General features: G+C 39.5%; 7 protein-coding genes across 10 annotated transcripts in view; 5 read left to right on the top strand and 2 right to left on the bottom strand.

The window, feature by feature from the left end:
- LOC121876021 (carbonic anhydrase-related protein 10-like) overlaps window positions 1–6,858 on the bottom strand; it is a 158,596-nt gene extending 151,738 nt beyond the window's left edge. For all 3 annotated transcript variants that reach the window (XM_042380869.1, XM_042380868.1, XM_042380870.1), the window contains exon 1: window positions 6,623–6,858. The gene's annotated coding sequence lies outside the window, so the exon portion shown is untranslated. The remainder of the gene's footprint in view (window positions 1–6,622) is intronic.
- A 47,623-nt stretch (window positions 6,859–54,481) lies between these two features.
- Window positions 54,482–58,748, top strand: LOC121876023. Its single transcript, XM_042380875.1, has 6 exons — window positions 54,482–54,580; window positions 54,897–54,951; window positions 56,103–56,191; window positions 56,633–56,834; window positions 57,332–58,235; window positions 58,611–58,748. Exons 1-5 carry the CDS (start codon window positions 54,512–54,514, stop codon window positions 57,478–57,480), a joined length of 564 nt encoding a protein of 187 aa, XP_042236809.1. The 5' UTR covers window positions 54,482–54,511; the 3' UTR covers window positions 57,481–58,235; window positions 58,611–58,748.
- Window positions 58,738–63,785, top strand: LOC121876024 (dynein axonemal intermediate chain 4-like). The gene is made up of 7 exons (XM_042380876.1): window positions 58,738–58,748; window positions 59,319–59,496; window positions 59,959–60,058; window positions 60,396–60,619; window positions 60,879–61,070; window positions 61,700–61,879; window positions 62,584–63,785. The coding sequence occupies exons 1-7, from the start codon at window positions 58,738–58,740 to the stop codon at window positions 62,746–62,748; spliced, it is 1,050 nt and encodes a 349-aa protein (XP_042236810.1). The 3' UTR covers window positions 62,749–63,785.
- A 13,979-nt stretch (window positions 63,786–77,764) lies between these two features.
- Window positions 77,765–79,380, top strand: LOC121876016. The gene is made up of 5 exons (XM_042380863.1): window positions 77,765–77,898; window positions 78,581–78,682; window positions 78,892–78,955; window positions 79,211–79,305; window positions 79,372–79,380. The coding sequence occupies exons 1-5, from the start codon at window positions 77,767–77,769 to the stop codon at window positions 79,378–79,380; spliced, it is 402 nt and encodes a 133-aa protein (XP_042236797.1). The 5' UTR covers window positions 77,765–77,766.
- Window positions 79,381–79,414: 34 nt separating this feature from the next.
- On the top strand, window positions 79,415–86,901 carry LOC121876015 (dynein axonemal intermediate chain 4-like). Its single transcript, XM_042380862.1, has 10 exons — window positions 79,415–79,556; window positions 79,791–79,906; window positions 80,192–80,292; window positions 81,531–81,668; window positions 82,838–82,982; window positions 83,098–83,206; window positions 83,344–83,567; window positions 83,688–83,876; window positions 84,291–84,464; window positions 85,020–86,901. Exons 1-10 carry the CDS (start codon window positions 79,448–79,450, stop codon window positions 85,155–85,157), a joined length of 1,443 nt encoding a protein of 480 aa, XP_042236796.1. The 5' UTR covers window positions 79,415–79,447; the 3' UTR covers window positions 85,158–86,901.
- A 2,640-nt stretch (window positions 86,902–89,541) lies between these two features.
- Window positions 89,542–141,645, top strand: LOC121876018 (putative oxidoreductase GLYR1 homolog). The gene is made up of 12 exons (XM_042380866.1): window positions 89,542–89,608; window positions 89,716–89,752; window positions 90,972–91,051; window positions 91,713–91,845; window positions 92,740–92,820; window positions 96,224–96,406; window positions 98,482–98,655; window positions 124,633–124,743; window positions 126,619–126,720; window positions 130,169–130,331; window positions 133,557–133,736; window positions 137,329–141,645. Exons 1-12 carry the CDS (start codon window positions 89,574–89,576, stop codon window positions 137,526–137,528), a joined length of 1,479 nt encoding a protein of 492 aa, XP_042236800.1. The 5' UTR covers window positions 89,542–89,573; the 3' UTR covers window positions 137,529–141,645.
- On the bottom strand, window positions 108,535–121,160 carry LOC121876017 (leucine-rich repeat neuronal protein 1-like). Of its 2 annotated transcripts, none has more exons than XM_042380864.1 (5): window positions 120,954–121,160; window positions 111,227–113,028; window positions 110,802–110,934; window positions 110,529–110,669; window positions 108,535–110,242 (listed from the first exon to the last, which is right to left on the bottom strand). In XM_042380864.1, exons 2-5 carry the CDS (start codon window positions 113,014–113,016, stop codon window positions 109,253–109,255), a joined length of 3,054 nt encoding a protein of 1,017 aa, XP_042236798.1. In that variant the 5' UTR covers window positions 113,017–113,028; window positions 120,954–121,160; the 3' UTR covers window positions 108,535–109,252. The 2 variants fall into 2 exon arrangements, with proteins under 2 accessions (XP_042236798.1, XP_042236799.1); XM_042380865.1 differs by lacking the exon at window positions 120,954–121,160 and adding an exon at window positions 113,464–113,654.
- Window positions 141,646–144,179: the final 2,534 nt, after the last annotated feature.

Raw genomic sequence — 144,179 nt, 5'->3', positions numbered from 1 at the left:
CGTACGACTTGTTCCTTGTTCAGTACCTGGCTCTCGAGGGTTCCATCTCTAAGTTACCAAAATGTTCCATATTTGTTCATTGTACATTTTGCTTCTCACCTCATCCTCAAATCCACACTGTTTGTTGTCCTTTGTTAATCATCTTCAACTCCTTCTCTTCCTTCTCTTCTAATATATTATTTCATCCATGCATCGTTCGTTACATTACAATCAGTTTCATCCTTACTAACTCAACTTCCCCGCAACTAATCTTTCCCTCTTCATCATAAAGTTCTGAGTAAAAATATAAAAAGATAAGAAAAAAAAAAAGTGAACATCCAAACAGTTTTCCCAACCCCGTAGAGACAAAAAAAAATATTGAAAACCGACCAGGCAAAGAGTCCCCATGATGGCACCATTACGAGAGAAATATGGGAGGAATATTCTCTCATTTACCTTCACTTCTGTATTGATGGCACATACTTGTGGGCGACACTCTCCCTGCCTGCCTGCCCGCCCACCATTTAGCTGCCGCCATACACTCTTTCATTAATTGTCATGTTTTTCTTGCTCTCTACCTCACGCTTCCCCTTCCACTTAATTTGTTTTATTCTTCGTGTAACAATAACAGCTTGGGGGGGAAGACTGGCTCTGTCACCTCGATATTGGGATCATTTATAATCGTGTGTAATAGTGTAATGTTCTTGTGTGTAATTGTGATAACACTGTAACAACGTGTGTGTGTGTTGCCTCACCTGCTTGGCCACAACTACCTGTCGTAACTGTAGTGTTGTGGAAGTGTTGAATCAGCCATGAATAATTGTGTGTACGTGGTAAACACACACTTACTCATACACGTACTACACACACACACGTACGCACACGCACACACACACACACACTACTCAAACCATACATAACCTTGTTGACGACACAGTATTTCTCCGTTAAGTAATGAAGACAGTAAGATCCTTCACTGGAGTACATGTGACCCCCCACCGGCCTCACACCATCAGCCTAACTCTGTGCTCCTCACTCATGGAGATCCCTTTAAGTTATGTCCGAACTGTATGTCGAGTGAGAGAGGATTACTCGGCCGCCCGCTTGAGGATGGTCTAAGTACCCCAGGTTGTAACGCCACTATCACAGGTGGTTAACACAGTTGCAGGAGTTTGTATCAACAGTTTGGCGGGGAGGACACAGCCATCTATCCATCTCCTGCAAGAAACTTTCCCCCTTATTCTAACACTAATCCGACAGCCTAAACCCGAAGGCCGCCATCGGGACCAGCTGATGAATAGATCCCGAAGCTCAAAATGTTATGCTTCCAACTTGCTCTGGGAGAGATTTACTAGGAGAAAAAAACACGAACCAATTACGCCCAAATACGACCCAAAATGGCCACTGACTAACTCCGTCAATATGTTTGGTATGTCATTTTTTCCTGAAATTACCACCATAACTCATCTCTGGATCCAGCTGCAATAAAGGATCGCATTTTTATCTCATAACACAAGTTGACGCTCTCTGTTTTATTCAATTTGGGTCCAGGTACTACAGGAGGTAAACAGGTGAAAGGAATGTTCGATTAACCTGTTCTGAGATTCTGAATCACATTACTCATGAAGGAGCCAGCCGAGTTGAACAATAAGATGGCGCCCACTACTGCTCACACACACACACACACACACACACACATACACACACATACCGAGACACGGGGTACCAGTAATGCAGCTCCAATACTCAGCAGAATAATATATATCAACACAACGTACATAGATAAAATATTGACGACCAAAATCTTAATAATCCATTGAACCAAAAATCTTTACCTGGAATATGAAAACATTATTGAATGAGACGATAAATTATAAAAGAAATTTATGTTTAATGGAACAAACAAAGTAGGAAAAAATGTTATAATGTTATGTGGTATTTAAAAAGACAACCTTAGACCTCTAGTGAATGTTGACCCCGAGTGGAGATATTTTTGCTGACTCACTCTTATCTATACGTGATGATATGTTAAGCCTCACTCAATAAGGCTTAACTGTGCAAGAAAATAGTAAATACAGTTATCAGATCATGATGTTCCTTTACAGTAATATGAGAGAGACAGACACAAGCGAGTATTAATTATTATCATACGTAGTTTTTCGTAATTATTGGTTGTTGAGAGAGTCTTCTACACAGTTTTATATCGAGTGTAATAATAATATACTTTTGGAAACACCTATAATTTTCTGTCAGGTGCTAAAATATCAAAATTATATACCATTATGTACTAGCCACTCAGAGGAATATAATTTGTCTCGTTAATAAAAATCATGAGGGGTTTTTTTTCACAAAGTTTCTATGATCAATTGCTTATCATATGCTAGAGGTAGAAAGGTAAATCACCATACTATTAAACTATATAACATAATCTGAAACTTCACCTTTACCAAAATTTAAAACAGGTAAGTTAAATGAAGTAATTAAACACCATTGAATTCATTTTTTTTCCGTATAATCATAAGTGTTGGCAACTATACTATATTATGTCAGGTATATTCTCTGGCTATTGTCGTGTTACCTATCATTACGTCACGTCATCTTAGGCGTATATACTTAACGTTAAAAACCATATTTTTTTTTTTTTATTACGTTATATTAAAGTTATGATATATTACCTGATTCTAATATAGATTCACAATGTCTTAATATGATACAATAGAATTTCAACCTTTAATATATATATATGTTAATCCAGGTAATTATCTCATCCATAAACTGTATCTAACCTAAAGTGACCCAGGGACGTGTTATAAACGTGATGTGTTTATAATGTAGGGTATAAGAACGTGAACTGTCCCCCTCTCACCATCCCAGGAGCTTGTGTTTGTTATCTTTGCCTGTACATTAATTTATCGCCTGGTGAAAATGAACAGAATAATTTGTTCACTTGTTATTCCTACATAGAAAAAAAATAACCTTACTTCCAATTTGAACATAGAGTATTATTCCTCCAACTTGTCGACGAATATATTTTATACACAACTCTCCCTACAGATCTGGTATACATATCTTAAACAGATATACTGCTGTCTGATGTAGATATGCAATATATATTATCTCTCTCTCTCTCTCTCTCTCTCTCTCTCTCTCTCTCTCTCAACTCATTCCATTATTCATATGAACCATTTACCATTTTGCCTTAATTTCAGTGTCCCTTAAATCGTTCTTATATGCCCAGGCTTATGATGTCTCTTAGGAGGGAATAGTTAAGTTATTCATCTGCTTCACTGATGAGTCTTCGTGTTGGCTATGGTTTACAAAGGCTGACACTCCTTATATTACAGTTCATAAGGGGGGGGGGTGTGGTGTGGTGTCTGGCAGAGGTGGCGATCTAACTTACCCCAACCTAACATAGACTTAAGCCCAGCCCAACCCAGCCCCAGCCCAACCCAGCCCACCCAACCCAGCCCAGCCCAGCAACCCCCCACCCAGCCCAACCCAACCCAGCCCCACCCCAACCCAACCCAACCCAGCCCAGCCCAGCCCCAACCCAACCCAACCCAACCTGACCCAGCCCAGCCCAACCCAACCCAAACCAGCAACCCAGCCCAACCCAACCCAACCCAACCCAAGAAATATTACTGCAACTAGACAAAACTCTCACAGGAATCTTCACTATCTGCAAGTCGTCGTCGTTCAGTGAAAATTATATCCCTCCCGGACACAACACCAAGGCAATCAATGTATATTCTCCCCCCTGTCTCTGGGCTAAACTACCAATGAATTCTAAGTTGATACGTGTTCTAAATAAAAAGATCTATTGACTTGGTGTTTGTTAAGGAGGGTCTGGTAATGTAAACAGGAAAGACGTGTGGTGTGTTTGTGTGTTTGTTTGTTTTGTGTTTTCAGTGTAAACAATACGATAGATGAGACATAAAACAGATGTTGTATCATAATTATTGAACATGTAGTAAGTGACACAAGAAGACACTGGTTATATGACACTGAAATACCGGTTATATGACACTGAAACACTGGTTATATGACATAGAAATACCGGTTATATGACACTGAAACACTGGTTATGACACAGAAACACCGGTTATATCATATTAATCCACCGTTATATAATTTTAATCCCTGTTATGTTATATCAAAAAGCGGTCATATAAATATTGTAATGGTTTATGAAAGAGATAAATGCACACAAAATACATAATTGAAACAGTGATACGAAATGAAGTGAAACAGGTGATATGAAATGAAGTGAAAGAGGCAATATAAAATGACACGAGATATACAAAATGAAACGTGTTGTAGTGTGATATAAAATTAAAAAAAGAAAATAACAAGAAACTGGTCATATATCAACTGAAACATACGGTATATGACGATATATGGTAAATGAAACTAAACCAAGTGAACTGAAACGCTAAGATACGCCAGGGAATCGAGGCAAATAAAATAATGTGAAATGAAACAGAAGAATGCAAATTGAAACAGGAATACGTATAATGAAACAGGAGTAGGTAAAAGTGGAACAGGAGTACGTATAATGAAACAGGAGTAGGTAAAAGTGGAACAGGAGTACGTATAATGAAACAGGAGTAGGTAAAAGTGGAACAGGAGTACGTATAATGAAACAGGAGTACGTATAATGAAACAGGAGTACGTACAATGAGACAGGAGTACGTATAAGGAAACAGGAGTACGTACAATGAAACAGGAGTACGTAAAAGTGGAACAGGAGTACGTATAATGAAACAGTAGTACGTACAATGAAACAGGAGTACGTAAAAGTGGAACAGGAGTACGTACAATGAAACAGGAGTACGTACAATGAAACAGGAGTACGTACAATGAAACAGGAGTACGTATAATGAAACAGGAGTACGTATAATGACACAATAATACCTAAAAACGAAACAGAAATACCTAAAAAAAGAAAAGAAACACAGATACACAATATGAAACAGCGTCTATGAACTGAAACTGAAGTAAATTGAAACGATCGAGTGAGATTACATACCATATCCCCATACGCACATAAACCACACTAACGCTTGTACGGATATTCGTTACCGTGATGTATGTAAAAAAAAAAGACAAGTGTAATACCGATACAGTTTACGGACTTTTACACGAAACACAATAAATATCCGGACAACGTAAACCTATAACAGAACTACCCTGACTGTCGCGCCAGATCACCAATTAGCGTGGAGGGTTGTTTAGAGGGATGGGAGTGAGTGGAGTGGGGGTTGAATTAAATGGATGGAGTAAGTATATAAGGAGTAATCAGTCAACACTCCCCGTCTTTCTATCATCATATTTCACGTTCCTGGTAACATAAAATAAATTATTATAAATTGGTTCTTGAGGAATGAAAAATTTATAGGTGCGAGGCGGCCACGAGCGGGAATAGTTAATTTAAATTGAAATCTGGAGAGTTTAAGTTTCAGCCGTGACCGATTAGAGAGTGAGGTAGAAAAAATCGGGTTACTTGTACACTAGAGACCCTCAGTGTTGGGTCATATTTCATCTATGTTATTTTAGGGTTATGTTTATTTCTATAATGACAGGCTAATGCGGGATAATCTGCCATTAAGCCGTAAACCCTAAATGACTTTTTTTTTTACCACAATAGGATAATGTGTGTGGTTATTGCTGTAAATTACTGGAAATCGATTGATATAAAACAGGATTGGATTTGTTTTTAAGACGTCGTTTGGTCTGCTATCATAATTAATCATACTTGAATTAGGTTAGTTTAGGTTAGGTTAGGTTAGGTTATATAGTTATACTGTAATTATCCACATGCTCCTCCCTGCATACACACCTCTGTGTATTTCTGAAAAAAATATAAGTTATGTGAATTATTGCTAATTCACAATAATCCCATACAGTGAGTGTGTGTGTGTGTGTAAAGCTAAATATGGATAATCACCGACTAAGCTTTAAAAAGCAGCCAACGTTTTTGCCAGAGAGAGATCATCTTTTGTTTTTATTGTTTTAAGTTAATGAAAATTAATTCGTATATGATTAAATTTTTTGTTTTTCATTTAAGGCGTCGTTTACCATCACACCACAGCCAAATGATATATACTGTAAAGTAGTTAGGTTAGGTTAGGTTTGTATGATGTTATTTATTTATACAGTATACAGTATGTATTTTGATAATCTACATGTTCGTTTATAGGGCCCCAGTGAAAAGTTTCCAAAGAGAAATACTAGAAGCTATCGCTATCAAGTGTGTGTGTGTGTGTGTGTGTGTGTGTGTGTGTGTGTGTGTGTTTACTGATTCAGATACACGGTAATACATGACACAGGTAAATGTAACTTACGTTAATTTGTGACAAGAGGCAGATGGTGACCCAGATAACAAAACAGTCACCTGTAACATGACGTAGCCTATGTAACAGTTAACAAATACAAACGATAACACAGGTATTTTGTACAACATAAACAACTAGAGTATCACATGGCCACAGTACAGGTGACCTAGTAACACACAGAGGGTGAAGGTAGCTGAACTAGTGTGGCGATACAAACATAAACATAACTTTCCCCTACACTCATCGATCAATATTAACTATAAAAAAATAAATAATTAGACCATTTAATCAAACATATATGTATATACCTTAGTACTAATGACCTTCCCTCAAGTTGACGCAGAATTAAGAGTTTTCTGATCAAACTTTTCACTTTCAAACAGTACAGAGAGGCGACCAGAGCTCTCCACTCATCACTCTCAAAAGGTCCAATATTTCTAACGTCAATGGCAATTAAGTGGAGAGTTTATAGCATCTCTCCCTGAGCAGTTTATTTATACTGAGCGACCTCACGCACTGGCTGACGACGACACACCTCACACACCCTCACCCCGCGCCCGCCCGGAGCTGACTGAACCACCCTGCTGTTACCCCGCCCACACCACCGCGCCACCTGTCACCCATACCACAGGGGTATTATTTAAGTTCACTTGACCAATCAGAGGAAGGTGATCATCCTGTGTACATTGCTGCTCACACACACACACACACACACACACACACATCACTATTGACAGTAACACTCAAGTAACACACAGACACGCACACAAAACACTAACAGCAGCAGAACATTGCACACAACACAGGAAACAATAAAAATAAGATTATCTGATTTGCATGTAAATCGAATTGTGTAAAGCCTTACTGCTGGGAGACACACTATACTTCCTTGTGATTAATGTCTTACTCTGTGTTAGGTTAGGTTAAGTTAGGTTAGGTTAGGTTAGGTTAGGTTAGGTTAGGTTAGGTTAGGTTAGGTTAGGTTTGTAAATAGTTTAAATAAAGACACTATAAGAATGAAATAAAACAACGAAATTATACAAAAATAGAAAAGACTTGATAAAACTTTAAATATTTGGAGAATGTGAAGAAAAAACATTATGTGTGTAAGACGAATAATGCAAAAAAAAATATTGAATAAAATATGACTGAATTAATAATTTACTTCATTCGCAATTGTCTAACCTCGAACCTTTGTCATTTGTTCAGGAATACGAAATATTCTAAATTTACTTTTAAATATTTATAAGAAATTGCACAAGAAATATCCTGGTACACTTGTGTTTTATCTTAGTTTAGAATAAAATAAATTGGAGGTTAAAAGTATATATAATGAGATTCGGGTCCAATTTAAACAGAGGAACGAATTGAGGGAAGGCCAGACTGGAGGCCGGAAAAATAAGACTTAACCCGCCAGGTGGAACCAAGACGAGCCTGTGTGTGTGTGTGTGTATGTGTGTGTGTGTGTGTGTGTGTGTGTGTGTGTATGTGTGTGTGTGTGTGTGTGTGTGTGTGTGTGTGTGTGGGTGTGTGTGTGTGTGTGTGTGTGTGTGGTGTGTGTGTGTGGTGTGTGTGTGTGTGTGTGTGTGTGTGTGTGGTGTGTGTGTGTGTGTGGGGGTGTGTGTGCGTGTGTGGGGGGTACAGGATAGAACATAAGACTCAAGGCAGACAAACAGAAGACTCGCTGGTAAACCTAACCTAACCTGACCTGACCTGACCTAACCTGACCTGACCTAACCTAACCACATACCTGACCAGAACCGCGTCAGATAAACCTAAAACAAATGTAAGGAGAAACAAAGAAACAAACAAACATCAACACCAGTGATCGCCGCCCCTTGATAATAGACTTGCCCGGTTGTCCACATCAACCATTCAGACCCAAGTTCTACCCAGAGTACAAACTAGGGAAGGAGCCGAGTACAAACACCACCAAACAGTTCACTAGAGTTCGCCCTGGAGGAAATGGACTCTGAGCTGCAGGAGAGACCTAACCTAACCTAACCTAACCTGACCTAACCAAGAGCTTATAATAACTTACCTGTACAGAAGATTAAACACCAAGTTCAAATGTATAAAAATATGATACAGATCTGTGAGTAAAATCTCAAAATTCTGACTCAGTGTAACAACTCTGCTGTGTTTAGGAACTCTGTAAAAGTGATGATCGACAATGAAGAGCAGAGAGAAGAATTGTGATCTAGTAGAGACAGGAATTTCTATATAGCAAAACTTCTCGATTATAATGTTCCAAATATTAGACGAAGGATTTTTATTATTTTTTTATATTTTATTTTATTTTATTTTTTTAGACGAAGTACTCCCCCAGTCACTCCTGGGTTACTGTCCTTCACAAATGACCAGTGTCGCTCACCCCTAAATTGGTCGACCGTCAGTGACCTCTCTGATCCCCGCCACGTTGCCCCTACTGTGGTGATCTGCACAATAGCAACAATTACAGACAGTAGGCAACATCCTTTCTTCCTCACACAGCAATATTCTGCAACAATAATTTTTCCTTCGGTTTCCCCTACAGACTACAACCTTCACGTCTTCAAAATCTCACATCAACTGTCTTCTCTTCTATTCTTCCTCTTCTCTTATATTATTCCATCTCCCGTCTTTCATCTTTACTGTCAGGGGCCAACACGTCCTGGCTCTGAGAATCCCCTTCCCCTACAGGCTGACTTGATGGAGCTGGACATACGAACACTCACTACATCTGCCCATCATCCCATACCAAAGTAATCACCACAATAAACACCATCTGAGTAACACCACACACTATCAAGGTGACCAAAATCATTACTGAAATAACTACCAGATGCCAATTATTTGTGTAACGCGAGTACACTCTCAGATGGCCTTACGAGTACTGTTGTGGCACATCTTGACTACAGCTGTGGTACCAGTAGCTTGGGATGTGATGTTGGGCACTCCGTCTCGTCAGCTCGGTGCAGAAAAGGTCACCAGAACAATCAGTAATAATAACTTAACCTGAAAATATCCAGTATTGAACGTAACGTAACATAACATAACCGAACCTAACCTAAGTAAAGATATATTCAAAATACAGTATACGTATAGAAGTATTCATTCCTTTTTGCTAATAAATCACACAAGAAACTGTTACTCGAGATTATATTAACAAACCACAATGGGTGATGCCTTATCCCATCATCTTTAAACTACCATTAACTTTAAAAAAAATAAATCCTCTCAGAAGTTGTTGGCCTCGCTCTTACTGGCTGGACAAAACTCACACACCACAAGGAAATGACTACACTGTACAGGAGAGTTAGTCATGTTACTCGCGAGTTTACATAAATTACTCACTGAATAAGAGGAATATTAACATCACACCAGACGCCCAAAACTTTATCCATTACTAATGTATTTAATAAACTTTATCACATGATTCTGAATATAACCCGACTTTAAAATTTGACCATGACGTAACCTTGTTTATTGACGTGATCTATTATAACAGGTGGTTGGGTCGCCCGCACCAATAACACTTACTGTTTTGTTTATGAATATCTCTCGATATTTGTTTGTTTTTTAAAGTCCTGTAAATACGAGTAAACATGCATCTCATTAACTGTAAATCGCTTTTGTAATATACCAAAACCGGATGATGTTATAAGATACCGGACTCCTCTAGATAAAAGCCGATTAATAGAAAAAAGTCTTTTGTTGTTGCAGAACCAAATCTCTCTCTTGATTCTGGAGGCAAAAATACCACTTCGGACATTGTATGCTGTAGGTAAGTGAGAGTAGGTGTAGAGGACGGTCGAGTGAGAGGGAGAGAGGGAGAGATAATGAGAGGGAAGACAGTAGGCGTGTGTGAGAGGGGGGAAAACCGTGAAGGAATGACTAACGTATTTGACTGGGTATTATTATTATTATTATTATTATTATTATTATTATTATTATTATTATTATTATTATTATTAACTTCCTGCCGACAGAAAAAAAAATAATTGCGTCGCTGGATACCCAGTCATGTCGGTATCTTGGGGAATGAGGCAGCAGATGGCCTTGCCAAGACTAGCTGCAACAAGGCCACACCTGACTACGTTGTTCCTTGAACACTTTTACAGATTAGGACCCAAATTCGCCGCAAACAGAGAGAAGCTCGGGAAGCAGCCATCCCCCTGGACTCCCCGCCCACCTGGTACGATGTCCTCCGTAAACTTCCTGACCTCTCGTACGTCTACGGGAAAGGGTCGCGGAAAGGGGACGTGATTGCTGCCCGTATCATCATTGGGTATGACTTTGCTTGGGAGATTGGTATCCCCGCATCCCCTGAGCAACGCTCTTGTGCATTATGCAGAAGACCCGACAGCCGCACCCTTATCCACTACCTCCTAAGATGTCCCCACACACAACGCTTCCGTGACGCCTGCTGGACCACCACTCCACGACCCCCTGACGGAGACACGATGATCCTCCCCACACTGGCCAGATATTTTGTAAATAATATTGATTATGTGTTAAAGGAATATCCTTCCTTCCTTAGGCTTTAGTAAGCCCCTTTATAATATTTATACTGTGTATACTTGTCACACTTGCCAGATGCTTCTGGTGTCATTGTACAGGGGTACCTAGTGACAGCACTAGGATCCCGCTTCCTCTATCAAGGAATAAACAATTGAAATTGAATTGAATTGCATCGCGGTGAATTAACAGAGTAGCTAGGAATGAAAGAACCGCTGATTCCTAACGAGCGGTCTGGCAGTACCTGGTAAGTCCACCCTCCTGCGTCACGTCTGGGGGGGCCTTATGTAAGTTCGTCTCTTGATTATTATTTTGAATGGGTTTTGAAGCTATGAGTGTCATGGCGCTGCAACAGAGTTTATCGAATAATATCCAATAGTAAATTAAAGAGAAGCAGCAGATATATTAAGTTCGGTTCGGTTAGGTTAGGTTTAGTGTACCGGACGATGACGAGTACATGTTAGTATTAGTGACTGGCTCTCTGGCTCCCAACATTGTCGTACTCATCAGCAGAAAAACAAAGAAACAAACGAACAAGTAATTATTTCCAAGCAATTAACCAGAGTGATGATGCTCTTTTGTTTTGTTTAATTGTTTATGTCCAGCGTATGATCTAATCTAATCAACACATCAGCTTACAGACAGACAGAGCCAACCAGCCGTCACTAGTTAAATGGCAGTACAATAATATTTTTAATCAACACACCACAGATTTTTTTTTTTACTCCAATTAAATATAAAAACAGATTTTATTTTGATTTTAAGTAATAACAGATTTTTTTTTATCATCATTCTCCCTTGTTTACTGACACGATTTACCATCTAGTGTGTTCTAACCTTTTATTCCTGATGTCTTTGTTCTCTCTTGACGCTTCCTCTCTTCTTCCCAGTTGTCTGTCTCTTGTACGAACGTGTAAACTCACATATATCGTTGGCATCTAATCACTTTTACTATATACAAAGTTACACGATACCAGATTCCGATAGACAAAAAAGCGTTCGGTTAGACAAAAGCCTATTATACCGTAGTACCTCACACACACACACACACTGGTTTATTCTTCTGGGTACAAAAATTAGATTGTGTAGAGAATGGTGATGGAGGAATTTCAAGAGGGATGTTGGCTGTGTGTGAGAGAGAGAGGGATGATGGTGGAGTGTGGGAGGCGTAGGGGTGATGGTGGAGTGTGGGAGGTGAAGGGGTGATGGTGGAGTGGGAGGCGTAGGATGATGGTGGAGGGGATTGTTTTGTATGATGGGGGAAGGGGGAGGAACTACTGTCACCCACTACCTCCTCCATTTTCACGTCAAAATCTGTGGGTGAGGCCAGAATGTCACCTAATATTCCAACAGCACATGGAGAAGCGCTAAGTCCAGGCTGTGTCGCCTCACCATCATCATCACTGACCTACACAGCAGCCTTGAGGTCACACCATCATACCACCAGACCGTAACATTGAACCAGTACAGTTAAAACTCGTACTTCTTCATCTAATAATGAATCCCATTTACTGTGTATGACTGACGTGGTTTAACAGTAATAATGAAACAACTACCTTAAATGGGCCTGAAAGCGTAGACAAATTATAAGCTTTTTCCTCTTTAAATAGAAAGTTCCTGGAGGTGTTGTATTTACATTTCAGAAAAACTCTCCTTCAATGACGTGGGTTGTAATATGAGCCAAAAACTACCCATCGCGTCTAATGTGTGTAGCAAGCACAGACCCGTTGTATAACATAAGTGGACTAACATTTTCAAGGAACAAGTAACAAAGGTAAATGCTATCTGTAAATATTCAACTATTATTGGAGGACTGACTAGAAGTGATGGAGTATTAACAAGAAAATCATATTATAGACGACCCAAGATTTACACGTCAACACCCACAATGAAATACATCCAAATATCAAACAAACTCAGGCATCAAGTAGTTCTCACTGTGAAAGACTTCTTCAATAACTAGACAAATCAGTCAGCTGGGAAGATACTGTGGGCTTACGTCATACAGTTCACCCAAACAAGACAACACCTTATTATTGTTTACACGGTGGTATTACTATATTAACCGATCCTCAAGACACTGAAAACAAATTTAATGAATTTTTGTTTTAAATACTGAGTCAGTCTGTTACTCCAAAACATTCTCCCGAGGTACACACGCCTGCAAATTTTTATTCACACAAACTGCCTTCACTATCCTCCACACCCAGTAGCTGCCTTTACTATCCTCCCCGCCCAGTAGCTGCCTTCACTATCCTCCCCGCCCAGTAGCTGCCTTCACTATCCTCCACACCCAGCAGCTGCCTTCACTATCTTCCCCGCCCAGCAGTTGCCCTCACTATCCTCCCCGCCCAGTAGCTGCCTTCATTATCCTCCCGGCCCAGTAGCTGCCTTCACTATCCTCCACACCCAGCAGTTGCCCTCACTATCCTCCCTTCCATGAGAACAAAATATTTTACCTGCTTGCAAATGCTGATGGAAACAAGACCATTGGCTTAGATAGGTTCTGTGGTTTTACTTCAACTTTCACCACCTGTGTCTAGCTGAGAGAAGAGTTAACCCTGCCTGGGGCTGGACGGGGTCTTAATAAACAGTGTGTTATGTATTGTGTCTATTTAGTACAAGTATAACAACTGTGCTTCTCGAGCCAGAGAAGTTAGCGGAATTCCTATTAAATAGTGTCATGTAGGCAGCTGTATAGAGTCCAGAAGAAACGTAAAGAACAAGTGTGTTGTGATTCGTGCCAGAACACATTTTGATCGAATTAAAAATTGATGATTCGGCTATAATTTTTCTTTTGTGGAATTTCAATCAAAAACTAAAAGTGTCTTAATTACTGGACAATTTTCATTCACGTTTTACACAAGCTTGAATTACTTCAGTAGTTGATGAACCTCAAACAGAATTTTTTATCAGATTAATATTGGCAATTTGGCGACTATTTTTCTGTCACAGAATTTCCATAAACAGATTTCCATAAACAGCAGTGCAATATTTCACTTGTTACATTGTTGGGAGGGAGGGAGGGGACTATGGAGTGGAGCTGGGGACGGAGGAGGGAAGGGGATCATGAGAGAAGGGAAGGAAGAAGGGAGAAATAGAGGTAGGGAGGAACGGATGGAATGGGATCACGGAGGAAGGTGGGAAGTGGTCCAGGGAGGGAAGGGAAGGGAGGACGAAGGAATTGAGGGGAGGATGGGGGAAGGAGGGAGGGAGTAAGTTAAGAGAGAAAGGGAGAGAAGTAGGGACAGACGGATGGACGGACGGAGTAGGAAGGAAGGAAGGAGGGGTGAGGGGAGGGAAGGACTGATGGACTGAGGAGAGGGAAGGAGGGAGGGAGGGAGGGAGGGAGCCAGCGAGTAGTGCAACATAGTGAGGTTTCAACTTTAGGCAGACACAGTGAGTAGTTTCCATATGCAGAACACTTAAACGTGTGACCCAGAATACCTCCACAACAATACTGACTCAATACTGAAGGATGTGTAGCTGAAGGTGGAAGGACTCATAGATCCTGAGCCGTAAATAACACCAGAGAAGGTTACGTTAATGTTCAATATCCTAGAGGCTTGATTTCCCTGCTACTGATTGAAGGATTATGAGAAATAACTCCCAGTCAAGGTTCACAGGAGGGAGGGAACTTGACAGCCTAATCAACCAGCAGTCTGACCCCACCCTCTTCCCATCTACACCCGCTATAGTACACACACACAAGCGAGCGCGCTCCACCCCTCTACACACACACACACACACACACACACACGCTCCACCTCTCTCTCTACACACACACACACACACGCTCCACCTCTCTACACACACACACACACACGCTCCACCTCTCTACACACCATCAACAAACACGCCCCTCACTATCTCCCCCACACAGCCTCTCATCCTAACATCTCCCGCATCATCATCCTCCTCCCCACCTACCTCCCACTACTCTCCCCGACCTGCCCCCCACCCTTCCATCAGGTGTCACCGGAGCATCATAATCACATTCCCGTCTTCTCCCTGTCAGAAAAGTTAGATAATTTAGTATCACGTTTCCGATATTTTCGAGATAAAAAAAAATCGTGTTATGGGCCATAGTTTACATACATACATACATACATACATACATACATACATACATACATACATACATACATACATACATACATACATACATACATACATACATACATACATACATACATACAACCATACATACATACAACCATACAACCATACAACTATATATATATATATATATATATATATATATATATATATATATATATATATATATATATATATATATATATATATATATATATATATATATATATATATATATATATATATATAACTCTTAATATCTCAAAAACTTTTATGTATTCACGTCTTGACAGGAACAAACTAAGGTAAATTAAGAATCAGAATCGTTAAGGTAAAGTAAGTCTCTAAGTCAAAAGTTACACCGTTCAGGAATTTGTAAAAAGAAATCTGAAGAGCAGAAAAGGTTAGAGCAGCAGCAGCAGCAGTGTGTGTGTGTGTGTGCCGACCTCCCTGCCACTCTTGTCGATTCTTGTTAAACTGTGTGTGTTTTTTCCTCCAAATCTGACACTGAACCACCAGCCATTGCGAGCTTTCTGGCACAAGTTCTGCCCTGGGTAGGGAAAAAGAGTTGTTGATCTCTTATTTATCCACTGTTCACTCCGACATATTCTCGTGTTTGTTATACTGCCCAGCCAGCCACCCAGCCATCAGTCTCCCGCCCAGCCAGCCACCCAGCCATCAGTCTCCCGCCCAGCCGCCAGCCATCAGCCTTCCGCCCAGCAGCCACCCATCAGCCTTCTACCCAGCAGCCACCCCTTCCTCCTGCAGCCGAGGTCGATGCTTCAGAGGGTGTTATCTCACCTCCCAGCTCGGTCCTCCCTCACAGACTCACAAGTGATCGAACCTTTGCTTTACGGTTTGGACATGACGCCATCCACAATGTGTTCACAAGTGTTCACATCATCATCATTCCATAACTCACTCAACTTCTCCAAACTGTACAACACTCTGACAACTTCCACACGCTGTCTCCTTCCTTTTTAGTGGTGAAGATCAACCCATAGCAAAGGTTTAGTTGAACTTCACCAAATTGCTTTCAAAGATACACTAGTACATGACGATATTTGAGGACTTACAGTGATCTACATGACATAAAAATTTACAAATTAATCGACTGTTGTCAAAAGGAAAAAAAAACGATTATTTGGAAGACGTGTAAGACCTTCTCAACCTCAGTCTTACTCATGAACAACCTGAAATCTCTCCTTGACTGTTAAGAACCGTGTGGAAGGAGAGCCAGCGCGGTCAGTAATACACTTTCCTTACTGTGGGTGAACTGGGGTTGCCTGTGATCGAACCAGCAACCCTTGGGACAGAAGATGAACTCTGTATCCAACCCGCAGCCTTAAACAAATTGGACAAATAGAAAAAGGATTTAGGAACACCAATAAAGCAACACGTGTATCCTTATTAACCAGGACTGATGCATTGTTTGTCCACGTAAGGGAGCACAGCTTAAAATGACTGAATAAAGTAAACATGAACGCCGTATAGAGTAGTGTGAGCATCAACACCAGCCTCCATTAGTTAGATCCTCTCATCATCAACACTATTAGGTACTGTAAAAGGTAGAATAATTATGACCTACTTTGTCGACCTTTTACCTTACCTGAGATTACTTTACCTGCCCGTGTCAGGTCCTCAGAGGTCCTACTACCTGTTACAGTACATCATAAGTGTGTGTGTGTGTGTGTGTGTGTGTATAAAACAAAGCTTTCAGTGGTAATAGTAAAGTTTTCATTGTTCTTGCTGCCAAAGTAAGACACACAAACCTGCTTTGTCTTACAAAGGTTTAATATGTGGAATTTTTCACTGATAAAACCTTTTAGAGTAAAGGTTAATTAATGTTAGTCGGTGGTGACCTCTGGTGATGACCCCACACCCTGGCGTGGATGTGTTAGTGTAAGGATACTCTACCTTATATCATTATTTATTTCAGTGTTTGTCGATAGATTTGTCTTTTCTTCCCACAATAAATATTAAAGGTAGTAGACGAGTGTAAGAGGTGTTTGACCTCGTTTATGAGAAGTTCACACACCTCCCTCCTCCTCGCCTCTATGCTAATTAGGTTAAATAATGACCTGTTACACAAGCGAACTTTTACACGGCTAATATTTACCATCTTATTATTTCAGAGAACATCTAAATACTTATATCGCTAGTCCGTTAAAGGGGATGCTGGGGATGGTTCAATTGATTCCTTGTTTAAGTAATTTGGTAGTTAGTGTCAGGTGTTATGGGGACAGTTGTAGGTTTACTTCAAAAGAGTAAATCCTGAGCTACACAAGAGCTAAACTGTTTATTCTTTACCTGGTTAAATATTACGTGTTTACAGTATATAAGGTATGCAGCATTTACTTACTCGTACAGGCATACAAAAATACGCACACACGCACACACACACACACACACACACACACACATCCACAAAGACAGTCACACACAGGGTATATACTGTCTCGTTTACGCTTGGATATTACGCAGTTCATGCATTTCCCGCGCAACTTTTTCCCCCTTGTCATCACCATGGCAACCAATGTAAACAACATGGCCGTCCCTCGTCACGCCAGCCTTCACACTGGTGCTATAACCTGGCCGTCCGTGACCCCCCTCTCGTGTGAATCAACAAGTTTTTACAACCTTCACACTCAATGTTTTTTACCTTGTGATCAATGACACGATAATGTGAATCTACAAGGAACTGAAAACGATACTACGATACCAAAACTTCTCCGGGTTGTAGGTAAGTAGACGTAGATGTTTTTGTGTTGGTGGCGTTCAGTGACACAAACGAAATCAGATACGAGAGGAAGGTGAATCTGGAGACATGCAAAGGTTAATGCAACAGTTCCTTCACTTGTTTGTCCCCTCCCATGTGACACACCCAATGTTTACATCCTGGTGTTGGGGTGAGGGGACTGAAGGTCACAGAGTCTCAAAGGTGCAGGAAGTTATTATCTTGTGATCACTTTATGGTTGTTATAGTACTTACTGAGAACGTTTCTGTAGTTAATATGATTTATCTAACATATTCTTAAGGTAATTTTGTTCTTCCCTCCATTTCACACCTTGACTCCTCTCGTATTTAATCGAAAAACAAAACAAAACAAAAAATAAAGAAGAGAGAGAAAGCAAACTCGTAATGTTTCAATTTAATTTAGCCGAGATCACGGAGGAAACTTTTCTAATCACCTGGTCACCTCCAGACACAAGTTAACAGACACCAGAGAATTTATTGTTCGTTATAGTGACCTGATAAATTTTAGGAGTAGAGAAAGTGATATTGCAATACACCTTTACGTAACAATGTACAGGTAATATAAACTGTGTTATTATCTCTCTCTCTTCAACAATGGGCAGTTTTGAAACACTACCAGAATGACACACACACACTATAATGGTTGCCCCTCGTGTAACGAAGATGGCCTGCCCTAGGACCACCTAGGCGTGAGTTTGTTTAAGGTGTAGAAGCTGTCGCCAACACAACAACCACACCATGAGTTAACGAGTTGCATGACCCAGTGTCAAGGAATAGTCCGAGAAGACCGGACAACTCGCCAACTGCACTGGCTAACCATTACCCCGGAACACGATCCGAAATCGATTAACATCCAGGTTCCCAATTACTGCTAGGTAGACAGAGGCAAATGGCGTGAACTAACTTGCCCATAGTTTTACCCTGCCCGGGGAGCGAACCCGGGTTCACTCGTTTGCGAGGCGAGCATGCTGACCATTACACTACAGGTCGCCACACACACACACACACACACACACACACACACACACACACACAAAATCAACTTAAATCAAAGGATAAAAAAAAAATAATCAACGTATGAAGACAAGAAGATGACTCGTTTAAAACTTTCACGACTTGATATTTAAACCATGAAACATTTTGGGAAATAATATGAGGGGTAGTAAATACCTGGCGCTCAGAGGGGCAAAAAAGTTATCAGTGATTGTAAAGCAAGAAGGGTGCAGGTGAGTAATGTGGGAGAGGGGAGGGGTGAGGCGGTGCTTATAGTGGTGTTGGTGGTGCTAGTGGCTCGCTCATACTGGTCCTCAGGATGGTAGTGGTGGTGGCTACTGGTCCCGAGGGTGATAGTGGTGCTGCTAGTTGTGATAATTGTTACATAATTGTTACAAAATGCACCAACCACTGTACTAGGTATTAATGCAAGCGACCGTACAGGAGGGAAATAAGTTCATATTCTCAAAGGTGTACAATGACAATAGGGTATTATTTTATAGTGAAGAATAATACAAAATTCAGCAAACTCACGATGACTTACAAAATCTTTCATTTATTCATCATTAAGACGGACTAATTAAGATGACAAGAGAACATAATGAACATGAAAATTCATTCACTTACACCGCGGCAGAATATTCTTGGCGAGGCTTTAATATTCATACAGCAGTTAATATTTTAAAGATAACTTAAAAAAAAGTTTGGAGCGTGGACGTTGCTCTAATGAAGGAAGTAGTATTTCGGCCTCTCTCTCTGAAGTTACATTAGTGGTATATCTCTTTACTTGAAATAGAAAAATACTTATTTATTTAATGATTTACAGATTATTAAAAAAAAAAAAACACCAAGACTAGAAAAGTAAACATCAATGCCAATTAATGTTTCCAGTTAAGTTGTTAATTATGTCATTGACTTTTCTCGTTGTCAAGTTGATGGTAAGACACATTAGGTCCACAACCAATAGCCTCCACTGAGTGATGGTCGCGTGGCAGTGAGTGACGGTAAATTCAGTGTACGTAAATCAGACTATTGGAGGCATATTTCCCCGTCTTAGAGTGAAGGTGGTGACGAGTGTTGTTAAGGAGGAGTCATTTGTCTGTTGACTTTATTTTGATATATAAGTCAATGTTTATCATGGGTATATTTCTCCTTATTAATAAACAAACTTAGAGTAGCATAACTGTCTGATTCATGATGATGTTGTGACTGGAGAACGATTTAATGTTATCTCTGACTTAAACACAGTAGTCAATTTCCTTATGTAACAGTACTCTAGTTTGATGGCTTGTGATCAACTATATCAAAGTCTTTTCGGGGATCTGGTAATACTGTGGATTCTGGTTATCAAAGGAGCGTAAAATATCGTTTTTTAAAGAGAGAGAGAGAGAGAGTTAAGGCCGTCCCTCTCAAATAACCTTTCAGATAAGATAAAATAAAGATCATTTTAGTCCACTCTGTGCCTGAGTCTCTTACCTCAAGCAGGAGAACTGATGATAAATTATGAAGAGGCTTTTGTCACCAGCCTTAAATACGGGTTGAACTTTGGTAATAATTAATCTACAGTATATGAAAAAAATACCGCCAATGAAGGAGGGATTATTTTTAGGTTAGGTTAGGTTAGGAACTACAAGACCTTTCTCACACGGTGTACCAAGGACCTACAAGACCTTCCTCCCACGGTGTACCAAGGACCTACAAGACCTTCCTCCCACGGTGTACCAAGGACCTACAAGACCTTCCTCACACGGTGTACCAAGGACCTACAAGACCCTCCCCTCACGGTGTATCAAGGACCTACAAGACCTTCCTCCCACGGTGTACCAAGGACCTACAAGACCTTCCTCGCCATGGTGTATCAAGGACCTACAAGACCTTCCTCACACGGTGTACTAAGGACCCATAAGACCTTTCCTCACACGGTGTACCAAGGACCTGCTAAGACCTTCCTCCCACGGTGTATCAAGGACCTACAAGACCTTCCTCCCACGGTGTACCAAGGACCCAAGACCTTCCTCCCACGGTGTACCAAGGACCCATACACCTTCTCACACGGTGTGTGTACCAAGGACCTACAAGACCTTCCTCCCCACGGTGTACCAAGGACCTACAAGACCTTCCTCCCACGGTGTACCAAGGACCTATAAGGCCCTCCCCTCACGGTGTACCAAGGACCCATAAGACCTTCCTCACACGGTATACCAAGGACCTACAAGACTTCCCTCACGGTGGTGTACCAAGGACCCATAAGCATCTCCCCACGGTGTACCAAGGACCTACAAGACCTTCCTCACACGGTGTACCAAGGACCTACAAGACCCTCCCCTCACGGTGTATCAAGGACCTACAAGACCTTCCTCCCACGGTGTACCAAGGACCTACAAGACCTTCCTCACACGGTGTACCAAGGACCTACAAGACCCTCCCCTCACGGTGTATCAAGGACCTACAAGACCTTCCTCCCACGGTGTACCAAGGACCTACAAGACCCTCCCCTCACGGTGCACCAAGGACCTACAAGACCTTCCTCCCACGGTGTACCAAGGACCTACAAGACCCTCCCCTCACGGTGCACCACAGGAGCTGGGGTCTTGGTCTCTCATAGGATCAGCTGGAGTAAATTAGGTTTGTTGTTCTCTATTTACTCAGGATCCAATTACTCGGCGGGAGAGCAGTAGAGGCCTCTCAGGAGTAGAAAAGTCGTGTGTAAATTGGCAGCGTTCAGAGTAGAGGTGTAGGGTGGTGTACACAGCTGAATGGGGTGTACATAGTGTAGGGTGGTGTACACAGCTTAATGGGGTGTACATAGTGTAGGGTGGTGTACACAGCTTAATGGGGTGTACATAGTGTAGGGTGGTGTACACAGCTTTATGGGGTGTACATAGTGTAGGGTGGTGTACACAGCTTAATGGGGTGTATATAATGTAGGGTAGTGTACATAGTTTACAGTGTAGGTGAAAGTGTAGGAGGTGTACTAAATTGAGTGTATATGGTGTAGGCTGAAGGTGTAGACTGGTGTACATAGCTCAGTTGAGTGTACATGGTGTAGGCTGAAGGTGTAGACGGTGTACATAAATTTAGGAGTATGTACACAGGTTAGTGGTATGTACATAATGTAGGCTGGAGGTGTAGGACAGTGTACCTAACGGCAACCGAAGGTGTAAGACGGTGTACATAGTTTAGCGAAGTGTACACGGTGGAAGGAACCCTTTGAGGAGCTAAAGGTCTCGTAGATGCTTTGATGTGTACCAGAGTGTGTAGAGTGAGAGATGAGGAGGGAACGGTGATGTAGAGGGTGTAGGGGTGAGGCAAAGGTGTTGTAGGGGTGACGTAAGGGTTTTTGGGGGTGTAGGGGTGGCGAAGGCGTGTTGTAGAAGGGGTGAGGTTAAAGGCGTTGTAAAGGGTGTTGTAGGGATGAGGTGAATGGATGTTGTAGAAGTTGTAGGTATGTTATAGAGGTGATTTAAGAGTCACCACCACCATTCTTCATACCAGGTCGTTAAACACTACATGTAGGAAGAACTATAAAAGCCCATTGGCGAGGATTTAGTTCTGGTCGAGTAAACTTTTCGTAATGGAACTTGATGATGACGTGTTTATGAGTATTAACCCTCAACCCCATCCCCCCACCAAAAGGAAAACAGCTTAAGTTTTTTCATCTGAATCTGAGTCTAAAATGTTTACCAAAAAATAAAAGTTGAATTGCCCCGTAATTAAAGGAAAACATTAAAATCACATCAAAATATTCGAGAAGCAAATCATTTAGTGGTAAAAAATGGGGGTTGTTTGGGGAGAGGGAGGGGAAGGAAGGGTGGGGGAAAGCGAGGGAAGAAGGAGGGAGGGTGAAGTGGGAGGGAGGAAGTGGGAGAGGGAGGGGGGGAAATCTAAAAGGTCATTCAAACACCTAATGTCCACAACTTCTACCTGTACACCCTAGATCCCTCATCGTGGCAGTGAGGACAAACGGACCACCTGTATTACAGTTAAGAGGAAAAATACAAAATTCTTTATAAAATTTGGGGGAAAAAATCAGGAAAAACAAATTTGGTTTTAGATTTATCGTCATTAACAAGTTTATTTGGTGTAGAAGTAAAGAAAAATATGATAATGAAGATAAACTGAACAAAAGAAGAAAGAGAAGATAGAGAAAGATTGAGATATATTGCAGTAATTTATGTGTGTGTGTGTGTGTGTGTGTGTGTGTGTGTGTGTGTGTGTGTGTGTGGACAGATAACTCACACAAACAATGCTCTGGTCACACCCTTGAGGCATTATGACACAGGTTCTAAGTCAACACCAAATGGACGGAGCATAATGAAGACATAATTATAACACAATGGTCTATAATAAAAGCGAAGTTAACATTACACGGAGGAGTTTAAACCTGTCACACATTTTAAGAGCGGCGGTACTGATGTTATGGAAAAGAAAAACAAAAATATGTCAAATAAAACCAAAACAACAAAATTATCTAATCGGGTGAACTTAAAGTGAAGTCTCCTACCCTAAAATTATTATCTCACTTCTGCTATAGGAATTACAACAGTACTTCTGGCTGGTCTATTAAGTACAGCACCTCCTTACTGTCTTGTCATAAATACGTATCTTTACAGAGTGGTATATATATTGTCCTGTTGGCTCCCCGAGGAATATATCCAGATACACTATACCCGTACAGAGTGTTCCCTAATGGGGTATAATGGCTATGGGAGAATCCAATACCAACCACACCTCATGAGATTCACCCTCAGTTATGCAACAGGCGACACCTCCCACGCTCCCTCTCTCTCTCACACCCTCACTCTCTCTCCCCTTCCTCCCTGTCCTCCCTCACCCTCTCTCACCCTCTCCGCTCCAATCCCTCACCGCCCCCACACATAGCCCATACCCTCACTATAGCCGGCTCTGTAGTCCTATAATACCAGCAAGGGATATTCTTGGTGTGTCGAGGGTGAAATATTATGATAAATGTGTGACGGCTAAGGAACTGAACACCACTGAAAACGGGATTTATAGTTACATCACCTACCTACGACTCCCCTTCCCCCACCCTTCCCTTTACCCCCTGCCACTAATTCAACACAAGACAAGACCTTCATAGTCCCGTGTATAACCTATTAAACTTTCTTCACTCGATTTCCATGGTTTTTATTGTTCTTAAACTCTGTGAGATAATCGGTATCATGGTAAGGAACATCTGAAGTTTTTCGCTTCTCTTTAGTTTCCTGCACCTGATGATAAAACATCCGAACGCTATCTACAGTGGTTAGGTTAGGTTAGGTTAGGTTAGGATATTCAAGTGGTCTCAAAAAGTCCAGCCGCTCTATTTATATTATTAATGACCCGCTCTTATACAATACTTCACTTGGACGTGAGATATTGTCCTTTTAATTTCTCCTGAGGACTAAAACTCACAACCTATTCTAACCTAACCTAACCCAACCCAACCCAACCCAACCCAACCCAACCCAACCCAGCCTAACCTAACCCAACCCAACTTAATCTAACCCAACCCAGCCTAACCTAACCCAACCAAACCCAACCCAGCCTAACCTAACCTAACCTAACCTAACCTAACCTAACCTAACCCAACCTAACCTAACCTAACCTAACCCAACCTAACCCAACCCAACCTAACCTAACCTAACCCAACCTATATCCCTCAAACACCTACTTAATGTTACAAGTCATGGATGTTAGTGTAGTTCCCTTAAATAGACAATAATATAACAGATAGAAGCGATACAATGATACATAGAAGAAGACGAAGACAAGATCTGCTATATATTATAATGATTGATATGAGATAGTGAGCGCGGCGTTTCCTTCCTCCCTTCCTTCCTCCCTCCCTTCCTTCCTCCCTCCCTTCCTTCCTTCCTCCCTTCCTTCCTTCAAACCCTTCAATATGAAAATCATTTACCGACGACGTTTCTCCAGCCACACCACAGGGGAGGGAACGAACATGTTGACACAGCCCTGAGCTAACACCGTGGCCGTGCTGGGAGAAGACAGACAGCCAGTATGGTCCTTATGAGAGAGAACGATAGCGAGGCACCGTGTTGAGCGAGGGTTCAATCATGTCACTCTGGGGTAATATTATGGTAGATGGGAATGATGTTAGGGTGAAGGAAAGCAATGTTTTCATGGTTAGGTTAGGTTAGGTTAGGTTAGGTTAGGTTAGAGGTAAGGTAAAAAAGAATAAATACTATTGATACTAAAACGAGTATTAAGATGTGGTCGGTATCAGAGCAGAGCCTGGCACCGCTAGTTAGCTATGCATGGTCGGCTGCCACGGGTGATTTGCTGGGTGACCTTCAACCTCTGTATCGCCTAAAGTGTCAGCCGAGGGTGGGTGTGTCAGCTTGGGGAGAAAGCTTCAGCCCAAGGTGTCAGATGAGGAGGATATGTTAGCTCTAGGGCAAGGGCTGGTGTCAGCAGTAGTAGGAGTAGTAAAAGTATTGTAGTAGTAGCAAGGTTAGGAGCGAGTCAGTCATTATAACTAAGTAGGTATCTCAAGATCACTCTGTCTCATTAAAACCCAAGTTACTGTCTGTCTGTATATCTATGTATCTCAGACATGAAATATGCCTCACTCAGCTCTCGGCCAAACAGAAGCGAGAGCAGCAGGGAGTTGCTTCAGTATACAAGCTACAGCCTCCTAGCTACCTACCAGACCTGACACGTTTGTTGATCTCCGTTATGAAGTGGATTAACCCCCCGTTCTATTTGCAACAGTTTCTCTACTAATTACAGTTTTTTTTCTTCCATGTAATTTTTTTGGTATTTTATTTCAGGTTTTTATTTCATGAGTGGTGTTTGAGTTGAAGCAGCCGACCTCAACATTCACAAGCGTATGCAACATTTCCTCCTCCCTCACCTCACCCAGCCCTTCAGTCTCGCGTGACTTGGTAGTGTGGTAGTGAGTGGTCTTTAACCCCCAATAAATCAGTCGAAAATATTAAATAAAATCAAAATCAACAAGAACTATCTGTGAGCGGGTTATGTTCAAAGGACCAATGTTCAAGGAAGTTTACTTAGAGAGTTTAGTGGTGATAATATTACTCAGGTCACAACAAAAGTGGTGGTACAGTTCCCTTCACTGGTGCGTTTACAGTGGCTCGTCATATAAACATTCCATAAATCACTAACTTTGAGATATTAGTTTTAATATTGTTTTAATTTAATTCCATAGTATGTTTACTATTGCGAGTTCCCTTCTGTCAAATGTAAACAAACACAGGGCTGCCACACTGCACAAAACCTGACGAGCCCCTGTAAATGCACTAGTGAAGGGGACTGTAATACATCCTTTACAATTCCAAAATAAGAGGAGCCTTTCAATGAGGTATAAAATAATTTCTACTCCAAGTATAAATCTCTCCAACTTATCATCGAATATTTACTGATAAAAACATTACTTGCATAGATATAATTACTAAAAACCAGCTTACAAATTTCTTATCAATATATTGTTCATGAAAATAGTATTGTTCAGGAAGTGTCGTGTTGGTGCTCACGTGATCTCTGGTATTACCGTCTGCATAATGAAGGACTTGAGTAATTCCTTCTAATTAATTCATGAATCCGGTTTCACATCAAGTAAGATTTCTTGTAGGAACGTCAACACTATAATTAATTTTTGATTTATCACCTGTGCTGTGACCTTAAGGCGTACCTACGAGAACTGATCTTTTGTTGTTCATATTAAATAACTTTCATCGTCTAAATTAAACCTAAATTCTTGTATATTCATAATGACCGACTTACCTCTGCTGTGGGTGATTAGTGAGTGTATTGGTGTCAGGTGTTGTAGGGATAATTAGGTCATTACGAGGAACTTTAATACATTTTTGGTTTTTTCGAATATTTGAACTTGTGTTTATAAATGATGAATGATGTAATATAAACTATGAAAGGCTAGTATCATTTCTGAACTATCTTTAAAACCTAACCTAACCTAAAAACCTAACTTAACCAAAGTACCCAACTTAACCTAACCTCACCTAAAAACCTAACTGAACCTACCCTAAAGTTTAATCATTCCTTCATAGAGAAAGACAATTTAGATAAAGTCAGTATACCAGATATACATCAATTCCCATATAGTTATAACATTAATAATAAAACATTCAACATTGTTCATAAGTCCACTATGTCTGACCATTATCCCTAACACACATAAGACTCACATATTGAGGGAAAAGGTAACAAGACTATTGGAAAAGTATGTAACGTTTTAAAATTGACGAATAAATATTCATGTATGACGTTTTCATTGTACCTTATTGATGAAACACTAAATTGTTTGTGTATATATATTGTTAAAGGTGAGGGGGAGAGGAGACCCCGTAAAAATGTAAATATTTGAACATTAAAATAAAGATTTTGGTGATAATTCCGGAAAAAATTACTTAGTGTACGATTTAAATATCACATTAAGCTTAAACTGAAAAAGAAAGGAGACAGTTTAAAACATACAATCCTCGTACTAGTTGTTACAGGTCAAATTCATCACATTTCTTGGGTGTTAAATGTCTCCTTAAAACTACTAAACAAACTATAAATAAATTAAATTAAAAAATTAAATAAAAATTAGATAAAATTCTACACTGATAAATTAAAAAAAAAATAACGTTGATTTAATAATACATAACATTTTGTATTAAAGTTGAGGATTTATATCGGGTAACTATTTTGTTCAAGCTTCGACTCGTATAATATATATACTGTATATATACTGTTGCTTGAAGGCAGATGCGTCAACAGTTCCGTGTTATCTTAGTGAAGGCGACAAGTTGGTGGCCGGGTGGGCTCGTCTTGCTAACTTTCCTCAAAACTTTACTCTTATGCGCCAGATTCTAAACAAGAATTTCCTTATAACATACCAAGTTTTAGACACAAATTATACTCATATATTTGTTTGTATTTAATGTGGTGCTGATATATCTTAGTCCATAGTTTGTTTACTCTCTGTGAGTCTCAACCTGTGTGTTGTAAAGTGTATTTACACTACTCAGTGGTCGTCCCACTCTTCCCTCGCTATAAAACAATTGCCAATATTTGCTCTCAAAGCCGAGATAATAGTAATTTGGCTTTTCTATATGCGAGATTTTCAGTCTCTTTGTGTATCTGTGTGTGGAACTAAATATCCCCAATACCGCTTCAAGAAAGTTAATTTCATTGGTACTGAATCAGATATCAAAGTAAGTTCTTTCTGTTTAATATGCTGGGGGTCGGGCCCTCGGCTAGGAAGTCAGGCAAAGTAAGGTAAGTTTCTTTGGTTAGGCGAATTAGGTCAGGTTTCTTTCGGTACTGTGCGTTATCTATCATTTTTATTACTATCATCCAAAGAACATTTGTGGTAAAATTAACGAAATCGAACAACTTGTGGTGTTAGCCGCTGCCCCACCTTTACCGAATTATATAATAAATACTCGGGGAAGGGTAACAAGAAACGTTTATTTCAGTATATAGTTTACCTTGAGCTAAAGATTTGGTTTTCAATGATTCCCGCACACGTCATCGTCCATCGAGGAGGCGAATATGGAAAATATTTGTTTACATATTCAGTAAAAACATGGCGTAAATGTTGTGAGTAGGATTACTATTTTAGTTCATATTTTCATTCCAACTGAACACAATTACTGTAGACCTTCTAATTTTGACGTCCAATTCTAACTCCGTAAATTATTCCTGAATGTCTCTCAGCAGAAATTTGGTGTGTCATTATTTCGTTTCACGATGCACAAATATTTTAATTACATGATTTGTCCTTACACTATTCTTATGAAAAACTGCTTTAGCATTTATGAATTAATTTCTATTACTATATCACGAAATTGTGTTCCACCTCGACAAAATAAACGCGAAAATAGAGCGCGTCTGACAGAGTAGTTGCCAGATACCATGAAAGTTTCTGGAGATCGTGACATTAATTCATTTGGGGCGACTGTACTGTACTGTACGTATAATAATTAAATTTACCTTAAATCCTGGTGCTGATTTGGTCATCCACACTACAAGTAAGTTGTCCATGTCACAAATAACTCTTGGTCGCTCCTTCGTCACAGTAGATTTAAAGGTCACCGAGCCCTTTAGTGGGCCCTTTAAACGAGCAATATCCTGTGTTACTTTAATCTTCTCCTCTAAATCTATTACTCTACGTTTACAAGCAGCTCCTCCATTCTTACCATCACGTAGGCGATTTCCAGTCATTTTGCAACACAAATTAAAGTTGATTAGCGATTTAACAAGGTGAAGGTGACTGACACTGAGTTCAAAATGGCGCCTTACTGAACGCTATGCCCAGCCGCCTTACACCCATCCTGCAGGTGTCCTCCGCACAACGCCGCACTACTTAACGGCCGGAACGATGGATACTCCTTCACAATCTGAAAATGGACTTAGGGGAGAGTTATCATTATTATAACACTGAAATCCTTCTGTATTAGAAAATAAAGCACAGAAAACAAGAGCACTGTATATTGCAATGACATACAGTCGAAATATACAGGCCACATACATACATACATACATACTCAATCCTTAATTAATAGAGCGCAAGTTTGAGGCGCCCAGTGGTCAAGGTGTGTGTTGTCTACCTGTTCATGCAGCAGGACACAGGGAGGAGAAACGCCGTCTGTATCACCTGTTGATTTGGTCTCGATTATTGAATTCTACGGAAAGTACTTTATACTTCCCTCAACTACTAGTACTGTCGTTAAGCTACTACTACTGTCAGCCAGTCGTCATCCCTACCACCCAGCCCTCATCCTTGCCACCCAGCCCTCACCCTACCACCCACCACCTCACCCTCGTAGTAAATGAATTAATGACCATTTTAACAACATAGCGAGTGGCGGTGTAAGAGAACTGACACCTCAAACTACTGAACCGAACTAGCCAAGAGACCTGTGTAATGGAGGCAGGCAGCCCCCTCTCTGGTGATTACCTCTCGGGGCTTTAGAGAGGGAACGGGGCACACTTATACAGGTATACTTCATCCTCGAGATACCTGTATACTCACCTGTATGCTCACTCACTCACTCAGTACAGTGTTAGAGTCAGTCAGCCAGTCAGTCAGTCAGTCAGTCAGTTATAGAGTTAGAGCCAGTGAATGATATTAATGTTTAAAAGAAAATGATTTTAATACGTCCTTAATTAAACGAATATGATAAACACAAACTCATTAAAACAAGATATGGCGACACCTGTACCTTCCCAACACACCTGGAGACACGATGACTTAAGAGGCTTTAGCGAGACCAGGGATATGGCCCACTAACTCTCCTTATTCCTCCCTCACTAATCCTCCTCCTCTTCGTCTTCTTCTTCTTCTTCTTCTCCTTCCTCCTTAACTAATAGTCCCCTTACTACTCCTCCTCCTCCTCCTACGTCTTCTCCTCCTCCTCCTCCGTCTCCTCCTCCCCCTCTTCTTCTCCCTCACTACTAGACCCTTCCTCTCGGCCTTTTCCTCCTCATATCTAACATCTCCTCTCTTCCTTCTCCCCACCACCACCCGGCTCCCTCTTCTCTCCCCTTCACCCACCCTACTCCACTTATCCTCCCCTCTCTCTCTCTCTTTCTCCCCTACCACTACCACCACCACCACCTAGCGCCCATTTCTCTCCCCCATCCTCTCCTTCTCCTACTCTCCTCCTTCCTCCCCTCTCCCCACCTTCTCCCCCACCAGGACAATAACTCTCCCTCATTCGTACTCTCCCTCAGCCTATTTCACTCCCCCAGCAGCCTTGAGATAAATCCCCCCAGGCATTTATCAGGAGCGGTAAAGCTTGAAGACAGATGACCGCCGAGTCGTCTTATGCCACACACAAATTGGTCATTTACGCAGCGACCTGAGGCAAATGGTCACACGTCTCGGGTGTTGGATCGTTGCTGGACAAAATTCGTGGCGTCTTATTAGTTTAGTCATCCCCTCTCTCCCCTCTCCCCTCTCCCCTCTCCCCTCTCCCCTCTCTCAACTCTCCCTTCCTCCCCTCCCTCACAAGATGGCAAGATGTGGTAGTTGTTGTTGTGGTGTGGTTGTAGTGGTGGTGTTGGGGGTAATTGTAGTGGTGTGGGGGTTAGTTCTGGTGTGGGGATAGTTGTGGTGTGGGAAGTAGTTATAATAGTGTTGGAGGTAGTTGTGGTGGGTATGGTGGTACTTGTGATGGCGTTGGTGGTAGTTGTGGTAGTTGTGGTGGTGATGGTTGTAGTTGTGGCGATAAATAACATACCCCATCCCTCCTTTACGGACTACTGAAAGGAGTTGTAATAGGTTAGTGTCATTGTGTTAAGAATTATAAACGAGAACTGATCACCTGCCACACACCACAGATACAAGGTGACACAGATGACCTCATGATGACCTTGAGACGTGTTGTGATGTCTGATGATCTGGGAGACACGCGCCTCACCTCTCACATCCATACAAGAGCAGAGTGAGGTCTTCGATAATCTGGTAGGATCTTCACAATCTTCAAATACATAATAAGATCCTTAACAACTATACTAATTGAAGTGAACGACTGTCATGAGGAAGAAGGTGACAGTCTTGAAGAAGGTGACAGTCTTGAAGAAGGTGTCAGACAGTTATGGAGAGACAGGTCGAGCCTTGGTGGAATCCCTCGAGACATGTTAGAAAATAAACAAGTTCTCCTCCCACGGCAGAAGTCTTTGGTCGATTCAGTTGCGGCTTTTACTACTGTGTCATCTGTTATGCTGGCCGCTGGTGAGTCTGGGGACGTAATGAGGACACTTGTGGTGAAGAAGTTTGTTTCCTCTTCTTTACAGGTGAGGTAACAGCGTGAGGCAGCTGTACCTAAATGTTCCCAGTATAGAAGCCGCGTCGTCTGGTAATGTGTGTACAGCTGCCTCCACTTCATTGTAGTCTGTGGTGGAGACAGACAATCAGACAGTCAGTTCAGCTGCTTCAAGGACCATCACTACTGGGTCTTGGCGGTCCACTGTACCATGATCTGAGTTAGACAAAGGTGGTGACTAGTGTTGATGTGTGGCGCCATAGTCTTGTGGGCCATAACTCTAATGTGAGGTGACCTAATAGCTCCATAGTTCTTAATGTGACGTTATAATGGTCCCGCAGTGAATTTGACGCCATAATGGTCCCATAACTCTAATTTTGTGGGACATATTGTCTTCTATTCTGATATTGGGTATAATAATGGTAGTGTTGGTCCTGTAACTATGTATGGCACCATTACGGTAATTTTGTGTCCTGTAACACTATAGGGCGCCATTAAAGACCGACACAGCTGTGGTAGTTCAGCCAGGGAGGGAGAACAGCGTTTGTTGTGTGGGGGAATTGTACCTCAGTATCCCCACCATCCCACCCGACCCCACCCTCACCCCACCCCACCCTTTCTCACCCCACCCCATCTCACCCCACCCCCCCTCCCAACCCTCCCCACCTCACCCCACCCCACCTTACCCCAGCCCACCCTATCCCCACCACCTGCACCCTTTCCCCGCCTACTATCACAGAGAGCATCCAAACTTCCCGTCCTTGTCAACATGTAAGACCCGTTATGGAAGAGGTTGAGGGCGTGAGCAGGTCGTCGGGGCTTCTGGAGATAGTCAAGATGGTACAGTCATATGAGCTTTAGTTACATGTAGGAAAAAAATAAATAATATGAGACAATGGATTATTATTATTATTATTTAGTAAGTTACTATATCGAGGTCCATCTCCCTGCACAGCCAACCAGGACCGGATGACGAAGTTCAGGGTCGTCACTCGCCTGTGGTGGTTCATGGGGCGGACAAGTGCTACCTCTATATTCATGGTTTACCAAACAAATTAATATAACAGCATTATGTAGGAAGTAAATAGCTTCTTAAACACCCTGTACACCTGATGCTCCAGGGGTGACGTATATAAACAAGACCTTGATAATGTTTTCTCAAGAGGACTTCACCTTTAACCAGTGTGGTATTGTGGTCTTGCAAACACACTGGATTGTTAGTGAATTATCTTATTGACAATATATTTAAACTTCATTTACAATATATAAACATCAACACAAAATACCGAGAATTAATTAAACAACAGTTGCGCTACCGGCATTATCGGCGAACCAAGTACCGAGATATAGGTATTTTTCAGCAATATTTTATCTCGGAATATTGGATGAAAAAGAACAAGTACCATAACATTTTTGCCAGTTAATTTGGGCACTTTTCCCCCGGCGTTCACTGGACCATAACTGGCTTACGATGGATTAATGGTGGATAACCTCTGTCAGGGTGAGCCATAGAGGGCGTGTGGTGTTGGCCTCCATCTGGCTCTTATGGCCACCTGTATACGGCCAAGTTGTCGACTCTCTGGGCTCAGCTGTAATACTACACCCTCCCTTTCCTCACTACCACTACACCCACCTTCCCCACCACTACACCCACCTTCCCCACCACTACACCCACCTTCCCCACCACCACACCCACCTTCCCCACCACTACACCCACCTTCCCCACCACTACACCTACTCCCCACCACACCCACCTACCCTCCCCACCACCACAATATAGCGCATGAGACTTGGTATAAACAAACAATATGGCGCATGAGAAGGTGTAAACAAACAATATGGCGCATGAGACTTGATATAAACAAACAATGGCGCATAATACTTGATATAAACAAACAATATGGCGCATGAGACTTTACATAAACAAACAATATGGCACGGGAAACTGGCGGTCATGTGGAATTTACGTATCTTGTATGAAAGTTTCCCAAATCTTCTTTATGTCCAATGAATAAATTGATCCGAAGCTTTGTATAAATGATCCATAAATCAGAGAAAACCATCCAACATATTGTTATTTTCAAGGACTCTGGAGAAAACTGTGAAGGGAACTACACCAAAAGGTAAAACAGTAAATTATATTAAAGTTTTTGATGCAGGAACGTCATGAGTAACAGTGTATTGCCAAGGAGAAAAAAAATAGTGGATTATTTTTTTTTTTTCATGGTAATATGATTGTTTTATTGTTAATATTATTTATGTTGGTGTTTTAATGTTGTAATAATATAATACTTTACGAAATATACCATAGATGTTAATTAAGTCTTATAGGTAAAAACATGTATAATGCCTAAAATTTAGTTCAATAATGTTAACATTATATTAAAAAAACTAATTAAGAAACAAACCTTAATATATATCGAATGTTATTTGTAAAAGTTTAAATTCTGGATATCTTTTAGTGTACAGAATTAGGGTAAATATTTTATAACGTGAGGCAGAGATTGACTCGGCCAGCGGGGACCTGTTATATTTATTTTTATATTTTCCTGGGCCAATTTTATTATTTTTATTATTAAAGTGAAATAGGCCAAAAAATATATAAATTTTAAAGTATAGTATTATTATTATTATTATTATTATTATTATTATTATTATTATTATTATTATTATTATTATTATTATTATTATTATTATTATTATTATTATTATTATTATTATTATTATTATTCATCCTAAATGTATGATAATCATGACCTCACACACACACTCTCACTCACATACTCACACTCACACACTCACTCACATACTCACACACACACTCACTCACACATATACACTCACACACTCACTCACTTTGATAACTAAATTCTTGTATATGTCAAAGTCAAAATAAAATGATGGATGGATGGATGGATGGATGGATGGATGGATGGATGGGTGGATGGATGGATGGATGGATGGATGAATGGATGGATGGATGGATGGATGGATGGATGGGTGGATGGATGGATGGATGGATGGATGGATGGATGGATGTTATATTGTCATTATTGGAGGTCAGTTTTAATAAGGTGTTTTCATATCAGAGAAGTCGCCTGACCTCTCCCTGATATTCTTCCTTCCTTCAACAAGTTACACCTCTGACCACCGACCACACCCTTCCTCTCCTTCACTCTCCCTCCTTCATCACACTCACACCTCCTTCACGCACTCATCTCACTCCATTCTCACCTTACCATCACCTCACCTCACCTCATTTCACTTCATCCTTACCTCACTTTATTTCACCCTTATCTCGGCTAACCTAACCTAACCTAACCTCACACCTCACAGTACATACAGTGTGGTGGTAGTGCTGGCGATGCCTCGGTACAACAACACCGCCACTAGTGTCTCGGTTGACCCTAAATGTTGTCATAATTTAGCAGTGGTGCCAATATTACTATCCTGTTCCCTTCCTGCCAGCTGAGCGACCCTGGCCTGCTGTTATTTATAAGCTCATAAATGTCCTTAAAATCATGTAATGTGCTCTTTGTCTCGTAAGTCTCCACCAACTACCACAATTGTTCATTATTTAGTGTGGACATAATTTGGTGGAATATTTACGAATATTATTGAGTATAAGAATTTCCTCGATTCATTTCTACTTGACAAGATGTAAGTGACGCCCTAAACGGTGGGTCTGACACTTGACTCGTCTTTTGTAATGATTAAATCGTTCGGTAAACAGATTGAAGCACTGGTGTCAGGTCAAAATATATGTTGGATCGATGGCTATATAATCGTTATATTGGTAGACGCTCCGGGGAAATACATACAATACACTACAATACACTACAATACAATACAATACAATACAGCGGTGTGTGTGCGTGTGTTCAGGTGCAGGTTGTGTCTGTCCAGTATTTATGAACATTTTCGTTTACACCGAACACACACGATAAACCAAAAAAAATTCTTTACCTTGAACGACGACAGATATTCAGACATTGCACTAACGCCTCTCTAACCCGGACCTCCTACTTCTCAGAACCTCCATTAGTCGGAAGAGAAAATCCTCCTCAATTATTCAAGGGATGTGAACCTCTCGACCACGATCATAATATAATAATAAAAACAAGAAAATATTAAGAAGAAATTTCAACTCAACATTACCGTCTGCAGCTTTATGTGTGTTGGTTATGACTCTAAGAGACTGTTGGACTGGAGGCTGGTAGGGCCCTGAGGGGGTGAGGGCCTGGGGGAGGGGGTGAGGGCCTGGGGGAGGGGGTGAGGGCCTGGGGAAGGGGGTGAGGGCCTGAAGGGGGGCGGTGCCCATTATTCCTCGTTATCTGCAGTGCTTCATTCTAGCTGCTGCCGTAATTAGTCCAAGCTACAGAGGCACTACTGCAATTTCAATTAACGTTTCTTACACACACATTTCTTTGAGCTGTAGTTATTAATTATTATGATTATTAGAGCAGAGGCTGCCGGCTCTCTCCGTGTATACTGAATGCTTACAATATATAAACACAGTATTTACCTCCCGTTAAGTTATGCTTTTCACTGAAGGGAAACGGATATTCCTTCATCATGAGGGCTTAACAACTCTCGAATTCCTGTACATTTTCAATCAACATTACGTGTAGAGATGTTTTTGTGGTCAGGTCATTAATTATAAAGACAATTCGGACAGAGGATGCTGACTCGCCTCCCGGCAACAACTGTAGGTGTGTTTGCGGGTGTTTATGTTTGTTTATGCCATAAGGAAATGTTATAAATGCAATTACTTAAAGTTAATACATATAATTTAAAACAATTAGTAGGACTCTTGGTGTTACCGCTCCCAAAATGACATGAACAAATTATGAGTAAAAAAATAAAAAAATAAAAAATAAAAAATAAATAAAATAAAAGCACCTGGTCACTGTTGTGTCCAAATTCTAGTTTCACAGCTCAAAAATTGGCTGAGATATCGCCCGGACCAGCAAGAAAAACAAACAAGCAAACAGAGCCCTGAGACACGAGGTGGGAGAGGGGGGTGGGGGGGGAGGTAATACATTATTTATTTCTCACATGTAGTAAACACTGAATAACTCAAGTATTCTGATTGGTTGAGCCGCTAGACCAATCGAAAGTAACTGTTCTCCCGAGGGTGACAGCGGCTTGTCCTCGTGATGTAGCGATGAGCGGTCTACGTGGAGGTCAACTGCAATTTCTACCTCCACTACACTAAGACAACACCCCCCACTACATAACCTACCCCTAAAACACAATATTCTCATCAATAAACAACTAATATTAGCGATTATTTTTGACAACATATTAGTGTCTGTAAATGTTTAAATAATACTTATTATAAATATTTACATAGCCACTATACAAACTGTTCCATGTATTATTCTGGGTTATTAAGAGGATATTACTCACGGCAACTGTTGGTGGTTCATTTTTCATCAACTGTTAGTGAATAATTATGTACAAATAGTTTGGGAAGTGGACATAATTAATAAAGTATTTAGTTGTTTGTTATAATACAAGATAGTGGACGATACACCTGTTTATATTACCTGATAATCTTTACTAATGAACCCGGTCATCATCAGGTAACAAGTGTGAGTCATTAATTCAGGTGAACCTTCCTCATCTGTGGAACATTTCGGCAAGGAATTAATAGGTAACGTTTTAGCCTTAATTACGTTATTAAATACACCGAGCAGCGATGGCGGATGAGGGGGGGTGAGGAGAGGGTGACAAGAGGGGAGGGGAAGGGAGTGGGGAGGATCTAGGGGAGGAGGATAGATAGGCCTTAAATGGAGGGGAGTGGGGAGGAGAAGGGAGGATCTAAGAGGAGGGAAGTGAGGAGGGCAGTGGGGGTGGGGAGGAGAGTTAGGAAGGTCTAGAGAGGGGGTGAGGGTAGGGCATAGCTTAACCTTTACTCCGACTGTTATATAAAGAATGTCTGTTCCCTCACCTGCCCTCCCACTCTCACTTCAGGCAAGGGAGGAAATCGTCAAATGTTAGACTGTGTGTGTGTGTGTGTGTGTGTGTGTGTGTGTGTGTGTGTGTGTGTGTGTGTGTGTGTGTGTGTGTGTGTGTGTGTGTGTGTGTGATCTATACACAAAATCAAGTAATTGGCTTAATCAAATCCAGGTGTGGAGGGCTTGCTGTAGAGTATGTCTAAGGACCAGGTGAGCCACGATAATGTTCTTTGATCTTTATATTTATATGAATAAACGACGGTAATTACAGGTAGAGAGGCTGTACTGTAGACGCCACACAGGTAACATGAAGGTGTTAGGATGCCAATTAGAAATAAAATAATTAATCAACGGTGGTTAATTTTCTTTGTTATTTTGTTTATCTATCATATTATTTGTTACTATTTTATTATTTCATTATTGACGTAAAATAATATAAAGAGTAATAGGAATAATAACAAGAAATGAGACACAAATAGTAATGTGTCTCTTTCTCTCACTGTTGTCTGTCTCTCACTCACGCCTCTCTCAACTCTCACCTGTCCATCAACTTCATTTAAAAAAGATAAAGATCAAATGTGAAAATTTTATGTGATTACCTGGAAGCTAAAGTGACTACCACCCATTCCTGTACTCTATTTAACAGACTATACCTGACTATATGTACCCGACTCTATACCTGGCTATATATCTGACTCTATACCTGACTATATCTGACTCTATACCTGAACTATGTGACCTCTTACCTTCCCTCAACCACACAACACTTAGTGAACTATAGACCCCTGTGCACGCTCCCCCTCAGCCTGACCACAAAGTCTTATCTAAGTTGGTTTAAATTTGTATAAGTTGAACTTTTCTCTGACCTTTACACTCCAAAAGTTCTTCATAGTGAGGACAGGGGTGTGTCAGTCTCTGTGTTGCTTTACTTAACTTGTCATTATTATTATATGTTATGGTGAGTTGTGTTAACCGGGTGGACAGATAAACATGCACATGAGGGGTTATTTTAATATATTAATGTTTGACGTAATTTTATGGGATCTTGACTTTTCACTGATTTTTATATAAGCTAGAGTTATAATACAAACATATAAGGTAATAAATATATCATTAAAATAGGTTGAGTGATAAAAACTTGCACCACCACCTCCGTTGTAACGAGTATTGCTGTCTTAACTACCCTCATGGCTTACGTTTAATCCGAAGCTCCAAAAAGAACACTCCTGTAAGAGCTTCACATCTTGCCTCGACACTACGAATGACACTATTACCCTCCGTTGTGTGGAAGTAATTGAGAGAACCCCCTACCTACCTACCCCGCCCCGCCCTTAGACTGGGAGCAGCTACGGGTATATAAAGTGGCGTGGGTGGACCGTCAGACAGTTGGCCTTCCTCGCCTGTGTGATCAAACAACAAACCTTCTTCTGTGCTATACCTTGGTAGTGGGGTAACCCTGGGTGATGTACTTGCTCTCAACACCATACTGTGATGCACGACCAACCTTACACCAGGACGGGGAGCTGTGCACGACCAACCTTACACCAGGACGGGGAACTGTGCTGCTGTTCAACACTGTCTCCCCGGAATCTCATCTAGATATATAACAGATACGTATCACCGTAACATGTTAGTCATCTACTGTGTGTGTGTAATAATCCCAGTTGTTTTTCTCTTATAGTCACTCTCTTCTTTACTCGTTGTTTGTCTCATTCATTGTCTTTTTATTGTATATTTGCCATTTGTTCTTGAGTTGGTAATTCAAAGTTAATTAGATGGATGATTTTGAGGAAATTAAATTATATTCATTTTGGATTATCGTTACATTTAAACTTTAATGTTAAATCTAAAATTAATGTGGCACTAGTGTATAATATAAATTTAGTAGAATAAATATGAACTTAAATCCATGAGAAAAAAATCCCAATAAATCGTCAGGTGCTGCTTCCTTGATTGATAGTAATTAACAGGTAGAATGGTAATCACCCCAGCAGCTTGTGGCTTCCCCTCTACCTGGGCAGGATATTAATAAACCAGGTGTTGTTCCGCCCTCGCAAGGTAAACCGCCTTGTCTTGAGAGCACCACCAAGGTTGATGTGAGTGAGAGACCTCGTCCCTCTTCCTCCTCCTCCTCCATCTCCTCCTCCTCCTTTATCACCTTCCCTGCTCCTCTTCTCCCTCCACCTCTATCTCCTACTCCTTCACTTCAGCCAGTCAAGCCTTCATGTCACCGGCTTACCAAACATATAATCCACCAACTAAGCTTCAATACAATTTTTACGATAAACAGGAATATATTGTTTAAATGTTTCCTGTACTGTGAAGGTGTAGTCATGATCGTCCCCCGGTGAATCGTGTGATGAGGTGTGTCACTGATTATAAGGTGAACTAATATTAACCTTAATTTGTCTTGATAGGAACACCAGATTTTACCTAAGAATTCAGTTTAATTTCTTGAACAAAACTCTAAATATGATTTTTTTTTTAATGAAAATATAACAACGGGTTTGAAAGAACGGTTTTATTATCATTGTTGGCATTTTTTTCATAAATGTTGCTATTTGAATATTTACAGTAAAGAACAGAGTAAAAATATAATATTTGAACCACTAAAACTGTATTGGATATATTTAATGGTTTAACAGTGGTGTGGTGACCGTGTGGATATAAGGCCTGCTGTGGGTACCTTATTGTACAGTTTAGGAGTGAAGGCGGTCGAGTGTAGTGTTGACTTGTGAACTGACGGCATGTTATTAACTGTGCTGTATGAACATTGTACCCAGCAGATCGTCAGCCTTACAGTAAACACCTTTAATGCTTAACAAATAACACAAAATACCTACAGACTCTTTCTTTATCAAATATTAATTCGAATAAACACAAACCAAACACATATCGAAATTACCAACTTTTAGGAGCAATTTTGAAGAATTTACTTAACTAATTGTAGCAAAAATCCTGGAATTGGGTTTTTTGTTACATATATAATAGCTGTTTTACTATATAACTCTCGACTTCCATTTCTTGACCAATCAGAAGTCTTGGCACAAACTCTTTCCACGTTTATGATTGGTTGTTTGATGTAGATATAATTTCTCGGTAAGGCAGTTGTTCTGTAAAAGAAATGCTAGGAATAATAGCTAGTGGCAATATTTGTCTTGAATTAGTTTTTTTGTCATTATAATTAAAAATATGAATAAATATAAACACTATCACGAACATATTAAAGTAGAGACGGGTTACACAGGAGAGGACAGTCAAGGCTTCAGGTTCACGTTTTACGGAGAGTTACGGAGAGAAAATGATCCTCTGTGTGTGATCAACTGAGCATGATGAACACCATAATTGGAGAAAAATGGAACATGACTACAGTGGTGGACACAAGTTTTCACGACGCGACAGAGAAGTGATCAGTGTATTCTTGACGACAACCGTTCATAAAGGATTTAACTATTAAAAAAAACTCCTCTTTGACTTTCACTTGTTATTGTTCTTATTATATTAATTTTTGTGCAAGCTAGTCGAGGATAAATTCTTAAATAGACGATATAGTACCAGACGTTGTTTATGAGAATGACGTCATTAGAGTTTCTTACCAGATTCGCCAGAGAGCCAAAGACGACATCACTGAATAAACCTGTTCGAGGTATGATTTCTCTATTAACTTGCTCTATTTGGTGTAAATATTCTACGCGGTCTTCCATAGAGAGAAATATTTAGTATATTGCAGATGTTACGAACCCCTCCACCAATTGTCATGATCTACCTACCCAGCACCACGAGCAACGCCATCTAGGGGCGAAACACGAGTATGACTCGTCTTAGTTACCACTCCGGGGTTTCCCTTCTCCATATCCTGGTTGTTGCGTCACCTCCTCCAAGTCTTCTTCATAAGCTCCAGTTCGATGAGAGTTCAGTTCACTCTGGGAAGTGACCACAGGTTCACCTATCCTGGAAACCTACGGCACAGTGACTACCTACCGTCTTCTACAATACTCAGCCTTACTCGTCAGCCATCTCAGCTCCGCACTTTAGTATTTGTAATCTTGTATTGCCTCCCCCACGTCCACTTGCTTCAAATTATTGTATGTTGTATAAATATGTATATACTGTTAATGTTTAGGTTAAGTATGGTTAAGGGTAAATTATAGAAAGCTGAATATTTTGTTAAGGAATTTATGGTACTTTATTATACACAACAAAAACTCGCATCCTTTGTCTACCCTTTTATAGTCCGATTGTCTTTGTTTTTGTTTTGTTGTTGCCTGTTGGGATCTGGGTAGACTTTTAACTATATTCTAAATCCCCAACTCGTAACACAGAATATACCATATGGCTTATATCGCAAATATTCTGTTGCTCAAATTTTATATGGTGAGATAAGAATTTTTACTCCGCCTTTCCCCCCTGTGGCCCAATCAGCGAAAGAGGAATGGTGTGGATATTCCCGCCAAAGCTAAAATTCAATGTTCATGGGCTTTCATAGTGTGTGGACGTGTTGGTGGTGGTGAAAACCGAAAAAGAAAAAAAAATGGTATAAGCGTGAGTGTTGAATCCGATGTGTTTTACCGCCGGAATAGAGGAAATTCCTCCCTTTTCAGTGTGCTGGTAGTGGACTGGGGTTGCCGCGAGCACCCCTTAAACCACAGTACACACGAGTCTGTTGGGACAAGTTTGAGTGTGGATGTCGGCTGTAGTGGACACTGGGGGGGAGGGGGGAGGGAGCCCTACGAGTGGTGGGTTCTGACAGCCCCTCTAGCCATACTGCCGCCTGGGTCTGATGGTACGTGTGAGGGCTAGAATGAAAGGGGGACTTTGTCTGTCTGTTTGTACTACTGGCAAATATTCCTTCCACCTTATATTATTTACTCTTGGTCAGTTGTCTTGTCTTATAATCATCTTCAGTCGAGAGTTTTTACGATACATGGAATAAAAATGCTTCGAAATTCTTCTTCTCGGGACCCATACAGTATAGTTTTAATGACACACATAATAACATGACTCCTGGAAACACAATTGGTCCCAGATACATATTAACGCTTCATAATTATTCATTTAACGGTAATTATGGGGGAGATTTTGTCCGTGAAATAAAGTGGTTAATATATGGAACAATTTACCGTATAGAATAAAATCAACTGGTCATTTAGTACATGAAATACAGTGTTAATATTATGGGTCATTTACTTCAGGCAATACAATACAGTTATAACACAACAAACCCCCACCTATGCTGCTGCCGTACTAGTAACCTGTACATTTCAGTTGGCAGAAAAAAAATTAGCTCTCTGTTCCAGTTTCTTTCCAGTGTTGTAAGATACTGGTCTCTGGTGGGACTGTGTGTGTGTGTGTGTGTCTGTGTGTGTGTGTGTGTGTGTGTGTGTGGTTGCTACTGGCCTCCTATCACCTTCTCCTCACCAAGAAAAACAAAACAATGGGACACTCTTGAACTACATTCATCACCCTGAACGACCAACTCTTTTACCGTCCAGCGTCTTAACTCTTCATGTTTTTTCTTCTCCATTGACGTATACCTTCACCTGTGTTGGTATAACATGAGATCGAGACGTCTAGGAACAAAGTGACTCACACAACAATAACAAGACAGAACGACAACAGCAACACCAATAACTGCAACACCAGCAACACCAATAACTGCAACACCAGCAACTACAGTCATTCCTCTGTTAACACCAATATTTTTTATATATTTATCTTATGTTTTACTTCATTCTACATCAACACAACAGACAACATTAATTAATTATAGTCATTTAAAACTATTAGTCTTCTACGTACACAAATTAATCGGGAAATATTGATCAGACCTCATTATAAAACTATTGTAATCTGGGTATTATTTGTCGAGGATCTTGTTTGTTTGTTTGTTTTTAGTTTATTATTTAATTTACTGAGTGAAGCATTTATAATCAAGCTTATTTTTAGTGCAAGTGTTTCTTCTATGTAACTCAGGCCAACCTTTTTCTCTCGCCTTTTCGCCTCTTCTTCGCATTTCGTATTAACTATTTCCTTCCATATTTTTTTCTTGTCTTTCATTCACTATTTAAAAAATCCTTTCCTCTATCTTTCTCCTCTCTGTCTCTTGAAATTTCCTGGCTTTTTTCCTGTCCTTATTTTCTCTCCTGCATCATCCACCTGTGTTCTATTCCAATTTTTTCTTGCCTTCCATCCGCCTCCCTCATCCTAATTCCCTTCTTTCCCTTCTTTCATTCTTCCTTTACTCCCATCAGCCTGTAATCGTGCATTCTTGACGGCGCCTCATCTCACGTCTCCTTCAATAAGGGAGACGAGGAAGAAGAGGAGGAAGAAGAGGAGGTGGAGGTGGTGCTAGTAGGTGGCAGTAGGGAGGAGAGAGAAAAGTAGGAGGAGGCGAAAAAGGTAGGAGAAGGAGGAGGAGGAGAAACAGGTAGGAGAAAATGAAGGAGGAGGAGGAGAGGTGGTAGTGGTAGTAGTGGTAAGGAGGGCTCGGGTGTTCCTCGTTTAATTTGGTACAAGAGGCAACTCGCAAGGTCTTGGACTCTTACAGCACACTTGTCCTTACTTCCTCTCGACACTCCGTGGGATAAAAGGCTCTGGGGTTTGTCTGACACACTTGTAAATGGCCCTGAGCTTTTGACACACTTGTAAATGGCTCTTGTCTTCTGACACTCTTGTAAATGGCTCTTAGTTTGCCCCTGACACACTTGTAAATAGCTCTGAGCTTCCCCTGACTTAATCAATTGATGCAATATTGACCTTTTACACACAAACACAGGGAGAGTTCTGCAGTAACTATTGGACACCCTCACTAATTGCTAAGACACACACACACACACACACACACACACGTAATCTACACATATAAAAACAATAAATAATATCGAATCGGCATAAAAAATTTCAAATCTATTCACTTATATATCTTCTGTTTACAAAAATTATTAAAAATTATAGAAATTATATAAACTATACCATATAACCAACGCTATAATGTAGGAACGTTTATATAAGATTGAAAGATATATAATGGTCGAGTTGACTACAAAAGGCAGAGTAAGTGAAACACGGGTGGCAGAGTGCGTAGAGTTTCTCCCCACTGTTCCCTCCCGTGGTGTGGCTGGGTGGCGTCTATTGTTAGCTAGCCTTTGTGCTGGTTGTCTGAAATTATGTTTCATTTTTCTAGTTTTCTGTTAGCAAATATTAACCATTAGAATAATTTAGGATTTTATTGTTATTATTGTTAGTTATTTTTATTGTTTTTGTTATTATCATTGTGGTTATTATTATTGTTGTTATTGTTATTATTATTGTTAATATTTTATTATTGTTATTATTACTATTATTATTATTTAGTATTATTATTATTGTTTTCATTCTTGTTTATGTTATTGTTCCCGTGTTTTTGTTATGTTGATGCTATTGATTTCATTGTTATTGTTATTGGCTCAGAAAAAAATAATCCCTAATGAATACTATATTGTGATAATTACAAAACACTGATTAGCAATATATCACTCTTGTTTATTGACGCTTTAAACGATAATATTTCCCATCACATCGCTACTCCACCACTCTCTCCTCCACTCTCTCCACCCCATTCTTCCCATCACTCTCTCCACCACTCTCTCCTCCACTCTCTCCACCCCATTCCTCCACTCTCTCCACCACTCTCTCCACCCCATTCCTCCACTCCACCACTCTCTCCACCCCATTCCTCCACTCTCCTCCACTCTCTCCACCACTCTCTCCTTCACTCTCTCCACCACTCTCCTCCAACCCTATCCTCCTCCTCCTCCTCCTCCTCCTCCTCCTCCTCCTCCTCCTCCTCCTGCTTCCTTTCCTCCTCCCTCCTCCTCCTCTCTCCAACCATCTCTCCACCCTCTCCTCCAACCCTCCCTCCACCCTCCTCCACTCCTCCTCCTCCTCCTCTCCTCCTCCTCCAACCCTCCCTCCACCCTCTCTCCTCCACCCCTCTCCTCCACCCCTCTCCTCCACCCCTCTCCTCCACCCCTCTCCTCCACCCTCTCCTGGTTCCCGTAAATAATTAGATATGAAACATGTAATAGATATATTTATTCAACAAATATCAACATCGTGTTCATTAGTTCAGTTTAGTTTTTCTCTCATACTTGCTCAGTACAACCCCGATAGTGATCATGTTAGGTAATATAGAATAAATGAGGCGTTGTTTGTATAAGAATTGTTAATCAGCTATTGACGGGGAAGAAGGGGAGGAGGGGAGAGGGAAGGGGGGAGTGGAGGAGAGGGAAGGGGGGAGTGGAGGAGAGGGAAGGGGGGAGTGGAGGAGAGGGAGGGAGATGTTTTCATGATTTAATATTGCAATAAATTCACAGTTCAGCTTAAATAAATAAGTATTGATTTTAATGTATGAGTTTAATGATTAAATAGTACATTTTATTCATTGTAATGTTTAATGTATGAGCACTGCATAAATTCTCTTAAAGATTGATTCCAATAATTAGTTCATAGTGAAATTTATTGAAAATATATTACAATCAATACCTGATAATCTTGTAAATTATTTATATTGTCAGGGTATAAATAACTTTAACGTGATTAAAAAAGGATTAATGTAAATAAATTAATATATGTAAAATAAACGTGCTGATAATAATGTACACCAGTGTGTGTGTGTGTGTGTGTGTGTGTGTGTGTGTGTGTGATTGTAGAAGAAAACTTGATCACTGTGGTCAGGTTAAATATGCTTAGGTCGGGTTAGATTAAATCATAACCTCACAAACTCTTCCTGGTTATGTCAGTAGGGAGGAAGGTGGGTGTGGAGGCTAATTAACATAACAGAGATGAGTGTATTTTGCTTCCTCAGGTGTAAGGTAATATTTGTTTAGGATGATCATTATTACATCTCTATAGGTTTATCATTAACCTCATTATCTTGTAGGTTTTCATTCTCTCTTTCGTGAAATGATTTACTAGTTAGATATTATTGATTATATTAAAATTCTACTTTAAGCCATTCAATGATTCTAAATACTTTCTGAAATATAATGTGGGTAATATTTCAACCCAATAGCCTTCATTTCTTGCTCTTGTTGTGTTATCTACTTTTATAAGCGATTTATTGTTGAGTAAAACATATATTTCAGCGTTTAAGTTATAAGTCACATGAAGATAGGGTCTACTTGAGTTGGGTGGAGGCTCGAGTTACTGTGGTACGCTCAGGTGGTCACGAGAGTATGTAGTGTACACTTCATACTGTACTTGGCCTTAAATGTAAATAATTAAATCACTACTACAGGTCGGTGAAGTTATGGAGGTGATAACTTACCTTTTACCTGACCTTAAATACGAATAATTAAGTCATTACCAGGTGAAATAGATGTATGTTACTGTCTATTTCTCTATAATATGCATAATATATGTTAAATAGCTGCAGAGGTGAATATGTAGTTCACGTAGACGAAAGAAAGGAAATATCAATTCATCCTTACCACAACTAAACATACACAGGTTGTCGTTAACATCTTTTTTCTTTCTCACAGTGGCAGTTATAACATATCCAAAACCTTACAATGTTTACTTAGAAGATATTCATAAATATTATCATGAATACATAAACTGAATCCTAATATTTTATTTTTAACTTTATAATTCACGTCTTGGAAAAAAATCTGAATTTTCCTCAAATCAACAAAAAATACGGAAAGGAGTACATCATTACAGTGTCCATAAAACTCATTGCAACTGTAATTGTCTTCACAGATCTTCTACAATAATTAGATTATAAAAATTAAGATTACAAGAACTTTAATTCAGAATTGGATTAAGGGTTGATGGACTAGCTTCAATAATGATCAACGGGAAGTTTGAGCGACGGAACAAGAGAAGTTACTGCAGTGTGTTTCTCTTGACACTTACGGCTGTGTTCATCATCAGACTCACACTGAAACAATTATATCCTTCATATTATAAAAAATAGGACAGGGATGTTTTTATATTTTGTTTGCTTTAAGGATATTATAAACATTCACAAATGTTTAAATGTGTAAAATATATAATGAAGAAGATATGAGAAGCCAAGAATGTTGATGGTGTTTACACTGTCATGTTCACCAGCCACTGTCGCCATGGCCACACTGTTATGGTGACCAGCCACACTGCTATAGCCAACTCTCCAAAATTTAGTCTTTGTACAAGGTAATTATTGGACTCTACACAGAATAACATAAAAAACGCAAACAAATAATCCATTGAAAGCTTTCAGGTGAAGAGTAATTAGTGTTGCAAAACGAATTAAATTATACCAAGAATCATTACGATAAGTAATTACCAAAATTACACATTTTTAATACCAGATCCTTAATCAACGTGTTCAGTATTACCCCCATCAATATTTTGAACCAACAACTAAATTTAGCGACCGAACCAATGTTATTAGTCCTCAATATTGTAGAGAATAACGGAGTAATGTTTCCCGTTGTAAAACATGAACACATACTGTTAAGGTAGGAACATATTAAGAGTCTAGTGTGACGTAAACATTTTAAAGGTGAGAAAATGCCGCGAACGACAACACGAGAATGAAGAACTGACCACATAAACTACTACCGTGATACATTAATGTCAGTGTGAGGCGTCTTACCTAGAAAATGTTATTATCAACGCACACGTTATCAATACTTTATAATATAGACACAATATATCATCCCTTCTCTTTATAAGTTGTGAATTAACCGATATATTGTGTTTGTCTATTTTTTCATTGTTTTGTGGAGGAACAGCAGGGGAAGTGTTTATTGAAGGAGGGAGGGAGAGCCATAAGAGATGACGGTACAGTACGATTGTTGCCATAACTTCATATATGTGTATACTTGCATATATGATGGTGTTTGGTAGTCAACAAGGAAGGAGGTACAGTCCCCTTCACTAGTGCGTTTACAGGGGCTCGTCAGGTTTTCTTCAGTGTGGCAGCCCTGTGTTTGTTTACATTCGACAGAAGGAAACCGGCAATAAAACAATATTAAAACAAATACCTCAATGATATAATGATTTGGGAATGTTTATATGACGAACCCCTGTAAACGCACTAGTGAAGGGGACTGTACAGTAAAAGAGTCTGATAATGACTGTAATACACAACACGAGTAAAACTATAAGAATTAACTCGCTAAACAAAGTTGGGGTTTAATGAAGATTGTTTATAAAAGTTGGAGAGAAAGAACCTATTTTTTCGAGGTAGACAATACAACCTGTTGATCTATAGGACGAGACGATGTTGTGAGGGAGGAGTATTATTGCAGAGGTAAACACAACGACTGTCTCGAGAGAGATTTTGGTGGTGAGTGGTAAGATGTAAGACTTCAGGCCTAATACCCCCTACAACCTGACCTAACTATAAGACCATGTAGAAGTCTTATTTGGCCTCTGGGCTCCAGACCTCAGGGGCTTCACTCCTAATGGGTTCCAATGCTAAGGGTTAGGTTACGATCGTACAAGATTGAGGTTCGTTTGACCTACATCCTTGGGTAGCGCTGGAGGAGGTATCCGGTGGTTGAGGGAAGGGAGCATAGTCATGAGAGGGGCTGGGATCATGTCTTCTGTTAGTTAATAAACTAATTTTCATAGAAGACTACGGAGTTAGGAACTTTAATTGAGTATCAGGTTAACACACGCCGGGTTATTGTGGTGAAGTAAAGGTGTTATTAGTGCAATGTTGAGTTTACTGTTGGATCATTAATTTAATAATGATGATGATGATGATAAGGGTTTCTGATGGAAGACTTTGATGGGAGACAGTTAGAAGACTGTAAGAGACTGATTGATAGAACACTGATAGAACACTCCTAGAAGACTGTGACTGTGATTAATCAGTAAACACCTGGTAGAAGATAAACGCCATTGACTTATAGCGATCAAGGTATGACTAAGTCAATAAAACACACCTAAACTGACCTTCACATTCAACTTTAACATAAACACAACAAATTAACGAACATCAGTCTTTAAATTAGGTGATAAAGCTTAACCCTTTGAGGACGACGATTTAACCCTTTCAAGACCATGATTTAACTTGCCAGGACTCAAAGGGTAATAAATAATGCAATAGTCACGGTAATCTATAATGAAACTTCCTGTGATAATATATAAATTAAGCCAATATAATAAACATATTAAAGTACTGTACAGTCACTCAAAAACTATGGGTACTTGGGGTGATCAATGAATTTCAGAATGAACACTAAGACTTCTGCTGTCTCGGTAGGGTTGTCAGAATCCTTCGTCCGTTGTCATATTTTTCAACACAATTTTGTATAGATAGTTTTTTGAGTGACTGTACCTGGATGACTTTTAGTAATCTATCAATATTAAATCGTCCAAAACGGAAGTGTAACAATGATGTAAAAAGTAGTAAGATAGATGAAACAACAACAACAACAACAACAACAACGACAGTAACCACAACAATAACAACAATCTCCATAATAACACTAGCAATAACACCAACACCAATAATAACACCAATATTAACAACAACAACAACAACAACAGAAAGCATTGATCCATGAAAGAGTGGATGAAATATTTACACAAAGTTAATATTTAAAACTCAAGCAGTTCGTCCAAAATTAGCCCTAAAGTTCAGGCAAAGTCGGGCGATATTAATAAAGTTTACGATAGGTTTTTTTTATAATTTAATTTAGTGTTTCTCACTTGAGGAATACTCCAAATTCTCACGTTCAGACCTGGAGTGATTTTCTTGTTAATGGTGACCTACAGTGTGAGACCTGCCCTCTAGTGTCGTCATTATGAACTAAATGTTTCAAATAATCTTCCTAATTTTAAATATTTATTATGAAGAAACTAGGAAAAGGGCAAAAAGGAAGCTATGGTAATAAAAAAAGACCTTTAAAAGTTTTATAACCTACGAAAGTTCAATATAAGTTCCTCTTGTGGCTCTGTAGACATCAAAGTGGTACAATATTGCGTTGTGCTTCCCTCCATACATATTGTACTTTGTCATACTAAACTGTTCCTAACAGCCTCACGTAGTCTCTCCTTCAAGTTGTGTCATTGATGGAACAAAACTTCCTCTCTGATGTAAACCCAAAGGGAAAACTCGCTTTGTTAAATGAAGTAAACTGGGGAGCCAATCTTCAAGTGATCTTTTTACATGTGTGTGTCTGATAGCTTCATGTTGTGTGAGATGTCAAAGTCCAAAATGTGTTGTATAAAATGCCTGAAAGTATTTTAGATGTTGGAAAGTTTATAAAACACCTGTAACTATATAAGATGGCTGGATGTTTAAAAATTTCCTGAAAGTATACAAACTATATGAAAGTATATATAATACCTGAAATTTAGAGATTAAAAGTATATTTGTGTCCAAGTTGACAAGAAGGACAGAATTCAGAGTGTGTTTACAAGAGTCTATGATCACACTTTATCGTATATTATGTAAGCGTTAACTGGATCACAATGAGGAATGTATTAATAATAAAATATCTCAAATGTTATGGTTCAGAAGACTAATTAAAAGGTCAGGATTCACTCATGTGTATTGTGTATGCAGTACACTGAAAGGTTAAAGTCCTGTGTATGTTATATATATATATATATATATATATATATATATATATATATATATATATATATATATATATATATATATATATATATATATATATATATATAATATACAGTAATTAAAAAGTCACAGTTGAGAGCTTATAGCACACTGTATCAGAACTTAGTGTTATGTGGTGTAGACGAAAATCAGGTGGGTAGTGTCTGGCTGGTGAAAGGTCAGAGTTCAGTTTGAGAGGCGGGAGAGGTGCATTAGTTTAGTACTGGTGTTAACTTGGGTAGATGAAATCTGTCGTGTTACCTTGAAATATTAAATCGTGGTGATGGAGGTAGAGTGGAGCGTCGACATTATCGTCCATACTAAGACACTTCTCTGTGTTTTGTTCCTTTGACGTTGGCTCGAGTCCTCAGAAAAGCTCAGCCTTGTATAAAAGAGGCTTAAGTGACGCATTCACTTACGTCTACTCACTGTGAGTCTTAATCCTCGCTTTACCTCCGCCTCGAACACTATTTTCGTTCTGTTAGTGAAGTGGTGATAAACTAGGAGAGAAGTCCATGCAACATGCTGACTAATACTGTCCAACTATCAGTAAGTGAGAGCCGGGCTTCGACGTGAGGATTAGACGGTCAAGAGACAGGCAAGAGCGTTAGCTGGCTCAGACAGTGTATGTTCAAGTTTAGGGCAACGCTTGAGTACTCGGTGTCAACACACATCGCTGACGGACTCTGAGGCTCAACATATAACTCTACTATGTTGGTCGTCGTCCACAGACTACCAGAGCCTCAACATACAACCCCTTACCGAGATGGTCGTTGTAGTCGGTTCAATAATTCAACAGCAGGTGTTTGTATTGTTCAGAGCGACGTGACTTATCTCGTAGGCTGCCGTCGTCCTTGCCTACTGTAGATAGTCCAGCGTTTGAGGGGGAGGGCGAAGGTGTGAAGGGCTGGGGTCCATATCGAGTTAGGTTAGGTTAGGTTAGGTTAAGCCAGAATAGGTTAATTAAAGACAGATTAGATTAAATTAGGTTAGGTCAGGTGAAATTACGTTATCCCGAGACTCTGGGGTTTTTCACGAGTTTCACCAAAACGTGTCATTTATAAGTTGAATATTATGATATCAGTTATCGTAATTGTAGAAGGGATGTCATTAGTAGTACTGTAGTAGTTGTTGTAGTGTTAAGTGGAGTATGGAGGATAATTAGCTTTCTGGTTGAATTTTCCAAAATATGTTGGAATTAAATTAGTTGTTAATTAAACATAAATTTCTTATTTGACTTTTTTGGTAGACGTTGTGTTGATGAGGACCTTCAGTCAGCTTTAACGGGTGATAGGAGGGTCCTGGCCAGATACTACTACTTTGCTGTCACTTGGAATCGAGTATGACGATCATCCAACTATGATACAATATGAGTTATTAAAGATAGCATCTTCGTTGGTGAACTCTGAGGTGATTCGAGAGGCCGATGCGGGACCGGCAGGCCCGTCCACAGATGTTGCATGTGTGGAGGGCTACATCTAGTGCGGGAGTGGCGGCGGCAGCGTCTTTACGGCGTTGGCGCTTGTCTGCCTCGGTATGCAGTAGGTCTAACTGAAATGCAGCGACCACAAGAGGTTGTATGATTTGTTTTTCCTTTGATCTGGAGGACTTGGGAGATCGACCAGCTACAACCTGCACGACGCTCCTCCGTCCCAATAGGTCTTCTCCTCCTCACTAACTCGTCACCAAGGCATTCCCAAATTAATGACTAGACAAGATAAAGTGACCCCTTAAGAGTGCCTACTTGTCCCCATTAAACATTAATGAACCACGAGTTTACCTCCTCAGTTCACTCCGTCTCTCCCTCTACCCCTACAGGTGACCACCATGTGGGGCGGCGCAGCACTGTTCCGGGTGCAGCTGCTGGAGACGCCAACACTGGACCTTTACTACCAGGAGAACACGTCAGTGCATGAGAATGATCACCTGGCTGCCCTTTTCATTAGCGAGTGGAACAACTACTGCCAGGTGAGACACTTACACCAGCTGTCAGTGTTAGTGTCTGATAAAAGGATCATCTGATCGGTTTATCAAGTCAGTATTAAAAAAAATCACTGAGTAGGTTATATGGCTGTGTGTACCTGATACCTGATACCTTGTAAACATTGCAACAGGTATATTGAAATTCAAACCATTTATTCAGAAACAACAACAGTACAGGTCCGGTGATTTCCACATGCCAGCCGAGGTTACACGACCCTTCAACCTGTGATTCAGTATTATTATTCCTGATGCCTTAAGCCAGACACGAAATTATATATTTTTTCATAAATTTAATAACTGAATATAAGATTTAATAAACTTGTGCTATAATCATTGGACACCAAGTTTAATCAATCTGGTCAGAAATAAAACAACTCGACAACTGACCATCTCGCCACGTCATTAAATCCTCCACGTCAGTTTTCACCTCTAAGGCTTCATTAACTCTGGTCTTTTACCTTCTCCTACACACTCGGCATTATAACATTATTAACCTCACTATATCATACCCTTAACGTCGTAATCTCCTCCACAGACACAGAGGCCAGAACGTGTCTTAATAACCTCCAAACTAGGTGATTTACTCCCTGGGGTTACTAAAAATAATCATCATCCTCTCGGGGAACTATCACAGGTGTTGACGTTACCATTTATAACACTCCCGGTCATATTCTCTCCTCACAGCTTAATTTATTTAGGTTATTGTTGTAAAGGTTTAACTTTTGATGAATGGTGAGGCAGCTGAGTGAGGTGTGACGGCCGAGTGATTTTTTTTTTCATCATCAATAATATCGTGAAGTCCTTGGTGATACGTCGAGGTCTTTAATGACGTCATGCGCACTAAGAAGTCAAGTGTTGCAGGAAATTCTTTGATCCTGTCACTCATCACGGCGGTCGGGATAAATTAATTCAAATTTTATTTCTATGCTATTTTATTTATTAACTAATCTATTTACTTAATATATTTCACTTCACGTTGTTATATTATTTGAATATTTCTCTAATGATCTTATTTCATTTGCTTGTATGGTGTGGTGAGTGTGTGGTAATTGTATGCTGGTAGTAATGTGTGGTAGCGGTAGTAGTGTGTGGTAGTGATGGGTGTGTTGAATATGTGGTAGTCATGGGTGTGTGGTGAGTGTGTGTGGTAGGTATGTGGTAGTGGTAGGTGTACGGTTTTAGTAGGGTGTGGCAGTGATGGGTGTGGTGAGTGTGTGGCAGTGATGGGTGTGGTGCTGTGTGTGGTAGTAGTGGGTGTGTAGTGGTAGGTATTCTGACTCGGGGAAACACTGTCAGTTAGATAGAGTGGCAGATGACAGCGGAGAGAGTAGGCTATATGTCAGTCAGGATTACCCAGGGGAACAGTGAGAGAAAGAGGGAAAAAATAGTGAGGTGGAATAAAAGAGAGAGAGAGAGAGAGAGAGTACAGTACTAACTCTCACATAGTACTAACAACTGTACAGTACCAGCTAGTGCACAGTACTAACCCGCCACATCGTTCACAGAAGCGTAAGAGCGGGTCGGTCAGAGCTCGTGAGATGACGTGCCAAACAGTGCCCAGTTACACCATGGACAAGACCACCCAGAAGAGTGCAACCACCAGCAGGGTAAGTGCTACCATGCTCTCCCACACAAACCTAACCTAACCTTACCTAACCTAGTTGATACTTCATAAAATAATATTTCTACTCACTTTAAATAACTCTAGAATGCTCTTTAATAATTTCAGAAATACTTTGCTACTTTTTGTTTCTTTTTATAACAAGAAAGAGATTAAAAGCAAAATATTACCGGATATTTATCTCAATATAAAATTCTTTGTGTTTTCATTGGATAAGAACCTCCGTGTGTCACTTGTTTATAAATACAGCAGTTAGCTTCTTGCTCAGCCAATACAGTTATCCTTTTTGTCTTCACCCGCAGGACAACAGCTGTATGGCCACACAGTGGATTATGTACGACGAGTACCGCAAGACTGGTGAGTTATACAGACGTAGGAATAAACACGTGAAAGATGATAACATTTAACTGACATATTGCGTCATTCTTTCTTTATTTTCTAATCACAAATGAAATCATGGAGTCAGGGGAAGCTATGGCTCGACCTTATCACTATAAATTAATTTGTTTTATCGAAGTGTATAGCTTTCCAGTCACGGATACTTACTTCCGCTGTCTGTCCGGCTTTCGTTCTGATTGGTCGAGGCTGATGACGCCACATGACATCGCTATGTAAATCATAAATGGGAATTTCATTTGATCAGCAACCATTTTTAACCCTGTCTTATTTTACTCTCTATTATTGACGGAGATTTAATTGTAATACAAACTACTAATGTATATGACTAATTTAGATCAAGATAAAGCTGTTACATGCGATCCTCAAATGATGGGGAGGAAGATTACGTGGAAATTTTGTAAAATGTTTAAGTTAGGTTAGGTTAGCTACATGTAGTTTGGGTCATTTTTGAACGATAGATCATATGATGTAGCAGCATGTGGTACTTAGAAAACATCCCAGGTGTAATGATGTCAGCAGCCTCGGCCAATCAAAACAAAATGACATCATCAGCTTCAACCAATCAGAACGCATGTTGGATACTGAAGTCATCAGTCTCCACCATGTTTAACATCAACCACACCATATTTGACCCTTCCTTACCATATGTTTGACCCTCACCATGACAATTATTTGACCTCCTTCATTATGGTAGTGGTTGGCTGGCGGCGTCGTAAGTGAAGGTTGGCTCTGTTATGTGTAAACTGACCCCCCCCCCCCCCCCATTTTATTCCTGTTTCCAAGAGAGCTAGTTCAACACACTCTCTCTCTCTCTCTCAGAAAGTTTAATAGATTAGAATAGTTTACAGTAAGGTTGGTTAACAATACAGCCTGTGTTAATAACAAACTAGAATTGGGAAAATGGTCGTCGCATGATTAGTGTTGCTGTGTTTGTACTGTGTACTGATATAATTTCACAATTTTTCCGATTTTAGCTAAGACTTAGTAAGTAAATAATTATTTATGATTTTTAAATAATTCGAGAACAGTTCTTGGGTAGTTAATACGGATATACAAAATTCCTTAAGTCACCCTTTAATGTGTTAACGTTTTCTTTCTTCAATCCTCAGACGACAGAAAGCGGGAAGATGAGTTGTCTCGATTGGATACTCGGATGGAGATCGAATATTACCTCGGGGAGTACCAAGGACACATGGACGTATGCATCAGGCTAATTTTGATCTTAAATACCAGATATAACTTGCGAGATAGATAGATAGATAAATATTCATCCAATAAAATCATCTTACAAGCTTACATTGATTGGGTATGTAGCAATATATGGAGGAAGCAACTAAAGGAGAGGAAATATTATAAATTTAAAGTTATGATATTGTTATGTTACGTTGTTTTCCTATTTCTGTGCATTATATTTCCACTGGAAGCACAAAATAAGTTTCATTACTGTGGTGTGTGTGTGTGTGTGTGTGTGTGTGTGTGTGTGTGTGTGTGTGTGTGTGTGTGTGTGTGTGTGTGTGTGTATTATCGTTGAATAATGGTGACAACTCATTTGCTTGATGGAGGTGATAGCTCGTTTGAGTGGTCACAGTAACTGGGTGGTGATGAGAGCGAGTGACGGCTGACGAGTGTTCCCCGGCAGCAGCAAGAGGAACAGCAGGAGGAAGATGATGTGGAAGAGAGAGTGGATCGAGTGCGCGGGGTGGAGGTGTCAGGGCTGCTGCGAGGTCTGGGCTGGGTGGAGCGACAACTCTCCTCTAACGCCAACATTCACCTCCTCCACGCCTACACTGACTCTGTGCATCAGACGCAGCAACAGAAAACACGGCTCAAGCCCGGGACAGGTAAGGTAGCCATTCTGACCTACATTATTGTTGTTTATATGCATGTCGATGACCCAGCAACTAAGGTCCATAAGCTCGTGCAATTTTCGCATGTGTATAATATTTCTAGTTTCTTCCATCTTTGAAATTACAAATATTCATAAGTTATGCAGCTCCGAATTCACTGAAATTGCAATAATTCTGTACTTACAAGAATAGCAGACATTCTGATATATAAGAGTACGTAATTAAAACTATTTCATCTACTAAACAAAATATATTTAACCTAACTTTATCTATACAATAACACCTTCATCACCTCAGGTAAGATGAGTTCAGGTGTATCCTAATGAAGAATTTACACTCATTATAGCTCTTCAGTTCATAGTAATTAAGGGTGAGAATCAAGTTGTCGCCTCGAGGTAAGTCATGATATATGTGGACAAGGAGAGAACAGGTAAAGGTGTGACAGGTGAGGCACAATAAATAAGGGAATAACAGGTATTGGTGTCCGGCAGAGACGAGCGAATGGTGTGACAGCGACGGTGAGGGGTGTCGGGCGGAGGAACTGTGGCACTACTGGTGTGAAGCCATCAGCGGCTGTAGAGTCAACGGCGTCACCTTCTGCAGTAGCTCCCCCGTCAGTACCAATACCTCTTACACTTAAAGAAACTCGAAGGAATTGATATTTACCACAAGTTACTCTATCTGCCTCTGAATCATATATTCCCTCAACCAGTATCTGTGTACAATGATACTAACATGCATCATCGTTATTATCATTACCATTATTTTTATTATTACTATTATCATTAGTGTCTGTGTCTGGTGTGTGTGTGTGTGTGTGTGTGTCTCAGTTCCAGCCATAGCTCCAGACGTGCAGCAGTTAGAGACGTGAAACTTTACACACATATCACCTGAGCGCCAAGGTTGTGCACCTTGGTATTACTATTGACCATGGACCCCCGGGCGGTCTGAGCAAGAACGAAAAATCTTCCGTGACTGAGATACCACAACGGCGAGTGTGGGAGGTGGTTACCCGCGTCAGGGAGGACAAACTCTGACAGTCAAGGGCATACAGCATATACCTAACCCGAAAGAAGCCGGACAATTTTGCTAGTCAATAATAAAAACATGATTTATTCTCATTATCGCCCAAATTTTTCATTTCTAAATATAAATTTCGTAACCCTTTTCTATGTGAAGTAATATCAGTCGGTATTCCCGACACCAGGTATATAAACCGTAGTTATTACACATATTATATCTCGCCAGCATTACCATCAAGGCAACGACCTGTGACGCAGTTTGACCGTTACAGTGGTTGTTGCTGGTGGCTTACGGTAGCCCCTCCTTCACCCACAACACCGGGGGGCTTCTCTCTGGCTGGAGTGCTAAGAGAATAGGTCAACCGGAGCTTAGGTCAGTACCATAACCTTAGGTCAGTACCATTAACCTTAGGAGAGTACCATTAACCTTAGGAGAGTACCATTACTTTAGGTCAGTACCCTTAACTTTAGGTCATTACCTTTAAATTTAGGTCAATATCATATCTAGAACCCCAGATTATCCAAACATACATTAATATTAAAATCCCAAACAACACTTTATCATTTCTTTAAGTCCCCAGGAAATGTTCGGTATCCACTAGCAGCTTTCTTTACCAGTCTGCAACCCCCCCTATTACCCAGGCTGTCACTAACGGGGCCACCAGTACCCCAGTAGTCCCCTGCTACACCCCCAGGCTGTCACTGCCGGGGCCACCAGTACCCCAGTAATCCCCTGCTACACCCCCAGGCTGTCACTGCCGGGTCCGGCCACAGTAGTCAGCTCGTGTCCAGGGGCGCCCCAGCTGTGCTGTGTCGCTCTCCTGGACGGAACGCTTCACGTGTACCAGCTGGATACCTCCCCCCCACAGCTGGTAATGGACACCAGGTGAGTCTGCCAGGTGGATGAAGGTTAAAATCTTGGCCAATAGTGTAATAATATTCATCACAGTATGAAATATAAGTTTTCTGTATATACTTAAAATTAACAAATCCTCATAACTTTATCTTTTGGGAAGGTAAGAGACGGTAAACACACCGTCACTCAACACACTCATAATTGTCTTCTTTGTCAAAAATAATACTATACAGTGTTTCATGACTTATTCACACACACACACACACACACAGAGGGATTATGTGACACGAACACCCCATTTCATCTTCTAGTCTGAAAGGATTATTACTGTACTGTCACCCACCTGTGTTGTGGTCTGAGGAAGAGTACAACAACAACAACAACAACAACATCTTATGACACGGTGAACGTGATACAAATTGATCCTGTTCACCGTCACTGTGTACACTCTGTTTCTTGTGTCACCTGAAGTACTTAAAGTTATCATAAACACAAAAAAGGTACAACTAAATCACCAAAATAGATCATAACTCAGTTGATAAGACATTTTACTCTGATGATCGTAATGTATTGTGTTGTTACTCATGTTTACTCCATCAGCGGGAGTATATATAAGCACTGTGCTCCTGTGTGGGCGGTGGAGTGGCGGCAGACCTTTCACACCCTGCCCGCCCACACTCATCCTGACGCCCACGACTCTGAGGACACTACCACCACCACCACCACTACCACCACCAATACTACTACCAACCCTACTACTACAACCACCACCACCCAGGTACAGTATACTCCTCCCCAACATTGTTACTATGGTAGATAAATTCTTGGTTTTATTATTTATTAAGATTTTATCAGTTTGGGCTACATACCGTCGTGCGAGGATAGAGAGGGGGAGGGGGGGTGAGAGTAATGAGGGTGTGTGTGGGGGAGAGGAGAGGTTCAAACGCTACCAGGGGATTAGGTTAGGTTCGGTTATTTTAAATCGGGTTGGGTTACTTTAAATCAGGTTAGGTTAGTTTAAATCATGTTAAGTTAGATTAGGTTAGGTTAACATTGGAGAGTTTAATTACCAGGTAATATAAGCTGGGGTGCTTTATATACAACCCGAGAAGGTCACTCTTCTAGCCGTGAGAGATAAACACGTCCCCCTGACACAGTTATCATCTGAGGTCATCATACAGGTATTACCCAACAGCCAGAGTGAGTGACATGTGTGTGTGTGTGTTTTGATCTCCTGCAGGGGTGGCAGAAGGTGGGCAGTCAGGCTCTGGTGTCTGCCTCAGAGGACGGCACGGTCAAGGAATGGATCTTCGCCGACAACAACATTATCCGCTGTACCAGTAAGCTCGTGGCGGTGTTTTATGTCTTCGTCATCAAGTTATAGGAGATGAAAAGGAGATATAAACAGAGATCGTGAAACAGAAGTCAAATATTATACAAGTTTAGTCTGGCATAAAATCATAAGTTATTGAAATGATTTACCAACTTTTCATAACTTGCTTGTCTAAGAATGATCATCTTTGACACAGGTATGTTGTCCCTTTCTTACGGCATATCATAAAGTATCTCTACAGTTTTTTCTTAATAATACGTGGCCTCCAACCCCCCCATACAAAAGTAACTACCCGAGCTGAGTTGGTTGAAGTGTAAATTTTTTGGTGTTTCTGCCTCCTACAGCTCTAATGAAGGTGTGTGTCCCGTCCTGGGTGTCGCTGGAGATAGCGGGTGGCGTGCAGGAGGTGATGCAGGGGGGCACGGGACACACTCAGGGGTCGCTGGGTGGCGGCGGGGTCGGCAGTAGTCAGATTCTGCCTGAATGTGTGCCCGCCACCACCCTCAAGTTCCGCCTACGAGATAACACTACCTACCTCGTGGGCACCGTAGCTGGCCACCTGCTGATGGTGTGTGCGTGTGTGTGTGTGTGTGATATTTAATTATAGCTTTTTTAAGTGTTTTTCTCTAAGAGTTTACAAAATATTATGCTAATATTTAAATTCAAAGATAAATTACTTTTCTTTGTTTACGGTAATGTCGGAACCACCAAAACTTACCCCAATTACTACTTATTTTCTGGTAAAGTTGTCAAGGCTTCAACTGAACTACAACACACAACACCCAGAATGCTCTTTGTGCCTATAACACTATGTGGACCTCCGGCAGTGTCGCACATTTGAGCGTCGGGGTAGCGTAGCAGTGTTCCGGGGCCATACGGGGCTGGTTACTGCCCTCGACTGGCGCCCCGGGCACCCTTCCGACCCCGCCTACGTCTTCCTCTCCGCTGCCCTCGATGACACCATCAGGGTGTGGCATATGGACAAGAAGGAGCCACACTGTGTCCTCAGGAACCCACAGGTATGATGGAGTAAAGCTGCCTGACTGAACGACCGTGTAGATAACATGCCTTGGACTGACTGTTGGATTGATGAATAGCATATTAACCGGATGACTAACTTGTTTATCTGCTGAGTAGACGAAAAAAATATAGATCTCGATATTAAAATTATTCTGAGAGAGGAATTGAATAGTGTGGCCTTGGAACTGAAGGAGATAGAATTCTTAAGGGAATGTGTGAAGAGCATTGTACTGAAGGCTGGCATAAGAGTCGTGTGGGAGTGTAAGGACCGTTGTTGTTTATATGAATTTCTGTACTTCAGCAACGACCAACAAATGAGGAAAAGAAAATAAGTTTAGATTGAAAAAATGGGATTACCTTCAAGTAGTCAACAGTAGATTGGACGAAAATAATAAATAAATATAAGTGAAAGAAGAAGGAATGAAGAGTTTGATAAGAGGACGAATGAAACTTTAAGGAATAACGAATGAAATGGAAAAAGAAGAGTTGTAAGATGTGAATGAGTTCAGTCGTTAGGGAGTAATGGTGAACAAAGATGGATAAGGTAAAAACAGTTGATAAAAGAAAAACAACAAACGGTGCCCTTACTCTTCCTGGTAAGACTTTCACAATAACATTAACTCTCCAGGTGTTATCAAGTCCGGACGGATACGTAGACGCCTGTTGGTGTCCCTGGTATGGCAATCTGATAGCTGGCGTACACGGCGGCGGCCTCCACCTGTGGGACATCTCTCTCTCCACCCACACGCCCATCCTCATCCAGCCACACCCAGGAGCTACCTGCGTTACCTTCAGCCCCCACACCAGGGTATGTAACACCAGGGCATGTAACACTTGTGTAAAAACATACACACACAGACACACTACTACTACTTTGCTGTCCCTTCATCCGATACTGGATGTCCACCCTGCCGGCAAAATTGGCACTGGCACGAGTACGTAAGGCAGCCAAAAAAGGGGAAAAGAGAGTTTGTGCCAGTACACATCCTTGTTTTACCCGTGTTTGGATGGGGAAGAACTCCGACAGGGTGCCATTGTGCAGGACACTGCCGTTCATGCCATCGTGGAGTTGCCTCACATTGGCAATGAATTTTGGTGGGCAGCCAAAACGGCTGAGAGTCCGCCAAAGACGTCTCCCCTGTTGACCAAGTCGATGGCCTTATAAAAAGATCGATGAAGGCCATGTACAAGTCACAACACCTGCAATAAAAATTGGCAACATCTGTTATAAAAAAACAACACATGTAATAAAAATCAACACGTGTAATAAAAACCAATCAACACCTTTATTAAAAAAAACACCCTGCACTTTACACACACACACACACACACACACACACACACACACGCTGTAATATTTTTTTTCTTTTCCTCATTATTTTTGTTGGTTATTGTCCTCTTTAAGTCTAGTTTTACTTTCCTCTGTTGACGAAATCTGAAGACATTGTATCTGATGTGTTATTTATATACTAAATGGTCTGAATATCTCTCTCTCTCTCTCTCTCTCTCCAGAACATAGTGGTGGGTGACCGGGATGGATCAGTCAAAGTGATTCACCTGCAGGGTGTGACCGTCTCCACCTCCACCGCCTTCCACCGACTGTCATCTGTTGTTTCCAGGATCACGATGTTAGGAATTAAGGAGGACGACGATGAAGACGACGATGAAGAGGAGTAGGAGTAGGAGTAGTAAGAGGAGGAGGAAGAATAAGAGGAAGAAAAGCGTCATAATACAGTGTGTAAATAATACTAAAGACAGACGAAAAATTGTAAAGAATAAGAAGAATGTTGAATGACAGAGAAGGAAGTAAAGGAAAGTGAAGAAGAAAAGAAGGAACAACACCTACAACAACAACAGTATCCTTCACAACAATATAACAACAGTAACCTGAGCAATAATAACAATAGTAATATCCTCATCAACAATAACATTCAAAACAACAAAAATTCAACGTTATCAAAAGTAAACAACATCAATAACAGGAACACTATAAACAACATCAATAACAGGAACACTATAAATATCAATAACAGGAACACTATAAACGCAGCATCAAGTATAGTGTCTGGGAAGGAACAATAAAAAAATAGTTTACCTTGGTCATAAAATTTAACGAAGGTGGTGGCTATTGGCAAGGGCGCAGACGTTGCTTTTTCTGGGTCTGTTATCTGTCACTGCTAAGGTCTTCCTTCATTCTACAGACGAGTAACTCCTACATTCATACCTTCTTCACATTTGACTATTCTATTTCACCTTTGACCTTTGACCCTGACGTTTGTCCTATTTAGTCTCGACTCATTCACTCGCCCTACCTATCAGCTCTTGTTAAAATTAATGAGTCTTTGATATATCTTGATGACACATAAACATTGAATTTATAGTAATTCCTTCCATGAACGTAAGGTGACACAGTGAGCTATTTATGGTCAATGTAAAACCTCAAACTACTTTAATAAAATAGAGGTGGGAAATATTGATCGTAATATGAGAGAAGTGAATAGATACAATCCTACATTTTGTATTAAGTGCAATAACATACCTGATTGTTGTACTCGTGTGATATGATAAATTATCCGTATTGTTGTGACTCTTTGGAGGTTATATTTACAACAACCTTTAATGTAGAATTGTTGTTCCTCTTGTGTTGTTTTCAGCCATTGTGTGAGTCTTGTCTTGTGTGTTATAAATCTCTAATAAACTGTTTTTTCTTTAAATGTCTTGCCTGCAAATTTTCCTTTCTTGTGAACTTAAACTGAGATACACATGAGTGATTCGTGAGCTGTGTTAGAGCTAGTCGTTGTGTTAGAACCTTGAGTCGTGTTGGAGGTGGTTGATATAATGGTGGTCGTAGCGCCAGTACCACATGAACCTCATTTATCTGCTGTGTCAACCATCAGCACTGGTACAATTAATAACAAACAATATAATCAGCAATCTGTTAAAATTTAGCCAAACAAAATACTTGAGACGAAAAATATTAAAGAAAATAAGAAAACAAACTTATTACACTTTAATCTATTTTGAAGATCGTAAAAACATCAGAATTCTTATTATATGAAATTTCTGTTTCTTGTCGCGCAGAGTCGTGTAAAAACATCGCCTGACAGAATGGATATACTGTGAGCACCTCCCAAATTATTCGTGCCACGCTTGCATGTTGGCCTTGTCTCACACCTACACACGCAGAGGAGGGGAGATGGTGCAGACCTGAGGCCCAGAGTGGAAACCGGAGATCAGAGGTATGATATGGTTGCTAGTGTTCTGAGTATGTTCTTCTGGGTGTTGTCAATCGATTCCTCTTCTTCCCAGACATAGGCCATTTGTCTCTATGATGGAGTTTACTGGAGTGATTTGAAGGGGTTTTACTTCCACTCCGCATGAAACTTCATCTTCGACCCATCCACTTTTGTCGACATTTTACAAATTATTTACCCCAGTGTAGAATAATTTTCCTTCTGTATTTACAAAGAAACCTAGATCAGCACATTGGTTCGATCTTTATTACATAAGGATAATTAACCACTATCAGATTTAATAAAAAAAACATTGTTGCTCTTAAGATAAATACGTCACTAACATCAAAAAATAAATTTCTTCCAGTTCAGAACATAATCCCTTCATCCTGACTCCACAAATGGCAAAGTTTTGGGGATTTTAGATAAACTTTTATAACACCGCCCCACACCACCCCAAACCACCCCCACTCCGTCTCACCCGTCCTGATCTTAGAACAGTCTCCTCAGCCCAAGATAACTAAGTCACATTATTATTCTTATATGTGTCTTACGTGCTATGAGCTCCGCCCGTGACCCTGGTAACAGTGCCCGCCTCCCCTCCCCCAACCGGCATAACTGCAGCAGATTATCCTCCCACGCAACTGTCTGGTTGTTCCTACTCCTCCAGTCTATCTAGCCTCATTATTTAACGGTACCCCGCCTCCTATTCTCAAAATTGTGCTTTGAATTTTTCCTGTATTTTCTGAAAGCTACAGGAATAATCTTAGTTGACCAAATTACACCAAAACTAGATTAGGTAGGATTTTTTTAAATAATTTTCACCACTTATCAGCAGACCAGCCTTTCGGGCGATTGGTCTATTCAGTGTTAGTACGGGAGGAAATCGAACTCCGGGAACCTGTGGTGCTTGGTAGTGAGGGTCACACTGGATAACACCCTTCTCACGTGTAGGTTAGAATTTCTATTAAATTATCACCTTACCTACTGTAGGGATAAATTGGATCTTTTGATGATAAACGATGTTTTAAACTAAACGGAGCAAAATTTACCATCTACGAATTTATTTATATTTAGTTCGAGTAATAAAAACCAAAAGTTATCCCTATTTGACCAGAACATCAGTTGTTTTATAAAGCTTAATTGGTGATTATCCCCATTGTCACATACTTATATATTTATGAAATATGAAATTCCCCACGCCGGACACGGGGGGTTACACCCTTTACATCTGGCTGCTCTCCTTCCCAATGCCGTAAACTACTGTTATGGCGGCCCGGGACAATCGTTTGCAAGTTCACCAATTCCGTGTTTTGATCCAATCAGGACATTGGTGCCGTGAACCTGCTCAGAGTTTCTTATACTATAGTGTGATGAATACGAATAAGCTCAGTTAAGCTGGGGCAGTAGAGCCGGCCATCAGTCTAGTCTGTGATCTCCTGAGTGATTATTCCACCCCACTGAACGCTGCCCAAGTATTTGTCGTGAGTACTAAGTGTTCATGAAGTGAAGCTGACGTTTACTTGTGTGTAGTAGTTAATTCCTGCCACATATAATCAGTGGAGTTGTGTATGAATTCGTGGTTGTTGTCCAGAGGTAAACTACGAGACCTCGAGGAGCTTAATTGAACAGATATTATTACAGTGAATCTTTTATCACCTACCACTCTAACGTGTCTTATAGCCGACCATGGTTATAACATAGTGCCTATTAGTGACTACATTCCGTGTGTTGAACCCAGAGTCATAAGTAAGGCTATAGTTTAGTTTATTTTATCGTATATCTAATCAAGTATCCAGATAGTTCCTCTTATTACTTAACTGTCTAACTTGTCGTAATTAGCCTGGCTTATTATTATAACTCGTGATTAAAGTTATCTGAGTCATTTATTATATTACTTAAGTCCACATAATATATCAAGCCTTATGGGGTTTATATATTCTCGTCAGTGATGTAATGTCTGGATTTGTTCTCATTATCTGGCTACACCATCAGTCTCAAGCTCACACTGGGGTCTTGTATTGTTATCTATTCAAGCGATGTTAATTTAAAGTGTTTTAGTTTTCTAATGTTTATAATTTGTTTGATTGTCTATTGTTGGTTCTGTTTGGTCTTAAATATTGCATTAAAGTTTTGTTTCTGCTTAAGATTCCCGTTTCTCCTGAGGTGTATTGATGTTTCTGGAGATCTTCAGTATTGTTCTATACCTCATTTGTTATTGTTGCCTCGCATGATCTTCTACATGTCAAGATAATCCCACTAAGATTAACAGATAAGGGATCGCATCCTTTCTAAAGAATATCAGTTAATCTTGAAACTTAATCCAGCTCGTCTTTAATCACTATTGGTTTTATGATCGATTAATTACTTTGTAAATTAGCTTTAGTAAGAAATTGCTGAAATCGACAGTAAATATCAGGAAAATTAGTCTCCTAAAAAATGACAATTCTTTATTTTAATTAATGACTTCATATATATATAATTATTTACTATAAACATCCTCATCGTGGTAATACTGACATACAAACGGAGAAAATTATGTGGCAATGTATTCCTTTGATCCTATAAGAAAAAAATATAGAGAGTAAGACACAAAGTTTATTACACGAGGCTGTTACGACGTTAATGATGATCGTAATTAAAAGATAAAGTTATTGGGCTAATTATACCGCGGTCATATAATACACGTGTCAGATTTATCTCACAAAAAATACTGAAGCCAACTTGTATCTCAGAATAATTTCCCGGAGGCGAATTACATTATAATTTACTACACGGTAACATTGTACCACTTGTGTTGTACCACCTGACCTTGTACCACAGCCTTAGACTTAGGAAGAAGTGGAAAGAGCCTTAAAGTCCTACGTATAGTATAAAGACAGACGTGATCAAAAGAGCACAGGAGTGAAGGCTGAGATTTGGGGGAAAAATTTAAGATTCTCTGCGTGATGTATAAGAGAACGTGTGTGACTGAGAGAGAATGATTAAAACTGTCCATGTGAAGGGGACGTTGCGTTGTGATGACGTGAGACGATGGAGTAATGGAGGAGGAGGACGTGGATGGTGAGTGTGAGAGTGAAGTTTTGGAGGGATAGAGTTGTGACGTGAGTTAGGGGGGGCACTGACTGGTGAGGAGGGTATAGACTGTCTGTGTGGGGGTCGTGGAGGGTCGTGGGGGAAGACTGGTGGTCCGTGACACATCAGCCGCTCTCATTTAGTCGTCATTGTGACATCATCCCTCAGTGTGTGGCTTAATATAGAGGGAGGGAGGGAGGGAGAGTCTCGGTCTATTGTAGTGTGGAGGACTGGTGATGGGAGCCTCGTGCAGTTGCCTGACTGAGGGCTGGGGATGGGATAGCTTCGTCATACTCGTATACCTGGGTGAGGGCTAATGATGGGAATATTTCTTAAACGGCTGCTTAAGTGAGGGGTAATGATGGGAATAGCCCCAAGTAGCTGCCTGGCTGAGGGCTGATGATGGGAAGCGTTGCGTGCAGCTGCCTGAGTGAGGGGTGATGGAGGGGGCCGGACCCAGGACCTCGTTGACTCTCCGGGAAAAAAATGCCAGATAGAAACGAGATATAGAGACACAGGGACAAATAAAAAGGAAGAAAGGTAACCGGAAAGAAAGACAGAGATAAGGAGACAGAGAGAGAGAGATGAAACACAACAACAATCAATGCCAAATGAGAGGTTGTGGAGCAGGAGGACAACACGGTAATTGTTGGTGTGTGACGAGTGTAGGAGGCTAGCGTGGCGCGGCCCCTCCCTGCTGGTGACATGACGCCCACCTCCTGCTGGTGACATGACGCCCATCTCCTGCTGGTGACATGACGCCCACCTCCTGCTGGTGACATGACGCCCACCTCCTGCTGGTGACATGACGCCCATCTCCTGCTGGTGACATGACGCCCACCTCCTGCTGGTGACATGACGCCCTCCTCGTGTTACTGTGATTTACGTAACCACATTTTCTTAGTGTGTGTGTGTGTGTGCGTGTGTGTCATCCATGAGTCCATTCTATATTTTATATCATGTGTGTTAAACAGAAGCAAGAAAATAATGTTTGTATATACGCTGATGTTTGCTGTTGTTTAGACGGTTATGCACGAGTATAATGCGTGCGTGTGTAAGAGAACACATAAACTTTAACCAACGAATACACAGTCATAAAGTAGGCAGCAATAAAATGTTGTAAAGAAACTACAGAGGATAGGACGATGAGGACAAAGAAGAGATAAGATAACAGCCTATAACACACTAACAGCCTATAACACAATAACAGCCTATAACACACTAACAGCCTATAACACAATAACAGCCTATAACACACTAACAGCCTATAACACACTAACAGCCTATAAAACACTAACAGCCTATAACACACTAACAGCCTATAACACAATAACAGCCTATAACACACTAACAGCCTATAACACAATAACAGCCTATAACACACTAACAGCCTATAACACACTAACAGCCTATAAAACACTGATAATACCAAAAAACTATAGATAAATAAATCTCGTCACTGTTCATGTCTAGGAGGCCTAATTTTATCCTTTACTGGTGTTAATAATGGATGGTAGGTGTTGGTACAGCGGCAGAACGTGGGAGCTGAAGGTGATGGAGGAGGGAGGCGGGACTATATGTAGAGAAGAATACAGAGAGAAAGGTAAATAAACAATGGTACTTAAGATACGACGTGTAAGTGATTGGAAAAGACAGTGTCACCGAAAGCAATGGTGGGAGACTTTCACCATACTGGCGTCTCGTGAATGGGAAGAAGACTTTGATATATTTCTGTGGTCATTTTTGGCTCGTTGAGTTCCGTGTCAAATGACAGAGATGTTGAAAGATGACCGGAAGTAATGATCTATTGTAAAGAGGGGGAGGGGAGGGGAGTCGTGACCTCAGAGCTATCACGGATAATTGTTCTAGTATTAACCTATCGTGCATGATCACATCAACACGCTTCTCTTCCCTGTATTATTCTGATCATGCAGGAATGATGACAACCCTCCTTTGAACTTTGGTAAAATAGGTCAGGAATTTGTCTGTGTTCTTGATACTAATATGCATGATGAATGAAGCTCTGTGGTTGGGTGGTGTTGTATCGTGACAGTCCGAGGCAGTGAAGCATTGACCAAGTCACTTTTAATTTCGAGTCCAAACTACAGCAGTCTGACTTACGTACAACGGTGAACAATATCTAATTATCATCATGCATTGTACTCTATCACAGGCAACAACCACGACCTTACAGTGATGTATGGCATTATCTAATCTGAAATACACCAGCTAACAAAAGTAGATTATAAGACTAGTTCTGTGTTTCCTGGTGAATATAACTCATAAAAAAATTCACGAGCGCTGAGTGTTTATATAATCCCACAGATGCGAGTTTGATATCGTCTGCAAATTTCGTGATAATTTCTATACACTTCCGGGGTCTAGGACTAGTCTTAAAGGTTTTACACAGTCGCTGGATGAGAACTCCGGCCGGACCTTGGTGGCCCAGGTTAGGTTGAGCCAAGACCATAAACCGGATGATGAAATATACAGGTCCACTTCCACACTTACACATTACTGCATTCTTACGCTGGTCGATCCCTCCTGACCTCTCCCACACTTGTCGACAGCACCTGACCTCTCCCACACTGGTCGACAACACCTGACCTCTCCCACACTGGTCGATCCCTCCTAACCTCTCCCACACTGGTCGACAACACCTGACCTCTCCCACACTGGTCGACCTCCTAACCTCTCCCACACTGGTCGACAACACCTGACACAGGCCTCCCACACTGGTCGACAACACCTGACCTCTCCCACACTGGTCTGGTCGACAACACCTGACCTCTCCACACACTGGTGACCTCTCCCACACTGGTCACCCTCCCACACTGGTCGACAACACCTGACCTCTCCCACACTGGTCGACAACACCTGACCTCTCCCACACTGGTCGACAACACCTGACCTCTCCCACACTGGTCGACAACACCTGACCTCTCCCACACTGGTCGACAACACCTGACCTCTCCCACACTGGTCGACAACACCTGACCTTCCCGTGGCCGTCTTCAGGATATTGATCACGGTGCCTCAACAGAAAAACTTGGACGCAGATTTTTTTAAAGCTGATAATGAACTGAATATTAAAGTTACTGGAATTATGAGGTGATTATCAGAGAGAGAGAAAATGTTAGGTTATAGAGGAGATATTAATAAATGAAGAAAAGGAACTATATAGTGTACAGTACAGTACATTTTCCGCCCTTCCTTCATCCACCAGGTGTGTACAGCATCTTCTGACTCATGTCAATAATTATCTCAGTCTTTTCACTTAACTCTTATTACATTCACTGATAGATCTTATGTTGAGTCGATGAATATTTTTTTTTACATTTAATTTATTTTTCTATTTTCGTTTAGTTGTCATTCATCAATATTTCGTTTTGTCAAGGTATCGGATCCTTTATTACGGTTATTCCTGCTACACCACAATATGCCTTCTGTTCGGTTCTCACACAACTCTGCGGTTAAACATTATATTCAATATTTACTCGTGGTGCTGCTCGTCTAGCCTAAATACCCCGGTGCGTTTTTTCTTTGTTTACAAACAAAGGTTCGCGTGATAGCGTCGACGAATTGAAGGTAATAACTTGACAGGATGGTAAAATTATCTTTCAGCAGAGAGCCTCAGCCTGTGATGGAGGCAAGAGAGGGAGTCTATATTACTTGCTGATGAAATAAACTAGAAAGAAAAATGTGGTAGCAGAAGGCAGATGGAGATTGATGGGAAGAAAGTTGTGAATAAAACGTTTTGCTGGAATTTTAGAAGAAACTAAGAGCCTCAGATGATGAGTTACTCCTTTATAAGACTTAACCTGAGTGGTAACGCAGACTGTGACCCGCTGTTGATGACGCAGCCTGCCCTTGATCGAGGCAGATAAAGCTTAACGAACTTCCAATGTATTACAAACAAGAACTGGTTAAAAGAGTGAAAATAAACACGAGTAATCAAAGTTACCCAAGTATCACACATGCAAATAATATTAACAAAATTATGCAGTAAACAAGCAAAGAGAAAATACATGCGTGTGTATGGGGGAGTTTCTGGAAGCAAATAACAATTTTCTTGCACGAACCTCTGTCAAGATTTAGTGTAGAAGACCGAACCTAAACCACACGGCTGTGATTCTTAGAAGAGCTCTCTCTCTCTCTCTCTCTCTCTCTCTCTCTCTCTCTCTCGTATTGATTAATTGACTTTAAAAACATTGAGCAATATTGTAACACTCAGGATTGATCAATAACGTCAATAGCTCAGCAGTAGGGCATCAAAATCCACCAATAGGGCAGGACATCCTCCCCACATCCCCTTAAGCCCGCTCCTCCATGACACTTAAGTGACACGCACGGTGGAGGAGAATTATTATTGGTCCGTGCTAAAATTACAGCCAAGATTCAGCAGAAGTTTATAATGTACGTGAGTAAGAGGTTGGGTTAGGTTGAGAAATATTTTAATGGGAGATATTATCAAGAACAAACTTATTCAATATTTATTAAAATTTTAGGAGAGAGAGAGAAAGAGAGAGAGAGAGAGAGAGAGAGAGAGAGAGAGAGAGAGAGAGAGAGAGAGAGAGAGAGACACACACACACACACACACACTAAGCATCCTTCACCTGTAATACTAATGACATATACTTCCTGCACGACCATCACCACGAGCTGTATGTTTGTTGACGCTTGTTACCGCTCACTAAACAGCGCCGCCTCACGCACCTCCCTACCCGTTGTCACGGATAGAGTGTGTGCCATTATTCTGTAAATTGATGTGTATGTGTGTACGCGTATATGTATGTATCCCAGAGGCCTATCTATATATGTGTGAATTTGTCCTGGAGGAAGAATTGAGTGTTGAAGGGGCAAGTGATGTAGGCCAATGAGGGAGAGGGAGTGTTGAAGGGACAGGTGATGTAGACCAATGAGGGAGAGGGAGTGTTGAAGGGGCAAGTGATGTAGGCCAATGAGGGAGAGGGAGTGTTGAAGGGGCAGGTGATGTAGACCAATGAGGGAGAGGGAGTGTTGAAGGGGCAGGTGATGTAGACCAATGAGGGAGAGGGAGTGTTGAAGGGGCAGGTGATGTAGACCAATGAGGGAGAGGGAGTGTTGGAGGGGCAGGTGATGTCGACCAGTGAGGGAGAGGGAGTGTTAGAGGGGCAGGTGATGTAGACCAATGAGGGAGAGGGAGTGTTGGAGGGGCAGGTGATGTCGACCAGTGATGGAGCTTGAGGGTTGGAGGGGACACAATTATTTTTTATCTTGCCAGTCGATATGTCACAAGACACACGCACACGCACCAGATATTACACTATAACAATCAATATTTCTCCCTTCGTGGTCTTGAATTAGTGTTCTTCTGGCGTGGTTAGTGTTCTAGTGACCAAGTGTGTTCTAAGGGTGTGGTCAGTGTGTTCTAGTGATGTAGTTTGTGTGTTTTAATGCCGCAGTTCGTGAACTATCTGTAAATAGTTGTAACTGGCTGTCATCACCATAAAATATAAAGTAATTCTTATAAACATATATATTCTCAGATATTTGTCATTGTAAATACATAAGTTTTGGGGGGATTTAACAGACAAATGTTTACTTTGATGTGTACAGGTGATCATATACACCTAGGAACCTGTTTACTTAGGAAAATAAACATTCACCAACTTTTTATTTACGAAAATCCGGACGTCCACAACCAGGAGCTGGTCATAAATACTGCACTTTTTCACGTGGTCAGTCGCTCATCCCGATAAATCCCCCTCCTTCACCAAGAGACACTTACCCGGCATCAGCGAAATGACAAGAGGATTAAAACCTCTAAAACGGCGATTACTCTCCACCTCAGCCACGGGGATCCTCGAACGTCACGCAGTATAGTAACTTACCGCTCACACACACACACCAAGACGTGAGGAACATCTTTGACACTATACGACACACTAAGACACACTGTACATCTTCCTTCTGTGAATAACACAACACGTGTTTATCTATTACCAACTTGCCGCAGTGACTAGAAGAACTGACTCGGATCTGACTAAGATTAGGAGGTGTTGGCTGCCTCTGCACACGCGGGTCTATCTTCTGTCATGATGTATATTGAGGTTTGGACGCTGTCATAATGCACACAAGTCTGTAAAACTGTCATAGTGAATGTAGGTTTGTATACGATGTCTTAGTAGAAGCAGGCAAGTACAGTGTTACAGTGTACAGTGTCATGGTGTAAGTAGGTGTGTGTACTGTACTGTCATGTTTACGCGGCGTCTAAATGGTTCTGAGTACACTGTTGTAAGGAAGAGGTTTTTAAAGTAAGAAAATGACTTATGGCAGACAGTAGGAGAATGACATTAGACAAACAGATGGATGGATGTAGATGACAAATAAAAATGGAAGGAAAATTTAAGAGAAAAAATAGAAAATAGACACAAACAAACAAACAGATAGACAGATAAATGGAGAAACAGACAGTGAAGTAGACAGACAGACAAGTAGACATGTAACAGCACGGTAGGGGGTCAGGATGAGTGTTAAACGCATGCATAACAAGATTACCACCTGGCGTATAGAGCGACCCCTCGTTACCTCACACACGCGTCTAATACCATGAATTAAACAGTAAAAAAAAAAGTCCCTCGACAGGAAATCAATTTATCAATTAATTTAACAAGGGTATAATGTCAGGGTGGCGGGGGTGTGTTGTGAACCGCAGCACGTGGGGCGGCTGCGGCGGCGGCGTGGGCGTTGCTATGACGACCATATCAACACTGGCCTCAGGAAGATACTCTCAGTCTACCCACTTACCCGGCAGATGACGGTGGTGGAGCTGCGGTCTCGTTACCACCCACCCACGCGCCACGCTCCACTACCTCCCGCTATCATCGTCTTCTCTTGTGTATGTTGTGTGATAATTAATGTGATGGTAATAACGTGATGATAATGTTAACGTAATATACAAGAGATGTAGCGGCCACCTTACCTCCACATCTGTACTGTACAACTAAGGTCAGTGTGATAATTAGTTGTTGCACACTGTCACCCAACAGCCGCTAGTCTCCTAGTTGTCAACTAATTGCCTGACTTTTAATTATTTTTAGTTATTATGACGTATTGTGTGAACCAAGTTGTGGCTTTTTTCTCCCCTGTAACTTTCATCTCGTGCAGAAGAATATAGTTCCGTTAGTTGTAGACTCTCTCTCTCCAGTTACTCATCAGATTATTTACTCACTCTTGCCGTCACTCCTCCTACAGCGTTGAGTAACAGCCGCGCGGTCCACATAAATATTGTGTCTGATATAAACGTTTATGAGTGTGTAATTATGTGTGGGCTTATTAAGTCTCTGATGGAGACCCGATCAAATTAATCAACGCAAAACACTCCATAAGGATCTGTAGAACTGAGAAAAATTATCCAACAATATCAAATAACTTAGATGGTGAAATGGTTGTTGTTGTGAATACCGATAATTGTTCTTTGTAATCGACTCTTATACAACCAAGTGTCGCCTTTACTTTAATTGAAACCAGAGGTACTCGCCACAAACATCATGTCGGCCTACACCACCTTAACCTATGACCTAGATAATGTCAATATTTCCTCGACCCGTGTTGACATTCTTTGACCTTAACTACCACAGGCACAGCTTTCTCGTTGCTCCTTGTTCATCTACTGTACATGACCTGCTGCACCAGGTGACCCAGCAAGTAGTAGTAGTGGTGTCAACGAGTTTTATCAGAAGATTCGAGATCTTTGCTTCCGTTCTCCAGCAAAAATGTCCAGAAGTTTAATGGGATTCACATCTAAACCCTCATATTCTTAGTCCAAAATCGTGTGTGTGTGTGTGTGTGTGAGTGACCCAGAATACCGTGTATAGAATGTTAACAATGATATGAAACTCGTGGATGATAGAATACTTCACATCACAAGCGCTGGAGCCAGGCCAGGTGTAGTCACTGTCACACCACAAGCCTTATCAGTGAGAGTTGTGTCTCCCTCGCCGATAATATAACCTCACTGTCTCGACTTTGTAATTACCAGGAAACATGAAGACATTAACTGTCTCTTTGATGATGGTGACTTGTACGCTGGGACAAGTTCACAGTTTAACGTGTGTGTGTGTGTGTGTGTTTGGACTTTTATTCTATTTAGTCTTTTTATAGGTGAAAATTATTTACTGTAATTATCACGTTGGGTAGAAAAATGTATTTGTGTTGTGTATTAAGAGGTAAATTATACATATACACTGGGAGAATTCTTTTCTGTATTATTTTGAAGATCCTTTATTCTAAATTTCTGATTATAACCTGTAAGTCGTATTAGAAATATTAATTAGTATTCATATCACCCAAGTGGATAATTTGGTCACGGTGATAATGTCAATGTGCTTTTGATTTTATTTCTCGAAATATAGAACTGATGAGAGAGAGAGAGAGAGAGAGAGAGAGAGAGAGAGATAGAGAGAGAGAGAGACTCTCTTACAGGGTTGAAGTGAGCAAAAAGTCAAGTTATCTTGTATACAGTAAGTACGAGAGTCACAGTATTGATTGGTAGGGTCCTCAAAGGGTTGGGGGGGGGGGAGGTGCTATAAAAGGGAGGAGAACCCGGCAGGCTGGTGGTAGCCATGTAGGTCTGAGCAACTGTGAAGGAAAATACGGAGAAACAAATTAGGAAAGAGAAAAGGGGGAATAGAAGGAAGAATAAACAAGTAAACAAGGAAAGTAAAGAGAAGGAATGGACGGTGATGATAATGACAGAATATAGTGAAGTTGAAGAATTAAATGGTAAATAAAATCAAAATGATGACTTCTAGACCTGACAAACATCACAAGAAGAACAATGCATTATCCAGTTAGATATGTTGTCCCTAGAGACCTGAGGACAGACACATTTGTAAATGAATAAAAAATGAACATATAATTTTCATTACAATACTTTAGCATCATATATATAAACAGAATTAAAGTATTGCAAGTGAATGAATGTGTCAGTTTATGGGGATAATAAAGAATGTGTCCCTCTTCGAAAAGGACTGCCATTGTTGCCACAGAAAAATATCTATGATGACCTCAAGTTTATATCACCCAAAGGAATAATTCACTCACACTATCTTCCTCACTTATTTCTTTATTGTGGAAGTGAACGAGAGACGACGTAACTTACAATAGCACTTGTGTTCAGTAATCCTGACCTCTCATAGATAGCCAACAGTACCAACAATATATGACTCAGTGTATGCTTATCAGGTCATGTTGTTGACAGTAGTGGATAACAAACATGTTGGTGGAGCATGAATGTGACCCCCCCCCCCCTTGGTTTATTGTGATCATAAACCTTCCCACTTCTCTCCCTCCTCCCTTCCCTCCCTCCTCCCTCCCTCCCTCCATGGTCACATCATCACTTGTTTCTGTCCTTTCTCCTTCTTTCTCCCTCCTCCTCCCTCCCCTCCTCCCTCCCTCTGTCAAGGTCAACAATGTTTCTGTCCTTTCCTACTTCTCTCCCTCCCTCCCTCCCTACTTCTCTCCCTTCCTCCCTTGGTCACGAAATGATCACGCAGGTCACGAAGTTCTTCAACCACTAAACATGTTAAGTGTGGCGGTAATGTACTGTACTGTACACTGTATACCTGCGTTGTTTATATGCATGCTGAACCAACTGTAAACTTGTATAAAAATTTCAATGAATAAATATTTGTCTGTCTGTCTCTGTCTGTCTGTCTGTCTGTCTGTACGATAACTCAGACTGGAGACATTATAACATTGACTCGGGGAAACAGTAGCCTAGTGGCTCTCTGTCAACACTCACACCTGTAATCTTCTCTCTGGTTTGTGTTCTTGAGGTACAGTAATAATGACTGGAGCTCCACACTCTGTATTAGTAAATAACTTGGACTGTTTCTCGGAAATTGTGAAGAAAAGAAACAGATTGTTGTGTGAGTCACTTGCTTGAGCGGATCCCGTCACGCACATGCTGCCCTCCGCAAAATCTCATTCGATGCGTAACTTTCAGCAACAATAAACCAGTTCAAAAGAATATCGATGAAAGGTCATTCTGCGAAAAAAAAGTCATCTGTGTATTAACGTTACTAATCAGTGTGTGCCCTGAGGTCGACCTTCATTCCTCACCATAATGGACATTGCCTCACAAGCTTCTTTGTAATGGCTCGTCATAATTAATGTACAAAATTCATCAAAGACAAAGGTGTTGCAGCGCGTCATGCATTAAAACGTTAACCTTTGATGTTTTATATCTGTTAATATCCACAGATGAACTCTCTCCTGTACATTGCGGCTTCTATAACCAATATATCAGCTGGATCAATCATAAATTTATATGACGATCTTACTTAACAAATATCTACCTACCTACCTAACTGTCTCTATCTTGGGCTGGCAGTTTGGACCATGACACTGACGCTGCGGGTGAGGCTTCAGGAGACGCCAACACTCCTTCTGTACCAGCAGGAGAATACCTCCGTCTGCACCCTCGACGCCGTGGCCCAGGAATACATAAAAGAGTGGGACACCTACACAGAGGTAACTAATATTCACACACAGGTAACACACACACACACACAGGTAACACTCACAGGTAACACTCACAGGTAACACACACACACACACACACAGGTAAATATCTTCCACTGGTAAGATGCACCTGGAAATCACAATTTTTATATTCACTTCACTTAAACCTTATGAATCGTCACTTGCATTACAATATCTGTGTTGGCAGTGAACAGTAACAATGATGAACAAATCTATAATATTTTTGTTATATATTTTTACTAGTATTCCTCAGAGGTTTGTAAATTCTACAGTATGATTTATGTAAAGTCATATTGAAAGCTAAGAATGTTTTAAAATAACCCAGAACTTAGGTTATGTCTTACTGAGAACTGAGCTTAGAATGTGTTGAATTTAGCCTAAGAAAACAAGATAACATAAGTAGGATATATGTCTAGTGTTAGTCATTTTGGTGGAGCTTAAGTTTAACATACTTGACCTTAGTTTGACATTATTATGGTATAAGTTCATCTGAATATAACCCATCTGTCGTGTGTGTGTGTGTGTGTGTGTGTGTCTGTGTGTGAGTGTGTGTGTGTGTGTGTGAGTGTGTGTGTGTGTCTGTGAGTGTGCGTGTGTGTGTGTGCGTGTGTGTGTGTCACTGTGTGTAATAAACTTAAGTGTTACCAGATCCTTTTGTGGTCACCTCCAGAAGCGTGAAGGTCAGACAGTTAGGAAGAGAGAGGTCACCTGCCAGACTCTCCTTAAGTACTACGTCGACAAGACTACCCAGAAATCTGCCGTCCAGTTTAAGGTAAATCTCTGAAATTAGTTTTATTACTGTTTAATACTGGCTTTTATTATTAGTAGAAGTTGTGGTAAGACTTGACTTCACTCACCACCACAACTTTTGCTATAGAAGTTATTTGTAAACTAATTAAGACATATCAGTGTAAAATAGAAGAAAAAATTATATATGTTTCCCTTTTGTCAAACCATAAATCTGTTTTCTTTCAACATCAGGACACGGGCAGCTGGGCAACACAGTGGGATATGTATGACGAATATGAGAAGATAAAGATGACAGGTAAACGTATCTAAGTTACTAGAAATACAGGGAAGAAATAGCGATAAGACAAACATTGAAATAGCTCCCCGGAGGTTCCCAATGACTTATAACATATCCGTGTACCTCCTAGTATGTTCCATTCAAGTAATATCGATAACTGTGGGTTTCTTTCTTCATTTTTAGTTTCCTTTCTTCATTTTTTAGTTTCCTTCCATCACCTATGTACTACGTCAACATACACAGTAACTCAGCAACTCTCCCCTGCCCACACAGTTCGTCCCAGAAGACAATCCGACATCGCAACGAGGAGAAGATCACAACCCACACTACGTTATTATACCGGAGATCTCACAGCTCCTAGTGAACTCGTAAGTATCAATTTCTCTCATACTGTGTGTGTGTGTGTGTGTGTGTGTGTGTGTGTGTGGTAATAGACGGTGTGAGTAAGTCAAAGTAACTGAATAACATCAGCAGGTGGAGGAGCGGGTGGGTGGAGTGCGCGGGGTGGAGATGTCGGGGCTGTTGCGAGGTCTGGGCTGGGTGGAGCGACAGCTCTCCTCTACAGGGAACATCCACCTCCTCCACGCCTACACCAGAGGCCGCCACCAAGTGAAGGAGGGTCAGTCCAAGGCTTCCATTTCTATATTGAGAAAATAGTTTAACCTGTTCAAAGCCTTTAATGTGTTTTATATGATTGTTATTATTATTATTATTATTATTAGTAGTAGTAGTAGTAGTAGTAGTAGTAGTAGTATTATCTTATGTACTTCGTTGATATGATTTGTTTTTATATGTGGTTTAATAAGTATTCAACCTTTTTACTAAACATTTAACTAAAGAACTGTAACACAAGGTCGGAAGGTGAGCATGTCGACAGAACGTGCGAGTATAGAAACACTGTGGCAGTTCAGCTCACCCAAGACCCTCGGCCGCCGGATTAACGGTGTCACCTTCTGCAGGACATCGCCGGTAAGTCTCGTCCTTTAGCATCGTTCAGTTCTCTATGCTTATGATCAGTGGTTTATAAGCTAACATATTATATATATCTAAAGTGATGATCTCTTCTCTGGTGCTCTGATTATTTAATATTATTTACGTCACCGAAGTCATGGGTGCCACGAGTATAATAATCATTGTTATATTGTTTGCTGTCTCCTGGTATAATGTAATTAGACTAGACCAGTAATTAGCAAGGTAGTGTTGACAGTGGCTGGTGGTGCCAGTAACAGGACAGTAAGAGGGTGGTGTTGACAGTGGCTGGTGGTGGCGACGTATGGAGCGCTGGGGTTCACGGGGACTATCGAAGGCTCACTGGTGGGCTGGAACGTCAAGAGGATCCCACAACCTGAGCTGTGGTGAGTGTCAAGTGTCGTCCCCATGGATAGTATAGTCTAGCATCAAGAAATGTTTATTTTTTATGGATAGATACATAGAAATGGTTATAGAAAATTTATATGGTAAACTGTGATATTTTTTAAACTGTTCACCATTGGAAAATAAAGCCTATTGAATGATGGCTTATCTTTCTAATTCTAAAATCCTCAGAATACTTGAAGCATATTCAGTATTTCCTGATCCTAAAAATTCCTGAACATTAAAGTACAGTAGTCTCAGCCTTACCTATAAGACTAAGAAACGGGAACACTATGGTAGTTATTATGTCAGGTAATTGTGTAATCATTTCATTAAGTTTATAATGTTTTTAATCCACTTGCAATATTTTGAGGTCATGGAATAAGAAATAGGCACAAGATAAGTCCAGCACGAGCCACCAGTACCCCAGTAATCCCCTGCTACACCCCCAGGCTGTCACTACCGGGGCCACCAGTATCACAGTAATCCCAAGGTACACACCTAGGCTGTCACTGCCGGGCTCACCAGTACCCCAGTAATCCCCTGCTTCACCCCCAGGCTGTCACTGCCGGGGCCACCAGTACCACAGTAATCCCCTGCTACACCCCCAGGCTGTCACTGCCGGGGCCCACCAGTACCACAGTAATCCCCTGCTACACCCCCAGGCTGTCACTGCCGGGGCCTGGCTGCTACACCCCAGGCTGCTGCGGGGCCCACCAATACCCAGTAATCCCTGCTACACCCCCAGGCTGTCACTGCCGGGGCCACCAGTACCACAGTAATCCCCAGTAGGCTGTCACTGCCGGGCTCTGCAGTAATCCCTCTTCACCCCCAGGCTGTCACTGCCAGGGGCCACCAATGATCAACTACACCCCAGGCTGTCACTGGGGCCCACCAGTAATCCCCTGCTACACCCCCAGGCTGTCACTGCAGGGCCCACCAGGCTCTACAGTAATGTACCCCCAGGCTGCTATTGAAATCCTGCTACACCCCAGGCTGTCACTGCAGGCCCCTGTCTCAGTAATCCCTGCTTCACCCCCAGGCTGTCACCCCCAGTAATCCCCTGCTACACCCCCAGGCTGTCACTGCCGGGGCCCACCAGTACCACAGTAATCCCCTGCTACACCCCCAGGCTGTCACTGCCGGGGCCCACCAGTACCACAGTAATCCCCTGCTACACCCCCAGGCTGTCACTGCCGGGGCCCACCAGTACCACAGTAATCCCCTGCTACACCCCCAGGCTGTCACTGCCGGGTCCGGCCACAGTAGTCAGCTCGTGTCCAGGGGCGCCCCAGCTGTGCTGTGTCGCTCTCCTGGACGGAACGCTTCACGTGTACCAGCTGGATACCTCCCCCCCACAGCTGGTCATGGACACCAGGTGAGTCTGCCAGGTGGTCTCCGTCACCCTATGAATCCTAAACTCACAACTGATAATGATACAAAAAATCGCTGCATAAATATCAAGTTTCAACAATGTTAGAGTTGACTCAGTATTATAAAGTCAGTTTTATTTAGGAAACATTGAATTTCAACCAAGTAATTAATCCTTCAATGTATCTTTATAAAATTACTATTTAGCCTAATTATATAAGTTAAAAAGGAGCGTCAAAAACCTTAATACTGGAGCAAGACATGACTGTAATTATATTCAACGAAATAAATTCCCGAATAAATGAAAGGAAACGCAAGAACACCCCAATAAACATACCGTAACATTAATCATCCAACTTGCGCCACACACGCACACTAATTAACTAAATTAAATTTTATCTGTGTTGTAATTCATGTAAAATTTATCACTTAAATGATCTTTTTGAATTATCTTTCGTCAACAAGCTGTTACAGTGGCCGTGCATCACTATTACTGCCCTGAATTAAAGTCTTTCCCGTATAGTTCACAAAGCTTCATAAAATTCCACTAGCTTACCCGATATTAGCTTGACCTTATTTCAGGGTACAGAGACATGTGTTACTTAAACTTGTAATAAAGAGAGTAAGTGAAGGAAGTAAAAATCAAATACGAAACGAGAAGGGGAGTGAGAAAAGTCTACGGTATTATCCTTCCCTGCTTAACTTATCACTCCTATAACCCGTGTAAGAATTCGTATCATGAAAGATGGTGGTTATGTTGAAAGATAGAAATATATGCTGTTATTATACTAAAACTTTATTAAATTTGCCTCTTATATGAATACAAAGTTGCTAAAGTTTCAAAGTAGAGTTGTTAAATCAGAAAGATCCCTTCCAGGACGCTCCACTCACGTGTCAGTTATAAAATCCTTCTTTCTTAGGAGGCGAGAACAACTTCCATGAAAGTTATAACAATGTGGTAGTCAATTAACCACGTAGACGCATTGACACCGAAGATGGTTCAACAAGACAGCACAAAGAAAGAATAAAACTAACATCAATGACACCACCCACACCTGCTACCACCACCCACATCTGCTACCACCACCCACACCTGCTAACACCACCCACACCTGCTAACACCACCCACACTTACTAACACCACCCACACCTGCTAACACCACGCACATTCCATAGCGTGAGTGTGGACAAGCACTGCTCCCCGGTGTGGGCGGTAGAATGGAGGGACTCACAGGTAGTCAGTAGCAGCGCCACCAAGAAGACTCTCACCCCCTCCGGCGACCGTCCACCCTCCTTCAGGCGCCTCGTCATCGACATGCAGGTGTGTGTGTGTGTGTGTGCGCAAGAGGAGGATCTGCTTATATTGAATGAAATTAATGTGCGAGTGAGGGAAGAGGACCTGTGTTTATATACCTTGACGGAAGTAATGCCGGCAGGGAACGCCAACGAGTGGATCGGAGATCGCTTATGTGTTGGTGTCTTCTTCAGAGGACGGGACGGTGAAGGAGTGGATATTTATCAAGGGCACCATCCTCTGCTGCACCAGTAAGTCCATAGTCCCATTATATCTATCCTTTATTACACCAGTAACTCACCAGCATTACGCCATCACCCTCTACTGCCCCAATAAATCATAACTCTGTCTCTTCTTTGTGTCCTCACTCTTGGTTTCCTGGTTGTAGCGCTGCTGAACGTGCGCCTCCCGCTGTGGTTGTCACTGAGGATCTCGGGAGGTTTGGAAGAAGTTCTGAGGCGATCTTGTATGGCCGGGGACGGCAGCAAGGGGGGTGGTGTTGATGTTGGGGGCCTCCCCCTTCCCCAGAAAGTACCTGCTACCTCCATGCACTTCCGTCCTGGCGATAAGACCACCTACCTGGTGGGCACTACTGCCGGTGACGTCCTCTTAGTGAGTACTTGAGGCTTGGGTTATATCCAGGCTTGGCTTACACTAGACCAGGTATCGTGAAAAATATACCCTGTACCATTTAGCCCCATACCCCTTCACTACTATGCCTCCTGCCCACAGTGCCGAACCTTCGAGCGTGAGCGAGTGGGAGGAGTGTATGAGGGTCACACGGCGCTGGTGACGAGAGTGGCGTGGCGGTCGGCAGGCGAGGACGCAAACTCCATCTTCCTTTCAGCCGCCCTCGACGACACCATCCGCGTCTGGTACATCGATAAGCCCGCCCCCATCTGTGTCCTCAAGCTGGTGGAGGTGAGTGTCCCTCTTCCCCATCATATGTCTAGTGATGCATGTAATTTCCTAGAGGACTGTTAGAAATCATTGCCTTTTTTCATGTCTTATTCCTGATATGATATAACCTTAGTATAGTAAAGGTTTTCAACTATTATTAATAAAAGATGTATCGTAGTGTGAGAGGACACACTTACCATAAGCCAGAACACACTTTTCACAATTGTACCTGAAACATCACCATTTGTTCCTGTCTGTCGTGTCAATAAATCCAATACCAAGAGACATGTTGGCCTGAATGAAGCTCCGAGACGCGCTGGCCCCAAATATTCTCTTAAAGTTACTTAGAATGTCCAGTGAAAAACAATAATTTAGTAATTGATATTGAACTGTCCACAGACTCTTGTTTGTCGTAATTGTGTTGCCTCCTGACAGACAGTGTCGAGCGGGTACGTAGACGCCTGTTGGTGTCCCTGGTATGGCAATCTGATAGCTGGCGTACACGGCGGCGGCCTCCACCTGTGGGACATCTCTCTCTCCACCCACACACCCATCCTCATCCAGCCACACCAAGGAGCTACCTGCGTTACCTTCAGCCCCCACACCAGGGTATGTAACACTTGGGCATGTAACACTAGTGTATGTAACAGTTACGAATATCCTCACCCACTCGTAAACACTGTCTGTACAACCTCTCCTCCTTCACCCCGTTACCTCCCTCCTTCACCCCGTTACCTCCCCTCCTTCACCCCGTTACCACTCCTACTTCACTCCGTTACCTCCCCTCCTTCATCCCGTTACCACCCCTCTTCTTCCTTCTTACCTCCCCTCCTTCACCCCGGTGCCTCCCCTCCTTCACCCGTTACCACTCCTACTTCTCCCGTTACCTCCCCTCCTTCACCCCGTTACCTCCTCTCCTTCACCCCGTTACCTCCCCTCCTTCACCCCTTTACCTCCCTCCTTCACCCCGTTACCTCCCCTCCTTCACCCCTTCACCCCCTTACCTCCCCTCCTTCACCCCGTTTCCTCCCATCCTTCACCCCGTTACCACCCCTCCTCCACCCGTTACCTCCTCCACCCTACCTCCCCCCCTTACCTCCCCTCCTTCACCCCGTTACCTCCCCTACACCAGACTCTCCTGACGGTGGCTTTATTTTGCTACAGAATGTTGTGGTCGGGGACGCCGAGGGCCGCCTCACTGTCTTCCACCTGGAGGGTCTGGAGATCTCCGCCAGTATATTCCTCAAGTACTCCACGAAGATCTCCAAGCTGGCGAAGATTGGCGTCATCCCTGTTGATTAAGGTCATCAGTCATGCCACTGGAAGGTCATGACGGTCATGTCAGTAGATGGTTGTGAAGGTCATGCCAATGGAAGGTCATGAAGGTTATGCCAGTCGATGATCATGCTAGTGGAAAGTCATGCGAGTGGATGGCAGTTCATCAGGGTCATGAAGGTCATGCAAATGGATGATCGTGAAGGTCATGCCAGTTCTACAGGTCACGAGATGACCTCACCTCCAACCCCCCTCCCCACGGGCCCCTCTTCCGCGACTGACCCAGCCTCGTCGCCAACGAGAACTTGGTTCCTCGGGCGCTGGTCCACCTACTGACGTGTTCTGGCCCACAGTTGCCAGCAAAGAGCTGACAATGGTACTTCTGCCACACAGATGTTGTTGTGTGTTTCTTCGGGAACCTCTCCCTGGGTGCGTTGCTCTAGCAGTTTAGCTCAACGCTCCCTCACCATCTACACTTCCCATCAGCCTGCGGCTCCTCCCTTTTCAACCAGTTCATCTCTTCGACTTGGCGATTTATCTCATCTACTCGATGAAGCTGCGCTGCCAGTTTACTAGCTGTGGCTTGAGACAATCGCATGACATTCAGCTTGAGTAACAACCGGACACGACGTGGCTGCTTTTTAAGGGAGTCACTTCCCATGGAGCTCACCTCCTGGTAGGACATACACTGTATCTTACTCGCCATGCCACCTGGCGAGGGAACACTCACTCCCGTGACGAAACGTTGTACATAAATCGTCACAACACTGTCACGGGTTCATACCCTTTATATAAAAATATTGTCTTGTGTGTTTGGTATTTGTTACAATTAACACATAATTGATAGATTGACCGAATGTTGGCTCAGCCAAGTATATCCCTAGAAAGACGTTAAAGGTTTCGTCTATCCCCTGACGAGGCTGGGGATTTGGGTGACAGATTAAATAAACTACAAAATAGACTTGTATATTTATGTGACTATTGTTCATACACTATAATTAAGATTATTGGAGTCTTTCACAGCGCAGTATTATATCGGTAATACAAACAGTTTTTGCCTTATTTCATCAACTATGGTTTGCTTTGTTTTAATTGTGAATTGTTTAATAATATTGCTGGCTTTGATATGATGAGGCAAATTGTTTTATAGCTGTAAAGAAAATCTACTGGATGCTTGGCCGTGTACACCAGGTACTGCTGTGCTCACTTCCCTTAGTAGCTCCGGATCCCTAACCCTCCCTCGTCTCTCGAGGACGTGTGTTATGACAGTACTGCCTCACCATCACTAAACCTTAACAAGGTGATATTACCCAATGATTTATAAAAGTATAAAACCGGTTTATTTTATATCTTGTGTCCACAACTGTCGGGGTCATGCAAGACTCCTCTCGAGCTTTTATCGTAATGAGAGTCAAATTTCTTCCTTGTATTGCTGCCACATCTAAACTAGTATGTATATATTCAGCCAGGCAGCCCTCCCGAGAGTGTCCACTGAAGAGTAGAGAGTACAAGGTAAGGAGGTCGTGCTTATGTTACGTGATATAGCCAATAGACGCGGCACTCTCTAGGTGATAAAGTCGAGGAAGCAGGTGGAGTGGGTCTCATAGGCCGACCCCCTGTTATGATAGAGAACAAGACAATATCGTCAGTGTGATGACTAAAAATTCCCGAAATTCTCTGTTTACTTGACGAAAATCGTCTTGTTTATTCCTTTACAGGTTAGTTCTTTAAGTGTTATGCTACGTATACAACAAATATATTCTTTTCTTAATATGTGGTCTTTATTAACCTGTTTAATTGTTGGAGTTAAACCAGTCTGTGTTGCGTATAGTTTGATAAACCTGGTCGTTTACATTCATTTCCATAAATATTTTTTTGGCATCGCCATTCTAATGTCAGTCTAGCTCTAGTAGGTCTGTCTAGACTCTAGAAGATGGATACGACGGATTGTGAAATCATGAAGCAATTAGTATACAGTATTGTAGTATGGAATTAGTGTGCTTCAGCAAGTTTTCTTCATACCTTTAGCTGTGTTAACGAGGGTCATCATACAGGGCACAAAAATATAGAGCAGGCAGTTACAGGGAGGGGCCTTCCTAGAGAGGCGCTAACAGGCTGCACAGTATGAGAGTCGCCGTCACAACAGCCTACCTCACATTATGTATTGTTGTTTACAGTATAATAAAGACAATGACATCAGGAAAAAGTCCACACACAGGTATATAACTACTGTATGTTGTATGTTCACTTAAACCAAAGTTTTCTTTACTCAAAATATGTTTTTCCAGACATAAGAACAATACGTGGTTAATGTACTGTACACCATAGCCAGTGTTGGGAAAAAAATTCTTCAAAACTGCTTAAATTAAAGTATAAAATAATAACACTGCCCAATGATTAAGGTGAAAGTCTCATGTATCTGTTAGGTAATGAGAAAAGGGACCAGAGACCACCAAACAATCTGCATTCATACCTTATTTATACAAAAGTCAAAGCAGAGTTTCAGCAATAATTGATTTTCAAAATTCTTTTTATCTGCCCAGACCGTAACACCAACTACTGTAGTCTCGGCGTCAGACAATGGCGACCTCAGATGTCAGTTTTGATGTCGGTGTTTGAATACGTATCAACAAAATTCGGATAGTTTTTTGGATTTTCCAATAGATGTCTAATGTAAATTGACATGGTTTCAACATATTTTTTCGATGTGATAACCTGTTGGAATACGCTGTCTAAATTTGCCCAAAATATTATTTATTAAAATTAGAATGTACAAAATAAGGAAAAATAGAAAAGATTAATATTTCTCATAAAAATATACTTATTCACATCACCTTATAAATAATGGTATAGGGCATCACTGCGGCGGCTACCCTACGGTGAAGTAGTGAGAGAAACAGTACAACATACTCCCTGTTGTATGCTCACAACAACGTCCCCTAGCATGCTCACAACAACGTCCCCTAGTATGCTCACAACATACTTCCCCTAGTGTACTCACAACGACGTCCCCTAGTATGCTCACAACATACTTCCCCTAGTGTACTCACAACGACGTCCCCTAGTATGCTCACAACATACTTCCCCTAGTGTACTCACAACGACGTCCCCTAGCATGCTCACAACATACTTCCTCTAGTGCGCTCACTTCAGAGGACTAAAGTGTGACTAAGCAAGCAAATGTTCATAAAAGAGCAGCCCATAGCACCTAAGCCACAAAAGCTTTTACATAAACTTCCGTTGACTCACTGGATGGCTCCTCTTCTATTGTTATGCTCGAGTAATTTACCTTTGTTACCTAATGGCCACCCATTAGAGGTCGCCATGCCGAGGGAAGGAGGCCATTGGCCAGTGTAGGATCCCTTCATTGTTCTTGATAATTTAGTCTAGGGCTATTTTGAAGCCCATTACTGTTCTTTACTCCACAGCTTGGGCTGATTGACCGTTCCATTGATCTACCATTCTCTCTGTCAAAAAGTATTTCTGCATGATAGGTTAGCTAGCTTGTAGTTAAGTCCTCTTGTGTTGGTGGTGCATGATGCACAATGTGCAACTGACCGCATGACATGGCTATCGTTGGTGTCTGTCTGTCTCTAAATTCTAAGAAAAGTGTGCGTTTTTTTCCTTATTGGGAAAATAGTGAAATTTTTCACACAATGACAGTTTTTTAACCTTCTTTCCCAATTAGTCTCCATTATCAAAATTGGTAACTTGATAACTAAATCAGTAGCATAATAATAATAATAATAATAATAATAATAATAATAATAACGATAACAATAATGACAATAACGATGATAATATTATTTGAAGACATTATATTAATTTGTTACTATATTATGTAATAATATGATTCTTCCTGTTACATCAATTAAATGATATTACGGAAACAGAAAGTAGAGATATTAAAAGAAAATAAGTTTAAATGTATTTAGGTTTTATAACACCTATGTAGTGATGTTGAGATGGACTAAAGCTATAGTGGCCCAGTTAAGATGAATGAACAATTGAAATTCAATGATTCATTCTAAATAACGAATAACGTAAATTAAGAGTTATTTAATTTTATGACTATTCTCTCTCATTTCGTGGCTTTTCTGAGTTTCTTTAAGACAAAATGGGTGTAATAATTGTGAAGGCTGCCTACGTAAACAACTTTTGAACTTGGCGGTGAAAAAGTTTGTGTACTGTAAGATGCTGCCACCTGTCGATGATATGTGGCGTGACTTAACTACCCCATCATACTTTTGTCAAATATACCTTAACCTGACTCTTATAACACCTAGAAATCACACCAATCTAATAATAAACAATTCAGTGTTTAGTGATTATAGAATTTAATTAATTTTGATATCTAGTTTTTGATAAATAATGTAAAATGTGACGGCATCCAACGGTTACTTACATGACTCCCACAATGCTCTGGGCTTGATAGTTTCAAACATGGCGGACACCTACAAACTTGGAGACCTAGTTTGGTGGGTTATAATACCATTTTTCTACTATTACTTTGACATACAGGTAAAAAGATACATGGCCAGTGTAAAAGGAAAGGGTAGTTAATGTTTTTATATCTATTCCTCAGGGCCAAGATGAAGGGTTTCTCTCCCTGGCCGGGCAAGGTGAGTGGTTGGTCTTGTTTCAGACGCTTAAGTAAGGGCTGTTGGTCTGGGCCGGCACCACCTTAATATACACTATTAAATGATCTAGGCGTGTATTATGATGGCCCAGGTTACTTTACATGTTGTGACTGCTAATTCTGACCCTTGTGAGAGTTATGACCGCTTTTAATTGAATTGTGTTTTGGGTGGTTAGTGAGGCTGTTATTGTAGTTAGCTGTATACATTTACTGGAGGGGTAACAGGTGGGCTATTATAAAATATTACACCTTATTTATAGTATTTAGGTATTTAAATGAATCTCTATAAATAAGTTTACGCAAAATTTATATTAGTGGGGTCATACCAGGTCAGTGGGTCATAATGTAAATAAACAATAGGGTCACATTGGCTGGTTAGTTGTTGTGGCTGGTATAGTTGTGTTGTGTTGTTACCAAGATGTGTGTTTTAATGAGCTTAACATGTATACTGCTGAGTATTATAGCACTGGGTAGACCTTATGTTTACCACTTCAATGTTAGTACTGTACTTAGAATTTCTTGATGGAGATCTAACAAAGCTTTGATTATTATTTATGGATATTGAGTCTGTGGTAACAATATAGCTTATGGACACTTAATGTAGTCATACTTGACAAAAGAGGCTCGGAGGAAAATAGCTGTACAATTAGTTTTGTTTTCATGGTATCTTATGTAATGTATGCTGATCTACTCACTCAGTTTTATTAGAAAACTATCTTTAACTTAAGATTTTTTAGAAATTAAACTTTGTGAGACAAAACTTTATCACCCAAGGTTTCGAATGTTTTTCTTGCCATCTTGTCAGTTAATTAGGGTTAGGGTCATCTCGTACCCGAGATAACTCGTACCCAACTCACGAGATAAGTCGCACCCAAGATTATTTACACCCAATTCAAGAGATAATCCATACGGAAACAAGACCGGTATGAGTAACGTAACGACTTGATTATGTGTCATGATCGCACCCAAACATTAGCTCGCTTAACCTAAACGTCATATGATGGCCACTGCCCTTTAAGGGATAAGATTTAAAGATGTCAAGTCAGAAGGGCTACATGTAAATGAAATTAATTTAAGTTGTACTCCATAATTTTTTCTACTGGTAGTCAAATGATTGAGTGAAATATATGTAGTAATGTTATTAGTGTTTTTAGTAATGATGTTGGAATGCTTCTGAGAATGGAAAATATATTTCTTTTCAGATAATACCTGCCAGAGATAATGTTAAGAAGCCCAGCAAGAAGCACTGCCATTTTATATACTTCTTTGGCAGTGAAAACTAGTAAGTATATTTTAGAGCTTTCTTAGTGTACATTTTTTTTGTAATTGTATGTATACACATCATTTGTACAGACTTGAAAGTACTGTGTGGGACTGTATTGGAATTTTCATACCTGTCGTGAAAATTTCTTGAATACAGTATAGATTTTACCTTGAAAACCACTGAAATTCAGCTGGTGGTCTTGAGAAATAATTGAACAAATGGGCCTGTTCATATAAGTTTTGGATAAAGTTATTGTTTATAATGAATGTACAGTAAATCCTCACTATACCTATGGGAGTGAGGGAGGGTTGAATTACCTTGGCCTTTCAGTCTGTACAATTGCTTGCCATTCCTGTGCAATTTGTACTGTACTGACTTCTTGTTGTTTAAAAGTAAGCTATGTAGTGGCAGATTGGTGCTAGGCAAACTCATAGAAAATGAGGGATACTGTAATTATATTCTCATAAGATAATTAATTCTTGTCGTATAATTTAAACTCCTGGTAAAAAGAGATTGCCATTTGCTGTTGTGTTCAGTTACTTATCTCTGAGAAAGTATTATTTATTACATCTTAATTTATAGACTAAGAGATGAATGATAACTGTGATTAAAGATAGCTGATGTTAGACAAAAGTTGTGTAATGAAATTAATTTCATATAATTTTTTCTCCCTCACTAGTGCGTGGATTGAATCTGCGAACATGAAGCCATATTTCCAGTACAAAGGTCGTCTTATGAACGCCAACAAAACCTCCACTTTTAAGGAAGCTGTGGATTGTATTGAAAAATACATAGGAGAAAATAACATTTTGGTGAGTACAAAAGTTGGGTGTGTTTATCTCTCTGCATAAATGTTAACAATGTGATCTTGGAATTGCTTCAAGCTACTGTATTGGTTGTTGATTTTGGTCAAAATCCATATATTTATTTTCTTCAGTGTAGAAAGACCAGTACAGTACTTGTCCAGACCATGCAATCTAGCCACTCAATCCTTCACACACATCACTTCTCTCTCCTCCTTCCAACTGATATATCTTGCCTTACTTTCTTTGGAAATTTGATATAATAATCTACACCTTCCACTCCTAGTATCTCACCGTCCAGTGCTAAGAAGCGCCCAAGGAACCCTGAGAACTGGCTCCAAAATTTAACCAAAGAATTATGGAATCTTGGCCAAGCTCACTACCTCCTTGTAACTTTCGTATTAAATGACACCTTTATGTGAATATGTGTTTACACTTGATTCTGCTCTTTATAAATTGGTCATTATTATCTGGTGCTCTATATGTTCGGTGTCATTTGTCTTGATACGCATAATAATTAGTGAAAAGAGAAGTAGCGGTGACTGTTCACCGAAAGCTTGAATTTGTTTGTCACTTAGACCATAAATATTCTTTATTTCAAATGGTCTTTCCAGTCATAGCTTGAAAGTTAATGTTTTCTAGCAGTTATATCATTACACACATTAAATTCAGAATTAAAATGAGCCAGAACTGAGTATCCTTAACATTTATATATGGATCTACTGTTTTGCGATACATCAGTATTAATCAAACATTATATATGAACCAATGAACTTCAAAGAACTACAAGGGGGGTGGGGGGCTTCTTAGCCTGTTACTGCCAGCTAAAAAAATGACTATAAAAGTGAAACTTTTATGCAGGTAATATATACTGTACATATATTTTTCTTTCTGATTAAACAGGTTCCAGACCTAAAAGAGGATACCAATGACACAAATCATGAGGAAAAGAGCATCACACCGCCCAAAGAAAGAAAAATAAAGGTAAATAGTCTGTCTCTGTATATTGATTTTTTACATTGTTTGTATCAGAAATGACTCGCAGTAGAACCTCACAATTTTAAATACACCTGAAGACAGACAGTGTGGTGACACTGATGACTGTGAGCTATCTATGGTATATAACATGGGTACAATGGACCTTGGAAGATGAACCCTGAATAGCATGGACTGTACATACAACACTTAATTATGGAAATCAAGGAATATTGAAAAGGTGTAATTGTATATGTTATTCGACCAAAGTTTGAAAACTAATTGTGTCTTGAAAACCTTGAAAAAGAAGGCCCATGGGCTCAGTGGTCTATCATGGTCAATGTGGGCACACAAAGAGGCAGTGTGGCTGACACTGCATTCGATCATCTTCATTTCAGTAAATTTAAATCTATTAGGTTGGTGTTGGTTATATATGAATTTTAACAAAGATTTGAAAATGTTCATGAATTCGATTTTTAAATCTCATATATTTTGCTGGGCAAGTTACATGTCTGTAGAGTTTCTTGAGTATGTTTGTGTGATGTGCACTGAACCCTCACCAATGTGATATTGTCGGGGCTCTGGTTAGATCGAATTGTTCAAACAACAAAATTATCACAAAAATATGGATTTTTTTTTATAAATATACAATGCCTCACAATTTAAAAGAAATTCATGATTTTTAAAGTACATTTGTTTTGATGTTTGAAACTGGGAAGCCTTACATGAGAAAATCTTAACACTACAGTACCAGAAGGATGGTGCACTGTGCAGTGTACACTAATAATACCTTATTTTGAAATACAGGTACTGTATTTGTAATGCTTTGTGTAACGTGCTCACAATATAATGGTAATATCATACAATTTATTTGAGTAATTCTGTATATTTTTAGATTAACAATATTATTTATGATAATATTGTAGATATTCCAATGACTTTTCAACCAAGTCCAAGTTTCATGAGAGTGCATTTCTAACATTGTGTGTGTTATGTATATTGACCAGTGATTTTTTATTTATTTATTTTTTTCACTTACTGGGTAGCACCCTTAAAGTACTGGGTATTCAAGAAGATTCCCCCCTCCCTCATAAGAACACATATACAGTACTGTACTGTACAGTATAAAGAAAATCATGTTGGTTATTTAAAAAATTTTGTCTCTCTCTCTTTCTCTCCAAAATCATAAAATCTACATCAGCAAAAAATACTGGATTATCCCGAAATATCAAATTGTGAATATCAATGTAGTGAGGGTTCAGTGTACTGTATATGTAAAAATTTAGTCCTTTGCAAAAGTTTCTTACATACAGGATGCAGTACTGGATTTAATTTTGCTCTCAAAAATCCATAACACTGATGGAATTAAAAATTGACAATTGTACACTTTAAAAGGTACTGACAAAGTACAGGCAGATCCCAATTTACAAGGATTTGATGTTTGAAAATTTGTAGCTATGAGAATTTATTTTGTCTTATCATGATCACCATATAACTTGCTCCATCAACTCACTGTATTCTTGAATTTCATATGCTAATTAAGCACAATAAAGGTGTACTGTTGTAAGAGAAAGTGGGGAATTTAAAAGTGAAGAATTGTTTGGAGGTGTGAATATTGCCAGCAGCACACAGAGGAGGTTGAGTGGAGCATCAGCTGACTGAGCTGAGATGCTGGTAGCTCTCGTATGAACATGTTTTGCCTCTGTGCTGACATCTTTCTACAGTAGCTTTTAGTCACCACTCTTTAATGTTTAAAGCCGGCCCAAACTGAAATCAAAATGCTGTGGAATTTTTAGTTCCTTGTTGACTTTTTTTTCCCAGCACTTTGTTTCCTTTTAGCACTGTTAAACTCAGTTCTATCACTTTGGCACTTGTTTGGGGGCATCATGAAAGCAAAATAATATAAATAATGTATTTAGCAAAGAGTACTTTGCATATCCAAAAAAATGTGTTAAAAAAAAAATATATATATAATTTATCAAATCTTGTTAAAAGATAAAGCTACAATAACATTATTTGGTGAACATTGATGCAAGTTGCTCATAAGTGCAGATGACATGAACTATGCCTTCTTTTGAAGTGTCCATTAGTCTACAGTACTGTACAGTATATCCCTTTCTAGTACGTACAGGTATATTGATTATTAATTGTTGACAGTTTTATCCATGTTTAGTCTTATATATAATGTTTTAATTATATATGTTCTTTGAATTTTGAGAGTGAGTAAAAAGTGAAGGGTAAATTAATGTGACAAGTGAGGCAGCAGGCAGGGAAGTAGTGGTAGAGGAGTGATGTAGCAAAGGTGGTGAAATAGTGGACGTATAAGGAAGTTAATAATGTGGTTAAAAACTACATAGGTAGTAGCATGTGGGAATAAAAAAGGTAACACAGATTTCTGGCATTTAGGTCACCCAGGGGTCACTTCTGATATGCATGAAATGTGATGAAAAAGTTTAGGATTGGGGACAGTCCAGCTTAAAATTTTAAGGACCAACAAAATTTATCAAATACCAGGTGTAAGTGCAGTGCAGTGAGGGGAGGGGAGGGGAGGTAGTAAAGTGATGCAGGAGCTGGAATGAGGATTGAGGAAGTAGGGCTGTTCATTTGCTTAGCCCAGTATTGGAGTAAATCTTCATTATCTGCTACTTTGGGGACCAAATCAGACTGTGGTGGTCCTGATGTCATGAAAAAGCTTGCTTGCTGCCTCGCCAATGTCTAGATGGCGAATACCTCCTCTTTCTTGTTAATAGTTGAAGTAACTTGCTTCTTTGGAATAGACAGTGCTTGAGAGAATACAGAATCCAGTGATCATTTTTCATCACCATTGCTAATACTGTACAGAGATGAAGTTGATGAAATTTTTTTAATGCACATGAGACAGTGACCAGGTATTTTAGAACACTTGAGAATTTTGAGACAGTGACCAGGTATTTTAGAACACTTGAGAATTTTGAGACAGTGAGCAGGTATTTTAGAACACGTGAAATTTGGGATGACAGGAAAGCATGGAGGGTGAGCAAACAGGTTTAAACAGCAGCACGGTAAACACTGAGAACAATACTGAACTCCCTAATTATAATAATAAACGACTTTGTATAAACGGTTTTGAAGTTAAACAATTGAATTAACAGGAAACGAGGGCTACCTATATATTGTACCAATCTATTGCTTTTCAAAAATGGTTATTTTCGGTACAGTATCTTCATATTGTATTTTCATTATACCAGGGTTTCACCTTTCTTTTAATCTGTTTTTCTTCTCATAGTTTTTTCTGCTTCTTTCTCTTGTTTTCTCTGTATTACAGACATAAATTATAAGAAAAAATTGCTTCAGTTATATACTGCCTAAGCATGGCCTATTTGCTAATGACAAATTTGCAAAAGATAAAAAAAATTATTGTTCTCCTCGTCAGGGTACACCAAAAAGGCGACCAAACAGTGATGCATCTAATGTTGGGAGTAGTGGGAGTGCTAAACGTCTCAAGACAGAATCAATCAAACTTAAAGATTCATCACTAACGATCTCTCCAACGAGTCACAATTCAAAGGCTCGAGTATCAGCTCTTCTCAACAGACCAGTTCACATTGAAAGACCAGTAAGTTTTTATTTCTATTTTGTAAAACAGCTCCTTTATATTAAGTGTGTTTACAGACTTGGGTTTATAAAGGAAGACTCAATAATGACACTCGGATGTTTGCTGAAGAAAATCACTCAATAATGTGGTCATTTTATGAGTGAAACACTCACCTACTAGTCTCATTATCTAGGAAATAAGGAATGTGTGCATGATTGAATAGAGAGCATTATATTATATGACATTTAGAGGAGGAAGTGCTACTGATGGATTATACTGGATCAGGGGAAATGGTGAGTAAATCAGATTGGAGGGCATGTTGTAGAAAGGGAGTACAGGTTGACTATCCCTTGCCCGAAATCCTTGGGACCAGATGCATTTGGTTTTTTGGAATTTTTCGGATTTCAGAATGATTTTTTTTTTTTTTTTATACAGGGATCAGCCCACCCGGACACAGGTCACTGACCCACATTGGGGCCTGGGAGCTAAAATATAATAATAATAATAATTCATAGGTCTAGGTCGTGTTTCTCACTTTTGATCTTTTTTTCATTCCTGTATTTCTTTATTATTATTTTATTATTACAGTATTATTGTTATTATTATTATTATTGTTATCATACTTATTTGATTTTTGTGTATTTTTTATTAAAAGTTTCATTTACTATGAATAATTATTATTATTACTGTATTATCATTATTATTATTATTATTATTATTATTATTATTATTATTATAATTATTATTATTACTATTACATTTTCACCCCCCAGGCCCTGATGTGGGTCAGTGACCTGTGCCCGGGTGGGCTAAAAAAAAAAAAAAAATTGCTCCACAAAAAAAAAATAATAATAATTATCAGTTTTCAGAGCTTTTCGGTTTTCGGATAAAGGGTTGTCAACCTGTACTATAGCCGAGTATTTAATTTAATTTTTTTTTACAACTGTAAGACTGGAGGAATGACAGCAGATGAGGAGAAAAAAATGTGTGTGCGCGCGCGCGCGCGTGCGTGCGTGCTTGTGCATTCTCCTATTTCTGGCCATCCTTCATTCATCGACTGTACTTTTATCACATGCTATTTCATTATCCATAAATATCCCCAAACAAATTCTTACTATTCTCTAGACACATTTTTCCTTTGATCTTCAAAACAAACACTTAATAAACATTCCCTCTTACATCTCTAAACCCACTCTCCACTTTCCCAAGTATGCTGATTTTACTACAGTCTTCTCTGATTATAACTACTGTACCTTGCATTTTTTTTTTTTTTTTTTTTTTTTTATTCAGCAGACTTTCTTCTACTATAATTTTGCAGTAAATTTTTATTACTTTTCTGTTTCTTCCTTTTATACTTGCTATACAGTTTGTCCTTTCTTTGATATTATTCCCGGTACACTATCCAGAGTCAAGCAAGACAACCCAGGCTGCCTTGAGTGAAACTGATATTATTTTTGTTTTTATTGCTACTGTATTTTGAATTTATTTTTATAGTCTTAACATGAATATTTATTGGGCTGTAATATCAAGAAACAATAACTTTACAACTGCTTAATGAGGGATGGGCAGGTTTAGGTGGTCTGGCTTCATTTCATTATATGAATTGGGGCCACATTGTTTTCTGCATTACACTAGACTTCTGTTTAACTTCTGGCCTCAATAAATCATCTTACTGAAGCTACTGAATGGTTAGTTAAGATAATTAGAGCTTAATAGTACAGTGTACTATTTAAAAATGAAGAATTATACCTTTAATTTGGCACTTATTTGCTTTTGTTTATTTTCTTAAAAAAGAAAAGAAAAAAGAACCCTTGTCCAGGTCCTATAATTGTTATACTCACTGTACACAGCTTCCTTGATGTTAGTTTTTAATCACTCCACTGCTCACTCATGCATACTGCTGCTTCCTGGATGACCATTCCTTCTTAATTTTAGTTCTTCCTTCACTTCTTTCACTACATATTTCTTTAATTTTCTCAATTTACACTTACCATACTCCAAATACAGTATCCCAACAACCCCTCCGTCCTCATTCCCAACTAGTGACAAATAAACTTTATACTGTACTAATATACGTTTTCTTTTTCCCTTTATAGGAAACACCGCCATTGGATGTGGGCAGTGTAAGTCAGACATTGAAAGACAAAAAAATTGAACCCTCTGGGCTAAAGTTTGGGTTTTTAGGCTTGGGTATCATTGGATCTGGCATTGTCAAGAATCTTCTGAACAGTGGGCACAGTGTTATGGTGTGGAACAGATCTTCAGAAAAGGTAAGTACAAAATTTTCACCATTATTGTTCATTTTGGTATTTGGATTTGTGTCAGTTTTTTAAATTAATTCAGTTTTTGGGCTTATTTGGATTCTAATGAGGTGGGCTCTTGGAAATTGTCGAAGAAAGATTGTGCTGGCAAGTTGAGAGATATTTTAAAGAATAGAGAATATATTTGCTAGATAGTGTACATTATGGGAATATTGTAATGATGCACACTTGTAGTACAGAATCCCCAGTTTTTCCGATTTCCCTCCCGAATTTTTCCTGGTGAGTCGAAGATCGTTAAACCAAGGCTCAAACAGACTAATAAATTGAATGATATTTAAAAAATATAGGGAATGCATTTAATTTAACTAGATGGGATACCAGCATTGTCCAAGTTTGTTTTTGATAAAGTAAATTTAACCAGAATTGGTGCATCCATATAGCCGATGTCTGTCCTTAATCAAAATTAAGTGCATGTGCAAAACATAACCACGTATAATATACCAGATTTGAGCTCTGTTAAAAACTGTGGTCGTGAACATGGGGGCCCAATTTTAGTCGGGTTGGAACCGACCCCAACAAGCCTCCCCACCATAATTTAAACATTCATAAATAATCTTGAGGCTATATAGAGATATCTTCTTTAGCCGGAACAATTGGTGCAGAGCACTTCAGGGTATGAGATATTTCCAATAACAAAGCCAGAAAAAATCCATCATCCCCGGAATCTTTCGGGTGACGGAAAAATGTTCTCGGAAGTTTCAGAATGCTGCATTATTTCACTTCTCAAAGCCGGAAAAAAATCCCTCATCCTCAGAATTTTCCAGGTAACTGAAAAATGTTCTCGGAATTTCCAGAAATTGCGCATTACATCATCTCTTAAACCCAGAAAAATATTCCTCATCCCTGGAATTTTCCGGGTACCGGAAAATTTTCTCGGAATTTCCGGAAAATGTGTCTGATTTTTCATCTCGCAAGCCCGGAAAAAAAATCCCCCATCCCCGGAATTTTCTGGGTACTGGGAGAATTTTCTCAGAATTTTCCAAAAAATGTGCCCCTTGGAAAATCATTCCCAGCGCCTGAATTTTCCGGAAAATTCTGGCTTTGGGAATGATTTTCCGAGTTCCAGGTTTGAGGGATTCCAGCTAATGGAAATATTACTACATAAGCATAACAAATTCCAGCTCTTATCTTAAAAATCATGGCCATGCATAGCAAAGCCAAAATAGATTTGCCTTTAATGAAGGGGGGGGTGGGGGCTGACCACTGGGGCCAACCCCTAAAATTGCACCTTCTGACTCTACTGGGGTGCATGCACTTCACCATGCCAAATTTCATTTCTCCATCTTCAAAACTTTAGCTGTACATAGCAAACAGCCACATCAACTGTGCTTTATATGGTAAAACCTTGCCATCTCAGACTCTTTTATCTCGGCCCCTGTGATTCTTTGATGGGGCGTTGCGCCTCGTCATACTTTTAAATTTAGTTTTATTTATTGATTATATAATCTTTTTATTTATTTTTTTATTTTTTAAACAATTCAATATTTTTGTATGATTGTCTAATTATTTCTTGTATATTTACATTATAATTCATAATTAGCATTAGGTTTACTATTCAAAATGCATTGTCGCCCGTCCATAATATCTTGAGAGTAACCGAGTCAGAACATGTGATATGGCCACAGTAGCCACATGATTAGCAGATGATGTGTCGCTCGTATTTGACATTTATTGAAAGCAGGGAAAATTGCATTTTATTAATTGAGACATACAGCATTTAAAATATTTAATGCTTCTCTTAAGAAATGAAACATGAAAAGTATATTTAATGTTCTTACACTGAGGTGATGAGGAAATGCTCCAGTACTGTACTGTAGGTACATTAGACAATTGACCATCAAGGAATAGAATACCTGTACAGTGGTCCCTCGGTTAACGAGCACAATCCGTTCTAGAGGGTTGCTCGTTAACCGAAACCATTGTTTCAATGGGTTTTTGGGTAATTGGTTCCAGCTCACCGAAAATTGCCTAAATTCAACAAAAACGGTAGTAAAGTACACTTACTTTGAGGTGTGTATGTAGAAGGCTCCTGGATGATGATGATGATGGTGATGGGAATTAGAATGGGGGTGGAGGAGAAGGGAGAAGAGAAGGCATTGGGGTGGAAGAGAAGTCACCCCATGGTGCCATTTCACCCATAAAATTTTAGTTCTCTTGGTGTAATTCAAGATTATTTTCTTTAAATCAACACTGCACTGCATTATATATTGTCAATATGTAAAATAAATTTCAAAATGACCAATAATTTGCTTGTAAACTCAGAAAAAAGCGTTTAGTTGAAGAGAGTCTCAAGCAAGATATTACCTCCACTGAAAAGACACAAAGACTGACGCCTGTATGCTATGTTGGCAGGCTGGATGGCGTGCTACAAACTAGTGACCTTACCTTCAATTATGTTCAATAATTGTCAAAATGACTAAAAAATTTAATATTAAACTTTAAAAATTATTGAATAGTATAAACTTCTTGATATTTACTAAAAGGGTAAGGAATTTAAGCCCTAGAACCGATTACTGTATTGGCGGACTAATACTACAGCTGGTGGACCGCCAAATGCAAGCTAAAACATGTGGAGGTTGGCTCGTAAGAAACTCGTTAATCGAGGGATTGCTCGTTAACCGAAGTTAAGAATCTTATGGAAGGTAATTCGTTAACCGAAATCTCATTAACCGAGGGACCACCGTAAAGTAATAAATTCTTTAGACACCACCTTTTCTCACTTCAACACTAATTTCATTATTTCAATTTATTTTTTGTAAACAAAAAATATACCTGTATGTTTATTATTGTTTATTATATACAGTGCATTATCCATCCATAACATCTTGAGGGTGACCGAGTCTGAACACATGATATGGCCGCTGTGTCCACATGATCAGCTGGTGAATATTCTCAACAATTTTCTATAAAAATTTACCAGTTAGATTGTAACTATGAGTTGTTCTCTAAACTGTTGCCCTTTGATTCTCAAATATAGATCGGGCTCAGACTCGTCTTCCTATCTCAGATTAAATTCTCTGATTTTAGACCTAGGTTAGACTCGGGCCATCTCGGACTGCCTTCTCCCATAATTAATCCATGTTGGTGGAGGTTTATTGTTTAAAAATAGATAATGTACATTATGGAAATATGGTATGCTTTACAAAGATACTTATATGATGCTACGGCGAGGCAGCTGGACAACCTCTTAATAATAATGGTTGCCCCTCGTGTAACGAGGATGGCCGGCCCAAGGGCTACCTAGGCTTGAATTTGTTTAAGGTGAAGAAACTGTCGCCAACACAACAACCACATCCTAAATTAACGAGTTGCATGACTCATTCTCAAGGAATAGTCCGAGAAGACCGGACAACTCGCCAACTGCACTGGCTAACCATTACCCCGGAACATGATCCACAGATCAATTAACATACAGGTCCCCAATTACTGCTGGGTAGACATAGGCAAATGGCGTAAAGAAACTTGCCCATAGTTTCACCCTGCCCGGGTATCGAACCCGAGTCCGCTCACTTGCAATGCGCGCATGCTGACCTTTACACCACAGGTCGCCACTTATGCCTACTCACGTGACATAGTTATGTTTACTAAGTCACATTATACCCAATTCACATCTGTGTTTTAAAAATGTATTCCCGAATACATTCGTCACATTATAATCAATTTGTGCTGTGAAAACACGCATTATAGGAGAACAGACTGTGTACGCACACACACACAATGATAAACTGTAAAGGGAGAAAGAAGTGTCCAGGTTATTGTTTGGTTTTTATTCCAAATACAACATGGATTAATTGTTTTATTTGAAATGAGAGACAGTTTTAGTACTATAATATACTGTATTGAGGTGAGGAAACCTGCTACGGTTATTTGAAACACATTTGATTTACCTAATAGTGTATTTACAGTGGGTGTAATGCTTAAAAAAATTTATTGTCCTATCTCTATTCATATACAGCATGAGAAACACATATGGGTCTGTCATAACACAAATATATGGTCTAGATATTTTCAAACCATTTTGATATTAAGTTTGCTAATACAGTACTGTATTTCTTGGTGTGTGTCCATGATCACCCTATTATGTTATAAACCACAAAATGCTTTCTCTGCACAGCCCTAAAAGCATTGAAGGTAATGGGACGAAACTTATCATGTTGCTTTCTGGACTGAACAAAATGTGTTGCTCTCGTTAAAAAGGGATTGTTGTAAAATTATAGTTGTTTGTAAATATATATTTTTTTCTCTTTACTATCAATATTCTGTTGTGTTCTTTGTGGTGCTAGTATTCCTAGTTAAACAGTGCAGTATAGAGATTCCTTAGCTCTCAACATGAACATACACGCAAAAGTTTTCCACACATAACACCACAGGTATGGAGCATCTTTTACCTACACCCATCATGAATTCCACTTACTCAATGAAAATGAATACTCTCCAGTCGACCAAGTGCAGGAATTTGTTTTCTTTGACAAAATATTATGGTCTTATGCAATATACCAGAATTCAGACATCAAACCTCAGAAGGGGGAATCTCTCTGGAAGCACATTATTTTGGGAAAGCCCGAGCTTGGCTGTTTTCTCTGTATACTCCCATGTAAAACTGAACGTACAATTGTGTGGTGTTATTTGTCCATCTGTGTTTTGATTTCCAAACCTCAACTCAGAGTTACCTATGTTAATGAATACGACATTTCACTGGTACCTTGCAATTAGGTCTGCCTATTACCAAGGGTTATATACACTGTACGTATACTGTAATACAGTATATTTATTGTTACTCTTGTGTTATTGACATCATGTAACTGGCTTGTAGAAAATATTTTAAGACCTCATAACGTTATTTCATATTCGAATAATTTCACCACATATGTCCGTTTAAAACAGGTGCCAATGTATAATTACGGTCATCAAAAGGTTCTGCGATACAACTATGTTAACCCTATACAGTACCAGGATTGTATTACATTAGTAGATCCTTGCAATGTTATTATTTAAATGTCGCAAGGCAGAACATGTACACTAGCTAGGAGAAAGAATGTCTTAAGCGTACAGTATTTTGACTACCATGCAAAACATCAACTGATTGGATGTGTTTGCTCATTTAATTTCCAAGAGAACTGAGTTTATGGGATACATCAGAAATTTCATTGCAACAGTCATTGTCTGAGTTAGCTTATTATCAAATTTGATTATGGGTAATGCTTTATTTCCCACCATATTAAACTCACCCCAGAATTAGCAGGAAATGTGTAGGGAAAAAATATTGATTTTTTCAAGCGTACAATAATTGTTCTAAAAAATGCACATAAAGTGAAATTGCATAAAACAAACAACTACAGTACAGGTATATACCCTCAAATCCGGGACCCTTGGGACCAAAACCGAACTGGTTTTGGGGATTTTCCGGTTTCCCGGGTCCAAGGTATTCCATATTACCTGAGGCTTACCAGGGAACTATGTCAAAATATGCTTCCACACATTCACACAAACTCAGTTGAATGTTTGTTTTACTTCTTAAATAACAAAATAAAGAAAACATCACTGTATGCATACTTAAATAAATAAGAAACATTAAATACAGTTAGAAGTTGAAAACTCTCCAAATGAGAGTTATATGGGTTTGTTTATTTCCCAACATTATTTAGTGCCATTTGCTAGAAGTAGTCATCTCATAAATAAAAAGTGTATAATTAAATAAATAGCCCAATACTGTACCTTGGTTATCTTATTTATATTTATTCATATTTCATAAGATACTGTATTGTTGTTTTCACATAGCTTTTGAAATTAACATTGGTCAAATTAAACCAAAGATCCAAGGTAAATATTACCAGATGCTGCCTGTTCTCACATTGACCTGTGAGAACAGTGCGCGTGCATGCGTGCGTGCAAAACATGACTTGGCAATTGAAGAAAATTTAACCTTACCCAGGGGGGGAAAAAGGTCCAGTTTCAAGGGTCTGTACCTATATTTGAATGGAAAAAAAAGCTACTTATACCACAACCTATAATCTACTGCTCCGTACCTATTCCGTCCACTATTTCATGACATTCGAACAATAAATAATCAATTAATAGAATAAAATATTAATAAAATAAAACAGCTTTCAAATAAAGACATAAGTACTCACCCACAAAAGGGGACACGCTCATCACTGAACATATGTAATGTTCTCTTAACTATTATCCTCTCTTGCATGTTTGTATAAAAAACAATATGCTGTATAAATTACCCGTCTTATTTATGTTCAAAACGTACCCACCAGATATTAAGATAACGTATTTAAAAATAAATTATACACTCTTGGTAACTGGAGTCGTAGTATTTATGTTCTAAATATTACAGACCCCACCAGATATTAAGATCCCACCAGATATTAAGATATATGAATATAAATCTCTGGAAAATTAAGTCACATCCTTGCTCCATGGGAAGGGGTTGGCTTTTGGGGGCCTTGGTGTATTCCAAGTTTAAAGTTGCAGTCCTGTAATAATTTGTACCAACTTGCATCTCGACTGATTCAAGTTGGTGGGCCGTGGTGTTATTGTGTGATAGGAAATAAAGAGATGAAAGTACAGTACAGTCTGATTGACTGGACTATTAATATTTACAGTACAGTATTTCATATTTGCTTCTAATAATTTATGATCGCATAAAATTTATTCTGGGTTTGTCTGGGAACCAGTGTGTCAGTTGAGGGAGTCTAGGATTTAGTCTAGTACAGTACAGGCGACTGCATTCCCCTAGGGTTAACCATAGGTGTATAAGATCCAGGGTGATATTTGAAGGTACTCCCATTTATTTTTGCTGTAATAAAGTGCGTTTCATATTGAGGGAAATACGGTTAGTGTTCGTCTCATCAAACTTACAAAAGTCATCCATTTGTAAATGTTTATTATTGTTGGATAGTTTAATATTTAAATTTACGGAAGTCTGAGTCATGTAGCCTGTAGGTCAAGGGCAAAAAAAAGACAAGTCAAGTCATTAACTTGCGCGAACACTTTACTTGTCTCTTTTGGAGTGCACACCAAATCTCATAGTCCCTTGCAGCCTATTTCTGAACCCAGCATAGCTTACCCTCTACTGTACATAAAATTCCTTATAGCCCACCCATCGGACCCTTTAAGCCCACCCATAATACCCAATTAATCCACCCATAAAACCCATTTAGCTCACCCATAGAACCCATTGTAGTCTGCCCAAGAAATTAGGTTATGGGGTATTAAATTTCCCAACCAGAAGACAGTAATGATCAAGATTAATTGCACAGGGGTACCTAGTGTCAGCACTAGGATCCCGCTTCCTCTATCAAGGAATAAACAATTGAAATTGAAAAATTGAATTGATTAATTGCATTGAATGTAATTACACAATGACTAATGTGTTTCAAATAATGTAATGTGTATATAAAGAAATGTATTTTATATATCACCATACAGTTTAACTTAGTATTTCAAGCCTTATGATACTACCCCATTATAGTACTTTGAATTATTCTGCTGTTATTTAGGTAATAAAGCGAGTCTGATGTTACCACACTCTTTTAAAACACTTGACAATCTGTAATTTTATATACTCTGGTATGGTACAGTACTTTTCTAGTTGATCAGTGCAGGCCTAGCAATAGGCTTGACATACTCTCCATCTTTAGTCTGGAGGTGTCGGTCTGGTAACTCCAAGTACTTACATTCAGTTCTTAAAAAGATATGAATAAATATAATGTAGGTGTTCTGAGTGTGCAGGAATGCAATTAGTGATTGAACCTTATGAGTGAACGAAACTGGATATCCTGGTTTTGTGCAAAATGAAGCTGAAAGGTGATTAAGAGATGAGCTGGGGACAAGTGTGGGGAGTAAAGTCAGGAGTGTGTGTGTATGTGTGAAAGTAAGAACATAATAATAAGAGTGATAATGAATGATGATATGTGATGGTATTTGCGGAGCTGTGGACAATAATCTGCCAAGTGCCAAAATAGAAAATGCTCAAGGAGGAATGTGTGCCATACAATAGTCTTTTCAGATGAGTCTCACCCACATGTACAGCTTCCCAATTGGCTCTCTTAACTTACCCAGGGAACACAGGAGAGGTTGGGGAATACAATGCAATACATAACATGTTTCAGCGTCATATAGCTCTTAGCAGGTTATGTTCCGGAGTTCCTCGTATAATAGTGAAATATTGGCTGTAGTGATTGTTTATGCACCAAGGAATGAGAAGAGCATTCTTAAAACATGTTAATAAGTAGACTAGGTAATGTGATGCGGATGCATGATTTAAATGAAAGTTTTTTGGGTATGGAGGAGATTGCTGGGAAATGTGGAGTATCGGGAATGAATGAAAGCAGAGAGAGATGGATAGGACTGTATACTGAGAGAGAGTTGTTTATGGGGAATACGTGGTTCAAAGGAAAGAAATCCTAAGGGGCAGTGGGGCGTTGGAGTAAAAAGTTTTATTTATTTATTTATTTTTTTTTGAGACTGTTGGTACAGGTACTGTATACAGAAGAATGGAATTTGGGTAGATGTGAATGTAGTATAAAGGGTAGCTCACCTGAGTGGTAGACCATTACTTAATAAAGGGGAGAAAAATTTTGAATGAAAGGTTCAGTGTGTGAAAAAATAAAATAATAGAAGATCTAGTAATAGATAAGGGAAGAGAAACTTACCTTAACTTAGGGTAATATAACTATACCAACATAACCAAACATAATAGAGTTTGGGGCACAACCATGATAAAATAAATTTTTTCAAATTTACACCAAAGATACAAGTGAAATTGTATTAAGACAAAAGAGGATGGGGTAGATAAAACATCAAAGGACCCCTGAACCCTGGGATGATCTAGTGTTAGGGCTTTATTTACAAAGCAGCATACCCTGGGTATTGAGCTCTGTTGGCAGAGTCCTAAACCAAGCGAGCCTCAAATGTTAGGAACCTGTCAACGGAGCTGTAATCACTTAGCAACTTTGAACTGTCTGAAATCATAGACAAGTCCCGTAATTTTGACACCTCTGCATATATTTAGCAACTATGCAAGTCTTCTCCATAATATCCGATTCAGATTTTGCATAAAATGGTAAGAGAATAATTTTTTTTTTATCCAGGCCTTTTAATGATAGCTATAAAAAATATTTAATACCAAAGCCTCAGCCAGTGTAGTGAAAGTTTTTAGCATTCTTTACTTGTCAGGTTTGTAGTAAGCAGCATCTTGTCCTGGTTTATTGTATGTACTGTATTTTGATTTTCATTTGAGCTGATAGAAAGACGTAATGCTTTCTAATTTTACTGGCTTGTAGATTAGTAAGTCCATTACTTACATTTGGTTTACTCATGTTCATTAGAGCAACAACAACAACAAAAAGAAGATATTTGTAAGAGAGGTTGTTAGGTTGGCTGGAGGGTGATGATAGACAAGAGAATCAAATTTTGGTCAAGGAAAACTTGAAGCCAGACAATTTACAGTTTTAATATTTTGTGTGCAGTAAGTTTTGACTTTTTTGGTAATCGGGAGAAAGATAGTATGGGAATGTAAAATTTTCCCACTGTGTTTTTAAATGGCTCACTATTTTTTTTTTTTTTTCAATGATTGACTTTGCACACATTTTTAATGATTGAACAACCATTTAGTTGTATTCCAAAGTTGGTATTAGTGTCCCATAATATTGATTTTTTTTTGTTTCTTAATCAATTGTAATTTTTTTGCAAATGCCTTACTCACGACTGAATGTCTGTGCCATGAGAATCTTCCTGAATTTCTAGTTACAAGTACAGGGTATGTATCAATTATCAATGTAAGTCATATTAATAAATGGGTTAATAAATAAAACGTTTTCTACTTGAACTTATATTCTTTAACTATGCAAACAACAACCCTAAAAATAACATGTGATGGTTATTGGTTCCTTTGCTTATGGCACTAACCTGAAAATATATGAATGATGACATTTAAGGATGACACGTTAGAATAGCAATTAGATATCTGCATGGGCGGGAAATGGCTGTCAGAGAGAGGAAGTTAATACATGTCTCTCTCTAGTGTCCAGAAACCTCATCCTATGCACTCTTCTAATTACAAACAAACGTTGGCACAAGTGGTCTCACTTCTTTGTCTCAGACCTGATAATTTTAATGGCTAAATGTGGGATAGGCCAGTAAAGCAATTAGATCACTTATAGATCACTTACTGCAGACCAATGAATATCACAATATTAATACAGCTTGTGAAAGATTTGCCCACAGAGGGTTATCCAAGAGGAGGTTTTGGCCCCCTAGTTTTTATAATAATAAATTATACAAAGCTAAATACTGTACAAGCTTTCCCATTATTACTGAAACATTTACTGTATACTGAATGCAATTTATGGCTATGGTAAGACTATCAGTGCAAATGAATACCATTAAATACCACCTGAGCCTCTACCTTCCCCTCAGGGAAAAAAAAAACACTCAGGGGAAAACCCCTCCACTAATGCCTCACTAGAAAGGTAACCAGACACCTAATAGGTTATTTGCACCACAGTTGAGTTAACACGGAACCACACTTAGGCTAAAGGGATGTTTCATATGCTGATGAATTACTGCCCGAGTCATCTGTCACTGTGGTTAGAAGAGTGTCATCCTCGGTGTGCACTGTATTTTCATTATCATTAGCAATTTTGGAATCTACACTTTCACTATTGTTGCTAGATGAAGCTTTTTCATCGTTGCTAGAGTTCTCTTCAGCTGTACTTGGTGAGCTTTGTTCTTTGTGGTCATTCATACACTGATCATCATCTTGATCAGAGGGAGTCTTTGGATTTTCATATAATTTTAACCTGTTATTAAGATTGGGAGTACCTGGAACAGAGATAGGTGAGCTTAAGGGGGTTCTTAGACTATAATCACTGGTTTCTTCTCGTAGGGTAATTCTTGCTGGAATACCTCTCATCTCTGGTGCTGGGGCTACCTTGTGGGTTGGATGGCTGGCACTTAAACTACGCTTGTGTACCCTCACAGGATCTGATACACAAGACATAGGGCCAGTCACACTCAAGCTACGATTATGACATCTTGAGTGAGGTGGGAAATTTCGAGATGGGCTGTTGCTACCTACAGCACCGGATTCACGCCTTATCCATGGTTGAGCTTCAACAAAATCACTTGAAGCGTTTGAAGAAGTTCGGGAATGTTGCTTAGTTGGGTCCTGGCCTCTTGAGGATCGGAATGAACGTGTAAGCGTGCTTGCTGGTGTGAAATAATCCGAGTTGTGACTTTGAGTATCAAAGAAGTCCACTTTGTAATATACATCTATACCATTGAGAGCATCTTCAAACAGAATGGAATCGGAGCGCTGACACCCTCCTGTTCTACAGTTTTGCAGATAAAGGTCTGGCAGATTTTCCAAAACTTTGTTAAGTGTCTTTTGTTGGTATTTATATGTTTCTCGGAGCCTCAATAGCTGATGTGCACTAAACTTGCGAATGCGATGACGCTGGAACACGTAGTTCTCTCTCACTCTATTCATCTGTGATACTGAGTAGTCTCGAACCTTGTTGACCTGAGAAAATTTTATTGAATTACAAATAGTGGCGAGATCTAAAAAAATTTCTTTTGTCATGACTAAGAAATCCTGGAAATGGTTACCAAACTATAGCATCCCACAATTGCTCGATCACTTGTTGAACCACAAGGCATAAGCTCACTGTAGTGAAAACTGAATAAAGAATCTTTGGAGTTAATGCCCATCAATATTAAAAATACATGTGGATGGGTGGACAACCCCACCATACCAGTGCACCCCATAATTATGAGGCGGAAGAATACCCTGTATGTACGTTACTCACCTGATCAAGATACTGGTCTCTGAGCGATGTAAGACCCTGTGTACTGTAGTCTCGTAGGTCCTTAAGATTCTTGCCCTGATAGCTGTAGCTCTCCCTAATACGCTCCATCTGCTGATAGCAGCTTTCCTTGATGCTCACCACCTGGAAAAGAAAATGGATGCAAAGCTTCAGTGATTTAATGATATTGTACTGAAATGCTTATTCTTATGATGTTATTCCGAAAATATCTCAGTACGAGCATGTGAAGCCACAATATTTTGAATGGGATCTAACCTGACAGTTGTAGTTGTCTTTGAGTCTGTCAAGTTGTTGTGACTTGTAAGACTCAACACTCTCTAGTAATTTCCTAATCTGACGAGCCTTAGGCGATACTCGATCTTTGCAACAGCAACATTCCCAGCCCAGCCTGCAAGAATATACAAACACAAATATGATTTTCCAAGAATTTTTCAAATTAAACTGCTGAAAAAAATATACTCTGAACAGTACAGTAAATTGTTAAAGAATGTAAGGTATAAATACCTGAATCTTAACTATTAATTTGTTTACAGTAAAAGCTTTTTGTTAACTATTATTTTTAGGAACATGAAACATGCTAGTGACAGAGTATGAAAACATGGTTTTCTGACTGTTATTGCTGTTTTTAGCTTTATAATTATAAGTTATATTAAATAAGAGAGTAATATAAGAAACATTACCTGTCCATGAGGTAGTTTACTAGTTGAACAATGAGAGTGACCAGGAGGAAGAGGGCTGCACAAGCTAAGCCAAAGAGGAGGCTTTCCACATATAAGTTACGGAGTTGACTGTCACTGATACTGAGGAATACCCTCACTGATGTGTTGCCCACACTGTTGTAGGCAAAGCATTTATACCATCCTACATCAGATCGTATCACCTCACGAATTAGTAAGTGACCAGAATCCAGGACTTCAAACTGAGGATTGTTGGTGGCTGCATCCTCAATTTCTCGTAAATGGTGACTTATCCATTCGTCGGTGCCTTTGCTACTATTGTGTCGGAAGACTTCATGTTTGGCCGAGATCCACAATACATTATGGGGTGGGTGAGCTGTTATGTTGCATTCCAGTAAAGCACTTTGCCTCCCCTGGACCACCACCCAGTTCCCTGAAGGAGTGATGGCTTCAGGTGCCTCACAGCCCAACGAGTTTACGTGACTGCTAAGTTGGGCCACACTCCGAAAATGACCATCTAGACATTTCACAGGGTCAACACCGTTCCATGTTGATATGTCTGCTAATGTGAGCAATTCAGGAAGCCAAGATTGAAAGCAGTCACAGTGAAGTGCTGTTCCTGCAAGAAAGACTGATGTATTATGCTTAACCAATTTATTTAGGGACAGTGGTAGCACCGTAAGACCCGAGTTTTGAAGATTCAAAGACTGGAGTTTGGGAAGTCCCTCAAATGCCACTTCTTCAATTTCCATCAAATTTGAGGTATGGGCTAAATCGAGGAGTTGGAGGTTGTGGAGACCTGTGAAAGTTCCATGTTCCACCCGCACTAATCTTTCATTATACTGAAGGTGCAGTTGCTGTAACAGTGGTATCTCAGAGAAAACAAATTCATTTATATTTACAATATGGGTATAACTGAGGTCTAGTTGTCGTACACATCTGGCTCCAGTAAACACTGAAGATCCGATATGCCCGATAGGGTTATGGTGAAGAATGACATTTTCGATGCACAGTGCATCCGACACCATGCCATCTGGTAAATGTTGGAATGAGTTGTGTGATGCATCAAACACTCGCAGGTTGTCCCCATGTAGGCGTGGAACTTGAAGCAAATTCGCGGCACTTATATTTAAGAAACTGAGTTTCTTGGCATCGTCCATCCATTGATGATGTATTGTAGATAATCTTGTTTGTGAAACATCTAAGTACTTCAACGACGTTAGGCCTTGCAGAGTGTCAGCGTCCATATGAACAAGTGGATTGTTATTAAGAGCTAATAGTTGTAAGTGACCAAGGCCCTCCAGGTCAGAATTATTGAGCATTGTGAGGCTATTGTAACCTACATCAAGGTGAGTAAGACTGGGAGTGTTTAACTGGAGGTGTCCATTGCCTAGGGACTGTATGAGATTGCCTCTAACATCCAGTTGTTCTAGCTGAGGCAGGTGAGGCAAGATATTCAGGTTGTCTAGTTGACTGCCACTGATCTTCAGGTGACGAAGAGCATGAAGTTTGGCGAGCAGGTGTTTGGGCACGGTGAAATAGCCTTCTAGGGTGAGTGTGGTGGTGTTGTTGGGAGGTTGAGGAGGGTACATCTCCCTGGAAGTGGCAATGCACTCTACTTGACGCGGCATTATGCAAGAGCAGCCGTCAGGACAGTATGGTCCTCCCATGTTGCTTGTCGACCATCCTGATTCTCGCCTGTTGTACCCACTGTCATCACTCTCTGGCACCACAGCCGCCGCCAAGGCCCACACACTCCACCAGCACCACCATCGCCGCCATACTGCCATCATCGCTTACACAACCTGCAACCACAATTACACTGTACTACACACACAATATCATCATTATTCATGACCTTATTTTCATGAAAAATATGAAGTATTACTTCTTTACGTCCAACATTCACTGTAGAAAAAAATTGAGTTCAATATAAAGTACAGTATTTTGTTTCAATCGCACACATCTTCACCATTATATAATGAGTCTTGCTATAATGTATCCCTTCACCAGCATATATGCAGCCTGTATCCGTATTGACCTATCACGCACTAAATATTTTAGAGATATCCGTCTCTTATCACGCAGTTGAGTTGTTTACCATTATCACACGTATCAAAATGGGGATCATAATTCCTCAGCCCTGCTGACATGTTTACCGGACAACTATAATTATAATTTGTGATTATGTATGTAGAATACCAGTGGCAATATTGATAGTGTAATATTGAAAATCTTACCATTTGTGATGGTACATTGTGGACAGTGACGAGTGGAAAATTTTGCGATTGCGCTGTTGCTTGTAATCTTGTGTGGAGCACGACTCCCAGCTGACTGAGGCTGGCTAGCGGGGCTGGCCCAGCTCCGGCCCCGTTACATAGATCCCTCCGACGCCACTCGCTATCGATCCCACTTCTGTTGCCGAGTACCCCTGTTTCCTTTATCAGACCGGTCTATTTCTTCCTAAAAGATGGCTGTTGTCCATATACTGTATATCCCATTCATCTCCTCTTGCCCAGTTCAAACGACTTAAACATATTGAGCAGGTTAATACTGTAATATTAACACCTTGATATGGCCATGGTCAATAATAAAACTTGAATTACATAAATCGTCATGGATGCCATTAATTAAGCCAGCAACAGTCTACAGTGATTTACAAAACGTAACTAAAATAATACACTGTGTCCGGTCTACAGTACGTTCATTTCAGGGGATGAGACACACAATGTGCGACAATTTCGTCAAAAGAGTTCATTTAACAATAGAAGTACAGTACAGTATTGCAAACGGAATTTAGTTAAGCTTTCTTTACAACTCTCTCTTGTCTCTTGAACACATTAGGTAAGCTTTAGTCTGTAACTACTGTATAATAAATAGGGTGGCCATTTGCCCATTTCCAAATTTCCAAAAATTAAGCATGTTTAATAATGAGTTGAAAATATATACAAAGTTGTATAAAATATACAAAATATACTTAGAAGAATTGTTGATATGTCAAGTATCAATATAATGTGATGAATGCTATTTTGTGGTAATTTTTCTATTTTTTTACGCACTGTATATATTACACACATGCATTCATACAGTATAAATAAAGAACTGAAAGAAATGAATATTAATTTTTACTCGTGCTGAAACAGCATATGCTAAACAAATTGAAGCAAGAACAAAAAAGTCAACCACTCTCCACTTGACTCGTACTGTAGTACACTGCGTGTAATTCACATCTTCAGGGGTGAGTACAGACTAGTCTGTACTCACCCCTGTGGTTATCAGCATATATATATATATATATATATATATATATATATTATATATATTATATATATATTATATTATATATATTATATATATATGTTATAATGTCCGGAAATCTAACAAAAGTGCAGGATATGTTATGGGTATTTTTTTTCTCCAGTAACTGGACACGCCGCGTTTTTAATGGACAAATTGACATATTTTCTTATGTTTTTACAAATAACAATATCTTCTTGCTCTTATTAATAAGTTCTTAAAAATATTGCAGTGATAAGAATCGCTGTGCGTCGATCACTCTTGTGCTATATCTGAAACTTTAAGAACAATTAACATACAGGACTGATTTATTGGCCTTGGGCCTAACAGTAGAATGTCTGTCGACGGTGGGTGATGTTTCTCGTTTTTGGTCACATATTATTGCTAATGTCTTTTTAATAGTTTCTGACAGTTCGTAGATAATTTGTTATTAAATAAAGCACCGGGAACAAACAGTGAAGTAAGTGAGACGATGGTTGATGTATACGTACCACGATTGTCGCTGGTAGAGAGATGAGTTGTCGCAGGGCGCGTGGCCAACTGCTCCCCACCACTTAACATTATAATCTACATTTAGCTGTGTACCGGTATGATGGGGAAATTGGGGGAAGTATTTCTTACGGGAGTTTATAGGTGATATAACAAATAATTGAAAACAACATATTTATACCTGTATTATACTGGATATACTCGATGACTTTTTTACTGAATGTTTTGCTGGGCACAAGGCAAACTTAGTGACACGCAGTTTCCATATAACTTAAAAACATAATGCTCCAGTACAATATCGTGTATTTTTCATACGTGATGCTCAGCTGGTAGTGATATGGACCAAATACACGGGATACATATCCTCTCCATCCCCATGTGTGTGGGGATAGAGGCTTCGTGTCAAGGCATGGGTTGCTAAAAATAGCTTCAATATAAACACTGTTAAGCCGGTCTTATGAGAGGAAAGCATATACAGTAATCAAGATATTGATCTCTGTATAGTTTGTCGCATTTCTAGGCTGTTTTAGGAATACATAAGAAAACTTAATTCGAGGAACAGGGAGTTACGTTTACAACTTATTGTAAACCGACACACTGACACTCGCCAGCCCCAGTGTTTCTCCCCTCCATCCTCCCTCCGTGCACGGCACTCTCATCTGTTTGTTATACGTAGTAATCAAAACATCCATTAAACTCAACGCAAAACGATTACTTTACCGTTGTTGCGTTTCCTCCTCATTATTCAGATAGTGTGATGCACAAGTACGATGTAGGACACGACACTTTTAGTCTCCAGTGAAGTGATTGAACTCTTGGTACATAAACTGATCAAAATATTTGGGAAATGTATGTGGAAATATCGTGGTATTATAATAATTTCGCCCAAGGTTACCGGTATTACAGCCGTATAAAGTTTGGTGCATATACATTTGGGTGTTAAGTCATCTTTGTTTTTGTTGGTAAAAGTTATAATGTCTTGTTTAAAATTACATATTAGATAACATTTCACAGTATATACTACCTTGAAGAATGTCAACCACGTGAGTGTAGTGAATTTATTTTTTAGAATCGTTGCAGCATTATTTATAACTTATATGAGTTGACGAGTCTTGCTGAGGTGTTGCAGGTTTTTAATCTCCGTAATGCTGGAGATGTCTCCCACTCCAGATACCTCTGTTTTCATTCTGGGTTTTGTCGGTATTTATCGCGCCCACACTTTAAGTTATATTGGTAACTGACTGATATTCAACTTAATCTATCGGGTATTGACCAACTTACATTTTGTTGTGGCTTCAAAATATTTTCGTAATGAATTTTCAGACGTTTGCATTCCGTAATTTTTAATACCGATGTAAATTTTGAATAAATTCCTTCCAAGAAATAGCTCACTGTATTCAGGGATGTTTGTGGGTATGTGCACTGATATTAGTGCCAGTGCTTGAGCGTGCGTATGAATATAAAGGAGTAGGCCTTGAAGCTTCCCCATGCCTGTGTTGTGTTTGAAATAAGGACAGTGTTGCTACTTTACCTTTTACCATGAGTCGACGGATTTTGTCACCAATGCCTTATACATGTCTGTGGTTGTATTTAACGTGTAAACGCAACAAGTTATAATCTCAGGATGTGCATGTATTTTTTAAGAGTGAAAATCAAGGTCACTTGCCAGAAATTGACCTTCCGCAAATGGTGTTATGTAAACAATTCAACAGGAGGGTGAGGGGGTGGCACAAGGTTAAGGTGGTGGAGGCAACACTCCTTGTCGCTGATCAATATCCCTTGCTGGCTCACTTCTCCCACACCACTCCATTCATGCAGTGCACCTCTCCGCGCACCACGCACGCGCACACACACACGTACAGTACAATACGTATAATAGAAGAAAAAAATCTTCGTGTTCCAATTTACCAATGGTGTTATTTAGTTCGGTGGCATTTTTGTTGTCATACGTCATTTATAGTACAGGATTGGCCCATATACGCAGGTTTATTTTCTGTTTGAAATTTGCCAGTTATTACTAACATTATTAATGAGGGATGAGGCAAATGTCATGCCCCGAGAGTTGCATGTCTTTTAACTTTCTGTATGGCCTGGTTTAGTTGGAGCAAATCATCAGCCAGTCCTTTTCCAGGTATAGTACATGCTTCCCTTGTCGATTGACACATTTACAGTTAAAATATTCAGAAAACAGTACGAGGAGTAGTTATATTTGATAAAGAGATCCTATATAAAACTAATTTTTCTGGCGCTGGCAAATATCGCTCGTAGCCTTCCTTAACTTTTCCAGGCTGGGCAGTCCCATGGGGGTTGGTGGGGGTGGGTTCCTCTGACCGCATAATCTGACTCCATATACAGATTGCCCCGGAAGGGGCTAGTTTATTGGGCACCATATATATATTTTTTCTGGGGCCCCGCAGTGGCTGGGTTGCCCCGGGCCCCGCACCCTCCTAGGGACGGCCCTGCTCGTAATTTTACCAAGTGTCACTCCCCGTTATGTCTGAACTCCGAGTGGTGGAACTAAAGAATGCTTAAAGGTCTATTTCATCAGTTTGGGTCAATGAAACTTGAGGATGCAGTGATTATGCCTTGATGATTCACAGGGTAAATACTGATTCGCCTTGTGTTTCTTAATAAAAAATAAAAGCACGAATTTAGGCTTATTGTTTGGGCTGACCAATATATTCAATACTTTCAACGAATAAAAAAGTGTATGACTAATGACCCCCAGGAGGTGCTCGTTAAAGGGAAGAGGAATGTGAATGACAAAAAAAATAGATTACCAAAGGCTGTGTAGGAGGTGAATAGTCCTAGGTGTAACCATTATTAGTGTTGTTGTTCAGACTACTAAGACTAGCGACTGGTGGGAAGAGTGGCGGCGGCGGCGGGGAAATGGCTGCCGTCTCTCTCTCCTCGTCGGATCATTTCCTCTGAACCAGATAATTCTGGTGTGGAAGACATAAACATTTAAGGCAGTGTCAAAACCTCGCCTAATGTAGCTGTGGCCATGTCTGGTGAAGCGGTGGCGCTTTAGTCGTAGGTTCATTGGTGACCTGAGTCATATTTACCATTTTTTTTAGGTTCGAATATTTCACTTAGGTCTATTGGTCTGATTAGGTGAAACGTATTAGTGATTCTTTAATTTATTTCTCCAGGGGAATAAAAATGATGGCCGAACCACACTAATCCTGTTCAGGTTGTAGGAAATGTTGGCTCGTGGGTGTGTGGATATTAAAGGTGCAGTGCGCTGCCAGCTAACATCTGCGCTGCTCCACACCAGCTCTAGGAGCGGTTAGTGACTGTAGCTGATACAGGTGTATACTGTAGGTCTTATATTTTAGCCTTATTTCAGACTTGATACAAGAATGAACTTCATTTACGTTTTATCTTTGGGTTCTCAAGTATATATACTATATACCAAGGTGGTTATTGTAATTTAACATCCAATAAGATAACCTATAAACGTTGTCATTTTAAGAACCATGTAATTAACAACTTATTTTTCTCGCAGTTAGTAATATATATATATATATATATATATATATATATATATATATATATATATATATATATATATATATATATATATATATATATATATATATATATATATATATATATTCGTCTAAAAATATTAAAATGGTTTGAGGGTAGGCCATTAGCTCAGAGGTCATTGTTCTGTACTCCAGTAAAATTTTACTGTTGCATGAGCAATGTCCTTATGATAATATTAATCCTAACTAGGTTTCTGTAACGGTGATGCTATTGCTTTCCTCATGATAGAGTGCTTACACCTATCACGAAAATTTTTCTTTACTTAATATTTATATAACCTTATTCAGTTTGCGTCAGCCATCCATTTTTTTTATTCTTCTGACCTGATTTTGTGTATAGAAGCAGTGTTCGTTCGTCCACCATTAACAAATATGATGTCTGATGTCTGCTTGAAAGTTGAAGGCAAGTGGATTTATGTAAATTTTTGTGTGAAAGTATATCGTGGGATATTCTAATTGGGTTTGTTGTAACCAAGGTAATTTTGGTTAGAATATTTAGATGGATTTGCATGCTGTAGCTCCAGACACACAGTGTATAACTTACGGCTGCACATAGGTTCGTGACCGAGTTTAGTCAATTGTGTTCTTGGACGCTCCTGAGAATAAGTTAGAGAGTAGATCTCACTTCAGCCGTATTTACACGTTCTCCAACCATCTGTTATAATGACAATTGCACTAACAGGAATTAGAAGAAAAAAACAAGACTGGCGATCCTTTGTAACATGATGTTGCCATATTGTGAGTCATGATATATGTTCTCTTCATTCAGGACAGATTAGTGCAGATTTGAGATAGCAGACGTACTGTACTGATAATACGAGTGAAGTTCATATAATGTTTTACCCTTTTTCCAGAATGGCCTGATCCCTGGGGTAGGATGTTGTAGGTCTTCTAATCTTCCTGTTGACCTTTGATGGGTTTGTGGCTGAACTAAACACACATTGACCATGTAAAAATTATGTTATTTATCCATATAACGAATTTAGTTATACAGCTTTATTAATTACCTATTGTTTGCTAAAAAAAATTTAAATTACACAAGATTCAACACCCTCCCCCCCCAACGTTAAGCTCGCCGGCATACAGTACTGTCCTACTGCAGTACCATCTGGAGTACCATTCTCAGTGTAAACGCTTATGTAGACTAGGAAGGCATAACAAAATTGTGTGCAATACATAATTAATTTCATCCCTCCCCCTTCAATAACTCGACACTCGATATAAACCATTGCATATCACTCGAACACTCAAAGGACATTTTCAGAACGATCCTTAGTGTAGCCCATTTATACCACGGCATGCTCTCCTTATATCTCCTGTACACATCACAGTAGAGAACATGTAAGTCCCATGCTATCATCCACTAATAAATAGCAAGAAAACCGGGATAACGATATTAATAGATGGCAGTATTCCGCAGTTGTTTTAGGTTGGCCGTGGACATTCCGGAGCAAACTGGAATTCTCACGGACATATCGAGGTTCTGGAAGCCATCATTATATTTTAACATCTACGGTAGAAGCCCAGCCCCCCCTCCCCCCCCTTTGAATCTACATACGAATTACCAGGATATTTAATCTACTGACATACATTCATGATCGTATGCGCCCACGCGTCACGTGCTTTAGTGAGGGGAGGGAGTATTTTTCTTCCAGGTAAATTACGCACCAATACAACAACGCTTGGATAACTTTAAAATATTACTTTAATATTTCATCCAATTGAATGGAATTTTCTTTTAATTCCAGCCTATTTGTCAACAGTAATGAGTTTGGTGGTTATACTGTATTGATTTAAGTTCACTGCAAATGTGGTAAATATTATCAAGCTATTTGTAGTGATTATTTGATGTACGGTATGACCTGGTGGTCAAAACAGGCCATACGGGGTGGGTCATGGACTCTGGTAATATCAGACATTCAGACGGCCGGTGGAAACAACAGGTACTCACTGTACTGCATTGAGCGGGCGACATGTAAGACAAGTGCTGCCATATTATTTGAAAAATTCCCTGGAAAATTTCACCAAACCATAAAGGCAAACTGGATCTTTAACCTTCAGGGCAAATTAAGTGCAATGTTAATATCTCACAACCTAGATTCTCTACTCCAGTTTTTGTCGTATGAAAAAAGTAATGCCTCCTTGGCGGCAAATCTGTTGTTTCCCTACCCACCAACAAAGAAATGTCTAAAACCTACTGCTAATCCCTGCTCATGCTATTGCAAACGGTGTTCTGAATTGTGAGAAGGGAGTAGATTTTTTTTTTTGTGTAATTGAGGTGTTAGTTTATGTTGTAGTCAGTAGTGCAAGAATGAGATCGTGGGGGGATACACTAGTGGGAAGCGAACTGGACTCGTAGGACAGCGTCAGCAGCCACTCGACAATATACTAACCCGGACCTGCGTTCGGCAGTTAATCTTTCACCTCCGGTGTCACTTTTTGTTGAATTGGCCACCATAACGTATCACCTTCTTCCCCATAAGTATCACACCAATTGCAGGCGAGGTATGCAACAAAATTTTTCGAGTCTATGGCGAATTTTTTCACAAAAACTCCTGAACGAGAACACTCGCAGACAGTGAGAGTGAGACTGAGGCTTGCCAAGAGCGCGGCGCCCCAGCTGCTGTACCGAATCAGAACAAAGACTATCTGATAACTCAACGCCGGTAACTGGTATTGCCAACCACCACCATATCTGCCATTAGCTTAAAGGTTACCAATAACTTTTGAAAAAGATTATGTAATTGTTTTTGTTTTCAGTTAAAAATCGAAAGGAATATAATCTGCTGTTTCAGTGATTTGGTTAATGTTTTAAAAATAGGTAAGCTGGAAAGACTGGTGGCAGCATACGCGCACACATTGTGAATGACAACACACAGGCTGTATAATCCAAGGGCAGGCAGCATTTCAAGTCCTAAACTTAATCTCTGAACTCTCACCTGAATATAAGTGCAGGCGTAAAGTACTGTACTGTGTTTGTAATCAAGCTGCATACCTGTGTCTTTGGTGCCGTCTACTCCCCCTTCCCCCAGCACACACGTACCCAATTAAAAAAAGTATTTGGACTAGTGTTTGTTATGTAAGTACATGTAGTTAAACAATTCACAGTCACGTACAGTCTACCAAAGGCTTATAACCAACAATAGAGATCCAATTCTGGTGCGCTACCCACATTATGGTGGTTCCTAACTTATAACTCCCCTAAGTTGTACTGGACTGCATGCCATCTGGGCTTGTTCCCTCAGCTCGTAATCAATAATAATAATAAAGATTTAACCGAGTCTTCAACTTTTGGTTGATGAATACCGATGCAATTCATATGTCATTGTAAAGCTAGGTGTCGTATATAGAAATAATTAGTACGTAAACTTTTTTTTTTGGCACCCCGCCCTACAACCTTGTGTAAGGTGAAGCGCAGAAGTGTTTACAGCGCCCAACAGGGAAGCATGCTTAAGTTCATGCTTGCCTTATGTCTGATGAGTTAAGGGCGTAGAAGCCATAAGAGTCAAGGGTGTAGAAGCCTGAAGAGTCAATAGTTTTAATGTCTAAGCAAGTTATTGGAAGCTCCAACAACTTGTTCCTGAATACGAATTCGCAACTTTCGATTTACAGCAGGTACCTACATTGCTGCTAGGTGAACAGGGACCAGGGGGACTAGGAAGAGTGTCCAGACAACTTCCCCCGGCTCGGGAACCTAACCTGTGACAGCTTGCTTGCAAGGCAAGAGCGGTACCGCTCCACCAGCGCCTCCTCCCCATGTAAACTCCAATGTCTTTAAATCATGTGAACTTTAAACTGAAACAAAAGACGGTAAATTTTTACTTTCAAACATGAGACCCTAGGGGTTGACCTATATGTTTTCCAGTGTATCTTGGTGTGTTTTAAGCGAATCTGACATTCATTTTTGTCTGAAATTACTCGTTTTTGCTCCACCCCGACCCCCCAAGAATATGGGGGAGAGCCTGGGAAATCTGGGATTTTGGTTTGGGAGAACACGAAAACTAGTCACCTAACCTAACAACTTACCTAACCCTTAGCCCGGGGCTCCGCCCCCCGGACCCCCGGTAGGCCTAGCTTAAACTAATCTATCCTAACCAACGGGCATTCAACAGATGTAGGGAGAACACCATAATTACTTAGAAATTGGATAGCATGATCGTCATTCTCGTAAAACTCGGTAATAAACTTAAAATAATCGTAGGAGCACGAATCATACCCAACCTCCACCACGGCCAATGTCAGACTGGTGATTGAAATTCAAACCTGTACCCAGGTTGCTCCCTTTGAAGAACTTCAAATGTAATTGGTCGAAAAAAAAATTTAAGAGTGATAAGATCAATACATCATTGGTCACAACTGGATGACGTCGGTCAACATTGCAGATAACATCTCTTCACAGACAAAGACTGAAAAGTACATAAAATCAATTAAATTAAGTTGTATCGCTATTTTCCATTTCTGAATGGTAAAAATGGGGTTCAAAATGCCCAGAATAGGAAGATCTAAATGTTTCAGTAGTTTATAACTTTGGGGCGTGCTATGTCCGAAAGAAAAATAAAACCGAAAAGACAAACAAGTTCAAATACACCGTACTGTACAGGTACTATCGTGGACAAAAGTTCGCTCCCTGTGGTGAAACTGAGTCACGGGAATGAGTCTCCGAACTGACTTACCCTGACAGTCGTGTGGTGCGGGGGTGCTGTTCTGTCTCATTTGGGGTCGATACTGCTTCAGGTAGGGAGGGAGCGAACTTTTGTCCATGATAGTACAACATTTTCCAGTGGCACATCTACTGTATGCAGTACAGTACATACAATCTTGCCAACGGTTGTGGACAATTAATTCCATGATGCAATTTGTAGAACATACATCTTTACAAGAAAGGTTGAGTTAAAAATCTGGATTGTTTCCCTCAGTCGGTCTTGGACCATCGTGCTCTAGTCTATCAGACGAATTACTGCACTGTGTAAACCTCCGTTTCGTCATTTTGAGAATCATAATTGGTTGGCAACAAAGGTAGTACTGTACAGTACGTACTGTACAATACAGTGTATGTTATCCCAGTTGGTTTTGTGATGCTTTAGTTACTGGGAAAAGTATTCTTGTAAAATGAGAAGAATAAATATAAAACTTAATACTGTATGTTATATGGAAGCAATTAGGCCGACCTGGAAGGCACCATGTTAATTTATGGAATAATGTACTGTTTTAGCAACAGAAAGTAATTTTAGCAGTATTTTGTTAATTAGACGTGTTATCCATTTGGAAAAATTCTTGCACAATATATAATCTGTGTATTGAGCAATCATAGTGTGATGATTTATGGGTAGATTTTAGGGTTTGTAGCTACGGCAGGCAGGTACAGGTATAGTATAAAACATCCGATCCCCTCAGCTCAAGAAATATACCTTACTTAAATTTGGGTTAAGCTGGGTTAAATCTCAGGTTTAAATAACAATTTGATAGGTTTAAAAAAGTCTCTCTCCTTTTATTTTAGCCATCAGATATCATGCTGGTACCTGAGGAGTTTGGGGTGGTCTGGAGTTACTGTAGGGCTTCCTGAGAAATCTTAAACATTTATGGCAACACAGTAGTACAGTAAACCCTCGAAGATCCGGAACCGGGAAATCTGGATTTTGGAAGATCCGGACAAAATATTTGGGGGTTCTGGGCTAAGAAGCCTCCTAGAAGTTTCCCTAAGAAACGTTCCCAAACCAGAGCAAAGAACATTTTAGGGCCGTGGGCACTGCTTGACCTGTCAATTGCTTGGACACAGGTGCCCAAGGAGGTGGGAAACATAAACAGAGTTGACAGTTGTTTGTGGGAATATTATTTAATTCACTCTAGTAATGATACAATGTTTCTTATTATGTTATCATAGGTAAATGCATGGTTTATATATGGTAATTTGTTTATCACCACATTAGTACTGTATTTTTTGGTGTTTCTTATATCATTTATTATTCGCCGGAAATTTCGGACAATCAGCTTTTCCAGACAGGTGGTCCCCCCTTTTAGTCCAGATCTTTGAGGACATTCTCCATTATTATTGATTGTATTGTGTTCTTACAGTGTGGAGACTTTGTAAATGCTGGAGCAAAGGAGATGATGACCCCATCAGATGTCATTGCTGCAGCAGATATCACATTTTCTTGTGTATCTGATCCACAGGTTGCCAAGAATGTAAGTGTTTTAACATTTTTCTTTGGTTTTGTAACTTTACTTTAGCCTTCGTTGGATGATTAAGACTCAAATAAACTGAGAATTTTTGCAGGTTTAATGTCTGAGTTATTATAATTTGTGTGCTGTACTGTATTTAATTTTTGTTCCTATATTTTATGTGGTACAGTACAATATGTCTGTCTCGTATTCTAGGAGATGCCAGATATAGGTACAGAATTCCATATTTGTGTTACCTGTTTAGCAAGGCATGTTAGGATAACTTTGTCCATTGTTGGTGTGTGTATCATCAGTCACACTTGGACGGAAGTCTTTATATTGCCTTTGATATAAATTACCTGTGATAAATTATGCTTAAGCTTGACAACGTGGTTGGAAAGTCTAAATCAGTGGCTCTCAAACTCGGGATAATTACCCCAACTGGGGTAAAAACTTCATTTTGGCTTGGGTAATATGCTTCTGTTGGCACGGTGGGGTAACCTCCGTGACCCGTAGCACATTCGACTCTGTCGAGGATATTGCATCTTTCTGGCTTAAGCAAGGAGCAGTGGGATACCCAACTCTAATTACTCGGGCTATCGACGTACTTATTCCATTTCCCACGACCTATATGTGTGAACTTGGGTTCTCGGCACTGTACCACATCAAGTCCAAGACTAGAAACCTGCTCGTTCCAAGCTCAGATATGAGGCTGGCTCTGTCAAAGACTAAACCACGCATCCAAAATCTGGTGTTGACAAAACAAGTTCATCCATCTCACTAAGACTAAATCTATAACAGCACAGTAACTGTAGCACTATTATAGATTTTTGTAGAAGACGGACTAGAATTGTACACTTGTGTTTTGTATAATACACTTTATTGGAGGAGTAAAATTTGTAAGTACATTTGTAAGCTTGTGTTTTGTATATTAAAATTTATTGAATAGAATTAAGGAGTAAAATTTGTAAGTACATTAATTTTGTAAACTTGTGCTTTGTATAATAAACTTTATTGAATAAAAACTAAGGAATAAAATTGTAATTCGCACCTGTCAAACTTTAAATAGGAGTAAAACTGGAAAAAAGTTTGAGAACCACTGATCTAAATGATTACAGTGCCCTCAAGTTGTCATGGTATAAAATACTTAAGAAGGTACCTTTTATGAATTATTAGATACCTGTACAGTTATGTTCAAAAGGGTACCAAAGGTGTTTTGATTGACCTTGGATTTCTGTTGTATCCAAGTGTGATAAATCAATTGTGCCAGAAGGGATTAAGAATGAATGCTTTCAATCAAGAACCATTTCATTCACCCTCAATCTTGGCAAAGTTTTTTTCAGAATTCTGTCCTTCATTTATGGTTAGTCTTTTAATTAGCACATAGTGGTCTCAGAAGAAGATTGATCCCCAATACTGTACAGGGTAATGAGAACCAGGGAATAATTAGGTCTTTGAAAGATTTAGGAAATTAGGTACTGTATGGCTAAAAATATAGACAAAAAAAAAGTAAAATAAATTGCCCCATTTCAACAGATTCAAAGGTTGTTTGTCAGGAATATATAGTAATTACAATACTGGACAGTACTTTACCTGCTGTTGGCACTGATTTTGGTCAGCAGTATTCATGATTCACTCTCTGGCTAAAGCTATCGGATACTGTATGAACTTATTCATGTCTGTATTTTAAATCAATACAGATATTCTTATATTTTTTTTATTTCTGCAACTGATCTTTATGTAAATGGTATTTTGTCTTCTGTTTTTGTTTTTCATTAAAGTCTCCAGCACCATAAGAATGTCATGTCAATATTTGCTGACTCATGTTTATGCTAGCCTGTAATTTTATAATGTTTAATGGATTTCAACAGGAGAATTAAATTGTGTTTTATCCCACAGATGGTGTTTGGAAACTGTGGTGTCTTACAGGAGATCTCTGCAGACAAGGGTTATGTAGAAATGACTGGCATCGATGCTGACACATCACAAGATATTGCAGAGGTACATTATTTACCTTTCTTTACATACTGTATTGTACTTTGAAATCTACTCCAAACAGTTAGACTCAAGTTTGTTGTGCTAGTAACAATAATAATATTCAAAAACTCTGTGTAGGCTGTTGCTACACCAATCAGTACCTGCCTATGCTAGTTTCAAACTCTTTTTGTCTTTGTGTGTATACTCTGTAGTTAATATAGTATTATATCAGGTCATGAGCTATGAGTGATCTATTTTATGTTTTAACATTTTCAGGTGAACTTTATACTGTAATATCCAGAATTTTTATGTCCGTGGATGAACATACATTTTGTTAATCTCCTTTATTTTGTGTACACTCGATCCTAAAGGTATCTTTATGGGTGGGTTCGATGAATTTCAAAATGAAAACCGCAACTCTTGTTGTCTCAGTAGGTTTGTCAAACTCCTTCATCCGTTGTGTCATATTGTCTCTCACAAAATTGTAAAGATACAGTTTTTTGAGTGAGTTTACCTGCCTTTTATTTAAAATTCAATTTGATTAACATTACATGATTTGTCATTAATTTTATTTCCTTATGTGATCCATTTAACACCTTACAGTTGAGTCCAATTCTTGTAATTTCCATTATTTTAATTATTATCTGACTCACACAGTTTGAGGAAATTATTGATCTTCAGTATGCGGAAGGCACTTTGACCGTCATGTAAAGGTACCAATATTGTTTGGGTGTTATGGCTTCTTGATTTTTAATGCAGTTATGTCTCATAAATTACCTATTCAAAAATACATTTACTTATGGTGCTTTTAGCATCTTGAGTAAAAAACAATAAAATTAAATTTATCTCCAACTCACCCCAACCCACATGAACCTAAACTGATCTCTTACAAGCACTGTCAGGTACTTGGTTCAGGTTCTTGACAGGAAGGGGGGTATGAATCCTTATTACAGTACCGTATATACTCGTCTATAACCCCCCCTCGTTTATAGGTCGACCCTGATTTTTTGACCAAGAAATCGTTAATTTATGATATTCCTTGTTTGTAGTTCGACCCACGTTTTTTAGGGTAATGGAACAACAAAACCTTCAGTAAAAACGCTCTACGTCCTATAAACTGAGGCTCGCCGTGCCTGAAACACGAGTGCCGAAGGCAAATTGTTTACCATTTATTATTACGACACTTTACACTGAAACCCGGGTAGTTTCAACAAAAATATTGTATATTTCCATTCAAGTATTTATTCAAGTCAATTAGGAGGGAATATTATTGTAATACAACAGTTTTTTAACTAAACCATTCGAAAAGCGATTACGGTAACATCTTTTGAACGAAAGAAAGCGAAAGTCATTGCTTTCGTCACTTTCCACTGTAATACGTACATCATTTCAGCAAAAATATTACATTTCCGTGAATGTATTATATCAAACACAGTATGAATAGAATATCAATGTAATATAACAGAATTTTAACCGAAAACTATTAAAAAAACGAATAACATCTCAAGAACATCGGAAGCTTAGGTAAAGTCTTTTGTTTTCGTCATTTATTTTATCCTATTTTACATTGAAATACATCACGTTTCAGCAAAACTACTATTTATTTCCGAGAATATATTCATTCAGGCGCAGTTTAGGTAAAATATACGTGTGATGTAATAGTTTTTTAACTGAAAACGATTAAAAAAACACGTACCCTCTAGCCCTGTTCAAGGAGAGGACTGGGAGAAGTTGTTTGGTGCTGCAGACGATGACAAGGAAAATGATTTTGATGGATTTTAATGAAAATATTCAGAAATATGGTATCGTAGTATTTATTCAAGTCAATTAGGATAGAATATTATTGTAATACAACAGTTTTTTAACTGAAAACCATTCGAAAAGCAATTACGGTAACATCTTTTGAACGAAAGAAAGCGAAAGTCATTGTTTTTGTCACGATTTTATCCCACATTCCACTGTAATACGTACGTCATTTCAGCAAAAATATTACATTTCCGTGAATGCATTATATCAAGCACAGTATGAATAGAATACCATTGTAATATAACAATATTTTAACCAAAAACTATTAAAAAAACGAGTAACTTCTCTTGAACATCGGAAGGTTAGGTAAAATCTTTTGTTTTCGTCATGTATTTTATCCTATTTTACATTAAAATACATCACGTTTCAGCAAAACTACTATTTATTTCCGAGAATATATTCATTCAGGCACAGTTAAGGTAAAATATACATGTGATGTAACAGTTTTTTAACTGAAAACGATTCGAAAAACACGTGTACCGTCTAGCTGATAGAGCTGGTGGTGCGTCATGCGTCGTTGTAAACAATAGGAGGTTGAAGTAGATTACCGGGTATTATAATAAGTGTGAAATATCGAAAAGGTTTTTATTACCTGTATTTTTTGTAGATCAATGAGAACTGTGATACCGTATATGATATGATAAGTTAGCCTGTGCTTAGAACTTCAACATAGACTACTGAAAGCACGTTGTAAGGTAATTTAGCCTATTGTAAGTTGGTGAGCTTCATTTGCTGAAGGAACTGCACAACTTTTCATTACTAATTGGTACATATTTTACGTTTCCATTGTTTACTGGCAGCAAATAGTAAATATTTTTCATGTCTGAAGCTAAAAGTTGCTCCTCGCCCTTCCCATCATGCACGGGTTCAACCTAACAAAACTATTACGCATGTATAGGACGACCCCCAATTTTTTGCCTAAAAATTTGATCTTAAAAACTCGAACTATACACGAGTATATACGGTACGTATAATGAATACAAGGAGGCCCTGCCAATGTTGGCTATCCCTGCTGTGCTGATGTTATACACACACCAAGCAACTGAGTAATTCATCTCCCAAAGTTGTCTGTCTTGTATGGTAGTCTATCTTGTTCTGCCATCAACTCTACCAAAAAGCCTGCCCGACTAATGAGATCTCGGGCATAGAAACAGATTAAATTTACAAGTATCTACTTTACATTGACAGATTCAGTGCTACTCTGTAAAATTTATAATTATAATAGAATCATAACTTATTCATTACAAACTAATTCACCAGAATTAAAAGTAAATTTTGGGAACTATGTAACTTATCTCAATCCATTGAACAAATCTAATATCAGAATAATAATTAATAATAATAATAATAATCCATCACCACCATTTGTGCAAGTGAATTGAAGATCACATACAATATATTGAGAAATCAATGACTTATCCCTGACAATGAATACATTTAACAATGAATTGCTATAGAAGTTCACTGTCCGCACATACGAACATGTTACAGAGCTTCCTTTGGCAAGTTGCCAGTGAAAATAATTTTCACATTTCTAGTTGATTATGTTTATACGGTATGTAATTTTCTTCGAGGTTTATTACTAAATAAAAATTTTATTTTATCCCAAGCTGTACGTGTTCATGACTTTTTAAGAAAACTTATGATATTTGTGTTATCATTTTAGGCCATTAGTAGTCGAGGTGGGCGCTACCTTGAGGCACAGGTGCAGGGCAGCAAGGTACAAGCAGAGGAGGGAACTTTGGTCATTTTAGCAGCTGGAGACAGATCACTCTTTGATGACTGCCAGAGTTGTTTTCAAGCCATGGGCAAAAATTCCTTTTATCTAGGTAAGTTTCATTTAGTACAGGCTTGCATCCTACAATGTTTGTCAATGTTCTCTGGTGATGGGGTATGAATAATTAGTAAAATATTTATTGATTTTCACATGATTATATAATACTTTATCTTACTCAATTTCTGCCCCCTTAGGGTCTTCTGATCACAATCTTATTTCTATTAAATCAAACTGGGCACGACCAACTCCCACACCCCCCTCTAATTGCCAACTATGGCACTATCGGAGGACGCTCTCGCAAGGATTGCCAGTTTGCCCTCCGATAGTGCCATCTTCTACCAAAACTTTCACTTTACAATCATGGTTTGATCACTCCTGTTCTCTTGCGTGTAGGGAGAGAGATAGGCCATATCAAGTTGTGAAACTATCTCCTTCTCCTGTTACCCACTCCTCTTTCATTACCTCTAGGAATCATTGTAAGGTTATTCTTTGTAGGGCCAAGCGGAATTTTATAAAAAGAAAGACCGCTGACCTGACTAACTCTTCTTCTAGTAAATCTTTCTAGTCCTTAACCAAAAACATCTATAATAACTTCACTTCCTCTTTTCCTCCTTTCTTCTGACCTGATAACTTTATAGCCAACTCTCTTCCTGATAAAGCCAATCTCTTTGGCACCTCATTCTCCTCTAACTCCACCTTAGACGATTCCAACTCTACCCCACCCTAGTCCTACTGAACCCATGCACTTTCCTATATCTCCACTCGTAGGGTTGCTGGTGTGTTATCCAATTTGGATGTTCGTAAGGGACATGAACCAGACTAAATACCCTCTATTATTCTGAAGGAGTAAGCTGAAATTGCCCTAACCTCATCCCTCTCTAAGATTTTCGAAACTGTCTTAAACTCATTTTCTCTGTCACCTTGAATGCCTTTCTCTTTTATCGGATCACCAGTATGGCTTTTGCCAGGCTAGATTTACTGGTGACCTGCTCTCTTACTGCACCCATCTTGGTCATCCTTTCTCAGGAATTATGGGGAAACTTTCGTGGTGGCCCTCAACATCTCCAAAGCATTTGACAGGGTATGGCACAAGTCTTTGCTTTCTAAACGTCCCTCTTATGGATTCTCTCCCCCACTTTGTTCTCTAATTTCTAGCTTCCTTGAGAACCGATCCATGGCAGTTTTTGTCGAGAGATCGATCTCTCGCTCTTTTTCTACCAGTAGTGGTGTCCCACGGGGTTCTGTTCTTTCACCTACTCTAATCCTTCTTTTTATCAATTATTTAGTTCACACTATGACTAATTCTATCCATTCTTATGCTGAAGATTCTACTCTTCACTCTTCTTTACATTTTTCCCTTCCCCCTACTTCTCAAACTAGATCTGTTTCTAGAGCTGATATCGTTTCATCTATCAATGCGGATCTGTGTAGCATCTCTGAATGGGGAGGTAGAAACTTGGTTAAATTCAATAGTAATAAAACACAGTATTTGCCAATTACACTTTCCAAAATAGAAGATCTCCTACCAATCACATTTCAGGGCGTAATCATTCTGCCAAGTTCTAAAATAGATATGCTAGGCCTCACCATTTCCTCTAATATGTCATGGAAGCTACACATCCACAACATTGCTAAAGCTGCCTCCCAAAACCTGGAAATGCTGTACAGATGCCAAAGTTGCTTCACTTCTGAGCAGTTGTTTCAAGTTTATAAGTGAATCATTCCTAACTTGGTGTACTGCTTTCATATCTGGGGTGGTTCTTCTTCTGTCCATCTGTTAGATAGGGTGGAATCAAAGGCATTTCGTCTTAATAGCTCTCCTCCTTTAGTTGGTAATCTCTAACCTAGCCACAATGTTGCTTCACTTTCTCTCTTTTACAGGTACTTTAATGGGCAATGTTCGGTGGATTTGGCATCCTGTGTACCGCTGGCAAGGCTGTGGGCTCGTAACACACGTCTTGCCCGCGGTGCCCACTGTTTGTGTAGATGTTGGTCACACTAGAATAACCCGTTATAGTACATCCTTCTTTCCTCATACAGCCAAACTGTGGAATGCTCTGCCTTCTTCTGTGTTTCCATACTCATACAATCTGTCTCACTTCAAAAAGCTGGTTTTCCAACATCTTTGTAGTGTAGATTAATTTAGTGTTTATCTCTTCTATTTTTAATTTCTTTTTACAACTATTTTTTCACTCCCCAGGCCCTGTTGTGGGCCAATGACCTGTGCCCGGGTGGGCTATTCCCCGAAAAAAAAAATGGAAAATAATGTGGTCATTCATAACCTTTGCCAGACATCTTGACTATGGCTTATATCTATGTATTGTTTTATATGGATTGCCCTTACTTTTGTTTCATAGGGATATCGCATAATGAACTCATGAAATTTTTGTTCAAAATAAACCCTTTTATAAATTGTACTTACAGTATATATACAGGAGTTTCAACTCCTAGATTTCCAGTTGCTTAATCCTGACTCCTTTTTCAAATGGGATTTCAGGATTAATTCTCCTCTTCCATCTGCAGTTTCCATGGTCAGTGTGCCAATAAGATCTATTCCATTCTTTCCTCTTGCCCTCTTTTTAACCCCTATGTTAATAATTCATCATTAATGTATTTTCTGCCATTATAAGATGCTTCCTTAACTTAGTAGGGAATATCCAAAGTAAAAATATTTGAGGTTCTCCAGCAAACAGCAGCTTATTCATCAGTGTTACCTCACCATAGTCTGCCAGGAACAATTGTCATTGACCTGGACATTTTTATCCATTTGGCAGGGGTTTCTGGAAGTTATACTGTCCAGTAATTGTGAAAACTAAAAAAGTATCAGGCACAGTGTTAGCTTCTGTGTTTATTGAAAGCATTTTTTCTTCTCTTTTCAAATGCTCACTGTAGCTGAGACTTCATCATTAAAATATCAAGCCTCAAAATAGATTTTTGTAATGAACATTATACTATCCCAACCTTTTTCTGGACAAATTCCCTGTAGTCACACTTAATCACTGTCAACTTTTTCACTCCATGCTTTTCTTGACTATGGATCTCCCATCCTTATCATATATCTCTCTCTCTTGTCATTCTACAATTAGTACCAGTAGCTCCTCAAATGTAGGGCATATGCCCACCTCTTAGCACACAACACAACATATTTTTCTTTTCCACGATGAATTCGGCAAGCCTAGCTTGAACGTCTGTCACATTGGCAGTAGCATTGCCTTTCAAAGGGCACATTTTCATATTGTAAAAAAATTTATTTGGAATTTCATCTTCTACTTGACAGGTGAAGTTGGTAATGCAAGCAAAATGAATCTTGTGTTGCAAGTTATGGCAGGGGTAACGTTAGCGGGACTAGCAGAAGGAATGGCTTTAGCAGATCGTGCAGGTTTACAACAAAAAGATGTTATGGAGATCATGGAACTAACCTCACTGGCTTGTCCACTTATGATTGAGAAAGGCAAAGGTAAGTTTCAATTTCACAATTATTTTTTGTTTCTAGACGTTTAAGTAACAGATGAAAAGGAATTTAACTTTTGTTCTTGAATTCGCCGTCTTTTCAGAATAACAGTTTTGCTACTGGAGCCTCTAGATTGAGATTCCATAATTTTTACCTAAGATGCATTTCTGAAGGTATGTGTTTCCACCCTCTGGAAAGAACTCTGAATCATGATTTATGATCCTATAATACTTTGTTTCATTGCCTATATAGATGCATTGCACTGCCATTAATGACTATTCTTAACAAAAAGTACAGGGAGAGATCACGCAAGTATTGTCAGGTCAATTCACCAAGGCATCCCCTTACCAAAGACATTTGAAGCATGATTTGAACCATTGTTCAGTATTAGAAGTTAGATGATATAAAAAAAAGTGGTTGTGACAGGGAGTACTCATGTGGGGTCTAAGGCTTAGCAGAATGGAATTTCAGTAGAAAAGGCGTGGGTCCTCTCACATGCCCTTGTAGACTGATGGAGGGTGCAATGTTGAGTGTAGCTCATCCTAACACTGACTTTGTAAACCAATACAGAATAAGTAAAGGGGTGTGTTATCCCAATGAATGTGCAATTCTGGAAATCTTCTGATCATGTCATAATTGTTTTGCATCAATCAGAGTACTGAGGGTTGGCAACCACAGTCTACTCTAAACGTTTTTGGGTTGTTTTTACCAATCCTCCAAGATTTGGTATCTCTCTGGGGACCCAGCTCTTTATTTCATTCATCTGTCCCAGCCTCTGCCTTCCCCTGGCCATTCTATCCTCAACTTTGCCCAATATTATTTCTACTACAGTATTAAACCCCTCATGTTTAATTATATGACCAAAGTATCTGATTTTTCTTTTTCTGTACTTTTCAACTATTCCTCTTGAAGTTTTTGCTAACCTTAGTACATCTTCATTTGTTTTCCTGTCAGTGTAACTTATTCTTAACAATCACCTATACTGAACACCACATTTCAAAGGCCGCTAACCTCTTACTGGTGTCTGCTGAAACTATCCATGCATCTGACCCATACAGTCGTCCTTGCATGTAGCCTTTCAGCAACTTTATATCAAATTGAATTTAATGTCCCTTTTTGTTAAGTTTTTTAGATTGTTAAAGACTGTTTTTGCTTAATCTATTCTTATGATTTCTGCACAATTACTATCAAAGCTAATGTTATTTCCCAAATATTCAAATTTTTCCCACTTGTTTAAGTTCCCTGTTGTGTTATCTTTTAACCCTTATTTGTCACCTGTTTCTACTAATCTGTTCACCAAATTTTGTAAACCTCTTCACTATCGGGGATAAGAGCAGTATCATCTGCATTGTGTATATTTGATATAACTTTACCATTAACTTTTATTCCTTCATTATCACATATAACTTTTCTCATTAATAATTCCAAATATATATTATACAATTTTGGAGAAGAACACAACATTGTCTTACTCCCTCTCTTACTGTGAACCAATTAAGTTCATTTACTAACACTGCAGCCTCCTGTTGCTAGTAAAAAAAATTTTGAATTCTAATATCTCCTTCATTAATGTCTATTTTTTCATTACTCGTACCTCTATAAGTTTATCGTGTTTTACCTTATCAAAGGCTTTTTCAAAATCAACAAAGCAGATACAGTATACAAATTTCTTTGGACCTCTAAAGCCCTTTCACTCAAAATTCTCAAACCAAATATAGTTTCTCTAGTTCCTTTTCCCTATCTAAATTCATTTTGATCTTCAGATAACTCACTAAATTTAATTCTACTTAAAATTATTTTTTATAAAACTTTGCAGGCATTACTTATTAAGCTAATTGGTCTAAACTGGGTGCACTCTAAGGCTCCTGGCTTTTTAGGTAATAATACAAATATTGAATCTTTTAAATCACTGGGAAGGTTTCCTTTGAAATAGAATACAGTAGACCCTTGCCATTCGAGAGTTTGTGATTCACGATTTTGACGATTCGTGATAAGCAGATGGTGGCTATGGTGGTTAGCTTGCAAGCCTTTTCCCGCAGCACATCGAATCACCTAACGCAGCATCTCGTGTTGTGCTCTCAAAACTTTAGTGCTTCTGTGTGAAATGGACCCTAAAAGGCTGCCTAGTGTCAGTGCTAGTGGAATAAAATGTAAAAGACAGAAGTCAGTGATGACCTTGACAAAGAAAGTTTTATTATTAGATAAGTTAAAAGAGGGGATGAGTGCTGCTGCGGTTGGTCAGTTGTTTGGTATAGATATACAGTAGTGCACTAAGGTAGTATACAGTTGCTATTCGCGGTTTTTGCCACTTCGTGTCATTTCTTGAAACGTATCCCTCAGGAATGGCAAGGGTCGACTGTATGTAGAATTAGCTATTTTAGTCACACATTGATCCCATTCTTGCCCATTTGTTTTATAAATTCTGCTCAAAGCTGATCAACCCCACAAGCTTTATCATTTTTCGTTTTGCTCACAGCTGCCCCAAATTCTGATTACAGAATTGGTTGTTTGATCATTATTTATTTTTAATTTCTATACCATATTATTGTACAGTTTTCTACATACTCTACCCATCTCTCTTTTACTTCTTCTGCCTCAAAAAGGGTCATTGTTGTGTGTAATATAATAGTAATTTCCTTTCCACACACACACACCATTTATATAAGCACAAATAATAAGTAATATAATACATGTAATGAAAATATGTATGTGAGTTGTAGTCACCACTGCCACACTTAGGAACTCATGGATGGTACAGTTGTGGAAATGTGCTAACCTGTACACGATCAATACCCATTCATTCATAAATAGTGTTACTACTACTGTGGTGTTCCCATTTGGAGACACAGGTTACCACAGGGGGTGTAGAAGTACATTTTTGCAACTGTACCAACAACATATGCTAATTTTATCTCTTCAGTGATTCCTGGCAGCTTTAAAGAATATTCTGATAATTTCTCAGTTTCTTATTTAAAATTATTTTATCCATTTTCTCACTACCAAAACCATTCTTCACATGTTTCATAATTTGTTCTTTACCTTTCACAATGGTATTTATTGTTGAACGGGCCAAACTAAGTCCATGACTATTCTACGCCGTACTCTCACCCCTCAGCTCACTCATTAATCCAAATTTTCTCATCAAAAGAAATGGCGTGTATTTTATTATTTTTGCTCATTGTACTGTAGGCTATAACGAAAAGTTTATTCACAATACAAAATACACTATAAACACAATCAGCTGTGGCCACATCTCAAGTGATACGTACTACCAAAACAAAGCATGTGCAGCAAGTGAAGTGTCAGAGAGTGCATTGGTGGTGGACAGGTTCAGCACAGGTACAATGTACATATCAGTGAATGTATGTATATAACATTGGACATATGTTACCATAATAAAATCAAAGTACAGTATCTGCGGTTGTATGTTAAGCAGATGCTGCTGTACAATACTGTATATAAAACATAGATACTAAAAAATGTAGGTGGTGAACTCATTAGTAAGGAATTACATTACTGTAGAATTGTCATCAGTGGTAATATTTTAGATGCATTGGATGTGTGCAATACTGTATCTAAAAGAGTTTTTTCTTCACAGCTATTATTGAAGGAGGATTCCCCACACACCTGCCACTTCAGCACATGCAGAAAGATCTCCGTCTTGGGATGCTAATGGGAGACACATTGGAACTACCTTTACCACTCACTGCTGCTACCAATGAAGTTTTCAAACATGCAAAACGACTTGGTTATGGAGAACATGATGTCTCCAGTGTTTACATACGTACTCGATTCTAACAGAAAGTTTAAATGTGATTTGAATTGTTGTGGAAGGAAAGAGTATAAACCACAGGCATCAGTAAATACATGCACTGTAAATTAAAGTATTTGTTTACATCATTATTTGATATGCAGTTTCAGACAAATGAGTTGAGTCCACTTAGTCCATCACAGTGGTGGGGTGTTCATCACATTTGGTAACAGTCACGTGTAGTAATGGATTTTCACTGCAGCTGTGGCGAAGCAAACCTCGATATTTGCCTCTTTCAACATGGCTGTGAGTGGTATGTAAATAAATTTGCACAAGATATATGTGATGAAAAAGGTATAATTTTAAAATTATTATATAAACAAAATATTTTTACTTTAATAATGTTAAATGTATGCAATTTCTGAGTGATTTTATTATTTTTACTCACTTAATGGATCTACGAATCTTTTACTATTAACTTGTTAATTAATGTACAAGTAAACCTTTATTTACGATGTCCCCATCTTCGATAATCTGCATTACCGATGTTGATATATTAAGACCACTTCCCTATTTGCAAAATAACAAACCTGCATTAACGATATCCATCATCCCACCAACTCGGAATATGGAACGTATCATTCACTTCATCTACCTGAATGCTGCCTCATGGCCATCTGGTGAACTACAATCCAGGCTGTATATGTAAGGAATGGACCTGAGTGTTTATTGGTCATTATCCTTTTTTCTTCTTTTTTTTTACAGTGAGAGGACATCAATAAAGTTCATGTTGTATTGTTTTAGTTACTGTGAGGTGCTTTCACTCTAACTGTGAAGTAGTTTCCCTGTTTTAGTGTCTGTGAAGCGCTTTCACTCTTGTCTATGAAATGCTTTCACTCATTATATTTTCTTTCTTTCCAAGGCAAATTAGGACAATGGAATTTTATTTCCACAACTTTTATGGTTTCTTATGTAAGCAGACTCTGGCAGTTGGCACTTGCCACGAATTATGAATATTTTATGGTGATATATATATATATATATATATATATATATATGAAAGAGATAGTAATAGAGATAACTATGAAGCTAAGAACACAAATTTGTATTTCGTGAATTATCAAGAATTCACTGTACCTATCAAATCTCAACCAAAATATTTCCTTGACATGTTTAGTACAGTTCTATATTTTAAGATGTAAGTAATTCTCTAAACAATGTGATAAGATAGTACTCTAACTTATCTGGTATCATTTCTCCTCTAACAATGAATTTTACCAGGGAAAAGTGGAACAGAAGGTCTGTGAACATCACCCGTCTTTACAAATGTTGTTTTCTGAGTTTTTACTCAGATGACGATGAAGTGTCTAATCGTCAGGTTCTCTCTCTCAGCCTTTGAACCAATTTACCATTACCTACTCTCTTGCTTATGTTTAATGGTGGGCCAAAAATGACGTAAAATGTATGAGAAAGTTTTTTTTATCTTGATCCGGTTCAGACACGTGGAAACGAAAAGTTCGCCGAGCAGTGACTGGTTATGTCAGTGACATCACCAGCCCAGTAGGTTGAAAAGTCCTTGCTCAAGTTTTTTGTTTTACAATACTGTATTGTACAGAATATTATATATTGATTTGGAAATGTAATTTTATTTTACTTTTATTCGTCTATTTTCAAAGTAAATACGAATAGAATAATGATGCAAATTGAATCAGGTCCTAAATTAACCAGGGATTTAGATATGAATTGTTGTAAGTTGGATATTTGTAATTCAATGCTTTCCTGTATGCTCTTGCTGGCAGTTCATATGTGACTAGTGGAAGCATCTACCTACTCTTGAGACCTTAGTTTGGCAACACGTCTCACCAGTTACGACCACTCTTAATGAGACAAATATTGAGGTTTGCTTCAACCTGGCAGCCAGGTGAATGAACGCCTTGGTGAAAATCCACAAATACATGTGACTATTACCAATTGCGATGATGGACTAGATGGGCTTGGCTCATTTGTCCGCAACTGTACATGTCCTCGGATACAAGGTTTGAAAATGTTACCAGTCTTTTCTTTTTTCTCTCCAGTAGTTCATTAAAACCTTTGACATAAGGGAAAAAGGAATGATTCAGAGATTTTGATAGTGTACCTTTTTTAAGTGCTTTTTTTACCAATTGCCTGATGAATAAAATGTGTCGTTTAACATTTTGTTATGTGCATAGTCATTGGTGTGTAAAGTGACTGCAAGCTGGACAGGTCAGTATATTGTGAATGTTAACTATGGAAGAATTTGGGTGTTTTTTTTTTTGTACCACCAACTGTTAAAATTTATTTTGATATGGTAGTTAGTTTGACATGATATCAGGTAAGATTTAGGCAAGTTATCCCAAATATGAATCCAGCCCTTATTCTTCAGTCTATCTATTTAGTCATAAGTGTGAATGGTTTACTGGATGAACAGATATAATTTTCAAGTCATCAATCCTTATGAATACACCAAGTGCGGTAAAAAATATATTGGTAAAGTTTACATGAAGAGTGAGACTTGATATTATTCTAGTAAATAGAAAAATATTTTTTACAATAATCATGTTTTGTTTTTTAGGTTTATGTAAGTCAATGATAATGCAGTAGTTAAAAGAATTAATAGGTTTTAAATAGAGTGGAGGGATGATGAAAGTTAGAGACAGTCATTGCTCACTCATTGGTCCTTAATGATGTCAAGGTGCAAATTTATTAATCATTTATTCTATTTTGATGTACAGTAAAACTCATTTCACCTCTCAGTATCAACTAATTGTTTACATTTGTGAATGTACAGCAGTCTATGTGGCCACTGCTATGCCCTGTTGGCATTGCTTAGAAATTACTCTCTCCCACTCCAACAACAACACATAGTACAAAATTACCCACAGTCACTTGGTGCACTACATATAATGTAGATTATAATATATAACTGTAAAGAAAGACAAGGACCAAGAAGCTACACAAAACACACACAATAAACCCTTGACTTCTGCAAGGGAAAAGATCTCTGGAAAATGGGATGTGATCCAGGCTTTAAATTTTTATCTTCTCTCCCTCACTCATCTCATGATATTAACAATCAGAAACCCCAAATACCCCATTATAGTAAAGATTTTGAATGACCAAACTATATGTATATTTCGAATTGGACAATATAAATATACCAAACTCTTGGTTTTAGGACAAAGTTGGACCACCATGCCTTAAGGCACAAGGTGACTTTATTTGTTAATCATTCTTATGTTATCACTTGTGCTTATGTTGGTCTCCCATCCCTCAATGCATTTTCATTGATATTTTTGTGTATGTGATATTTGTAATGACATCTGTTTTTACACATTCGTGATACACTGAAAGAATAAATACTGCACAATAAAAACTATTTTTGAGAAGTTTAATAGATAGATTCCTTGGGAACACTCGCCATACTGGTACAAGAGCCAATAAACTACGTAGGTGGTTTGACAAGTTCCAGTGCTTGAGAACACACACACACTTCACCACTTGGCTCGGTCAATTATACCTGTAGTACATAAGAACTCGCAACAGAAACAGATTCCCATTATATTTGTTACTCATTTTTTAATTCAGGGGCTAAATTTTTTCATCATGTTTTTCAATACACAGATTTTTCTGTGGAAATCAAAGTACTTGTACAGTATTACATTTATTGTCCATAATTCCTGGCATTATACATGATTTAGCAAAGAGGGTGGCTTGGAAAGGAAAATTATGGTCAAGTTGGTTCATCAGAGTACATGTATATTGAAATTGCAAACCAGAAGAGTGCAGAAATCAAAGGTTTAGATACAGTACATATACAGGTATACAATACATGCATTCACATTTATGCACATGCATGCACAAACATTCAATAGTGGATCGACAAGAATATTCTGTAGGACATTTTGTATCAATCATTTAGGATTTGGGGGGAAAGTTTTCACCTAAAAAGTAGAATTGATGATATGAGCACCATACTGTTTTTATTCTTCGCATATTCATAATGATTTTAATGTTTATTTACTTTTTTATGCTGCTTAAAAAAAAATATAATAAGACATGGTATGGGTCTGTTGTCTGTATGGGTGTCTGTAAATTTTTCCATGTTTGAGCAGAACTTATGTATCAATAAATATTTTGATGAAACTTCATTGAATATGTATCATCACTAAACAAAGTACTTAACCCTTTAGGGGGCAGGCAGAGGTTTCTCACAGCTGAATAAACTTATCTGGTGCTAGCCAGAGTAAAATACCTAAGGCTACATTGCCCTCTAAAGAGTTAATGTAAAATTGTAGTCTTTATCTAAGGTGAAGGTCTTGACTGAAGATGAAGTTCAAATTTGGGAATGGGCATGTTACCATGGTAGTTTTTTATGTGTGTGAATACTTGAATAATGACAAACTTCATGAACTTTTAAAATAACGTGACATATATTGGTTAATGCCCTCTGCCAACAGGCTTCCTTTCAACACAGGCTGCCAATTTGAATATTATGTGCCCTTAGGCAGCCTTTGATTATTATATAGCCTAGGTAATATATTAACTCAAATGGAGACATAGGTCATCCCTACCTCCTTCAGGTGGGGAGAAATCATCAGGTACAACAGTTGTCCTATAGAAGCAGGAGGCCTTGCAGTAGCTATGTATGATCATCAGCACATTTCACTAATGGATATAGTTTTGCCATCTTGTTGAAAACCAATTCACCATTTTTCATTTAGTTCCTAGCCATGCACCATCTGCAGACAAAGTAAATAGGAATTATTGGCAGCAACTACCACAGCTCTTGGTGTTATCAGTAAAACATTTATCATGTCATAAGGTTTATTAACTGTTTACTGATCATTCCAAGCCTGGGCTAGCCTGTATCCTGAATGTTGCTAGCAATGAAGGCCCATGCTTTAATGTATAATTTCTCAGGTACAGTATAGTACTTGTATAGTACTGTACATTAACTTGCAGTTTTTTGCAGTGTTAGGAGTAGGCCTTAACCCAATATACAGTGTTTTTTCCTGATGTAAGCTGGCTCATGTTATTGGGAAAAAACATGAGCCAAGTTGAAAGACCATTGGGCAACCAGGCTTGTTGAGAAGCAAATATGCCTGTTATGTCTTTCTCACCTTATGTATGGGAATGTGGTGTGCATACTGCTAATTTGCATCATTAAATTATTCATGAACCTGTGACCAATTCTTATACGTCAAGTTGAGTACAGTAATTTGGTCAATGAAGTACTTTTCTACATGGAGTGCCTTTCATTGAGGGGGTCAAAATTTTACTGTACCCCTATTTCAGCTGCAAATCTGAGATACTCTTTGCTGCTGAGGTGGTTTAGAAATGTTTTAGTGGAATGATGACTTGTCGTTGCATTCCAGATTTGAAGGAGACAGATTTTAGGAAAACTTGGGTTATATATCAGTATGTCTGACAAACTTGGGTTATATCAGTATGTCTGACAAACTTGGGTTATATATCAGTATGTCTGACAAATTCTGAAGGTTTTAGTAACACCTCCTTGTGTACCGTCTCTTCTGTACTTGGTTTTGGATTTTGAGGAGCTGCCTGGCAGAGGGTCCTTGTCAGAAGTGGAGGACTGAACCTGAAATCCCCTATTTTTTTCACAAATCCTTTAGCCAGGCAGCTGAAACACTCTTCCTACTCCCTGGGAGTCGCTGATTAGTTGGCTAGGATCTGAATTAGAGATGGCAGAATGGTCTTGAACAATATAGTGGAACCATAGCTTTTAGTTCAAAGTGTAATTATTGATTAGACAGCAACCACTGTAAAGGCATACCCTCTCCAAGACAACCTTTTACTTTTTACTTACTTTTATCCTCTTCATCACTGATCGGCTCGTTAGCTGCTTGGGTGATCGGTTACATCTCTGCTGTGCACTGTTGGCAAGTATTGGGCATGCACTGGCTCCTGAATGTATCTGAACCTGCTCCAGTGCTTATCCAGTCTGGTATTGAAAGAGCTCACACTCGGTGCCGTCACAACACTCTCTGGCAGATTGTTCCAAGAGTTCACAACTCTCACTCCGAAAAGTTACCCCTCACGATTTTCTGGGTTTGCGGTTTCTTCAACCCTGTGCTGTGACCCCTTGTGGGGCGAGTGTCCGCCAGACCCAGGTAAGGGCATTAGACTGATTAGTGCACCTTTGAGATGCTTGTACACCTCAATTAGATCTCCCCTTGCCCGTCTGTAGTATAAGCTCGGCAATTTCGGGTGTTCTAATTTTTCCAGGTAGCTGAGGTGCCGCAGTGCAGGCACCAGTCTGGTGGCCCTCCTTTGGACATTTTCAATCAATTGACAGTCCCTAGCATATCTCGGACATCAGACGAGGAAGCACTTCACTCTTGAAGATCATTAAAAGGGACGGATCCGTCTAGATATCTGAGCGGCCTTCTTATAAGACCTAATAATTTAGTTGCCTCATTTACCTTTTTCTCGCAATGGCCCGAGAACTTCAGCTCATTGTCACCGTACACACCTAGGTCCTTTTCACATTGTCTCAATTAATGCAGTTTCTACGTCTTGTCGGGACATATGATATGCCTCCTTACCGTTGGTACGTCCCAGGTGCAGCCTCTTACACTTCGTGACATTGAATTTCAGCAGCCATTTATTCGACCATTCTTGAAGCTCACAGAGATCCTTCTGCAGCTCTTCATAGT

The sequence above is a fragment of the Homarus americanus genome, unplaced genomic scaffold (assembly GCF_018991925.1).
Source record: "Homarus americanus isolate GMGI-L3 unplaced genomic scaffold, GMGI_Hamer_2.0 scaffold40047, whole genome shotgun sequence".
Taxonomy (NCBI): domain Eukaryota; kingdom Metazoa; phylum Arthropoda; class Malacostraca; order Decapoda; family Nephropidae; genus Homarus; species Homarus americanus.
The sequence above is the reverse complement of the archived record's forward strand: the minus strand, read 5'-3'. Positions and strand labels throughout refer to the sequence as shown.

Excerpts from the sequence above, each read along its gene's own strand:
- LOC121876023 (XM_042380875.1), top strand. The coding sequence starts at position 54,512 with ATGACGTGCCAAACAGTGCCCAGTTACACCATGGACAAGACCACCCAG. Across the intron at positions 54,952-56,102 it reads CGACGAGTACCGCAAGACTG|ACGACAGAAAGCGGGAAGAT; the intron begins GTGAGTTATACA and ends TTCAATCCTCAG. Across the intron at positions 56,835-57,331 it reads ACGGCTCAAGCCCGGGACAG|AGACGAGCGAATGGTGTGAC; the intron begins GTAAGGTAGCCA and ends GGTGTCCGGCAG.
- LOC121876024 (XM_042380876.1), top strand. Across the intron at positions 60,059-60,395 it reads CAACATTATCCGCTGTACCA|CTCTAATGAAGGTGTGTGTC; the intron begins GTAAGCTCGTGG and ends TGCCTCCTACAG. Across the intron at positions 60,620-60,878 it reads TAGCTGGCCACCTGCTGATG|TGTCGCACATTTGAGCGTCG; the intron begins GTGTGTGCGTGT and ends GACCTCCGGCAG.
- LOC121876016 (XM_042380863.1), top strand. The coding sequence starts at position 77,767 with ATGACACTGACGCTGCGGGTGAGGCTTCAGGAGACGCCAACACTCCTT. Across the intron at positions 77,899-78,580 it reads AGTGGGACACCTACACAGAG|AAGCGTGAAGGTCAGACAGT; the intron begins GTAACTAATATT and ends GGTCACCTCCAG. Across the intron at positions 78,956-79,210 it reads TGAGAAGATAAAGATGACAG|TTCGTCCCAGAAGACAATCC; the intron begins GTAAACGTATCT and ends CTGCCCACACAG.
- LOC121876015 (XM_042380862.1), top strand. The coding sequence starts at position 79,448 with ATGTCGGGGCTGTTGCGAGGTCTGGGCTGGGTGGAGCGACAGCTCTCC. Across the intron at positions 81,669-82,837 it reads CAGCTGGTCATGGACACCAG|CGTGAGTGTGGACAAGCACT; the intron begins GTGAGTCTGCCA and ends CACATTCCATAG. Across the intron at positions 83,877-84,290 it reads GTGTCCTCAAGCTGGTGGAG|ACAGTGTCGAGCGGGTACGT; the intron begins GTGAGTGTCCCT and ends GCCTCCTGACAG.
- LOC121876018 (XM_042380866.1), top strand. The coding sequence starts at position 89,574 with ATGGCGGACACCTACAAACTTGGAGACCTAGTTTG. Across the intron at positions 96,407-98,481 it reads CAGTTCACATTGAAAGACCA|GAAACACCGCCATTGGATGT; the intron begins GTAAGTTTTTAT and ends TTCCCTTTATAG. Across the intron at positions 133,737-137,328 it reads TATGATTGAGAAAGGCAAAG|CTATTATTGAAGGAGGATTC; the intron begins GTAAGTTTCAAT and ends TTTTCTTCACAG.
- LOC121876017 (XM_042380864.1), bottom strand. The coding sequence starts at position 113,016 with ATGATGGCAGTATGGCGGCGATGGTGGTGCTGGTGGAGTGTGTGGGCC. Across the intron at positions 110,670-110,801 it reads AAGACAACTACAACTGTCAG|GTGGTGAGCATCAAGGAAAG; the intron begins GTTAGATCCCAT and ends TTTCTTTTCCAG. Across the intron at positions 110,243-110,528 it reads GAGACCAGTATCTTGATCAG|GTCAACAAGGTTCGAGACTA; the intron begins GTGAGTAACGTA and ends AAATTTTCTCAG.